This window comes from Chiloscyllium plagiosum, unplaced genomic scaffold, assembly GCF_037043375.1.
Source record: "Chiloscyllium plagiosum isolate Xiang-an unplaced genomic scaffold, Cpla_swu_hap1 HiC_scaffold_16, whole genome shotgun sequence".
In the NCBI taxonomy this organism is placed as follows: Eukaryota; Metazoa; Chordata; class Chondrichthyes; order Orectolobiformes; family Hemiscylliidae; genus Chiloscyllium; species Chiloscyllium plagiosum.
This window is the reverse complement of record NW_028270154.1, coordinates 10,026,646-10,166,287: the sequence shown is the minus strand read 5'-3', so window position 1 is coordinate 10,166,287 and position 139,642 is coordinate 10,026,646. Positions and strand designations below refer to the sequence as shown.

Sequence of the window (139,642 nt, the reverse complement as noted above, 5' to 3'; positions counted from 1 at the left end):
TCCCCCACCCACCCCCCCCTCCCCATCACTCCCCCACCCCCCCCCACCCACCCACCCCCCCCCCCTCCCCCCCCACCCCCCATCACCCCCCCCCCACCCCCACACCCACCCCCCCCCCCTCCCCCCACCCCCACCCCCACCCCCCCCCCACCCCCCCACCCCCCACCACCCCACCCCCCCACCACCCCCCACCCCCCCACCCCAACACCCCCCCCCCCCCACCCCACCACCCCCCCCACCCCCCCCCACCCACCACCCCCACCCCCCCCTCCCCCCCACCCCACACCCCCCCCCCCCACCCACCCCCCCCCCCCCCCCACACCCCCCCCCCCCACCCACCCCCCCCCCCCCCCACCCCCACTCCCCCCCCCCCACCACCCCACCCCCCCCCCCACACCCCCCCCTCCCCCCCCCACCCCACACCCCCCCCCCCATCACTCCCCCCCCCCCCATCACCCCCCCCCCCCATCACTCCCCCCCCCCCCCTCCCCCCCCCCCCCCCCTCACTCCCCCCTCCCCACCCACCCCCACCCCCCCCCCCACCCACCCCCCCACCCCACTCCCCCCCACCCCCCACCCACCCCCCCCACCACCCCCCCCCCTCACTCCACCCCTCCCCCCACCCATCACCACCCACCCCCCTCCCCCCCCCCCACTCCTCCCCCCCCACCCATCACTCCTCCCTCCCCCCACCCATCACTCCCCACTCCTCCCCCCCCCCCCACCCCTCACCCCACCCCCCCCACACTCCACCCCCCCCCCCCCTCACTCCTCCCCCCCCCCACTCCTCCCCCCCCCCCACACCTCCCCCCCCCCACTCACTCACCCCCCCCCCCTCACTCCACCCCCCCCCCCCCTCCCACCCCCCCCCTCCCACCCCCCCCCCCCCTCACTCCCCCCCCCCCTCACTCCTCCCCCCCCCCTCACTCCTCCCCCCCCCCCCTCACTCCTCCCCCCCCCCTCACTCCTCCCCCACCCCCCCCCCTCACTCCTCCCCCTCCCCCCCCCTCACTCCTCCCCCCTCCCCCCCACTCCTCCCCCCCCCACCACTCCTCCCCCCCCCCTCACTCCTCCCCCCCCCCCCCCTCACTCCTCCCCCCCCCCCTCACTCCTCCCCCCCCCCCCCCACTCCTCCCCCCCCCCCCCACCACCCTCCCCCCTCCCCCCCCCACTCCTCCCCCCCCCCTCACTCCTCCTCCCCCCCCCCTCACTCCTCCTCCCCCCCCTCACTCCTCCCCCCCCCCCCTCACTCCTCCCCCCCCCTCACTCCTCCTCCCCCCCCCTCACTCCTCCCCCCTCCCCCCCCTCACTCCTCCTCCCCCCCCTCACTCCTCCCCCCCCACTCCTCCCCCCCCCTCACTCCTCCCCCCCCCACTCCCCCCCCCCCCTCACTCCTCCCCCCCCCCCCTCACTCCTCCCCCCCCCTCACTCCTCCTCCCCCCCCCTCACTCCTCCCCCCCCCCCCTCACTCCTCCCCCCCCCCCTCACTCCTCCCCCCCCCCTCCTCACTCCCTCCCCCTCCCCCCCCCTCACTCCTCCCCCCCCCCCCCCCTCACTCCTCCCCCCCCCCCCCTCACTCCTCCCCCCCCCCCCCCTCACTCCTCCCCCCCCCCCCCTCACTCCTCCCCCCCCCCCCCTCACTCCTCCCTCCCCCCCCCCCTCACTCCTCCCTCCCCCCCCCCCCACTCCTCCCTCCCCCCCCCCCCTCACTCCTCCCTCCCCCCCCCCCCTCACTCCCCCCTCCCTCCCCCCCCCTCACTCCCCCCTCCCTCCCCCCCCCCTCACTCCCCCCCCCCCCCCCCCCCCCTCACTCCCCCCCCCCCACTCCCCCCCCCCCACTCCCCCCTCCCTCCCCCCCCCCCCCCCACTCCCCCCTCCCTCCCCCCCCCCCCTCACTCCCCCCCCCCCTCACTCCCCCCCCCCCCCCCACCCACTCCCCCCCCCCCCCACCCACTCCTCCTCCCCCCCCCCTCACTCCCCCCCCCCCCACCCACTCCCCCCCCCCCCCACCCACTCCTCCTCCCCCCCCTCACTCCCCCCCCCCCCCCCCACTCCCCCCTCCCTCCCCCTCACTCCCCCCCCCCCCCCCACTCCCCCCTCCCTCCCCCCCCCCCCTCACTCCTCCCCCCCCCCACCCACTCCCCCCCCCCCCCACCCACTCCCCCCCCCCCCACCCACTCCTCCTCCCCCCCCCTCACTCCCCCCCCCCCCACTCCCCCCTCCCTCCCCCTCACTCCTCCCCCCCCCCCCCACCCACTCCTCCTCCCCCCCCCTCACTCCCCCCCCCCCCCCCCACTCCCCCCTCCCTCCCCCTCACTCCCCCCTCCCTCCCCCCCCCCCTCACTCCTCCCCCCCCCCCCCCCCCCTCACTCCTCCCTCCCCCCCCCCCCCCCTCACTCCTCCCTCCCCCCCCCCCCACTCCTCCTTCCCCCCCCCCCCCCCCCCACTCCTCCTCCCTGGTCCAGGGGCGGACTCGAACCCGCAGCTGAAGGAGCGGATGCTGTCCCTGGGCGAGGGGCTGAATGGCCGGAGGCTGGTGAGATCCGGATCACCCAACACCAGGTTATAGTTAAACAGGTTTAGTTGGACGCTCCTTCATCAGGTAACTAGCGCTTCCAACTAAACCTGTTTAACTATAACCTGGTGTTGGGTGACCTTTAACTCCGGCTGCTCCGAACCAGGAGAACCGGACAGTAATCGACAGCCGAAAGATCGAGCGGGAGGAGGCCTGAATAACCGATGGCCGAGTGAGCGAGCGGATGATCGGTTTTGCGGGCGGCGGCTGCTCGGGTCTGGGCAAGATGGCGGCTCCTCTCTCAGGTCAGAGTCTGTCCGTCTCCCCTCCCCCCCCCCCCCCTTCCCACAGTGTGGACTCCCCCCTCAATCTCCCCCCCCCCACAGTGTGGACTCCCCCCTCAATCTCCCCCCCCCCCACAGTGTGGACTCCCCCCTCAATCTACCCCCCCCCTCAGTGTGGACTCCCCCCTCAATCTCCCCCCCCCCCCCCCCCCACAGTGTGGACTCCTTCCTCAATCTTCCCCCCCCCCCCCCCACAGTGTGGACTCCTTCCTCAATCTTCCCCCCCCCCCCCCCACAGTGTGGACTCCTTCCTCAATCTTCCCCCCCCCCCCCACAGTGTGGACTCCTTCCTCAATCTTCCCCCCCCCCCCACAGTGTGGACTCCTTCCTCAATCTTCCCCCCCCCCCCCCCACAGTGTGGACTCCTTCCTCAATCTTCCCCCCCCCCCCACAGTGTGGACTCCTTCCTCAATCTTCCCCCCCCCCCACAGTGTGGACTCCTTCCTCAATCTTCCCCCCCCCCCAGTGTGGACTCCTTCCTCAATCGTCCCCCCTCCCCCCTCAGTGAGGACTCCCTCCTCAATCTCCCCCTCCCCCCTCAGTGATAGCACCCTCCTCCCTTCAGTGATTGTATCATCCCCTCCCCCTGCAGCTCGGTGAGTGTCTTCCCCTCCTGACCCTCCAGCAGCTCAATGAATGCTCTCTTGCTCCCTCCACACCTTCCCTCATTCACTCTTGACTTCTCCCTTCTGTAGGTGCGGCATTTGCCAGGAGTTTGCTGACCCACATTCACACCAGGTAAGGCTGCAGTTATGAACCTTGAAGAAAGACTTGCATTTACTTAGCGCCGCCTATCGCGGCCTCAGGATGGAGCTTCACCACCTTGGAAAGTGTTGTAGTGTCAGAAAACCTGCAGCCAATTTGTGCACAGCAAGCTCTCACAAACAGCTATAATGCTTTGGAATGTTTCTTCCCAAGTTAGGAATGGGACCCTAAGTAGATTTATATGTTTGAAATTTCAATGCACCAACCCCTTCCTTGATCTCCCTCATCCTCCCTGACCCCCCATCCCTTCTCAGTTCTCATTAAGGGGTCCCAATCATTTTTAAGCCTCCAAATGCGGTGACAGTGGGGAACAGTTTGGGTAGTACTGGAGTAGACAATCGACCAGGTTAAGTGCTCTTGATTGCGATCAGGGCACTGGGGAGACTATCCCTTCTCTTTCTTTCTCTCTCATAACTGTACTTAGCAACTCCTTCTGATTCCTGAACATCCAGCCTTGAACTAACCCACACAGTTGTGTGTGTGTGTCTCTCTCTCCATCCAGCTGATTCTTGGCAATTATTTTTGTTCTTTAATGGGATGTGGGTAAGGTCAGTGTTTATTGTTCATCCCTAATTGTCCTTGAACTCTCAGAGTCATTTCAGAGGATAGTTAAGAGTCAGTCATGTCGCTGTGGGTCTGGAGTCACATGCAGGCAATGCCAGATAAAGATGGCGGGTTTTCTTTCCGAAAGGATGTTGGTGACCCAGATGGGTTTTTACAACAATCGATGTTGTCTCATGGTCACGATTACTAGACTAAATTCAAATTCCAGGCGTGTGAAATGTAAATTCCACTATCTGCAATCTTTGCCTTTGAATCTGTGTTCCAGAGCATTCTTCTGTGCCTCTGACATTGCCACCACAGCACCATCTCCCTTCCATTTCCTACTCTACAAAGCCCACATTTCACAAGCTCCAATCCCCCTTTTTCTCTGCAACCAATTGCAAATTTGAGCAAGTCATCGGCGAGTTTCCTATGCAGATCTAAAACAGTAAAGGAACAATCTCTGGATCCTGAGTATTGAGATCTGTCATAAATTGCAACTTTGCCTTGCCTCTGCTTATAGATTGCTCGCAGCATGCAGCCTTGTTCCTCAGTCCCACATACACAGCAGCCTGCCTCTACCTGCCAAGAACTGGGAGAGGAAGAACCGAGTGGTTTATCCTCCACAGCTGCCAGATGAGCCTCGCAGACCAGTGGTAAGTTGCATCCCGTTGCTGTGCCTGTTCTTAACTGACAATGAACGTTCAGCGTAGGAACAGGCCATTCAGCCTGATCTGTTGATGCTGTTGTTTAGGCCCCACATGAGCTACTCCCCACATTCCTACAATCCCTCTAGCACAGGAACAAGTAGCAAAGAAATAGAAGGTTATCCCGTTTCCATACGTAATGAAATAGGAGGCACTTCCGCCCCAGATCCTGCTCCACTATTCTAGCTGACTCCATCTGTTTGTGACATCAAACCTGGCTATCCTCATAACCCTCTGACTCTCTTGTTATTCAACAATGTTCCTACCTCTCTTAAAAGGGGAAACATCACCCTGTCAAATCCCCTCAGACTCGTACATGCCTCTGTAAGATTGCCTGTCACTCTTGTAAACTCCAGTGGATACAGGCCCAGTCTGACTAACCTTTCCTCATAGGACCAAGACTGCACACAGTATTCCAGATATGATCTCACCAGTGCCCTCGACATCTATAGCAAAACATCCTTACTTTTATGTTCCATTCCCCTTGCATTAAAGGGCAACAGTCTGTTCTCTTTCCTGCATTCATACAATTCAACCCAACTACCTCCCTGCAGTAATGAGTTAATGTTATGTGTACTGTGTTATTTTAAGGGCACCACAGCTCAGAATGCTTTCTTCAGCCACAGGCCAGATCTGGAAGGGTTCATGTTCTGATTGTGTTGTTAGCATGTGGGTAATGTGTGACAGTGTCTGACCCTCTCACAGGCACAGGTCACTGAGGTCCTGGTGACATAGTGGAAGCAGAGTGCTGTGTGGTCCCATTGTCCCAGTCACAGACAAAATAAGACAGTGAAAAGGGTGAAGATTTGATTATAAATGTTGTTTTATAATTCAACAGGAAGTTTACCATTGCAGGAGACAAATCAAATACAGCAAGGACAAAATGTGGTATCTGGCAAAAATGGTGAGTATGTTTTATGTTTATTATGGTCATGTACCTGAAGAAAATCCCACATCCATTGTTGGTTAGTTCAGTCATGCAAGTGGCATAAATGTTAGCGTATTTCCTGATGATTATGTATCTGGTGTAAATGGTAAGGCCCTGTTTTCTGCACATTGTGTAATGTAATGTGAAAGGTAAGCCAGTGGGAGTTTGGAAACTGCCTGAAATTCAGTGGCTTGAAGTCAGATCTGGTAGAAAGAGACTGCACATCCCACTGCCACTAATCGGAATTCCCCACTCTCCCCATCCTGGGGACAAAGGAAAGTCCCTCCTTCCTGAAACTGGTCCACATGGGGCTTGTAGATTTAGACACTTCCCTGCTCTCACTTCTTAATCACCACAGGCAGTGTCAGTCCTGGGGCACTCAGAGGGTTGGTGTGGACTTGATGGGCCAAATGGCCTGCTTCTACACTGTTGGGATTTTATGACTGTGATGGTGGTCCTTTAGTGAGGTCAGCTTGCTCCTTTTTAAAGGCCCCTCTGCTTATGAATACTTTCACCAAAGAAGAATCTTCAGCACTCATGTCATTGTTGTAGTAAACCCTGATCTTACAGTGACCCCAGCAGTAAATTGCGTTTTGTCAGCAAACTGAGCCCCAGATGCAGGGAAACAGGTCTGGAGTGAGCACTATGATATTCCTGGCCTTGTTATTGCTGTGAAAGAATATTTCCAGAATCTGCTAAAGTGAGGAAATCATTATCTTTAGTGAAGAATCATCTTACTGTGGGTCTATCTTGACACTGGGTTCAAAGGAGAGCAAGAACATCCCAGGATGTAATAATTATTAGCATCTCACAGACTTAATCCCTTATAGTATAGGACAAGTCCTGCCAGATCCCCTTTACCACACTCAGACAGTCTTCCAAGATATTCCCAACTAGTCCTATCAGGAACAAACACAAAATGCTGGAGAAACTTGCCAAGTCTGGCAGCATCTGTGGAGAGAGTGAATGTTGCAAGTCCAATATAACTCTTTGGAACTGAGTTTCTCCAGCATTCTCTGTGTTTGTTTTAAGATTTCCAGGATCCACAGTATTTTACCTTTGCCACTGTCAAACCAACAGTGAAATCTGTTGCTGTTCCAAGTCAGGACGGTGAGTGGTGATTAATACCGTAAAGCATGAGAACAGAGGTAAACCATTCAGCCCATCGACTCTGCTCTGTCATTCGATGAGATCATGGCTGGTCTGATCATCTTCAACTCCACTCTCCTGCCCTTAACAATTACAAATCTGTCTCTCTCGCCCATGAATATGCTCAATCACCCAGCATCAACAATCCAGTGTGGTAAAGAATTCCATAGGTTCATTACCCTCTAAGAGAAGGAATTTCTCCTCCTCTCTGTCTTAAGTGTGCAACCCATGGTCCCTTGCATCTGCTGCCCTTGTCTTTCTCAAAGTTGGGGTTTGGAAGGTGCTGTCCAAGGAGCCTCAGTAAAATGCAGCGGGAGATTGCGGTGACTGTGTGAAGGATTTGAACTGTAAGGTTTGTGTTGCAGATCAGAGGAATGACCTTTGACCAAGCGGTTGCCCAGTTGCAGTTCAATGACAAAAAGGGAGCAAAGTTGATGTTGGAGGTAAGAGATTCAGACGGAGAACAGGGCGGTCCGGGCAATTGCTGATATGTACCATCAGGCCTAGAGGGCTAATTTTTAAACACTGACTCAGAAATCATTTGCATTTATGTAGTACCTGTCATGCAAACTGCTTTACAGCAAATTAAGTCATTACGGAAGGCAAATGGTAGGCAATTTACCTACCGCAAGCTTCCAAAAACAGCAACAAAATAAGCAGATTGTTCTGTTTTTGATAAAAACTGACAGAACTCCGAATGCTGTAAATAAAAAACAAAATCAGAAATTGCTGGAAAAGCTCAGCGAGTCTGGCAGCATGTATGGAGAGAAATCAGAGTTAATATTTCGGGGTTGAGTTCTGAGGAAAGGTCACCTGACCTGAAGCATTAGTTCTGATTTCTCTCTCCACAGATGCTGCCAGACCTGCTGAACTTTCCCAGCTGATTTTGCGTTTGTTGGGATTAGTATTGGTCAGACACCAGCGAGATCACCCCTGCTCTCCTCTGAATAAGTTATGGGATTGTTTACATCTCCGTGCAGCAACAGACAGGCTCTCAGGTTAATATCGCATCCCAAGTCTGTGATTGAGACTTTTAATGAAATAGAATATTTAGGATCCAGTGCATGACTTTGACGCTTTGAGCCTGTTCTGCCATTTGATAAGATGTGGTTGTGGTCTTATCCTCACTTTCTTGTCTGTCCCCTTATAACCCTTTAGATCTTGTCAATCAAAATCTCTCTAACTCAGCCTTCAAACCCTGGAATGACCCATCCTCCATGACCTCCTGGAAAGAGAATTTGACATTTTAACGACCTAGTTAGGTCTGTCTCTAACGAGAGAGCAGCCCTGTGGCGTGCTAAGATGATGGTGACTGCTGTACTTAAACTGTATCCTGTAGTTTCAGACTCCCCACCACAAGAGGGAGCAACCTCACGCAATCCACCTCTCCAGTGGAGTCTCAAAGAACCATCAAGTGTTGTCACACTTTTAACCCAATAACACTGATACAGCGTTGCAGACATTGTTACCAGCCAGTGCAAATGAGACTTACGTGTCACTCCAGAAACAGCACCTCCAGCAATGTGGTTCTCCAACAGTATTGCACTCAGAGCATCAGCCAGGACCTTGTCAGAGTTTGGTGTAGGGCTTGAAACCTTGGCTTTCTGACAGAGATGTGAACAGGCTGAATTGGAAACTGCCTGAAATGTGCTTTGTGCCTGTCACACTGGAAGCTGCTAACCCATTTGGAGTTGTGTTGTGTTTTCTGTTGTATAAGGATAGCAAAGGGCATGGAGTAACATTTGGTGAATAGAATTAGGATGCAGATCAGCCTTAATCTAATTGAATGGTGAAATGGGTTTGAGGGGCTGACTGACCTCCTCCTGGTCTAATGTTTCTTGGAGCAATACCAGTCCCTGACAAATCCACCACATTCTGGTGATTAGGGCATGAGGATAAAAGGCGGAAACATGCTCGAAAATAAATGCATTAAAATTCAAAGCACAGTCGTTCCATTTGTTGAGATTAGTTCTGCATTCAGTTGTGCTAAGCATCAGTTCTGGCTTTCTCTGACGTTTTCACATCTGAATTGCAAGGTTGTGAGTTCGAATCCTGCTCCGGAATGATAAGCACAAAATCTAGGCATCTACTCGGTAGTACCAAGGCCATCTTTCTCCCCTCTTCAGCAGTCCAGGGGGATTGAGGAGGACTTGTCTCCAGCATTGTTCAATTTGCTCAGCGTTGGCAGATAAATCCAGTATGTGATCTGCAGACTCTGCTACATACAGGGCAGGATAGGATTGATGAGTTGTTTGGGGACATTCTCAGTGCTTCAAGGAGTCTGGTATCCACGATTGAGGTAATACGGAGCATAAGTAACATTTCTTCCTGGTAAACCTTGACCTTAATCTTCGGTTTGAGATTCAACTTTTTCCCTCAGACATTGAAGACTGGTATGTTGGAGGTGATGGGAGTGCAGCACTGGGAGAGTTCCAATCTGTCAGATGTGACCTTAAACTGGAACCCCATCTCTTGATGTTAATGTCAAATGTTCTCTGTTTCATTTGAAGTAGTAAGAAATTTTCCTGATATTCTGGCCTCTATTTTCCTTCAACTAACCTAAGATTATATGGTTATTGTCTCATTGTTGTTTCTGTAAACTCCAACAACCCTACAACCCCTCCAGATTTGTTGTTCTTCTAACTCTTGTACGTTTCCCAGTTCCAATACTGCACCACTGGTGCCATTGCCCTCAGGTATCTGGGCCCAAAACTCCACCACTTTCTCTAATTTTCTCTAATTCTCTCATTTTAAGCTGCTTCTTAAAACCTATCTCATCTAAGCGAGCTTTGAGCACTAATACCTCCTGATGTGACTTGACCTCAGATTTTGTTTGATACCTTAAAGGCACGGCATTAAAGGTGAGTTTTTTGTTGGATCTTGCTGTGTACAAATGGTTTGCAGCATTCGTACATTACACCTTTCTAAATGTACTTCATCAACTGTAAGCTGATTTGTGGCATCCTGACATTGTGAAAGGGGGTGTGTAATTCAAGTTTATTTATTTGAACACGCTCTCTCTGACTTTCTGCTATCTTGTTGGAGTCGGGAGCTTTAGCCTGTTTATCGTGGTTCAATCTGTGCTTCTGTTCACTGCATCTTTCAGGTTCTGTTGGAAGCTCAAGAAATGGCAGTCAGGAACCACAATCTGGAGTACAGATCGAATCTGTACGTAGGTAAGGGTGGACCTCAGTAATTATTACAGCAGTCTGTTAGTTTCACTGTCACCAGCACTGAATATGCCTTTTAAAATGAGGTGCTTTTTTTCAGAAGTGTTGTACAGCTAGTTCTTCTATAACGTGACGATTGTGTTCTTGTGCAACAGTGTTATAGAAAAATCGCCCTTTAGAGACAGTAGATAAAAGTGTTGGCAATTTAGTCGTGTTTTAGCCAACACATGTTTTAAAAGTTCACACTTTAGAACCAGTGTCCCCAATTCGTCAATCACGATACAATGAATTCACGTTAACAAGATGCATATTATAGCAGGAGAAAGTGAGGTCTGCAGATGCTGGAGATCAGAGATGGAAATTTGTTGCTGGAAAAGCGCAGCAGGTCAGGCAGCATCTAGGGAACAGGAGAATCGACGTTTCGGGCATAGGCCCTTCTTCAGGAATCCTTAGAGGTCCTTTGCAGGTCTGTGTGAGTGTTGTCCTGAGCTGGGGTAGGTCGAGTTGCAGGGAATGTAGATAGCGGCGCATGGCTGCAAGCATGGAGCGGAGGATCCGGAGGGACGTCTGTTGCTGGAGGCTTCGGATTTGTTGTAGGTACTGGTTGTCCTGGTTGGGTCCAAGTTTTGTTGGTCGGAACGTAGTCCGGAGTCCGTGCGGGATAAGTCGGTTCCTTAGGCAGGTGCTGAGGAAGGAGATATGGCTGTGGTAGCGAGTCTGTTTGAGAATGTGGCTGAAGAGCTTCTGTGCAGAGGAGATGACCTGGGGGGTGCAGTGAGAGAGGGACTCACTGAAACCTTTGTAGAGGGAGAAAGAGAGCTTCTTCAAGGAAGGCATCCTTGTAAGACGATTCGCAGTAGGTTGAAATCTTTGAGGAGAAAGTGAGGTCTGCAGATGCTGGAGATCAGAGATGGAAATGTGTTGCTGGAAAAGCGCAGCAGGTCAGGCAGCATCTAGGGAACAGGAGAATCGACGTTTCGGGCATAGGCCGAATCAGGAATCATTCCTGAAGAAGGGCCTATGCCCGAAACGTCGATTCTCCTGTTCCCTAGATGCTGCCTGACCTGCTGCGCTTTTCCAGCAACACATTTCCATCTCTGCATATTATAGCAGAACAGCCTGTAATTTCAGAAATGTGCCAGCCAGTTTGTACCCAGCAATCTCCCGCAAACAGAAATGGGATAAGTAACTAAATCATTGCTTTTTTTTGGTGGGATGTGGGAGTCACCAGCAAGGCCTAGCTTTGGTTCCCTGTCCCTAATTACCCTTGAACTGAGTGGTTTACTAGGCCATTTCAGAGAGCAGTTAGGAGTCAGCCAACTATGGGTCTGGAGTTGCATATAGTCCACACTAGGTAAGGATGGCAGATTCCTTTCCCTGAAGGACATCAGTGAACCTGGGTGGGTTTTTAACAACAACCTACAGTTGTCATAGTCGCCATCACTGAGTCTATTTTGTCCCAAGTTACAGCAGGAGACGTTAGTGCCCAAAGCTCGCTGACAGAGGTAGGTTTTAAGCAACAACTTAATATTGGAGAAAGAGGTGAAGAGGTTTGGAGAGGGCAATCCTGAATTATTAATTGAATTTCAGTTCTCTCAGCTGCTGTGGTAGAATGTCAGCCCAGAGTTTTAGCCTGGGCCTGGGATTGCTAATCCAGGGACATGATCACTCCGCCACCCGTGGTGTTCATTTGAAAAAAAATTAAAAGGACCAGTATTTATCTTGCATTTTTGGGATCCACTCGAATCTAAGAATATGTTATAACTGATTAAATAATTTGAAGTATAGTCAATCCTGTAATACATGGCACCCAAATTGTGCACAGATAGTTCTCACATGCAGTAATGTGGTAATAGCTGTGTTGAGGGATAAATATTGGCTCAGGACACCAGGATGCTCTTGTTTGGAGTCTAAAAACAGGAGCTCTGATTAGTGCGATACTGAACGAGTGCTGAACAGTGTCAACTGAAGCTTTCGTGCTCAAATCCTGTCGTGGGACTTGAACTCTCAATCTCACGCCTCCTACCTGCTGATCCACAGGCTGGTTCCAGAAGTTGGGCAGGAGGAGGGGAAGTGTAGATCGCCTCATTACAGGCGTCAGTTCACTTGCTGTTCCTTCTCTTCCCCACCTGTTTACAGCGGAGTCATTCTCGAGTAAGGGACAGTACCTGAAGCGCATTCGCTACCACGGGCGAGGAATGTTTGGCATCATGGACAGAGTCTACTGCCACTACTTTGTCAAGCTGGTGGAAGGAAGCCCTCCGGTGAAGAAGCCAACAACTGGCTTTGACCAGGCCAAGGAGTACGTGCAGCAGCTGCGCAACAGAACCATCATTCACTCCCTGTAATGGGCCACAGGGGGCTGGACAGGGCACTGTTAGCTGTGGGCTGGCCCACCGCAGCACAGTGCTGTAACCGAGCCTGTAACGGGCCTGGGAGGCGACTGTAAATAAACACCAGTGATTTAGTGAATCGAGTTTGCATTATTTCGAAAACCAAGTCAACCTGTTCCCTGTGAAACCCCAGGGAACAGAGTCAGGATTGCTCAAGGCAGTGTTTACAGCAGACTACAAGGAATAGGAACCTATTCCACCTTTTACTAAGACCATGGCTGATCCTCAATCCCGAGCTCCCTCGATTCCCTGAAAAGAAATCTGAAGCAGTTGAGTATCTGAAACAAAAGCAAATTGCTGGAGAAACTCTGCAGGTTTGGCAGCATCTAAAAGTGATGCTTATGCTGATATCTGTGGGTGTTGGAGTGGGGGAGGGAAGGAGTGAGCAGATAGGTGCAGACAGAACCCCGAGAGAGAGAAGAAGGAATCTTGGGCAGACAAAGATTAATAGTAAGCCAGGGAAAAAGAAAAGCGAAATAGATGATAATGAGGGGATGGAAATGGGTTGGCCGTGTTGAAAGCTACCCGTTTCATGCCAGAATATGGCGGTGCCAGTGTTGGACTGGGCTGGGCAAAGTCAGGGGACACTAGGTTATCGTCCAGCAGGTTTATTTGAAACCATAAGCTTTTGCTGATGAAGGGGTAGTGCTCTATAACCTGGTGTTATGACATCTGACCATGTAATGACAGGTCCTGGGGGTTTTAGGCTGAGTAACAGACATGGAAAGAGATGTTTATGCTCTAATGTTATTGAACTCAAGATTGAACTCCTGAAGACTGTAATGTGTCTAAATGGGCGATGAGATGTTGTTCTTCCAACTTACTGTGTGGCTTGCTGGTGCAGTGCCATCTCCTAAATTCCCTGGTGTTGGTGATTACTTCACTTGACGGCCTTGCAGTTTACTCTTTCTCAGGATTGAAACCCTTCAAACAACAGTTAGATTATGTCACCTTTCAATGATGCTATCGTAAAATGTTTGTCAGTTAAACCGATGTAAGTGATCTGATTCGTTCTGTTTCTGGTGTATTGTACATTAGAGCCACAGGAATTGTTTAGGTGAAGCTGCAACAATGACCAGTGAGTGCAGAAGACAAAGGCTAAGTCTTGATGGTAGACCTTTCCAGATGTAAGAGCACTCCCCTTCTCCAATAAGATTGTGTAACAAACTGACGGTCTACGGTCAGGGATTGATCATTCGGGATGGAGACAAGGAGGAACTTCTTAACTCGGAGGGTGGTGACTGCTCTGTCACCGAATATGTTCAGAACTGAAGCCTGGTGGTGTTTGTTTGTTCCAGTGTTGTTTTACAGTTCACACGTCATTGTGGCCACATGCCGTCTTACCTGCATGTTGCGGCCTGCAGCTACCAATCGTGTTGGTTGTGGCTTCAACACTCTTCCCATATCTCTCCTGCTCTTTCCACCTGCCATGATCAGGTGTTGGAAGGGCTTCCAAGATGGTAGTCACCCAATTACGACTGACCCCTCCATTGACCATCAAGTTCCTAAGTATGGAGCTTCTAGCTTAGAGATGGTGACACTACCATTGACACCAGCTGAGACACCAGGTATACTAAAGTGTGGAGGGATCCGAAACCAGAATTGAAGTTCAGTAACAATCATACTGAATGATGGAGTAGACACCAGGGTTTGATGGATGACTCTTGTTCTGTTTCTGATATATATACTGTGAATAGATCTGAGTATCACATATTGGCCTGGGGGGGGGGGCGGAGTACAACATAGGTTTACAAGAATGGTACCTGAACTTCAGAGGTTAGGTTATGAGGAGACATACAAATTGGGCCTCTACTCTAGAATTTAGAAGGTTATGGGGTGATCTGGTCAAAGTATTCAAGATGTTAACAGGAAAAGACAGGGCAGGTATAGGTAAATGTTTTCCACTGGTTGGAGATTCTAGAACTGCATTAATGACTTGGAGGAAGGAAGCAAGTGTACTGAAGCCAAATTTGCAGTCAACATTAAATGGGCGGGAAGGTAGCTTGTGAGAGGGATACAGTTTACAGAGAGATTACTGGTAGGTAAGTTGTCAAAAAGTTGACAAATGGAGCAGATTGTGAGAAAATGTGAAGATATTCATTTTGGAAGGGGCAATATTATTTAAAGTGAGAAAAACTGCAGGAAGCTGCAACACAAAGGGACTTGGCGGAACCCGTGCACAAAGCACAGAAAACTTACACAGTGAGGCAGCAGGTAGTCACGAAGGCTCATGGAACATTGGCCCTTATTTCAAAGGATTTCGAGTATAAGACTGGGGAAGTCTTACTGCGACTGTACAAGGTGCTGGGGAGACCACATCTGGAGCACTGAGCAGTTTTGGTCCCCTTATTTAAGAAAAGATATAATTTCATTAGAGGGCAGTTCACAGAAGGTTCACTAGAATGGTCCCTGGTATGAACAGATTTCTAATGAGCAAAAACCTAAAAACCTAAGGACTCTGCTCACTGGGGTTTAGAAGAATGGCCGGAGATCTCATTGAAATATCTATCGATTATGAAGGGGCTAGGCAGGGTCAATGCTGAGAGGATGTTTCCCCTCATGGGAGAGTCTAGGACCAGAGGGCATAGCCTCAGAATGAAAAGGCACTATGGCCCTAGTTTTGGATTCTCTCACAGGGGGATCCACCCAGTTAGATCCCCTCAGGATCTTCCATGTTTCAATTAAGTCACCTCTGACCTTTCTAAATTCCAGAGGATACAGTCTTATCTCTAGCCTTTCCTCGGAAGGCAATCTGCTTATTCCAGGTATTAGTCCAGTAAACCTTCTGTGATCTCCTTCTGACACATTAGCATTTTTCCATAAGTATGGTGACCAGTATTGTGACACAGTGCGTTAGATGTGGTCTCATCAATACCCCATGTTACTAAAGCATGACCTCCCTACTCTTTCTTTCAGTCCCTCTCATAACAAAATATAACATTCTATTAGCTTTCCTGATGACTTGCTGTACCTGCAGACTAACATTCTGTGATTCATGCATTAGCCTCCCAGATGCTGCATTTTGGGAAAGCAAATCTTAGCAGGACTTATGCACTTAATGGTAAGGTCCTAGGGAATGTTGCTGAACAAAGAGACCTTGGAGTGCAGGTTCATAGCTCCTTGAAAGTGGAGTCGCAGGTAGATAGGATAGTGAAGAAGGCATTTGGTGTACTTTCCTTTATTGGTCAGAGTATTGAGTACAGGAGTTGGGAGGTCATGCTGCGGCTGTACAGGACATTGGTTAGGCCATTTTTTGGAATATTGCATGCAATTCTGGTCTCCTTCGTATCGGAAAGATGTTGTGAAACTTGAAAGGGTTCAGAAAAGATTTACAAGGATGTTGCCAGGGTTGGAGGATTTGAGCTATCGGGAGAGGCTGAACAGGCTGGGGCTGTTTTCCTTGGAGCGTCAGAGGCTGAGGGGTGTCCTTATAGAGGTTTACAAAATTATGATGGGCATAGATAGGATAAATAGACAAAGTCTTTTCCCGGGGGGGCGGGGGGGGAGTCCAGAACTAGAGGGCATAGGTTTAGGGTGAGAGGGGAAAGATATATAAGAAACCTAAGGGGCAACATTTTCACGCAGAGGGTGGTACGTGTATGGAATGAGCTGCCAGAGGAAGTGGTGGAGACTGGTACAATTGCAACATTTAAAAAGCATTTGGATGGGTATATGAATAGGAAGGGTTTGGAGGGATATGGGCCGGGTGCTGGCAGGTGGGACGAGATTGGGTTGGGATATCTGGTCGGCATGGATGGGTTCGACCGAAGGGTCTGTTTCCATGCTATACATCTCTATGACTATGACTCTATCTCTCTGCAGCTCAGAGTTCTACAGTCCCTAACGTTTAGATTCCCTGTCAGAGGCTACAGAGAGAACAGGTAAGTTTCTCTTTGTCACAGTGACACAGGATACTGTCTCCACAATTTAGTAAGAACTGGAACATTGCTGAGGTAGGGGCAGAAACCTGACCTAAAGTAAAATGATGACAGTACCTGAAGAGGAAATGACCATGATGCGTTCACCTGCTCATGCACCTTTACCAGTTATTGACTGGGTTGAGAAGGGGAGAGGGAGGGAGTGCGTGAGTAGGACAGAACCGAGAAAATTAAAGTATCAAGAGCAAGTGTCCCTGGGAAGAGTTCTACTGATATCTGTCGGCTGAAATTATTAAGAAAAAGGCCGCCATTCTCACATTCACATTTTGGTTTATTTAATAAACAATGGGCTGTTCACAACATCATTCTCCACCAGTTCCTGTGGTTGAATCACTGAGGTCTCCAAAGTGATAATATCACCTTTGAGAATGCTTTACAATGGCTGCAACTTTGAGTGAAACACAGAGGTCAACTGTCCTGGCCATGAGGAGGGAACGTGAAGCAGTTCCTGGTTAAACCAGCACTGCCCCTTTAAATTCTGGTGGGAGGAGCCTAGGGCTTGATCACGTGCAGAGGCCCCCACCAAGCCCAGGAGGAGACTCTGCTGCCCTCTGATCATGGACCTGGACTCCACTTTCCTTTCTTAGCCTTGAGTCCCTTAAAGGGGGACACAGCAGCTGAGCCGCCGCCTCACTGGGCTAGTCATCCAGAGGCTAATGCTCTGTTTACGTGGGTTCAATTGCCATAATAGTGGATAGCAGATGCAGCTTGAAGGGCTGAATGACCTCCTCCTGCTGCTGATGTTTAGACTATTGACCTCCTCTTGTCCATGTGTGGGGTGGGGGGGAACAAAGGAAACTAATTGCCTCGTATATTCCCCCGTTTCTCCCTTGGATTCCTCCAGCAGTACAGTGCCAGGCATTAGGGAAGAGTCCATGAGAAGCATTTATTGAGAAACGTGCCCTTGCCAAGTTGTTGAGAGCCCATCTCCCAGAAATTTGAATCCCTCCAGAATTAACTGCAGCTAAAATTGGAACTCAATGGAATTCAGTTTTCCACACCATTCTGACAACCCAGTAACTTTCCAAAGAGGGATTTTCCCATTTGTTCCACCACACTTGTTTTAAAAAAAATTAAAATGAACGCAACTCACGACTATTTCTATAGTTGTCGAATACCCTAGATCCATTTGTGATTAAAATCATGTCCCTTCCCTCCATGTGGTTTCCCCCACCCTCTCCCAATTTCTCAATGAACCAACTCCCATCCCCAGTGTGCCCACCCACATCCAACACACAACTATCCACCACCTCACCCCCATCTCTGTCTCTACCCCCGCCCACATCTCATTGGTTGTACTCCCCACCATGTCCACTCTCCCATCTTCACCTCCCTTCTGCCTAGACACCCTACCCACTGTACCTGCCACACCTATCATCTGATATTCACCCTTCACGCACATAGCCTCTTCCCCATCCATACTGTTCTCCCTCACAACTATTTACCCTGCCCCACGCACACCTAACCCGCCACTACCAATATCCCCTCAAACCCACCCACTGTGATTGCTAGTTCCTCTCCCATTCCCGGGTCCCTCTCCCCTCCCCACCCACCCACGTTCCCCAAACCCCCCACCCCACACTACCCCAACTCACCAAGGCTCCCTTTCTCCTACCTCACCTCAAGAATCCCCCCAGCCCGTCCAATCCCACCACTCCCCCACCCCACGCAATATGGCTTCCACTTCTTGGGGTCCCCCTCTCCCTTCCCCCGCTCCACCCAGCACCTCCCTCTGTGTCACTACGGCATTTGCAACACCGAGTGCTTGTGTTTGAAAGTGTCCAGCAGGGCCAGGACGCCACGTTTCAGATTGGAGCCGCTGGTGAACTTGGGGGCAGAGAGGAGGGGCCCAGGCGCAGGACCCACATTGTCAGTCATCGGGGAAGACAAGTGCTTCTTCAGGCCTGAGGGGGGCAACTGAGAGTGGGTGGCCCTCTTTGATCTCACTGAGGGAGCTGCAGCCACCAAACACTTCTGGTATTGTAGCTGTAAGACAAAAGGACAACAACGGGTCAATTCCTTTGCCGTCACTGGGGTCAAAATCATGGAATTCCCTCCCTAAGGGCATTGTGAGTCAACCTACAGGACATGGACTGCAGTGGTTCAAGAAGGCAACTCACCCCCACCTTCTGAAGGGGCATTTAGGGACAGGCAACAAATGCTGGCCCAGCCTGCCTTTGTGAGTAAATAAATTGAAAGTAGCCCACACCCAAACCCTGTACTTTTTGAATATGTCTGGGGGAACAGGCTGATAAAACTGACAGGAGTCTTGGCTCTTAGCAAACATTGTCTTTCACTGAAATAGGGTCAATACAAACTAGGCACTGGTATGCTATTCATTTTGGTTCAGTTACCATGTCAATCATCCACACATACCCCAGCTCCCCATCTGAGGAGTGATGATCCTCAGGTTAAAACACCGATGGTCTCTCTCTCTCTCTCTCTGTCATGGGAGAGCAACCCTTTGGTGTTCTGGGACTATGGTGACTTTATGTTTACCTTACTCCATGTTTGCATGCATTAGAAGGACTATTGTGAAAACTGGAGCTCATTGGGTAGCTCTTGAAGAGCTGACACAGACACAATGGGCCGAAAGGCCTCCTTCTTTGCTTGAGGGTCCAACCACCCCATGATTCTACATTTCAGGGCGATGGGGAACGAGGGATGGAGAATGGCAGTAATACACAGAGCTAGTACAGGGGCAGCAGGCTGAGTGGCCTCTTCCTCTGCTGCCCCGGTGCTACAAGAATACTCACCATACAAGCGGCCTGAATGGCCTCAGAGATGTAGCCGGCATCAGGCTCACACCAGAAAACGTGGCACTCGAAGTTCTGGAGACCTGTGTCCACAATGAGGCCGAAGGTATGCGGGTCCTTCCCAATGCCCAGGAAGGTCAGGTACCGGAGCCGGCACTGCCAACATGGCTCCCTGCTATCCTGTACAGAACAAGAAAAATCACACCCTGTACCAACTCTGGAATCTACATTGTAAGAGGGGTGTGGTAGCACTGGAGAGGGTGCGGAAGGAGATTTACCAGGATGTTGCTAGGGCTGGACAGGTTCAGTTATGAAGAGAGATTGGACAGACTGCGGTTGATTTTCTTCCAGTAGAGGAGACTGAGAGAGGACATGATGGAGATGGAGAAAATTGTGAGGGCAATGGATAGGGAATATACACCTTTTTTGTATTCACCCGTGGGACGTGGGCAGGAGACTGAGAGGGGACATGATGTCGATATATAAAATTATGTGGGACATAGAGTGGACAGGAAGAAGCATTTCCCCTTGCTAGAGGCACCAATGACTGGGGCATTGATTTAAGGAAAGAGGCAGGATGTTTACAGGGGATGTGAGGAGATTTGTTCTCACCCAGAGGGTGGAGGGAATCTGGAACTCGGTGCCTCTAAGTGGAGAGGCAGAGGCAGAGGCAGATATCCTCATCACATTGGAGAAGGATTCAATGTGCTCTTGTGATGCTAAGGCACACTGGGCTATTGGGTAAACGTCAGGCCTCAGATGCTGGAGGTCAGAGTCAAGATTAGAGTGGTGCTGGAAAAGCACAGCAGGTCAGGCAGCATCCGAGGAGCAGGAAAATCGACGTTTCGGGCAAAAGCCCTTCATCAAGAATGAGCCTCACTCTAATCTTGACACAAGATTATTGGCCAAGTGCTGGGAAATGGGATTAGAATAGTGAGGGGGTTGTTTTTGACTGGTGCCAATTCAATGGGCTGAGGGGCCTTTTTCTATGCTGTTGACCTCTATGTCTCAATGACTAAGGAGGTAAGTAGGAAGGAGTGACTGAAGTCTGGGCCAGAGCAGTGGGTTTGAACTACTGTGTTAATAAAGTATGTAGATAGATGGAAAGGCAGGAAGGTTTCAGAACAATGGTCCAGAGCATGGGAATCAGACAGCAGATCATTGACACAAAGGATACATACAGATTAGCGCAGGATATAATGATTCCCTGTGTATTGATTATGAAGAGTGATCCTGCAGAATCGTGGGTGGGAAAGCAGGTGTGGGGTGAGGGACCAAGCAGACCCTGTGCTCACCTCCCCCTTAGACACGGACAGCGTGGTATCTGTAACCTGGAGGAGAACTGAAGGCCAGTCACATCTGTCCACTGAATCCAACAGACTCTTTATCACTCCGTTCACCAGCTTCATTCCTGAAAGGACACCAGCACCCAGACAATGACAAAACAAACTGACAGAAATATACCCTCAGCGGGTCCGGCACATACTATGGAGAGAAAACAGAGTTAATGTTTCCGGGTCGGGGCCCCAGTCTGTATAAGTTTAAAGTCGAGCATGTGGTGCTGGAAAAGCACAGCAGGTCAGGAAGCATCCGAGGAGCAGGAGAATCGACGTTTCAGGCATAAGCCCTTCTTCTGCTCCACCGATGCTGCCTGACCTGCTGTGCCTTTCCAGGCAACACTCTCAACTCTGAACTCCAGGATCTGCAGTCCTCACGTTCTTCTGTATAAGTTTAAACACAGGTTCACAATATAAATGAACTTTTGTAACCTGAGTTTGCATATATGTCTAAGGCATAAAGCTGTAAGATGTGCTAGTCTGTTCGATGGAAGAGAAATTGATAAAATGTCTGAGTTATTTTTCCTTTATTCATTTAAGAAATGAGGGCATTGCTAGCTAGTACAGTATTTATTGCCCATCCCTAATTGCCCAGAGGGCAATAAAGAGTCAACCACTTTGCTGTGGGTCTGGAGTCACATGTAGGCCAGACCAGGTATGGACAACAGTTTCCTTCCCTAAAGGACATTCGTGACCCAGACAGGTTTCTCTGACAATCAACTCTAGATATTTATTGAATTCAAATGCCACCATTTGCCATAGCAGCATTTGAACCCAGATCCCCATGTGGGCTGGCATCCCCTCACCTCTGTGTGCAAATCTTTTTATTAGATTAAGATTGAATGTCAGGTGCTCAAGGTCAATTAAAAATTAATGATGTGTCCTGGTGACTCGTTAATTGCCTTGAATGGATTGTAAAGGAGGGGACTCCATTATCTTCGGTGATCAGCATTACACTCCCCAGCCATTGCATGTAATTTGATTAATTGGAAACACAGTGGTTTAGTGATGGTGGATAATGAGTGAAAAGTTACACAGTTGATTTGGTGGCGGGATACAAAAAGCCATTCAGCTGTGTGTGGTAACAATTCCGAATATAACAAAAACGAAAATAGGAGGGCTTTGTGATGCAGTGGTAGTGTCCTTACCACTGAGCCAGGAGGGCTGGGTTGTAAATCTCATCAGCTCCAAAGGTGTGGAATTAAATCTCTGAATAGGTTGATTTCAAAATATATAAAATCAAGCTTCCCTGTGGTTGCTTCTGTGCCCTGGACAGAGACTATGCAGTGTCCATGAGAATGCTAACAGCCTTCCACAACTAGAGGGCACCACAGGGGCTAGAGTGCATTATCTCCCATCAAAAACAACATTTTCATTTACTTTGATAAGTAAATACATTTTTAAACAGCTGGGTTTAAAGAAGCCATTTAGAGTCTTAGAGATGTACAGCATGGAAATACACCCTTCAGTGCAACTTGCCCATGCCAACCAGATATCCTAAATTAATCTAGTCCCATTTGCCAGCACTTGACCCATATTGCTCTAAACTGTTCCTATTCATACACTCATCTAGATACCTTTTAAATGTTGCAATTTAGGGCTCCTTGGTGTGGTGGTAGTGTTCCTACCTCTGGACTAGGAAGCACTGGGTTCAAGACCCATCTGCCCCTGAGAGGTGTCATAATGTCTCTGTATAGAGTGATTAGAAAATATCTCAACCTGTCTGTCACACCTCACATCAGATTACATAAAACAAGAGATAAAAATATTGGGGGGGGGGGGAATGGCAGAATATGGATTTTGAACTCAATTTAAACAAAAATAAAATGTCAAGCTGGGTCTTTGAGGGAGCATGCTCTGTTCAATCACACAATAAGAGCCAAAACATGATTTCCTTCCTTTTCAGAAGAATGCACCGTCATTCATGTTGATTATCACCTCCCTGTTCCCTCCTTCTCCCTCACCTTGGATGCTCTGCATTACCCTTGACATGGAAAATTAATCAATTGGAAAACATGGGCGTTGTACTGGTACGCTTACTAGAAGGAGAAACACCACAGGGAATTTAGTGATTGAAAAAACATAATGTTCAGTTGTGTATAAAAACACTTCTGGATTTTCAAAAAAAAGAAAAAAACTTTTTGAAATAATCAGGAGGGTTCTTGTGGTGCAGTGGTAATGTTCCTATCTCTGAGCCAGGAAGCATAGATTCAAGTCCCACCTGCTCCATCTCTGAACAGGATAATTGAACACAAAAGCAATATGGAAGTTTAACTGTTTCTTTAAAAATAATGAATACTCACACAAAAAGACTTCATTCATAAATAATATACATATAAATTAATGAAACACTATGAAAATAAGCAACTTTTTAAATACTTATCGCAAATATACATGAAGAAGATGGTCCAGAATTCACTAGTGTTGTATCTCACAAGATTTCTCCCCACAATTCAGGTGCTAAAGGGGGTTTGCATCACAATTGTCAGAAGTATTAATGACCTGGTAACAACAATATATCTGAGTTCTCAACAAATGATCAGAACGTCAGTGTATTTCCATAATCAACTATATATGTGGAAGTAGTAAGAACTTGGCAAACTGCTGCATGATGGGATACTTGACCAAGGTAAAAAGTATCTTGGCCTTAAGCCTCTCTAGTGGAAAAATATTGCTGGAGATAAGGACTGAGGTTGTGCAATTATAATTTGATGAAATAGAGGGACTGTATCATAGGCTCGTTAGTGGGGGGTTTTCTTGAGCTCGTTAGCATCGCTGACCTTGACCAACAAGACGGTAGCTGCACTCTGCTTATCTTTATCTTGAATATTGTGAAGTGTGAAATGTAAGCAAGGCTGTTTGTATCATTGCATAGGTATAGACTGACGGTTCAGCTCGAGAGAGAGAGAGTGCTGTGAGGCAGCCTCTCTGTGAAGTCACGACAAAAAGCTTCTTGAAACGATTCAGAGTCTCAGACAAAGCAGTTTCCTCGACAATATACTAGGATTGGGAATGACACCAAAGAATGAACTCAGCTCGAATAGGTACAGAAACAAAAGCAGAAGTTACTGGAAAAGCTCAGCAGGTTTGGCAGCATCTGTGCAGAGAAATCAGAGTCAACGTTTCAGGTCTGGTGACCCTTCCTCAGAAAAGGGTTGCAATATCTCCGACTTACATTTGTTCTGCTCTATTACCCGGATGCGCTTTGTATGGTATGGTCTGCCTTAATGCACTCAAAACTTTTCACTGTACTGAGGTACATGTAACAATAATAAGGGATGACTGAAGGCCAGACTGGTAATTTTATAATGGAACATCACATGGAAAAGATGTGCAGGTTGGATGGATTGGTCATGATAAATACAGGGTTATGGGGTTAGGGTGATGGCTGGGTTTGTGTGGGATGCTCTTCAGAGGATCAGTGTGGACTCAATGAGCCGAATAGCCTCTTTCTGCACTGTAGGATTCTATGATTCTGTGTTATCATGTCATGTAACTGTATAAAAGTACAAGTCTGTCTGGTCTGGAATTGATGCCATAGTAAGACACATCCCAAAGATCTCAATTTCTCATCATGTCATGAATGACTCCCAATCTATTGTAGATTTTATAATTGCAGTTTGGGGCTGGTCTTCACCAAGAGATTGACTCACCCATTGAGTTGGTCACAGGGAGGCAGCCAATGTATTGGACATTAAACCTCTGCACGGATTGTCTCACCGTCTCCAGGAGGTCAACTGGAAAAGAAAGGTAAGCAGCTGGTCACAGAGTCTACAGCTTTGTGTCATCACACTATCACAAAGTGTACCCATCCACTCAGTCTCATCCCACAGCCCCTACACTCGACACTCGTACATCAGCCATAGCTTCTCTTGTTGTGAGTCAGAGATTCGGAACTTGAGCGTGATAGTAAAGGTTAATGCTCCATTGCAGAGCCCCAGCCTTCCAGATACACAAGGATCACCTCAGATAGATGTGAACTACCCCTCGGTAACATCTCAAAGAAGACCAGGAGAGTTATACCCAGCATCCTGGTGAATATTTATCCCCCAACCACAATAAACAGATTACTTGATCATTTTCACACTTCAGCTCGTGATAGTTTGTAATTTACTGCTGCACTTCCAACTCAACAACAGTGACAATATATCTAAAGTTATTTCTTCACTGGCTGGAGAGAATCCCAATTTCTGGGAAAGGCACTACACAAATGTAACTCTTTCTTTATTTACTTTCCATCCTATCATGTCCGGTTTCCCAATTAATTCTCCTGAGGAAATGTTCAATTTACATATTCTCTAATTCTCTCACCATCATTATTTATGCCTCCTCATATTCCTATTGTTCTTCTGCACCACTTGCCTTCCTCTCTCCACCAGCAGCAGTGTAGGAGCCAGTGTGTCCCATGCTGGATTTGATCACTGTGGGCATTTAGCTGCATCAATAGCCTGGAAGTTGGCTCCCAGGTAGAGAATTCCCAGTTTCCATTGCTCTACCATCATTGGTCATGCTTCCAGCTGCCTGGATGCTAGGTTCTGGAATTCTCTCTGAAACTACAGAATCATGGAGATGTACAGCATGGAAACAGACCTTTTGGTTCAATGCGTCCATGCCCACCACATATCCCAACCTAATCTAGGCCCATATCCCTCTAAACCCTTCCTATTCATATACTCATCCAGATGCCTTTTAAATGTTGTCTTTGTACCAGCCTCCGCCATCTCCTCATTCCATACACGCCCCGCCCACTGTCTGAAAAAGTTGCCCCTCAAATCCCTTTTATATCTTCCTCCCTCACCTTAAACCTATGCCCTCTAAGTGTTGGACTCCCCTGCCCTGGGGAAAAGATGCTGACTTCTCAAATTTCTGACCACACTCATTCTTTACTCCTTCAAGTCTACTCCTTTCAACAAGTGTTGGACATTGGTTCTAATATCTCCACTTGTGTCTCCCACCCTCTGTCCTATATCTCTTTATCCATGACCCCTTGCCTGGACTCCTGAGCGACTGACTGCTGTCGGCTCCTGTGAACCTTGTCCCATCCTATCATCACTTCCAATCACATCTTCCCTTAATTTGCGTTGTTCTAACGGTGAGAAAAGGGATAGCTGTTTCCAAGAGCCAATATAGGACATGATGGGCTCAATGGCCTCCTGTATTATTTGAAGGTTCTATCATGTATTCCCATGACAGTTATGCAGTTACAGTGTGAACACAGCCTGAATCTAGTGTCTTATTTAACTTCACTTGGACCCCAATTTCACATTGTCACACCTCATTTACATTCTTCCACATATAACATTCTTACAACCCAAAGGCTCTCAATGGGGACTTTTACCGATAGAACCACACAGAACGGAAGCAGACAATTTCCGGTCACTAAAGGGTATGAACTACGGGACCACAGACACAAGATTAAACACAGGGGGTTTAGAAAACGGTGAGTGTTAAAATTTCCCCACAGTGAGAGTTGGGAGGCTCTGGATTTATTTCCCGGGTAAGTCGTTCAGGCAGAAATTGAGTCAACATTCAGGATGAGATTGGAAACGAGGATGAAGAGAAAGGGGTTAGTGTGAAACTGGAAAACGGAGGGTAAATGAGATTAAATTTGCTGCCATGGAGAGTGAAAACCAATTTGAACTTACTGGGCTATGGATTGCTGCTCCTGTGTTGTAATTTTTGTTTATTTCTAAACTTGCAGATAGAATAGAATCCCTACAGTGTGGAAACAGGCCCATTGGCCCAACAAGTCCACACTGACTCTCTGAAGGGTATCCCACCCAAACCCTTTCCCTATTCCTCTACATATCCCCCTGATCAATCCACCCAACCCACATATCCCTGAACACTATGGGCCATTTAGCATGGCCAATTCACCCAACCTGCACATCTTTGGACTGTGAGAGGAAACCCACACAGACACGGGAAGAACGTGCAAACTCCACATAGACAGACTCCCAAGGCTGTAATTGAACTCGGGTCCCTGGCGCTGTGAGGCAGCTGTGCTAACCACTGAGCAAAGACAATCGTGACTGTGGACGATGACAGCTCATCATCTTCTGCAGCTGAAACCAGATCAACTCTTACTGTTATGTTTGACTCTGGTATTTGCCTAGTCTTATACAGGGTGCTATTTTTCACTTGTGATCAAGAGTTAGAACAAAGCAGAGGTTATCAGGAAGAATATTAGGGAGAAGAGGGATCTTGGTGGTCTTCATAATTTTTGGCTGCCCAATTTGAATCATTACCATTGATGGAAATGCCATCATTTCCTGCCAGCAAGCCTGGACATTCTCCAAAGTCTGTTTCTTGGAACTCAGGGACCACACCTTTAGTCTTAAGCCTCGTGAACGATCTTTGAAGGGGATAAAAGATTATTGGGGTACACAGGAATGTAGACTCGAGGTTACAGTTAGATCAACCATGATCTGACTGAACGGTGGAACTGGCTCAAAGGGCTGAGTGGCTCACTTTTGTTCCTTATTCACTTTTATGCAAATCCTGCTTAAAAATTAAGATTATGTAGAGTCACAAAGTCACACAGCACGGAAACAGACCCTGCAGTCCAACAAGTCCATGCCGAACATAATCCCAATCTAAACTAGTGCTACCTGCCTGCTCCTGGCCCATCTCCATCCAAACCTTTCTTATTCATGTCCTTATCGAAATCCCTTTTAAATATTGTAATTGTTCCCACATCCACCACATCAACAGGAAGTTCATTCCACACGTGAGCCACCCTCTGTGTAAAATATTTGCCCCTCATGTCTTTTTTAAATCTCTCTCCTCTCACCTTAAAAATGTTCCCACCTTGTTTTGAAATTCCCCATCCGAGAAAAAAGGCAAGTATCATTAACTCTATCTGTACCTCTCATTATTTTATGAACTTCTATCAGGTTGCCTCCCAACCTCCTACACTCCAGTGAGAAAAGTCGCAGCCTATCCAGCCTTTCTTTATAACTCAAACCTTCCACATCCGGCAACATCCTGGTAAATCTCTTCTGAACCCTCACCAGCTTAATAATATCCTTCCTATGACTGAGTGACCAGAACTGGACACTGTATTCCAGAAAAGGCCTCACAATGTCCTGTACAACTTCGTCAGTCTCTTGGTACCTGATAATAAAGGTAGCTAATTCATAACATTCCCTGAAACAGACCTAGTGAGAAACAATAGACAAGGACATTAGATGTCTCAGGCTGTGAGCTGGCCATGTTACTATCAGTCCATCCTCAAGTCAAAAGACAGAGAGGTACTTGGCAATTCTGGGCTTTAGGAGCAAAATACTGCAAGACGCTGGAATCTGTACTGAAAACAGAAAATGTTGGAGGTCACAGTGAGTCAAACAGCATCCATGGAGAGCGGAGAGCTAATGTTTTGAGTCTAAACGAAGAGTCATCTAGACTCAAAACATTAGCTTGCTGTCCCTCCACGGATGCTGCCTGACTCACTGTGATCTCCGGTATTTGTTGTTTTCAATTCTGGGGTTTGCTTTATTGTTGACAGGAGAAAGTGAAGAAGGGCTTATGCCCGAAACGTCGATTCTCCTGTTCCCTGGATGCTGCCTGACCTGCTGCGCTTTTCCAGGAACACATTTTCAGCTCTTTATTGTTGACAGCTCAATGATACGCAACCCACTTGTGAGGCTGTCGAAAAGCACAGCTGGTCAGGCAACATCCGAGGAGCAGGAGACTCAACGTTTCAGGCATAAGCTTTCTCCTCCCTTGTGAAGCTGCCTACCTCAATAAGGGAAATGAACATTCAGATTAAAAGGTACCTTGTAGAGGCAGGTCCACTGGGGAGATGCTGTCCTCCATTCCCGGAACGTTCGATGAACCACTGTTAATTGCTCGCTCTGCCATGATCTGCAATGAGTTGGAGAAGACTTAAGATACCAGTACAACATTAGACAACTGAGTTTGTAATCTGGATTGAACAGGTGGGAGTATGGAACTCCAACAGGACATTGCCAAATTGATGAAGTGAGTGGATAGGTGGCAGATGACGTTCAAAACAAAGAGTGTTAGGTGATGCGTTTTGGTTGGAAGAATATTGAAAAACAATGTGAAATCGGCAACACAATTCTAAATGTGGGCAGTACCAGAGGGAGCTGGGTGTATATGTGCACAGATCAGTTAAACTGGTAAGACGCGGGGTTTGTACTCAGTGGAGTTTCGAAGAATAAGGGAGGTCTGATTGAAATCTACAGAATACTGAGAGGCCTGGATAGAGTGGACATGGAAAAGATGTTTCCAAAAGTAGGAGAGACAAGGGCACAGTCTCAGAGTGAAGGGACGACCCTTTAGAACTGAGATGAGGAGGAATTCCTTCAGCCAGACGGTGGGGAATCTGTGGAGGCCAAGTCATTGAGGATCTTTAAGAACGGAATAGGTCGGTTCTTGATCAGTAAGGGGACCAAGGATTATAGGGAGAAGGCAGGACAAGGGCATTGAGAAACATCAGCTGTGATCAAGTGGTAGAGTAGATCCGATGGGCCAAATGGCCTCATTCTACTCCTATATCATACAGCCTTATGACAGGCACACCTCTGGAGCAGGTGGGACTTGAACCAGGCCACCTGTCTCAGAGATAGGGACACTGCCACTGCATCACAACAACCCGTTTGGTTTCATGAGGTTACTCACTGATCCAATGCTGCACAAGCATGGATCATGTATCACCTCACAGGATAAATACTGTCTAATCCACCTGTTCAGAGAGATATAGCCACACCTGGAGAGTAGGTAGGACTTGAACCTGGGCATCCTGGCTCAGAGGCAGGGGCACAACCACTGTGCCAGAAGGCATGCACATAATGGGATCTTCACACCCCCATAATACAAGGTAGTTAGAAGGGTCCATAAGGCAAGATAAACACAACCCAGTCCAGCTGTAGGTTAGTTGGTGAAGGATTGAAGAGGACTTGCCTGGGAGCACATCTGATGAAGGGCAGTGGCGATGGCTTTGGCAGGAGTGTTGCAATGAAAAACGTGGCACTTCAACATACACGTATCCTTGTCACTGGCAACATAGGCAAAGTCTCTACTCGACAGGGGGAAAGAGACAGATTCAACAGTGAACACACTGAGCAGAAACATCCCACTATAACCCCACACTGAGCAGAAACATCCCACGTTAACCCCACCCTGAGCAGATACATCCCACAGTGACCCCAAACTGAGCAGACACATCCCACAGTGACCCCAAACTGAGCAGAAACATCCCACTATAACCCCACACTGAGCAGAAACATCCCACTATAACCCCACACTGAGCAGATACATCCCACAGTGACCCCAAACTGAGCAGATACATCCTGTTATAACCCCACACTGAGCAGACACATCCCACAGTGACCCCAAACTGAGCAGATACATCCCACAGTATCCCACCCTGAGCAGATACATCCCACAGTGACCCCACCCTGAGCAGATACATCCCGCTATAACCCCACACTGAGCAGATAAATCCCACTGTAACCCCACACTGAGCAAATACATCCCACACTATCCTACCCTGAGCAGATACATCCCACAGTGACCCCAAACTGAGCAGATACATCCCACAGTGACCCCAAACTGAGCAGATACATCCCACAGTGACCCCAAACTGAGCAGATGCATCCCACTATAACCCCACACTAAGGAGATAGATCCCACTGTAACCCCACACTAAGCAGATACATTCCACTGTAACCCACCCTGAGCAGATACATCCCACTGTAACCCCACACTGTGCAGATACATCCCACTGTAACCCCACCCTGAGCAGATACATCCCACGGTGACCCCATCCTGAGCAGATACATCCCACACTATCCCACCCTGAGCAGATACATCCCACAGTGACCCCATCCTGAGCAGATACATCCCTCACTATCCCACCCTGAGTAGATACATCCCACAGTATCCCACCTTGAATAGATACATCCCACACTATCCCACCCTGAGCAGATACATCCCACAGTGAGTCAGACAGCACCAGAGGGTCAGAACCCTTCATTAGGACTTGGTAGGGGGAAGGGAGCTCAGAAATAAATAGAGGGAGGGGGTGATGCTGGGGTAAAGGTAGGCAGGATGGTGATAGTTGGATGCGGGAAGGGCAGGTATTATCAACTCTGATTTCCAGCATTTGCAGTCCCTATTATCTACACCCTACAGTGACCCCACACTGAGAAGATACATCCCATATCTTTGAAAAATACATTATAGTGAATCATCTTGCTATCTACAGTGTGTCTGCTTCATTATCGTTAACCTAGACGACAACGACTTGCTTTGAGGCAGCATCTTTAATGTATCAAGGTGCAGTGACCAAATTAAATTTGATCCCAAGCCATGTGGAAAATGTTTGAGCAAAAGCTTGAGCTTAATGGACAGCTTACAGGAGGTTGATCGGTGCCGATCTTTGGGTGAATTTCTGTTCTATAAACTGCCCATAGTCTGTCTATAAGGTAAAAACAATGACTGCAGATGCTGGAAACCAGATTCTGGATCAGTGGTTCTGGAAGAGCACAGCAGTTCAGGCAGCATCCAAGGAGCTTCGAAATCGACGTTTCGGGCAAAAGCCCTTCATGAGGAATAAAAACCCATAGATCCCATAGTCTGTCTATAATCTGCCAACACACACTGTGTATAACAGACCAATATCCAAATATCACAATAGGCAGCAAAAGACTTTCGAGATTTACGTAGAACACAGGACAGTACAGCACAGTACAGGCCCTTCAGCCCACAAAATTGTGCCGAGCATTTATCTTAATCTAAGATCAACCTAACCTACACATCCCTCAATTTACTGCTGTCCATGTGCTTGTCCAGCAGTCACTTAAACGTCCCTAATGTCTCTGACTCCACTACCACCGGTGGAAGTGTATTCCACACACCCACCACTCTCTGTGTAAAGAACCTACCTCTGACATCTCCCCTTTACCTTCCTCCAATCATCTTAAAATTATGATCCTTTGTGACAGCTATTTCTGCCCTGGGGAAAAGTCTCTGGCTATCTACTCTATCTATGCCTCTCATTACCTTGTACACCTCTATCAAGTCACCTCTCTTCCTTCTTCTCTCCAGCGTGAAAAGCCTGAGCTCACTCAACCTCTGTTCATAAACAATCCAGGCAGCATCCTGGTAAATCTCCTCTGAACCCTCTCCAAAGCATCTACATCCTTCCTATAATGAGGATACAATATTCCAGTTGTGGTCTAACCAGGGTTTTATAGAACTGCAGCATAACCTTGTGGCTCTTAAACTCAATCCCCTTGTTAATCAAAGCTAAAACACCAAACACCTTGTTAACTAGCATTTTATTTTTATTTATTCATTTGTGGGATATGGTGTCACTGGCTGGGCCCAGCATTTATTGCCCATCCCTAGTTGCCCCTTGAGAAGGTGGGGTGAGCTACCTTCTTGAAATGTTGCAGAGTACCTGCTGCAGGTTGACCCACAATGCCCTGAGGGAGGAAATTCCAGGATTTTGACCCAGCAACAGTGAAGGAACGGCGATATATTTCCAAGTCAGTGGTGTGGAGGGGTACCTGGAGATGGTGGTTTTCCCCTTTATCTACTGCCCTTGTCCTTTATTGCTTATCCCTTCATAGATAGAATCATACAATCCCGACAGTGTGGGAGCAGGCCATTCAGCCCATCAGATCCACACCAACCTTCTGAATAGCATCTCGGTTAGACCCAATCCATAACTAATCCACTTAGCCTGCACATAACTGGACACTGCAGGGCAATTTAGCATGGATAAACCACCTAACCTGCACATCTGTGGACTGTGGGAGGAAACTGGAGCACCCTGAGTAATGACACAGTCAGTCAGCTGAGGGTGGAATTGAATCTGGGTCCCTGGTGCTGTGAGCCAGCAGTGCTGACCACTGAGCCACTGTACCATCCTATAGAGCATCACAAGTTCTGAAGCTATTCAGGGAGAAAGCCTACCATCCCCTTCTGGGGTAACTAAGAATGATCAAAAAATGTGGGGTTTTATTAAGATTTTGACACTTAAAGAACAGCAATGTACAAATCCTCAAGGATAAATCAGTGGAGTCAAATAGACCCAGGTTCCTCTCAATTATATCCATGATTTTCCGGAGAACCTTTTGACAGGTTTGTTTTCCAGTCTGGGGCAACCAGTAAATGGTAAAAATGGTGAGAGACTGGGGTAGAATTGGGGTGTTATACTGTTCCTCTTGGAAGGCTGAGGACTCCTCAACTCAGAGGGTCATGAGAGGGTCACAGGAAGAGAACAGGAGTTAGAACATTGTTCTAGTCCCATCCTGGCCCACTGCATCTGCATCTCCTTTCAAACATGTGTCTATCTACTGACTTGCCTCAGCCTGTCTGTCCCTCTCACTACCTCTGTCTGTCCCTCTCACTGCCTCTGTCTGTCCCTCTCACTGCCTCTGTCTGTCCCCTCATTGATCTATTTCTGCATGTCTGTAAATCCATGTTCCTCATATAAATCTCCACTCACCTCTTCGCAGTGTAGGAACAATATTCTGAACAGTTACATTTATAATTCTTCGAGTTCTTGTCAAATTTAGTCCAAATTGTTTTTTTAAATTTATGTAATCAAAATTGCTTGAGGGAGATCTTTGGAGATTATTAAGCTCTTGGTCGATGTATAGTGAGTTGATTCAGATGACAGCAACATTATTTCTCTGATTTGGAATGAAGGCCATTTAGGTGTAATATAATTTAATCGCTGTCAGATGGTATGTTCATATAACAAAAGCATCAACATCAACATTTGTGTAAATGATTTTAGCAATGCATTTGACCATGTAGCTCATTACACTGCATTCATCAACCTCCTTCAATTAGGAGTGATCCTGCCCATTAGGTGTGCAGACATTCTTAAGGGAGGACTACAATATGTTGTATATAAATTGAGTACTTCCTGTTGAATAACACTGCGTTGGGGTTCCATAGGAATTAGACAAAAATGAGGACTGCAGATGGTGGAGGTCAGAGTCAAGATTAGAGTGGTACTGGAAAAGCACAGCAGGTCAGGCAGCATCCGAGGAGCAGGGAAATTGACGTTTCAGACAAAAGCCTTTCATCAGGAATGAAGGAATTAAATAGGTCCTGTTATACTTTTCACCATCCTAAACAATGTCTGCACCAATATTGCTGTGTCAATGTGTTACTGTAACTATATGAATGACTTGAACTTTCTGCAGCATCGTAATCAAACTGATACATCACCTCACATGACAGGGGCAGTCACGGTGGTTAATGAATAGGTGAATCCCTATTCACATTGAATGTGACGGAATTGTGTTTCATGTACAATTAACTGATCGCCCTGTCATCAAATTAGACTGTGTTTACATTGCTTAATGAGCATGTCATAGGTTATTAGGAATCTACATTCAAAGAGACCTCATATGTTATCACCAATTACATCAAACACTTAAAAAGAAGTAAAGTAGCCGGGTTTGGATGACACCGCGTCCATGTACACTCCCTCCACCACTGACGCTCAGTCGCAGCAGTGTGTACCATCAATGAGAGGCACTGTAGAAATTCAGCAGTTTCCAAACCCACAACCACTTCCCTCTGTAAGGACAAGGGCAGCAGATACATGGGAACACCACCCCCTGCAAGTTCCCCTCCAAGCCACTCACCGTCCTGATTTGGAAATATATCACTGTTCCTTCACTGTTACTGGGTCACAATCCTGGAATTCCCTATCTACAGGAATTGTGGGTCAACCTACAGCACATGACGGGGGGGGGGGGGGAGAGGGCGGCATGGTGGCTCAGTGGTTAGCACTGCTGCCTTATAGTGCCAGGGATCCAAGTTCAATTTCAGCCTTGGGCGACTGTCTTGGGCCACTGAGTTTGCACATTCGCCCCGTGCCTGCGTGGGTTTCCTCCGGGTGCTCTGGTTTTCTCTCACAATCCAAAGATGTGCAGGTTAGGTGAATTGCCCATAGTGTTCAGGGATGTGTAGGTTAGATACATTAGTCAAGGGTAAATATAGGTTAAGGGGAATGAGTCTGCATGGGTTACTCTTGGGAGGATTGATGTGGATTTGTTGGACCGAAAGGCTTTTACCACACTGTAGGGATTCTATAAAATGAATGCAGTGGTTTAAGAAGGCAGCTCACCACCAACTTCTCAAGGGGCAATTTGGGTCAGGCAATAAGTGCTGGGCCCAGCCAGCAATGTCCATGTCTCATAATTTTTTTAAAAATGTTTTGTTTTCTCAAGCTGACTGATTCACTATGTTCATTAGTTATATCGCTGTGAAAACATAGTGCCAGTTTGAAATGCAAGACTTACTGAAGGTCACGGAAAAAGCTCAAAAGTATTTAGAATCAAGCACTGCTCCTAATCTTATGTAACATGTACCAAAGGTACTGACTCAACCAAACAATTCCTCTGACCAAAAAGCAGGAAGAGTCTTGCCTGGACTGTGCTAGCGAGCTCATGAATCCCTAACTCCATTACCACTACCTCTCACCACAACCACACACTGACAAATGCATGGTGGAATTGAGGAGAAAGGCCAGCCCTCCAGTAATAAGAATATTGAATAGATCACAAGATGGCCCAATCCTCTACTTCCAATATTAAGAGCCATACAGTGCAGAAGAGGCCCAGTAAGTTATCATGAATTGAATAAACTCAAACTGATATCAAATGATCTCTGAAGTTTAGTACAAAATACAATGCAGTACTCTATTCATTTTTATTCTGTAATTACAAAGCCTTTTAATTTACAATTGTAATTATTTATGTACTGAAATGTTCATAATTGTGCAATTCCTTCATTGCTTAAACACCTTATTTTTTATTTTAGACTGGTGAAGACAACAATGTCATTGTAAGAGTAATCCAGAGTTCCAGGCCATTATCTGGAGAGATGGGTTCAATTCCCATCATGGTATCCAGTGGCATTTAAACATCTTTAATTAATAAATCTGGAATTGGAAGCTAGTCTCAGTAATGGTGACCATTAGGCCATTGTTGATTGTTATAAAATGCCATCTAGTTCACTAATGTCCCTCAGGGAAGGAAATCTGCCATCCTTATTCAGTCTGGCCTACATGTGACTCCAGACCTGCAGCATTGTGTTGACTCCTAACTGTTCCCCAAAGCCTATCCGCCACATTGTCAACAAATTCCAACTTGTCAAGAAGTATCAATAAGACATAGGAGCAGGAGGAGGCCATTCAGCCTTTCAAGTCTTTGGGCGGCACGGTGGCACAGTGGTTAGCACTGCTGCCTCACAGCGCCAGAAACCCGGGTTCAATTCCTGCCTCAGGCGATTGACTGTGTGGAGTTTGCACATTCTCCCCGTGTCTGCGTGGGTTTCCTCCGGGTGCTCCGGTTTCCTCCCACAGTCCAAAAATGTGCATGTTAGGTGAATTGGCCGCGCTAAATTGCCCGTAGTGTTAAATGTAGGGGAATGGGTATGGGTGGGTGCGCTTCGGCGGGTCGGTGTGGACTTGTTGGGCCGAAGGGCTTGTTTCCACACTGTAAGTAATCTAATCTAATCTAATCTAAAAGTCTGCTCTGCCATTCAATGAGACTGTGGCTGATCCTACAATGCTCAATTCCACTTTCCTGCTTTTCCTCCATAATCTTTGATTCCCTTATTGATTAAAAAATCTCTCTCTCAACTTTGAATATATTTAGCAACCTAACCTCAGCAGCCCTCTGTGGTAAAGGATTTCAATGATTCACAACCACCTGAGAGAAGAAGTTCCTCCTCACCTCTCAAGTCAAGAATCCCTTTTTCTGAAATGATACCCTCTGGTCCTCGGTTCTCCCACAAGAGAAAACAACCTCTCCAGGTCTACCCTGTCAAATCCTTATTCAGTCTGGCCTACATGTGACTCCAGACCTGCAGCATTGTGTTGACTCCTAACTGTTCCCCAAAGCCTATCCACCACATTGTCAACAAATTCCTGAAGAAGGGCTTATGCCCGAAACGTCGATTCTCCTGTTCCCTGGATGCTGCCTGACCTGCTGCGCTTTTCCAGCAACACATTTTCTACCCTGTCAAATCCCCTAAGAATCCTGTATGGTTCAGTCATGTTGCCTCTCATTGTTCTATATTCTAATAAGTACAGGGCCAACCTACTCAACCTGTCAGCTGGGTGAACCTTCTCTGGACTGCCTCCAATGCTTTTTGTCTAACCTTGTCAAAATGTGCCTTTATGAATATCAGTGGTTTTCTCAACAGAGCCAGGTCTTCAAGATAAAAATATAAGCAAAAGAACTACATTCTTTTCATCTCATATGCATGTGCTTGTGTTCATACATTCCCAGGGTGTCAAAGGCTAGGCCAGCATTGTACTTGAAAAACTGGAGACGATTAGCTGCAGTCTCACGGGGTGCGCTCACGATGCTGCTCAGGGGCAGTGCCAAGATTTTGACCCGTGACAGTGAAGGAACAGTGATACATCAGGATGGTGTGTGGCTTGGAGGGGAACCTGCAGGTGGTGTTGTTGCCATCCATACCCTTCTAGGTAGTTAAAGTCAGAGGTTTGCAAAGTTTTGTCTCAGGAGTTTTGAGGAGTAGTTGTTGTGCACCAAGTAATGAGTTCACATTTCTGCTATTAAGCCCCTGTGCTGCGAAGGGACTGCTATGTTCAGTATGTTTGATGGGCTCCAAAAAAGCAGACAAGTTTGACCTAGATGACGTTGAGTCTCTTGAGAGTTGTTGAAGCTGCACTAATCCATTATACTCAATCTCCCTCTTATAGGAAAGATGTTGTGAAACTTGAAAGGGTTCAGAAAAGATTTACAAGGATGTTGCCAGGATTGGAAGGTTTGAGCTATAGGGAGAGGTTGAATATGCTGGGGCTGTTTTCCCTGGAGTGTCGGAGGCAGAGAGGTGACTTTATAGAGATTTATAAAATCTTGAGGGACATGGGACAAGTTAAATAGACAAGGTCTTTTCCCTGGGTTGGGGGAGTCCAGAACTAGAGGACATAGGTTTAGGATGAAAGGGGAAAGATATAAAAGGGACCTAAGGTGCAGGTTTTTCATGGACAGGGTGATGTGATTATGGAATGAGCTGCCAGAGGAAATGGTGGAGGCTGGTACAATTATAACATTTAAAAGGCATCTGGATGGGTATAGGAATAGGAAGAGTTTAGAGGGATATGAGCCAAGTGCTGGCAAATCAGACTAGATTAATTAAGGATATCTGGTTGGCATGGACAAGTTGGACCGAAGGGTCTGTTTCTGTGCTATACAGCTGTATGAATCTGTGATAGGTGAGAGAGGAAACGATGGTGTGTGGATGTAGGTACTAAGTTGACATTGAGCATGAAGGTCACAGGAGATATGTAGAGGGCATTTAGCTGCATGGGTTGGCATGGACAGTGTATGGAGGCGAGCGAAGTGAACAGGGGCAGAACTGAAGGACTGGTTTATTTTTTCCCACTTTTGGTGAAGTTAAGAACCTTTCTGGATCTGGACCTTTGCATGGGGAAGGTCCCCTCGGTGATAATTAAGTCCAACTTTGTTTGGGATTGTGAAAATGCATGCCTGTCTGAAATAAAACTGTGCATATCCCATTGGGACTGGCAGAGTTATTGAGAAACTGTTTCAAAATGTTGTGGGTATTTCAGAGTGCCTGTTCATGTTAAATATTTGCAGAATTTGTACCAGATTGACTGATTTCCCAAACTATCGTTCTCACCACGAGGAGCCTACTGAAGAACCAGCTCATTGACTATAAACATTTATTAGTTCAACATTTACTGACATAAGGTACTATGTAATTGTGTGAAATGGGTATTTAGATAAAGGATTAATTGTGATAATAATGTGGCAGTTTTGGTTGGACAGAAGTTTTTATCGTTTCTGAAAAAAGACAATAAAAACCGAAAGAACAGTGGATGCTGTAAATCAGAAACAAAAACAGAAATTGCTGGAAAAGCTCAGCAGGTCTGGCAGCATCTGTAAAGAGAGAAAGCAGAGCTAATGTTTCTAGTCCAGTGCCCCTTCCTCAGAACCTGGACCTGAAATGTTGACTCTGATTTCTCTGCATAGATGCTATCAGACCTGCTGAGCTTTTCCAGCAACTTTGGTTTCTTTGCTTGTCAAAGCTGGTCATCTTGTATTCATCAGGACAATTTGCAAGAACACCAGTAAATGAGAATAAACAACACTTCTACAAGAGCAGAGTTTTGTTTTGTCGGCAAATGAACTCTGATTAGTAGAAGCATTGCTGTGGAGAATGATGATTGACAGTTAGCTGCCAGGTTTTGTTTAGATTTTGAATCAGGTAAGTTGACTCTGATTGGTCAGTACATTGTTTTGAGAAATAAGCCAGTGAATCACCATGAATGTTTTTTTGAAAAGGCATGTACACGACTCTAAAGAATAGGGGCCTATGTATTTATATATGTAGCTTCCAGTTTGTACAAGTGTGCCATGCTGCAAACCCGACTGACATCTTAAATTTGTTGTCAGCATAATTCTTTATACGCTTGGGATTATCCAGTAAACATTGTCCAGTGCATAATCACATAGAATGACATATGGTACCATGGTTAACTCAGTGGTTAGCACTGCTGCTTCACAGCGCTAGGGACCTGGGTTCAATTCCAGGCTTGGGTGATTGTCCGTGTCAAGTTTGCAAGTTCTCCCCGTGCCCATGTGGGTTTCCTCCCACAGTCCAAAGATGTGCAGGTTAGGGTAGATTGGTCATGCTATAGTGACCAGGGGTGTGCAGGCTAGGCAGACTATCCATGGGAAGAAAATGCAGGGATAGGAGTGGGGGAGGTTTAGATCTCGGTGGGTTGCTCTTTGGAGGGCTGGTGTTGCCTGCTTCCACACTATTGAGATCCTATGACTATGTAAAGTTGGACACTGTGTTACAATGTTTTGGGCACAGCCTGGTTGGGTACAATCAGTACCTTGCTTGTAGCAAACAGTTGAAGGGATAAGCCTTGCGATATGACTCACCATCCTTTGGCAGGTAGATACCTGGCATCAGCTCAGCACTGAAATTCATATACTACATCACTCATTTGTGTAATGGGCAGAACATTTCTTCAGCTTGACAGCAACATCTTGCCGCGGGGATGGGAAACTGAGCTGGGAGACAAGAGTGCGGGAAACACAGATGGGAAGAAAAGAAAGAAAGTAAAAGTGGAAGGCAGAAGAAATGAGGGCCAGAGGCAAATAAGGATGGAGTACAACCAAAAAAGCTGTAAAAATGTCAGAAAAGACAAGTCCACCGGTCCTATATCTAAATGTATGGAGCCTTCGCAATAAGATAGACAAACAGCACAAACAGATAATGATTGCCATTGTGGAGTCATGGCAGCAAGGGGATCAAAGTTGGAACTAAACATCCAAGGGTATTTAATCATGAGAAAGGACAAGCAACACAAAGAAATAGTGTTGTGTTGTAGTGAAATGACACTGGCTGACGTCATGTGGAATAGTCTGGGTGAAACCAAGAGGCAACAGGGAGCAGAAAGCATTAATGGGAGTTCCACATTGCCATACAGCAGTGATGAGCTACACAATGGCATTAAACAGGAATCTAAAGATGAATGCAATAAGGGTAGTACAATAATAGCTGATGATTTCAATTTACATGTAGACTGGGTAAATAGATTTGTAAGTTTCCAGCAGAAATGTATCTTTGACAGAATGGCTTCTGAATCCCTAGCCCTTGCATATTTCCAATATGTCCAAGGAATGTGTCCAAGGTTGATGTTCAGCATTAATCTACACTTGGAGAGACAGGGATTAACTAAGAACATGACTTTGTTAGGGGCAAATATGTCTGACCAATTTGATTGAATCTTTCGAAAGAGGCAACCAAGGAAGCAGTTGAGGGCAATGCATTGAACACAGTCTACCTAGGCTTCAGCATGACTTTGGATAAGGTCCTGCACTGGAAGGTAAGGCCCCAGGGGATCCAAGAAAAATTGGCTAATTAGATTCAGAGTTGACTGACTTCCAGGCAGGAGGCTGGAAGAACACAGCAAGCCAGGCAGCATCAGGAGGCGGAGAAGCCAACGTTTCGGGTGTAACCCTTCTTCAGAGGGTGATGGTTGCGAGTGTTTTTGTAACTGGGCCTGTGTCCAATGGGGTTCTGCGGGGGTCAGTGTTGGGGCCTTTGCTGTCTGTGAGGCATGTAGCAACAAATTAGACTTGAATACATCAGTGCATAACGGTGAGGAGGATAGCTTTAGATTCCAGGAGGGCATAGATGAGATGGTCAGGTGCTCTGGTCAGTGGCAAATGGAAGTCAATCCCACATCAATGTGAAGTGATGCACTTGGCAAGGGATAGATAATGAACAGAAGACCCTGGGAAGCACTGAAGATCATGTACTCTGGTATCTTAAGGTATCAAGACAGTTAGATATAATGGTTAAGAAGGCATGCCTTCATTAGCCAAGGCATAGGGTTTCAGAGCAGGAGGTTCCGCTGGAAATGTATAAAATGCTGCTTAGGCAACAGCATTGTGTGTAACCTTCATGGTCCCTTCGTCTTTCTTGTCACATTCTGGTTTATCAATGCCACTGTGAGGACTGACCTTCATACACTCTCCCTCATTGATATCAAAGAGCCCATCTCACAGAATTTTGATCTCACTGTTTTGTTGTGCTCTCTCAGAGATAGACCAATGTAGTGAGGTGAAGAGACAGCAGAGGGCTCCCCCATGATCTTTGACACGAAGGTCCACATTGTATTGTGACAGGAACAGCATCACACAGTCAGGTTTACCCTTGTTATATAGGAACATAGAAACAGAATATAGGAAGTGGAGTATGCCATTCAGCCCTTTGAGCTGGCTACTCCATTTAATACGATCATGGCACTCATCCAATTCAATATCCCGTTCTCCCTTTTCTGCCATTAATACACAAATCCTCACCAAATTCACGGCATATCGAGATACCATGTGGGTTGCTCATTTTCAGAGATCAGGAGTCACTTCACACGAACGACGTTCCCTCATTAAGTGGGACGGCACGGTGGCTCAGTGGTTAGCACAGCTGCCTCACAACACGAGGGACCTGGGTTCAATTACAGCCTCAGGCAACTGTCTGTGGGAAGACTGCACATTCTCCCTGTGTCTGTATGGACTTCCTCCCACAATCCAATGTTGTGCAGGTTAGGTGGACTGGCCATGAGAAATGACCTTAGTGTCCAGCGACATGCAGGTGCAGAGATTGGTTGGGATGCTTTTCAGAGGGAGGGCGTGGACCTGATGGGCTGAACAGCCTGCTTCTACACTGTAAGGGTTCTGTACTTTAAAAAACTGGATATGCCCTCGCTGGTTCAGTGATCAGTACCCTACTTTTTCAAGGGCAAACAATGAATGCTGGCCTTCCCCTCTGAGCCATGAGGTTGTGGGTTCAAACAGGAGAGTTCCTGCCTGCCTGACCTGCTGTGTTTTTCCAGCCTCACATCTATTGAGGCGGAGGTGGGTACTGCAGATGCTGGAGATCAGAGTCAAGAATAGAGTGGTGCTGGAAAAGCACAGCAGGTCAGGCAGCTTCTGAGGAGCAGAAAAATCGACGTTTGGGGCAAAAGCCCTTCATCAGGAATGATGAAGCCCTTCATTTTGGTGAGTAGCTTTTCTCTCTCTCTCTTAACTCAGCCTTCTTTCCTTCCTTCCTTTTGCTATTCTGTACCTGAAAGCCCTTCATCAGGAATGATGAAGCCCTTCCTGATGAAGGGCTTTTGCCCGAAACATAGATTTTCCTGCTTCTCAGATGCTGCCTGACCTGCTGTGCTTTTCCAGCACCACTCTAATCTTGACTCACATCTATTGACTCCGCTCCAGGACTTGACCTGGTTGATGCTGCAGTGAATCACTGAGGGGCACGCTGGTCTTGGAGATGACATGTTAAACTGAGGGGGATGTGAAAAAAATCCCACTGTGCTATTTGAAGCAGAATTATCCCTAGTGCCCTGGCCAGTTGTTCTTCAAACCAACATCACACAAAAAAAAACAAACTGACTCATCATTATCACTTTGCTGCCTGTGGAATTTTCATTTGTGCAACTTGGTTTCGGAGGTCCCTAAATTACTGCAGATGCCAAGTTCCAAATTGGGTGTAAAATGCTCTGAGATGCTGCTTAACCAGGAAAACACTATTGAAATGTGAGTTTATTTATTGTACTTTATGCAGAAAGCTGCTAATCAAGAGTGCAATGTTAAGCAAATGCAATGCAAATCATTCTCCCACACGGAAAGTTAATCTCATTTCCTGGAGATTTTGGATATAATCAAATTATTATTGTCTTCTTTCTCACGTTGGCGAGTAGTAGCTTTTCTCTCTCTCTCTCTCTCTTAACTCAGCCTTTCTTCCTTCCTTTTGCTGTTCTGCACCTGAAAGCCCAGTCATTTGCCTTAATGCCTTTTCTATCGTTCTCTTTTCCTTCTCAATTCTATTAGCTCAGGGTTCCCTCATTCACTGAGCTCACAGATGCCCTGGTACAGTTCAGTCATCAATGGAAACTTCGAGTGCCGCTAGATGTGACAATCTATTATCTAACATTTTAATCTAAACCGATGGGCATGCTGGAAGATACTTAAAGGATATAGAAATTAGAGACTCTACCTGTCTCTGTCTCCATGGCAGCCGGAAGAAAATCAATCAATTAATCAATAAAATCATTTGAACATCTGAATTAATATTTTATATGTGTATCACCAAACAACAACTTTTATTTATATAGCATACTTAACCTAATAAAACATCCCAAGGTGATTCACATGAGCATTATGAAACAGAGTTTGATGATGAGCAACATTGGGGATATAAGAACATAAAAGATAGGAGTAGAGGTAGGCCACTCAGCCCATCAAGTATGCTATGCCATTCAATGCTATCATGGCTTCAACTTCACCTTTCTGCCTTTTCCGCAGAACCTTTGATTCCCTTACTGATTAACAATGTCTATCTCAGCTTTGAATAAATTGGGGCAGATCACCAATAGTTGGTCAGTGAAGTAGATTTTAAAGAGTTTCTAAAAAATAGACTAAAAAAAAACCTTCATATTTACTCAGATGGATAGCTGATGCCTGAATACAAAATCTATAAAATTATGAGGCGCATGTATAGGATAAATAGACAAAGTCTCTTCCCTGTGGTGGGGGAGTCCAGAACTAGAGAGCATAGGTTTAGGGTGAGAGGGGAAACATATAAAAGAGACCTAAGGAGCAACGTTTTCACACAGAGGGTGGTGTGTGTATGGAATGAGCTGCCAGAGGAAGTGGTGGAGGCTGGTACAATTGCAACATTTAAGAGGCATTTGGATGGGTATATGAATAGGAAGGGTTTGGAGGGATATGGGCCGGGTGCTGGCAGGTGGAACTAGATTGGGTTGGGATATCAGGTTGGCATGGATGAATTGGACTGAAGGGTCTGTTTCCATGCTGTACATCTCTATGACTCTACGACTCTAAATCCCAAAAATCAATTTGTTGACCAGTTTTGACACAAAGAGCCAAACAGCCTCCTCATGTTCTAAGTCTGAGTTTTATAACTTTGACGAAAGACGCTAAAGACCTGACCCTGACAGCACTGTAGTTCCAGGAAGTTATTTTCTGCTTATTGCTCATGCTATCCTCACGGTCCCACAGCTAACTTTGTCATGCTGGCTTCCTGGATCCCTGATCCCTGCTGATCACCCCCAAATCCCAAACTCCTGCTCATGTCCTGGTCCCACAGCCCCAACTTAATGTACAGCCAACAATTCAAACTTGGGCAAATTTCAAAATTTGCTGATGACATTAAACTTGAAAAGTGTAGTACCCAGTGGGGAAGGCAATAATAAGCGTCAGGATGATAAAGACACACAGAGGGATAACAACACATGGCAGGTTGAATTCAGAAAAGTACCAAATAATAATTATTGATTGGAAAAATGTGAGACACCATATACATTAAACCAGAAGATTATTCAGAACTCTGAAAATGGAATTAGATGATTAGGAATAAAAAGGGGACAGAAATAATGGGGAGTGGTTTACAGCCTCCCCGACAATTGTTGTTGGTCAAAGCATTAGCAAGAAATAAATGGAGATTTTAGCAAAGAAAATGTAACAGTCAAGAACTTTAAACCCTATGAGAGCCGGACAAATGAAACTGGCAAGACTGATCTGGAAGTTGGGCTGCAGAGCAGTTCTGTTACTGATCTCTGGAACCAACATTGTGCAAACTAACTAAGCATTAATTACTAGGGCTCACGAGTTCAAAGTGAGAGGGGAAAGGTTGAGGGGAGATATACGTGCAAAGTTCTTCATGCAGAGGGTGGCAGGGGCCTGGAACACGTTGCCAGCAGAGATGGTAGGGGCAGGAATGATAGCATCATTGAAGACGAAGACAGATAAATGGATGGGGAGAGAGCAGAGGGATACAGATCCTTAGGGAATAGGCAGCAGGTATAGATAGAGGATCTGGATCGGCGCAGACTTGGAGGGCCGAAGGGCCTGTTCCTGTGCTGTAATTTTCTTTGTTCTTTGTTCTTAAGCTATTTTGGACCTGATATTATCTAGGAGGTAGGGTTAATTAGCCCAACTTATGATAAAAGATACACCAGGGGAAAAAAAATCTATTCATAAGGCACTGAATTCCTCATTAAGTCTGAAAGCAGCGTGCTCCAGTCCCAAATAAGCTTAAACAAAGTCAATTACAGAATAAAAAGCAGAGTCTTGCACTGAAATGTTATCTCTTTTCCCTCTCCATGGATGCTGCCAGATCTGTGAGTTTCTCCAGCTCTTTCTGTAAGTGCTTCAAGTCTCCAGCATCTGGAATAGTTTGTTTTTAATTACAGTATAAAGGGAGCACTGGCTGAGGTTTGTTGAGTAAACAGGCTAAAAGGGATGACAGTAAATAAAGTGGGACAATTTAAAATTAAGGAACAATTCAAATGTATAGCAAAGTTACATTCCAAACATCATTAAGGAAGATCTATTCATTGCTGATTCGGGAGGGTGGAATGAGCTGCCAGCAGAAGTGATTGAGGCGGGTACATTAACAACATTTAAAAGGCATTTGGAAAACTAGGTTGGAGGAGAGGCAGGTGAATCTCTGATATTTTGTGTCTAGGATGAGAATGATTAAAAAAAAGGCTTGATAGATAAACAACAGACAGATAAATAGAGAGATAAAGGAATAGAGGGAGAGATGGAGACATAGACAGATAGATAGATAGATAGATAGATAGACAGACAGACAGACAGACAGACAGACAGATAGATAGATAGATAGATAGATAGATAGATAGATAGATAGATAGATAGATAGATAGACAGACAGACAGACAGACAGATAGACAGATAGATAGAGATATAGATAAATAGATAGATAGATAGATAGATAGATAGATAGATAGATAGATAGATAGATAGATAGATAGATAGATAGATAGATAGATAGATAGATAGATAGATAGATAGATAGATAGATAGATAGATAGATAGATAGATAGATAGATAGATAGATAGATAGATAGATAGACAGATTCTCCAATGTAGAGAAGACCACATCGGGAGCACCTGATGCAGTAAACTAGGTTGGAGGAGAGGCAGGTGAATCTCTGATATTTTGTGTCTATCTTCATAGCAGAAGATGGCTTGAGGGTAGGAGGCAGAGGGTAATAGTGGAAGGATGCTCACCAGACTGGAGGCCTGTGACTAGTGGAGCGCCTCATGGGTTGGTGCTGGGCCCATTGCTGTTTGTTATCTATATCATTGATTTGGATGAGAATGTACAAGGCATGATTAGAAGTTTGCAGCCGACACTAAAATAGGACAGTGTTGTGGACAGTGTTATCAGAAAGGTTGTCAGAAATTGCAGCAGGACCTTGACCAGCTGGGGAAGTGGGCTGAGAAATGGCAAATGGAGTTTAATACAGGTAAGTGTGAGGTCTTGCATTTTGGAAAGTCAAATCAAGGCAGGGTTTCATGGTGAATAGTAGGGTCTTAAGGAGTGTAGTGGAACAGAGGGATCTTGGAGTTCAGACGCAAGGTCCTGTGAAAGTGGAGTCACAGGTAGACAGGGCAGTGAAGGAGGCTTTTGACACACTGTCCTTCATCAGTCAGGCCACTGAGTATAGAAATTGGGAAGTTATGTTGCAGTTATACAGGACATTGGTGAGGCTGCACTTGGAGTACTGTGTTCAGCTTTGGTCCCCTTTGCTATCGGAAGGATGTTATTAAACTGGAAAGAGTGTAGAAGAAATTTACCAGGATGTTGCCAGGACTCAAGGGTCTGACCTTTAGGGAGAGGTTGGACAAACTAGGACTTTTTTCTTTAGAACGTAGGAGAATCTTATAGAAGCATGGATAGGGTGGATGCACTCAGTCTTTTCCCCAGGGTCGCAGAATCGAGGACTAGAGGGCATCAGTTTAAGGTGAGAGGGGAAAGAATAAAAGGGAACCTGAGAGGCAACGTTTTTACACAGAGGGTGGTACACATATGGAATGAGCTGCCAGCAGAAGTGATTGAGGCGGGTACATTAACAACATTTAAAAGGCATTTAGAAAAATACATGGATAGGAAAGGATTAGAAGGATATGGGCCAAGTGCAGGGAAATGGGGTTAGCATGGATGGACATTTTGGTTGGCATGGACCAATTTGGGCCAAAGGTCCTGTCTCCATGCTGTAGGACTCTGTGAGTCTATAAGATACAAATTGCATACCACAAATAGAGGGTAACCAAGGAGCTTAACACAATTAATATGATCAGATTAAATTGTTTAGAGAAACTCAAAGAATGAAAATTCAACATGTCCCCAGGATCTGATGGCCAACATCCTCCAGTTCTGAATAGGACAGGTACAAACACAATGGGTGCATTAGATACAAACTTGAAAAAAATTTCAAGATTCTGGAGGTGGTCCCAGCAGATAGGAAACTAATAAATGGAACATCTCTACTCAGGAAGAGTGAGGAAACAGGCCAGTTATACTGTCATCAGTTGCTAGGAAAATCTATTATTAATGAAATCTGAACAATGCACTTTAAACAAAAGCAGAACCAGATAGAGTTGTGGTTTTATGAAAGGAAACTCATATTTGATCAATCTGTTAGAGTTTCTCTTGAGAATGTAACTACTAAGATTGATAAAGGAAACCTGGTAGATGCAGTATACTTGGATTTCCAAAATGCATTCATTAGGATACCATGCTTCAGGTTAATAGGGCGAGGAAGGGTTGTAACTATATTCATTTGGATAGGGACAGCACTGATAGCTGGGCACTCCCAAATTGCCAGACTGTAACTAGTAGAGCTTTCTTTCATTCTTGTATCACCAATATTTGCTGCCCATCCCTAACTACCCTCACACTGAGTAGATTTCTTGCCCATTTCAAAGGTCAGTTAAGAGTCAGTCATATTTATGTGGGTCTGGAGCCAAATGCAGGCTGCACTGTTTGAGGATGGCACATTTCCTTCCTTAACAGGGATTAGTGAACCTGATGGGTTTTTAAATAACAATCAATGATAATTTCATGGTCACTACTGAGACTAGCTCCACACTGACTTTTAATTACACCAACTGCAATGGTAGGTTTTGAACTCATATCCCCAAGGTCACTAGTCCGGTGATATGACATACCACCGCCATCTCTCAGTATGTGCTATGTGGATCAATGCTGGATCTCAGTGTTTATTAATGACTTCGATGAAAAGTCACAGGATAATGCATCTAACTTTGCTGATGACACAAAATTAGATGGAAATGTGAGCCGTGAGGAGGATACAGAGAGGTTACAAAGTGATATACACAGTTACGTGAGTGGGTTAAATTCTGACAAATCTGTTTCCCAACCCAAGCCACCCACTTTCAGCTTTAACCCAGGCCAGAAATTTGGTTCAGGCGCCAAATGTGACTCAAAGTGGTGGGAATTGAGTTCTGAAGAAGAGTTATACCAGATTGAAACGTTTCTTTCTCTACAGAAGTTTCCGGATGTTCGTTTCAGATTTCCAGCAGTATTTCACCTCTACTAAAGGAGCAATCATTAATACCAAAGACTGTAAACTGTGGGTTTCCCTGGGACTTTCTGATTAAGGAACAGGAAGAATGTATCCCCAAGTGGGGATTGGGATCTAGATCCCAGAGACACATTGTGAGCTTCAGCTGTGGAACTGAGGTGAGGAGCAATTCCTTCACTCAGGAGGGAGGTGAACCTGTGTAATTCTGTACCCCATTAGCTCAAATATTGAGTTTATTCAGGACAGAAATCAGCAAATAGCTAGACATTACTACCATAAGAAATAGGAACAGGAGTAGGCCGTTGGGCCCCTCGCGTCTGTTCTTCCATTGAGTAGGATCTGACATTCCTAACAACCACTTTCCTGCCTTTCCCTGATATTAAAGATACCAAAGGATACGGAATGCAACGGAATGAAATGAATGCTGAATGGCCTACTTCTGCGCTACTTTCCTGATAGAACGTAGAACTGTACAGCACAGGAATAACCCTTCGATCCATGATTCTGTGCTGAACATGATGCCAAATTAAAGTAATCCCTTCTGCCTGCCCATGGTCCATATCCCTTACATATTGTTCAATTATGTTCATTTGTCCCAGATCACTGGTTTCAAAAAAATTCCAGTAAGTTCCATTTCCCTGCTCTTTTCCTACAGCTATGCAATTCTTTTTCTTCATATATTTATCCAACACCTTTCAAAGGCTACTATTGAACCTCTATTCACCATTCCTGCACTCCAAACAACACTCCCTAGGACCTTACCATTAACTGTATAAGTCCTGCTCAAGATTTGCTTTCCCAAAATGCAGCACCTCACATTTATCTAAATTAAACTCCATCTGCCACTTCTCAGCCCATTGGCCCATCTGATCAAGATCCTGTTGTAATCTGAGGTAGCCTTCTTCACTGTCCACTACACCTCCAATTTTGGTGTCATCTGCAACTTACTAACTATACCTCTTCCTGGCAGGTGGGACTAGATTGGGTTGGGATATCTGGTCAGCATGGACGAGTTGGACCGAATGGTCTGTTTCCATGCTGTACATCTCTATGACTCTATGGCTCTGCATATCACGTCTGGCTATTTTGCCTATGTCTTTATCTCTGTGCCCTGTGGATATCTGCACTGCAAAAGCTGTTCTTTATTTATCCTTTAACTTTCAGTGGAATGCTGCCGGGGCTAAAGGAGTGAAATATTGGGGACAGATTACACAGACCAGGGCTATTCTGTGAACACAGAGCCATACAAATTAGGAGCAGGAGTAGGGCCCTCACTCCCCTCCAGCCTGTTTCACCATTCAATAAATCATGACTGATCTGGTTCCTCCATATCCCTACCTACCATGGATACCCTTGCTTAACAAGTATCCAGCCCCTCTGCCTCATAAATATTCAAAGTCTCTACTTCCACTGCCTTTTGGGGCAGAGTGGGAGACGCATGGCTCTCTGGGAGATATAAGGTCATCCTCAACTCTACTTTCAATGGGTCACCCCTTTATCCTTAAACAGTGACCCCCCCCCACTTAATTGTAGATTCTCCCACAAGAGTAAATATCCTCTCCACATCCACCTGCTCAAGTTCTCTCCGGATTTTATACGTTTCAATCAAATCGCATCCAATTCTACTGAACTCCAGCAGAATCCAATTTGGAATCCCTCAAGTAGCAAAGTTTCAGGTATCATCCAAATTACAGGCTGGATACGGCAAATCCCGGATGGAGTGGGGGCAGGGGTATGGCATGTGAAAGCGTTCTCTTGAAATTACAACACAGCTTTCCAGGAGCGATGCCAAGAGGAAATCTCTCTCTCAAAAATGTCCTTATGTTGGATGTCAGTTGAAAGTTTAATAAATTGCAGCTACTTCCACATATTAAAGGTTATGGAAGCAAGGTGACTTAATCAGCTAATGGTTTCTTTTATATTGAGTTTGCCATGAGCAGCCAATTATTTTTTTCCCCAGTCTGTGTTGCCTTTAAATCATATTGCACAACTGGACACCTCTCAAATAGGTAGTCTTCTGGTACAGTGGGTTGCGTCCCTGCCTCTGAGCCAGAAACTCAGGGTTCAAGTCTTGTTCCAGGACCTCATGGCTAATGGAGGTGGTTAGTCAAACTCGTTAATTACCAAACTGCAAGCTCTTCCAAAACATGTCAAAAGCTGGGTAAGAGCAGGAGAATTTCCTGTTTAACCATGTGATGGAAAGAATGTTGGTGTCTCCACCATCATCATCCATTTGATGATCTATCTGAATGGTGGCAGAACAGGCTTGAGGGCTGAATAGCCTTCTCTGTTTAGGAATCAGGCCCATGGATAGCCACAGGGTGATGGATATTATTGAACTCATCAACATTAGATCACTACCTTCCCTCTAACTCACACAGTGGGCTGCAAGATCCAGTGAGTGTGGTGTGTTACAGTTAATTCAGAGTGGGAGTTGTTAGGCACTATGTATGCTTCCATAGAATCCTTACGTTGTGGAAAACGGCCCTTTAGCCCAACAAGGCCACACTGTCCCTCCGAAGAGTAACCCACCTAGACCTATTCCCCTACCCTAATATCCTATATTTACCCCAGACCAATGCACCTAACCTACCTGAACACTATGGGCAATTTAGCATGGCTGATTCACCTAACCTGCACATCTCTGGACTGTGGGAGGAAACAGGAGCTTCCGGAGGAAACCCGCACAGATACATGGAGATTGTGCAAACTCCAAACAGACAGTCACCTGAGCTAGGAATTGAACCCGAGTCTCTGGCGCTGTGAGGCAGCAGTACTAACCACTGAGCGATCGTGTTGTGTGTTGGAGCGATGAGATTTCCATTAATGTGGAGATCATTGAACTCACCAACCCATTAACACAATCAACTAGAAAGTTCCCAACTACTCTCCCTGATAAGACCACGGGACCATACAACATCGGAGGAGAAGTAGGCCAGTCAGCCCTCGGAGTCTGCTCCACCAATCAATGTGATCATGACTGATCTGTTCATCCTCAACTTCACTTTCCTATATTCTCCACATAGCCCTTTATTCCCTTGCCCATTAAAAAGTTGTCCATCCCAACCTTGAATACACTTAATGACACAGCCTTGATAGCCCTCTGTGGTAAAGAATTCTACAGAGTCACTCCCCTCTGAGAGAAGGAATTCTTCTTCACCTCTGACTCAAATGCATGACCCCTTATTCCGAATGATGCCCTCTGGTCCTAGACTCACCCACAAGAGGAAACAACCTTTCTGCAGCTAGCCTGCCAAGTCCTCTATGAGGTGATTTCAATAAGATCACCTCTCATTGTTTGATACTCAATGAGGAGCTCCGAATGGATTTTGGGAGAAGACCTAGCCAAAATCTCACCTCATCTAAAGGACTATTCATCCAACCTTCTGCCAGAGATATCAACAATCCACCCCTCATTCCCCCACTGCCCTCCCCTGCCCACACCTCATTCACAATTGTAATGAATGACTCGTCCTCCAAGATTTCGCCCCAGTTCACCCCCAGCTCACTCCTTATGGGACTGCGGCTCAACAGAGCACCTGCTATTGTCTAGCTCCCATGTTCCAGACTAGGCTGTTGTTTGCATGGGGCTCCTGAAGGCTATTCAACTCTGGAAAGGAAATCTCAACCCAGCCTCAAACCCGGACACTGTCCAATACTCACCGGGAACACTGAGGCACACAGCAGCTTTATCCCTTTGCCACGGTGGCACAGGTTGGGGGTTGAGTCTATGTCCCACCAGTTCACACGAGCCCAAGTTCAACAAGGAGCTGGTTTGTACCCACTGTGCCTGGGTGTGGAATAAATTACACATGGTGCAGGAAGAGCTCAGGATATTACATCTAAAAATGGGGAAGCTTCTCAGCAATTCATCCACACCATGTCGTTACTGAGTGACAGTTTGTTTCTGCCAATTGCCACTTCTGGCAGACGGCTGTTCCTGGGGGAGGGATTATCCCAGTGCCAATCAGAGAGAGGTTCCTGTGTGCAGCTCCAAGGGGTCATCTCAATTCATTGAACCTCCAAAGTCAGTGCAACTAAAACAGTGACAGATTAAACTTTCAACTGTTCAGCCTTAATTCCGAAGGACCGAGGGACACATTGAGTTGAAGTTAATTAAATGGTTGAAGCTGTGATTCAAATTCTGAGGTGTTTGAATGATACAAGTTTGTAACACATCTAATAAACAACAAATTTTCCCCACATCTGAAGACACAACAGTAAGAGGAGAAGAATAATAAAGTGCGAGAAGCAGAGGTTAAGTTATGAATATCGGCTTGATGGTTTAATCTTCGCTGATGGTGTAAAGGGAGGAGAGGCCTGTACTCACCTACCATTGTTACAGCCCACTCCCCACACTCGAATGTTGATAATCGGTTGGGAATGAATCAAACTGTGATCGACAGGATCGACCAGGCTCAGCATGTCCTTCTTCAGCACCATCACCATATCCTGACCCTGCACCAAGGACAGCAGAGTGTCAAGGATGAGACAGGGGCTATCCAGTCGCACAGGGTTATCCCACAAGTGCCTCACACTACACAGCCCATAGCTTCCAAACCCAAACCAACAGCCCCCACAACCCCAACGGCCCCCAGACCCACCTCCAACAACTCCCAGCTGCTCCAACAACTCCCTCCCCTCCAACAGTCCCTGAGACAGCTCCTATCCACATAATCCCCTTCCCTCTCACAACCCACTTCACCTGAAAGCCCCCTTCGCCCTGACAATCCCACCGCGCCCCCTCTCCACAGCCCCTGACAATCACCCCTGACATTCCCTTCCCTACCCACACAGGCTCCTCCTTTGCCCACAGTCTTCCTCACAGGCCTCTCCCACCCCCCCAACAGCCTCCCCTGGATACCCCATCCCCCTGACAGCACCTTCCCCCCATAGCCCCACCTGCCTCACAGCCTTCCCCAACTGACCCTCCCCCTCTACAGACCCCTGCTCCCCCACAGCCCCCCACCCAGACTGACCCCCCCACCCAGACTGACCTCCTCACCCAAACTGATCACCCCCCACCCAGACTGACCCTCCTCACCCAGACTGACCATCTCTCACCCAGACTGTCCCCCCTCACCCAGACTGACTCCCCTCACCCAGACTGACCCCCTCACCCAGACTGACCTCCCCTACCCAGACTGACCCCCCCACCCAAACTGACCCCTTCCCTCACCCAGACAGAACCCTCATTCAGACTGACCCCCCCGCCCAGACTAACCCCTCACCCATACAGAACCCCCCCACCCAGACTGACTCCACCCTCACCCAGACTGACCACCCCCCACCCAGACAGACCCCTCCACCCAGACTGACCACCCTCATCCAGACTGACTCCACCCTCACCGAGACTGCCCCCCCCATCCAGACTGACCCCACCCTGACTGACCCCACCTCACCCAGACTGACCACTCCCCCCCACCCCACCCCACCCCCCACATAGTTCCCTCGGGAGGCTGTGAGCATTTCCGCGGTTACAGTGCCTTGGGGAGCGGCCCTGCTAGGTGGAGTCAGTGGGGAATGCACCTCTCCCCAGGTTAGTCCACTCTGCCTTCCCTCCGATTTACTGTAGGAGAGCTGCTGGATGCAGTTATTCACAGCAATGCTGCTTTTCCCTGGAGTCAAGTCCTCTTCGGGTATCTCCACCCATCCCAGGGACCGCACTGCGAAACACTGTAGAGGCAGGAAAGCAGAGGAAAGCCACAGTCAGTTCAACAGAAGACCATGTTCACATTCTGCTGGTGGCCGAGGCAGGGAGAGGGACATGTAAACTGCATCAAGGGAAGACAAACTAGAAGTAATTCCATAAAATCTGTATAAGAGAATGGTGTCCCATTATTTCTACAACAATTCAGAGAAGAGGTTTGGAAAAAACAGCTCAAAAAGTTGACTGTATTTCTTCAACCATCACTTTGAAAAGAGAACGAGGTTGAATATGCCTGGGGGGTGGCTTCAAACAGGACAGTGATGTAATTAAAAACCCATTAAACGGGGGGAAAAACACAGGTATTTCCTAACATGACAGTCATAGCAGGAGAAGGAGTACGTTGAAAAGGCATCTGGATGGGTACATGAATAGGAAGGAGTGAGAGGGAATGGGCCAAATGCTGATAAATGCTGTTGAGGTGGCACAGTGGTTAGCACTGCTGCCTCACACAACCAGGGATCCAGGTTCAAATCCAGCCTCGGGCAACTGTCTGCGTGGCATTTGCATATTCTTCCTGTGTCTGTGTGGGCTTCCTATGGGAGCTCTGGTTTCCTCCCATAATCCAAAAATGGTGGAAGTTGGCATGAGGAGTGTAGGGATAGGGTAGGGTAGGGTCTAGGTGGGCTGCTTTTTGGAAGGTTGGTGTAGACTCAATGGGCTGAATGGCCTGTTTCCACACTGTCAGGGTTCTATGCACTCTATGGGAATGGGAGAAGATTAGTTTAGGATATCTGATCAGTATGGCTGAAGTGTGCCAATGTGTCTGATTCTGTACTATATAACACTATGACTGTATAAAATCTAAAGGGATAGGGAGTCCTCCAAGAGGAATTACAATGACACTAATATTGTCAATCTGATGGAATCAGAGGTTAGCTTTACACTCACTGATAGATCTTACCTGGGTTGTAGGATATCCAAAACCTTAGAACTTGGAAACAAATAGTCAAATACAAACCCAAAGTTCAAGTTTCCACAGACCTTGACATTCAAGATCCTTTAACCGTGATTCATTAGCAGATCTCTTTCCTCTGAATCATGAGGTTAATTTCTTTTTAATGCTTTCCCAGATTAGTCTGGGTGAGGGGCGTATCAGTGCTTTCATCATTGATGGGGCTAGCATTTATAGAGTCATAGGGATGTACAGCATGGAAACAGACCCTTCGGTCCAACTTTTCCATGCCGACCAGATATCCCAACCCAATCTAGTCCCACCTGCCAACACCCGGTCCATATTCCCTTCCTATTCATATAATCTTTCTGAGTGAAGAAGTTCTTCCTTATCTCTGTCCTGAATGGCTTACCCTCTATTCTTAGACTGTGACCCCTAGTTTTGAACTTCACCAGCATTGGGAACATTCTTCTGGCATCCAGCCTGTCTAGTCCCATCAGGATTTTATATGTTCCCATGAGATCCCCCCTCATTCTTCGAATTCCCAGTCTGTACAAGCCCAGTCAATCGGTCTTTCCTCATAATACTGGACTTGCCAGCCATGCCCATATCTTCCAGATGGTCTTCAACTAGGGTTCCAGGATAAGAAGACTCCTTTTCTGATTTTTACATTTGTTGCTCATCCCTAACTGCCCTTGAACTGAGAGGGTCAGCCATACTGTGATGGGGCTGAAGTCACTTGCAGGCCAGACTGGATAACAACAGCAGATTTACTTTTCCCGAAAGGGCATTAGTTATTGTGGCAATCATTACTGACTAGTTTTCAAATTCCAGGTTTTATCGATTCTGGAGCAGGATTCAAACCCACACCCCCAGAGCATCAGCACAGTCCATTGGATGACTAGTCCAATGACAATACCATCACGCAGCCATCCTCCATTATGGAAACCTGGAGACAAATGCCGTGCTGACTAGTACTGTGGGTTTGCTGCGCTGCTGGGCACAGACAAATCTTTCAGATGAAACGTTAAACCAAGGCCTCCATCTACCCTTCTACGAGAGAAAAATAGATCCCGCGGAACTATCTCAAAGAACAACAGGCAGTTCTATCAGTAATTATCCTTGAATCCACATCAGCAAAACAGATTATCTGGCCATTACCTCCTTGCTGACTTTGGGATCTTGCTGTGTATGCATTGGCTGCCATGTTATCCTACGCTGTGACAGTGACGACAGTTCAGACCACCCACTCTCACATCGAGTTCCCTGACTACAGAAAGCACTAGAATAATCTGAAACTTTGGCTTCATCTGTCAAACGTATTTCTTAAGTAAAAGAAAGTGAGCAGAAACAATTATAACTGTTAGATATTAAGGAGAATTCCTTTAGTAGGAAGTTACGCATGCAATGATACTGTATTTAATTAACTGCACAGTAACTGGTTATTCAGCTTCATTGGTTAATAAATCTCGTTAAATGCCACATGACCTATTATGTCATTATACACATTTTTCCCAAATCTCTGGTCTCCAGACCATTGGAGTGAAATGTCCTGGAAATCCTGAAGCACAAATATCCATGGAAGTTGCTCCGGAAGTTTAAAGTTCCGAGGTGTTGATTTCCGTGACCAGAACTCTCCACTAATGTCTCTGGCACATTCAGCAACACACCCACTGAACACCAGACCCAACTTACAGCCCTGACTCATTCACCCACTTTTGTACCGATCTAACCAGCTCCCCTACTCACCCACTCACTGGTCCATCCACTCAGCCTAACTCACTGAAACACTGGGACCTTTAAAAACTTGCCTGAATGTTTACATTTACTTCTGTACTGTCACGGATGAGGGCATCACTGGATAAGCATTTATTGCCTGTCCCTAATTGCCCCGAGGGCAGTTAAGAGCCAACCACATTGCTGTAGGTCAGATGCAGGAGAGACCGGGTAAGGACAGCAGTTACCTTGCCTTAAGGCCACTCACAAAGCAGACAGTTTTATTCCTCCGAAAGAACCGCAGATGCCGTAAATCAGAAACAAAAACAGATTTCTCTTCACAGATGCTGCCTGACCTGCTGATCTTTTCCAGCAAGTTCTTTAAAATCTAACAGAATTACTTTGAGAAGTCATCAAAATGCTTTTATTAATTTCACATGTGTACCCAAACCAGGGCTAATTTGGCCAATTCCTGATGAAGGGCTTATGCCCGAAACATCGACTCGCCTGCTCCTCGGATGCTGCCTGCCCTGCTGTGCTTTTCAGCACTATACTCTTGGCTGTCAATCATTCCCTGACTCCCCGAAACATGTCCACTATTGACAAGGCACAAGTCAGGAGTGTAACACTCCCCATTTGTCTGGATGGGTACAGCTGCAAAAACACTCAAGAAGCTTGTCACAATCCAAGAACAAGCAGCATGATTGATTGGCACCACATCCACAAAGTTGCACTCCCACCAACAACACTTAGCAATAGCAATGTGTACCAATGACAAGATCCACTGCAGAAATTCACCAAAGCTCCTTCAACGACACCTTCCAAAACCAAAACTTGACCATCCAAAGCAGCAGATACTTTGGAGTATCACCATCTGCAAGTTTCCCTCCAAGCCACTCACTGTCCCGACTTGGAAATACATCACCATTCCTTCATGTTACTAAGTCACAATCCTAGAAATCCCTCCCTAAGGACTTTGTGGGTCCTTTACTTTCCTCTTTTCCCACTTTCCCAAAGTAACTAAGGATGGGTAACATCTTTCTCTCTCTCTCTCCCTCTCTCTCTCTCTCCTCTCACTCTCACTCTCACAAAGATAACAGAATGATCTTATAAATAACAAAGAACAAAGAAAATTACATACAGGAACAGGTCCTTCGGCTCTCCAAGCCTCCGCCGGTTCAGATCCTCTACCTAAACCTCTCTCCTATTGTATAAGCATCTGTATCCCTCTGCTCCCTGCTCATTCATGTATCTGTCTAGATACAGCTTAAACAATGCAATCGTGCCCGCCTACACCACCTCCACTGGCAACGCATTCCAGGCACCCACCAGCCTCTGCGTAAAGAACTTGCCACGTATATTTCCCATAAACCTTTTCCCTCTCACCTTGACCTCGTGACCCCTAGTAATCGAGTCCCCCACTCTGGGGAAAAAGCTTCTTGCTATCCATCCTGTCTATACCTCTCATGATTTTGTAGACCTCAATCAGGTCCCCCCTCAACCTCTGTCTTTCTAATGAAAATAATCCTAATCTACTCAACCTCTCTTCATGGCTAGCACCCTCCATACCAGGCAACATCCTGGTGAACCTCCTCTGCACCCTCTCCAAAGCATCCACATCCTTTTGGTAATGTGGCAACCAGAATTGTACACAGTATTCCAAATGTGGCCAAACCAAAGTCCTCACAACTGTAACAGGACCTGCCAGCTTTTATACTCAATACCCCGTCCAATGAAGGAAAGCTTGCTGTATGCCTTCTTGACCACTCTATCCATCTGGGTTGCCACCTTCAGGGTACAATGGACCTGAACTCCCAGATCTCTCTGTACATCAATTTTTCTCAAGGCTTTTCCATTTACATTATAGTTTGCTATTTAATTGGATCTTCCAAAATACATCACCTTGCATTTTCCCGGATTGAACTCCATCTGCCATTTCTCTGCCCAACTCTCCAATCTATCTATATTCTGCTGTATTCTCTGACAGTCCCCTTCACTATCTGCTACTCCACCAATCTTAGTTTCATCTACAAACTTGCTAATGAGGCAACCGATGCCTTCCTCCAAATCATTTACGTATATCACAAACAACAGTGGTCTCAGCATGGATCCCTGTGGAACACCACTGGTCACAGGTCTCCATTTTGAGAAACTCCCTTCCACTACTACTCTCTGTCTCCTGTTGCCCAGCCAGTTCTCTATCCATCTAGCTGGTACACCCTGGATCCCATGTGACTTCACTTTCTCTGTCAACCTACCATGCGGAACCTGATTAAACGCCTTACTGAAGTCCAGTATATGACATCTACAGCCCTTCTCTCATCAACCATCTTTGTCACTTCTTCAAAGAATTCTATTAAGTTGGTAAGACATGACCTTCCCTGCACACACCATGTTGCCTATCACTGATAAACCCATTTTCTTTCTCAGTATCCCTCAGTATCTTCTCCAGCAGCTTCCCTACCACTGACATTAGGCTCACCAGTCTGGATTATCCCTGTTACCCTTCTTAAACAGGGGACAACATTAGCAATTCTCCAGTCCTCTGGGATCTCACCTGTGTTCAAGGATGCTGCAAAGGTATCTGTTAAAGCCCAGCTATTTCCTCTCTCACTTCCCTCAATAACCTGGGATATATCCCATCCAGATCTGGGGATTTGTCCACCTTAATGTCTGAATATCCAACACTTCCTCCCTCCTTATGCCGATTTGATCTAGACTATTCAAACATCTATCCCTAACCTCAACATCCGTCATGTCCCCCTCCTCGGTCAATACCGACACAAAGTACTCATTAAGAATCTCACCCATTTTTTCTGACCCCATGCATAACCTTCCTCCTTTGTCCTTGAGTGGGCCAACCCTTTCTCTCGTTCCTCACTTGCTCCTTATATATGAATGAAAAGCTTTGGGATTTTTCTTAACCCTGTTTGCTAAAGATATTTCTTGACCCATTTTAGTCCTCTTAATCCCTCGTTTCAGATTGGTCCTACATTCCCTATATTCTTCCAAAGCTTTGTCTGTTTTCAGTCACCTAGACCTTATGTATGCTTCCTTTTTTCCTCTTAGCTATTCTCACAATTTCACCTGTCATCCATGGTTCCCTAATCTTGCAATTTCTATCCTTTATTTTCACGGGGACATGTCTATCCTGCACTCTAATCAGGCAGGAGGCTGGAAGAACACAACAAGCCAGGCCGCATCAGCAGGTGGAGAAGCCAATGTTTTGGCTGTAACCCTTCTTCAGGACTGGGGGTGGGTGTGAGGGGAGCTGCTGATAAAGGGGGTGGTGGTGCCTGACCTCTGCCCATATTGCCTCATTGCTCGGGCCCCCATAGTGCCCTCCTTCAGCACAGCTTCGATATCCTCTCTGACCAGTAATGCAACTCCTCCACCCCTTTTACCTCCTTCTCTGTCCCACCTGAAGCGGGATATTTAGTTGCCAATCTTGCCCTTGCCTCAACTAAGTCTCAATAATATCAATAACATCATACAACCAGATACTAATCCAAACCCTAAGTTCATCTGCCTTACCTACTATACATCTCGCATCAAAACAAATGCACCTCAGAGCACCACTCCCTCTGCATTCATCCACCGCTCCCTGCCTACTCTTCCCCTTAGTCACACTGATGTCATGATCTGGTTCCTTACAGGCTTTAGTTAATACCTCCTTACTGTCCACCAACCTCCTTAGTTGGTTCCCATCCCTCTGCCACATTAGTTTAAACCCTCCCAACAGCATTATCAGAAGCACCCCCGAGGACACTGGTTCCAGTCCAGCCCAGGTGTAGACCATCCAATTTGTAATAGTCCCACTTCCCCCAGAACCAGTCCCAATGGGCCAAACATTTGAAGCCCTCCCTCCTGCACCATCTCATTAATCATGCCTATTCTTTCATTTCTACTCTGACTAGCACCTGGCACTGGTAACTTTTCAACTTGGCTCCTAACTCCCTAAATTCTGCTTACAGGACCTCATCCCTTTTATTACTTACATCATTAGTGTCTATATGCACCATGACAGTTGGCTGTCAAAGTATCTTTTATCCGTGCCCATTTTTACTTAAACGTTCTCTCTGTTTTTAACTAAGAGCTATTTATTTTACATGAATAACTTGCAGCTGTAGTTCTGGCAATGATTAACTGTTTGCGACACAAGTTTTGCTGATGTTTCTCTTTTTTAAAGTTGGAACATGCAATAAAACTAACGAAGGGTTAAATATTCTCTGTTCGCAGACACACTGCTGATATGTCTAGTGTGATTGTGACGGGTCCAATTACCCTTAATAGCCTGACAAATCATCCATCAGTCTCAGTTTTGGCATTTTGAATTGACACAGCCTCGAAACTCACGTGGGAGGGGATGAGAGTTTCTCATTGCAACTACAACTTACATGAAGAATTAGTGCCTGACCTCACCTCTGAGTGACTCAGCTTTAATTCTACTGTCTGTTTTAATCCTTTCCACAAGAAGAAACAATCTCACTTTAACTGACTCTGTAAAACTCTTCTATCATCCCAAAGAGCCCATTGATATTATTCCCTCATCTTCTCTCTCAAGAGGATGCACATTTCTGCAGTCAGTGCTCAGAATGTAACGCTTTAAGGCCTGGTCTACTTCTGGGGTGAATCTTACTGACTCCCTTGAGCATCCTGCCAGGCCCAACACCAACACCCCCAATCCAAGTCGAATATCTCCTTCCTGAACATGAGAACTAGGAGCAGGAGTAGGCCAACTGGTCCATCGAGCCTGCTCCGCCATTCAGTAAGATCATAGCTGATCTTATCATGGACTCAACTCCACTTACTTACTCCACTCCGCTCACCATAACCCTTAATCCCTCTCCTGTTCAAAAGTCTATCTTTGCCTTAAAAACGTTCAACAAGGTAGCCTCAACTGCTTCACTGAGCAGGGAATTCCTCCTCAATTCAGTCCTAAATCTACTCCCCCTAATTTTGAGGCTATGTTCCCTTAGTTCTAGTTTCACTGGCCAGTGGAAATAATCTCCCTGCTTCAATCTTATCTATTCCTGTCATAATTTTATATGTTTCTATAAGATTCCTCCTCATTCTTCTAAAATTCCAATGGGTATGGTCCTGGTCTACTCAACCTCTCCTCATAAAAGACATGGTGCCTTGAACTGAACACAGTTACCCTCAGTGAGGTCTGACCAGTTCTCCGTGCATCTAGAGGTGATGGTATTTCATTGCCTTCTGTAGTCAGAGATACTCATGTGAGAGTGTGCTATATTGTTGGGGGAGATGTCGTAGCCAATCTGCACACAGCAAGATCCTGTACATAGTAACAAGACATATGCCTTATTGTGTTAGGTCTCACAGTCAGTATGCAGAGAGATTCTCATGGTATCATCACAATATCATAACTCGTGATCTAAATGTCCAAAGGTCTCCATCTCCATCTTAACTGGAGCCCTTTGGAGCATGACATGCTGCTGGAAGATTGCTATCCTTTATAACTGAATCACAGATGCTGAAGTGCCTGTGACTGTAATATATGCATCTATCAGGAGCTGTAATAAACACTTGTTGAATCTTTCAGTACCATATTGCCCACATCAAGTTTCTGTCTTAGGGAGCTCACGTAAATATTGCCTCAGCAGGTACAAGTATTCTTGCTGAAAGTAAGAACCCACAGGACAGTGACAGATCGTATTTGCATTTCACAAAACCTCGGGGCCACTAGTCTAGACATGGAACTCATTAAATACCCTGCAGCACTTTCCTTTTACATCAGCAAAGCTATATTTTATCCTCTTGAGCATTGCAGTGAGAGAAAGAATGGTAGATATCAGATTAAAAATATTCTCTCTTCACACAAACGTGCTTTCTCATATCTTTAATGGACAGGCAGGAGACGGCAGCAAGCCAGGCAGCATCAGGAGGGAGAGAAGTAGACACCTCCTGCCCGTCTATTTTGGAATCCAGCATCTGCAGATTTTTTGTTTCTAACATCTTTAATACAAGGGCCGGTGACTACAGAACCCAGAGTTCCCACAGAAAGGTGCCTCGATATTGTTAACCAATAACCTGGTGACGCTACATGCTGATCTTCAGAAGATCTGGGCCAAACTGTCACAGGATATGTAAATTGTTTTATTACATGGGAGTTTGAGGGCTCTCCACATAAAAACAGAAACATCACTATTACCTTGGAATCTGGATTGGTGCTGGGCTGGAGGCTGCTGTCTTGCCAAGGGAGTTCCGTTCTGCAAAAGAGGGAAGTGTTACTGAGGTACAAATCATTTTGAACTGAGAAACCAGCCACAAAGAAAGAACGTGAATTTCTATGGCACCTTGTACAATCTGAGGACATCCCAGAGTGTTTTACAGACAAGCAAATGGTTCCATTTAAAAGAAAGCAAGACTTGCACTTAGACCACTGCTTTGAATGAGTACCAGGCAACTCAAAGTGCTCGGCAGCTAAATGATACACGTTTGGAGTGCAGCCGCTTCACTATGCAGGAAAGCTGCAAGCCCATCTAAGCCCAGGAAGATCCCACAAATAGTAATGTGACAGTGATCAGATCATCCGCTTTTGTTTCATGTTGGTTGATAGGGAAACAATGCCTGGAACACCAGGAAGAACTGTCCTGCTTTTCTCTGAGAAGAAAATGTGGATTCTCCTTACACACACCTGAGAAGCCAGGCAGGGTCTCGGTTTATTGCCTTATCCAATTGATGGCAGCCCCAACAATGTAGCATTCCCTCAGCACTGCCATGGGAAGTGTCAATCTGCCTTTACCTTCTCAAGTCTCTCAAGCCCGCAGCCTTCTGGCTCACAGGCCAGAATTCCATTGGATAAGTACATGGATAGGAAAGGTTTGGAGGAACATGGGCTAAGCCGTGGGGAGATGGTGGCCTAGTGGTTTATTGCTGGACTATGAATCCAGAGACCCAGGTAATGTTCTAGGGAGCTGGGTTCAAATCCTGCCATGGCAGATGGTGAAATTTAATAAAAATCTGGAATCTAATGATGAATCCAATGTCAGGAAAACCCATCTGGTTCACTAATGTCCTTTAGGAATGGAAACTGCCATCCTTACCTGGTCTGGCCTATACGTGACTCCAGACGCACAGCAATGGGACGGACTCTTAACTGTCCTCTGGGCAATTAGGGATGGGTAATAAATGCTGCCAGCAATGCTCCCATCCCACGAATGAATAAAGGAAGGAAAGTGCAGGGACTAGTTTAGTTTGGGATTATGGTTGGACCAAAGGGTTTATTTCCGTGCTGCATGACTCTCTGGACCAGTGAGATGTTTCCAGAGTTCCCTCTCAGGCAGTGAGTTTGCACAATCAAAGTTGGTTTTGCTGAATCTGCAATGCCAATCAGAACCGTGCCCATCACACGCCCCTCACGTACAGCAGCGAAACCCAGAGCTCAAACAAATCGCCTGCACCCTCATTTACTGAAACCAGCAGCTTTAACCCTGAGGGTTGGTTAGCTTAATTGACAATAGACAATAGGCAATAGGTGCAGGAGTAGGCCATTCTGCCCTTCGAGCCTGCACCACCATTCAACATGATCATGGCTGGTCATCCTTAATCAGTATCCTGTTCCTGCCTTATCTCCATAACCCTTGATTCCACAATCCTTGAGAGCTCTATCCAACTCTTTCTTAAATGAATCCAGAGACTGGACCTTCGCTGCCCTCTGGGGAAGAGCATTCCACACAGCCACCACTCTCTGGGTGAAGAAGTTTCTCATCATCTCTGTCCTAAATGGTCTACCCCGTATTTTTAAGCTGTGTCCTTTGGTTTGGCACTCACCCATCAGCGGAAACATGTTTCCTGCCGCCGGAGTGTCCAAACCTTTAATAATCTTATATGTCTCAATCAGATCCTCTCTCAGTCTTCTAAACTCAAGGGTATACAAGCCCAGTCACTCCAGTCTTTCAGCGTAAGGTAATCCCGCCATTCCAGGAATTGACCTTGTGAACCTACGCTGCACTGCCTCAATAGCCAGAATGTCTTTCCTCAAATTTGGAGACCAGAACTGCACACAGTACTCCAGGTGTGGTCTCACCAGGGCCCTGTACAACTGCAGAAGAACCTCTTTGCTTCTATACTCAATCCCTCTTGTTATGAAGGCCAGCATGCTATTAGCCTTCTTCACTACCTGCTGTACCTGCATGCTTACCTTCATTGACTGGTGTACAATAACACCCAGATCTCTCTGTACTGCCTCTTTACCTAAATTGATTCCACTTAGATAGTAATCTGCCTTCCTGTCCTTGCCACCAAAGTGAATAACCATACATTTATCCACATTAAACTGCATCTGCCATGCATCTGACCACTCACATAACTTGTCCAGGTCACCCTGTAATCTCCTAACATCCTCATCGCATTTCACCCTGCCACCCAGTTTAGTATCATCAGCAAATTTGCTAATGTTATTACTAATACCATCTTCTATATCATTAACATTAACATATATTGTAAAAAGGTTGGACATCTGGTTTGTGACTCAGAGTGATGCCAACAGTGTGGGTCCCATTCTCACACCGGCTGAAGGACTCTCCTTCTCAAACTCTCCCCTTGCCCAGGTGTGGTGACCCTCAGGTTAAACCAACAAATCATTCCTCTCTAGTGAGACAGCAGCCCCCTGATCTGGTACAACTCTGCTGGTTTGACCTTAGAAGTGTGAGGTTTATCAAATATTTGAGCAAAGGGGAAGCTAGCAACACGAGCAGTTTCCACCACTAGTGGGTGATGCTGTCAAACCATAAAGACTTGTGCCTATCACACAAATGAGTAAAACCCATTGCAGGTTCTGAAACCGTACTGTCAGCCTCACAGTCCTGTCACATCGTGTACAAGATCCTAAACACAAACTGGGACAACAGACAATATCACTAGTGACTCAAGGAAATCTAATGGTACCTCCTGACAAAGTCACCATCACAAGATCTGGACTCATCAGAAAATTACCTTTACACTATCAACCCTCACTGGCTGCCTTGTTATTGTAAGTGGTTAAATCCTGATGTACTTTTGTAAGGTATGATCTGTCTGGTTAGCACGTATTGTATTATTGTACATGTATTATTGTACATGTGACAATAATAAATCAATCAAATCAGATCAACTGTCTTTTGGAAAGAGGTAGACTTTGTAAGTGTATCTTCCCAATGAGGACTCCATGTTCAGTGAGTATAAACTGCTCTGACTCTGCCTGGCAGCTGGTCCACTGTGATTTGTGGTAGGACAACTGGCTTGCTGAAAAGTATGCTTCATAACTTATAATGTGTTTTACTGTCTTAAATAAAGACGGAGTTAATCAATCCCAGATGAGTCATTTTTAGACCATTATCTTTAACATAGCCATATGTAAGACTATGATGGTCTCAGATAGAGAGGATGAGAGAGATGTATTTCCGTCAGCAGAGAGGTTCAATAACCAGCAAGCAGATAGTAAGGAGCCGAAATCCTCCATTAGAGAGATATGATTGATTACAGCGAGTTTGAGGGTAACCACTCCACATGCATTGGGTAAGGTGAGGAGACAGGACCCTTATGAAAATATGGTGATCGAACATACACTGATGGCTTAATTCTGCCCCACATTCCTGTGCTAACCAAAAACCACTTAGATTCAAACTAATTGATGGAAAGATTGCAGGTTACTGAAGAGAAAGTGTTTCACCCAGAGAGAATGTGCTGTTTGAAGGAGTGACAGAGGGAGAAACCTTCATTATATTTAAAAACTACTTAGACCATGTACTCCTGAGGTGCCATAACCTAAAGGAGCCAGAGCAGGAAAAGTCGGATTAGTCTGGATGGCTCTCCTTATTTGGTGTGGAAATGATGGAACAAATGGCCTGTCCCCGTACGACAAGTTGTCAATGATTCTATGTCTTGAGGTAAGTTCTACCATTGAACTGCCACCATTCAGCAGCTCAACCTCAATTGACTGCGAGAGACTGGATCCTTCAGCCTGTGTCATGCTGCTAAACTGTCTGATAAACTGACACGTTCGCAGAGGACATACCATCCAATTTTCTCAGTTCATTTATTTTCTTTCAAGGTAGAGACATTGAAGAATCCTGACACTGGCCCGTCACTGAGTGGAGCTGTCTCTGGAGTCTGCATTCAGAACTAATACCCCAGTTCCCAACCTGCAGAGACTGGAACTGCACTGTCTCACCTCAGGTTTATCGATGAAGAAGCTGGCATTGAGCTCTCGAACTTCCCTCCCCGAGGCAGATGGTGTACTGCAGCAGCTCCTGGAGTAACAGCCTGCGACAGTCAGAAACAGGGGGAAAATTACACTCAGATATCTGCATAGAGCAGAGCACATAGTTCCCCAGAAATTGCCAGACAGCTACCTCACACCTTCCACATCGACACAGAGAAACATTCATTAATTAGACTGATAGCTCACACAGAAAATTTGCATCCACTTGGTAACTACTAACACACATGCACAGTCACACTGACACATGTACACTCACAATGGCACTGACACAGGTGTACATACATTCACTCACTCACTCACTCACATGGGTTCATATACATTCACTCATACACTAGCATAGACACACACTCAAACACTGACTCTCACACACACACTGGCATAAGTACAGGCTCTCTGACACACAGTCACACTGAGACGCTCATGCACTCACAAAGACACACACAAACACACTCTCATATACACTCACAGTGATGCACACACACACACTCACTTTGACATACACACAAACTCAGTCATTTACTCACTCACTCACACACACACACACTCACTCATATTGACACGTACACCAGCACTCAACCCAATGAATGAAATCTACAACTTGCTCTAAAATAGTCCAATTGCTCCTTTGAGCTTTCCCGTCTTTATCTCTCACCTCGTGCTCCAGGGTTGGTGACAGGGCAGTCGACAACTTCCCAGAGTCCAGGCTGACATCGGATGTGCATGCTGGGTGCTGCCATTGAGTAGTGCCAGTTGGTACATGCCAATAGTATGTCCCGCTTGTGTCCCGGATCATTCTCCAGCCTGGGGGGAGGTCTGGGTCTATCTCTAGGGCTTGGTCATTCCACAGATTGTCTGCAAATGCACCGTGAAAACAAAACCACACCAAGTGACAATCTAGAACACAACGCTTAGAGGGACAGTGGGGAGGGCAATGGAGAGGCTCATTATTATTCAGGACAAAAGAACCCATTTGAGCAGTATTCTATCCAGTACCTTCAACATTCACTCCCTTCACCACTGGTGCAGTGTTGGAGAATTCCTTTTTTAACACAAGTTGTTATCATCTACAAGGCATTGGAGTGGCATGGGTACAATTTCAATAACATCTTTGAAAAGGAAATGAGTAAATATTTGCAAAAGAGTTATTATTTTCAGGGAAAGATGATTGATGTATATGTACCTTGCCTGGAAGAGAGTTGACATGTAAGGACTCTGTAGGCAATGCTGTGAGTCTGCTTAAAAATGTGTTGCTGGAAAAGCGCAGCAGATCAGGCAGCATCAAAGGAGAAGGAGAATCGACGTTTCGGGGGCATAAGCCCTTCTTCAGGAATCTGTGACTCTGCCTTCTGGTTAGTTTGCAAACTGCGCACACAGTTACTTTAATGTAACGCTTCAGAACCTGCATTGGGTTTTACTGCTTGAAATAATTTAACCCACAGAAACCCCCAACGAGCAGCGTCTTATTAGAACCACTACCATAGGGGAGGGAAGCAAGTAGGATTAATTAAATTGCTTTTATCTACTGGACCCAGCTTGTGAATAACGGGCCGAATGCCTCCTACAGCAATATTATTCTACGTCACCTTTAGGGTATTTCAGATATTTTCTACTCAAACTGGTTCAGATGGTTCAGAGGGTACAATCAGAAGTGACAATATTTCAGTTGAATAAAGGGAACTATGGAGCTATGAGGGAGGAGCTGGCCAAAGTTCAATGGTGCAATACCTTAGCAGGGATGACAGTGGAGGAACAATGGCAGATATTTCTGTGTATAATGCAGAAGATGCAGGATCAGTTCATTCCAAAAAGGAAGAAAGATCCTAGGAGGAGGCATGGGTGGCCGTGGCTGACGAGGGAAGTTAAGAAAAATATAAAGTTAAAAGAGAAAAAGTATAACATAGCAAAGATAAGTGGGAAAACGGAGGACTGGGAAGCTTTTAAAGAACAACAGAGGATTACTAAGAAGGAAATACGCAGAGAAAAAAATGAGGTACGAAGGTAAACTGGCCAAAAATATAAAGGAGGATAGTAAAAGCTTTTTTAGGTATGTGAAAGGCAAAAAAATAGTTAAGACTAAAATTGGGCCCTTGAAGACAGAAACAGGGGAATATATTACGGGGAACAAAGAAATGGCAGAAGAATTAAATTGGTACTTCAGATCTGTGTTCACTGGGGAAGACACTAGCAATCTCCCTGAGGTAACAGTGGCTGAAGGACCTGAACTGAAGGGAATTTATATTTGCCAGGAATTGGTGTTGGAGAGACTGTTAGGTCTGAAGGTTGATAAGTCTCCGGGGCCTGATGGTCTACATCCCAGGGTACTGAAGGAGGTGGCTCGAGAAATCGTGAACACGTTGGTGATTATTTTCCAGAGTTTGATAGATTCGGGATCGGTTCCTGCGGATTGGAAGGTGGCTAATGTTGTACCACTTTTTAAGAAAGGTGGGAGAGAGAAAGCAGGAAATTATAGACCAGTTAGTCTGACCTCAGTGGTGGGAAAAATGCTGGAGTCTATTATAAAGGATGAAATTACGACACATCTGGATAGTAGTAACAGGATAGGTCAGAGTCAGCATGGATTTATGAAGGGGAAATTATGCTTGACTAATCTTCTGGAATGTTTTGAGGATGTAACTCTGAAGATGGACGAGGGAGATCCAGTAGATGTAGTGTACCTGGATTTTCAGAAAGCTTTTGATAAAGTCCCACATAGGAGGTTAGTGTGCAAAATTAGGGCGCATGGTATTGGGGGCAAAGTACTAACTTGGACTGAAAGTTAGTTGGCTGACAGGAAACAAAGAGTAGTGATAAACGGCTCCATTTCGGAATGGCAGGCAGTGACCAGTGGGGTACCGCAGGGATCAGTGCTCGGACCGCAGCTTTTTACATTATATATTAATGATATAGAAGATGGTATTAGTAATAACATTAGCAAATTTGCTGATGATACTAAACTGGGTGTCAGGGTGAAATGTGAGGAAGATGTTAGGAGATTACAGGGTGACCTGGACAGGTTAGGTGAGTGGTCAGATGCATGGCAGATGCAGTTTAATGTGGATAAATGTATGGTTATCCACCTTGGTGGCAAGAACAGGAAGGCAGATTACTACCTAAATGGAATCAATTTAGATAAAGGGGCCGTACAAAGAGATCTGGGTGTTCTTGTACACTAGTCAATGAAGGTAAGCATGCAGGTACAGCAGGTAGTGAAGAAGGCTAATAGCATGCTGGCCTTCATAACAAGAGGGATTGAGTATAGAAGCAAAGAGGTTCTTCTGCAGCTGTACAGGGCCCTGGTGAGACCACACCTGGAGTACTGTGTGCAATCCTGGTCTCCAAATTTGGGGAAAGAGATTCTGGCTATTGAGGGAGTGCAGCGTAGGTTCACGAGGTGAATTCCTGGAATGGCGGGATTACCTTACACTGAAAGACTGGAGTGACTGGGCTTGTATACCCTTGAGTTTAGAAGACTTAGAGGGAATCTGATTGAGACATATAAGATTATTAAAGGTTTGGACACTCTGGAGGTAGGAAACATGTTTCCGCTGATGGGTGAGTGCCGAACCAGAGGACACGGCTTAAAAATATGGGGTAGACCATTTAGGATAGAGATGATGAGAAACTTCTTCACCCAGAGAGTGGTGGCTGTGTGGAATGCTCTTCCCCAGAGGGCAGTGAAGGTCCAGTCTCTGGATTCATTTAAGAAAGAGTTGGATAGAGCTCTCAAGGATTGTGGAATCAAGGGTTATGGAGATAAGGCAGGAACAGGATACTGATTAAGGATGATCAGCCATGATCATATTGAATGGTGGTGCAGGCTCGAAGGGCAGAATAGCCTACTCCTGCACCTAATGTCTATTGTCTATTATAACCTTTGGAGCAGGTCGGACTTAAATCGGCATCCCCTGGCTCAGAGGTAGCAACACTACCACCATGCAACAAGAGCCCAAAGTGTCAAATGTTGATAAAATGGTGACCAACTACCTTTGGCTGATGGTGATCCATCTGCCTTTCAGTCTCAGATCAACAGTTTCCATGGCAACCCATATCCATCCATCAAATCCAGAGAGGAGCTCAGCGACATGACACAGCAAGTAACTAGAGAAACCTGAGTATCCATATGACCCTCTATAACAACAGCAAAGGTGCTGAACATCTGTTACATAGCTAACACTGAATTGGCACAGAATTATACTAATTTGCCAAGAGATACTTTGAACAGACAGTTCTTTCCTTTATCTACTGATTTGCAAGCCTTAACAAAATAGCATCCATGTTCAGTTGCACAGCACAGCAGCAATAAACAGTCTAAGGGGACAACATCAGATAATGCTCCAAACCCTATCATGGACTCCATCATCCAGAAAGACAAGGACAGAGATACATGAGAATACCATTCCCAGCAAGTACCCCTCCAAGCCACTCTCCCTCCTGAGTTGGAAATATATCACTATTCCTTCACTGGGTCAAAATCCTGGAATTCCCTGCCTAATGGCATTGTGGGTCCACAAACAGCACATGGACTGCAATGATTCAACAAGGCAGCTCACCCCCACCTTCTCAAGGGGCAACAAGTGTGGAAAAGCCCAGCCAGTCAGGCAGCATCCAAGGAGCAGGAGGAACGCTCTTCATCAGGAAGAAGGTGAAGAGGATATGCTCAAAACATCGACTCTCCTGCTCCTCGGATGCTGCTTGACTGGCTGCGCTTTTCCAGCAACACAGTTTTTGACTCTGATCTCCAGCATCTGCAGTCCTCACTTTCTCCCTCTTCTTGCCACCTTCTTAAGGGGCACCTAGGGACAGACAGTAAATGCTAGCGAAGTCCACATCCTGTGAACCAAGAAAAATAAACATCCCCTCCTACAGCCCATGTACCCTCTAAACTAACAAAACCTAGACTCACCCTAAATTGACATCCTTCCCGTGATTAACCAAACAGGGCCTGACGGGGGGCAGCACGGTGGCTCAGTAGTTAGCGCTGCTGCCTCACAGCGCCAGGGACCTGGGTTCAATTCCCGCCTCAGGCATGTGTCTGTGTGGAGTTTGCACATTCTCCCCGTGTCTGCGTGGGTTTCCTCTGGGTGCTCTGGTTTCCTCCCACAGTCCAAAGATGTGCACGTTAGGTGAATTGGCCATGCTGAATTGCTTGTAGTGTTGGGTGCATTAGTCAGGGGTGAATGTAGGGGAATGGGTCTGTGTGGGTTGCTCTTCGGAGGGTCGGTGTGGACTTGTTGGGCCAAAGGGCTTGTTTCCACACTGTAAGGAATCTAATCTAATTCCTTGTGCAACAACAATACAACTTCTTTCGATATGTTCCTTTTAATTAGTTGGGTGTCTGACAGACATAACACAACGATTACTGTCCAAACCAGATTACTGGGAGATTCTACAGCTATCCTGTAGGCCTTGGATGGACATGATTGATGAGGCATTTTTAGAATACTGCATCAGCTCTGGTCTCCCTTGAAGGATGTTGTGAAACTTGAAAGGGTTCAGGAAAGATTTACAAGAATGGTACCAGGGTTGGAGGGTTTGAGCTATAGGGAGAGGTTGGGGCTGTTTTCCCTGGAGTGTCAGAGGCTGAGGGGTGACTTTATAGAGATTTATAAAATCATGAGGGGCGTGTGTAGGGTAAATAGACAAAGTCTTTTCCCTGTGGTGGGAGAGTCCAGAACTAGAGGGAATACGTTTAGGGTGAGAGGGGAAAGATTTAAAAGGGACCTAAGGGACAACTTTTTCACGCAGAGGGTGGTGTGTGTATGGAATGAGCTGCCAGAGGAAGTGGTGGAGGTTGATACAATTACAACATTTAAAAAGCATCTGGATGGGTATATGAATAGGAAGGGTTTAGAGGGATATGGACCATGTACTGGCAAATGGGACTAGATTAGATTGGGATATCTGATCAGCATGGACGAGTTAAGTGGAGGAAAGTACACTGGTACATGCCTGATGAAGGAGCAGTGCTCCGAAAGCTTGCGATTTCAAATAAACCTATTGGACTATAATCTGGTGCCGTGTGACTTCTGACCTCCCCATCAACTAATAAATTACTTTCCCTGTACTAAAAGTAAAGAATTTCCATTCTTATTTCAGACATCTCAATTAAACTAACAGACTTTGCTCAAGGAAACTCCACTAGGCCGAAGTGTACTGAAGATGCTGGAAATCAGAGTCTAGATTAGATTAGATTATTTACAGTGTGGAAACAGGCCCTTCGGCCCAACAAGTCCACACCGCCCCGCCGAAGCGCAACCCACCCATACCCCTACATTTACCCCTTTTACCTAACACTACAGGCAACTTAGCATGGCCAATTCATCTTACCTGCACATCTTTGTGACTGTGGGAGGAAACCGGAGCACCCGGAGGAAACCCACGCAGACACGGGGAGAATGTGCAAACTCCACACAGTCAGTCGCCTGAGGCGGGAATTGAACCCGGGTCTCAGGCGCTGTGAGGCAGCAGTGCTAACCACTGTGCCACCCACGTGCTGGAGAAGCACAGCAGGTCAGGCAGCATCCGAGGAGCAGGAGAATCACACCTGCTGTGCTTTTCCAGCACCACTCTAATCTAGACTGAAGGAAACTCCAGTTAATCTCACTTTATCTGGCTTCAAAATGTAACCCTTTGCTAATCTGGCAAATGAAGTGAACTGCACATGTTTCTGAACTGATATATTCCTCCTGAAATACTTTATCCTGAACTGAACACAATTACACCATAAAAGCTTTGAATCATTATAACCAAGGCATCAGTTCTGTCCCCTTGTTTATTCCAGCCCCTTCACTGAGAGCAGAAGTAGACCTTTCAACCCATCAGGTCTGCTCCAAAATTCAATGAAATCACTGATTTGATTTATTTTGTCACATGTATTGAATTACAGTGAAAAGTATTGTTTTGTGTGCTATCCAGGCAAATCATACCTTACATCAAGGTAATCAAACAGAATGCAAAATATAGTGTTACAGCTACAGAGAAGGTGTGGAGAAAGATCAACTCTAATATATAAGAGGTCCATTCACAAGGCTGATAACAGCGGGGAAGAAGCTGTTCTTGAATCTGTTGGTACACGTTTTCAAACTTTCGTATCTCCTGCCCAATGGAAGGGAGTATAACCGGGGTGAGAGGGGTCTTTGATTAGGTTGGGAGCTTTCCCGAAACAGTGGAAAGTGCGTTCAGACTCGGTGGAAGGAAGGTTTGTTTGTGTGATGGACTGGGCTGTGTTCACTACTCTCTGTAATTTCTGGTGATCTTGTGCAGAACAGTCATCATACCAAGCTGTGATACACCCAGATAAGATGCTTTCTTTGGTGCATCTATAAAAATTGGTAAGGGACGTTGCAGTCATACTGAATTTGGTTAGCCTCCTGAAGAAGCAGGTAGGTTGTTGTGCTTTCTTGTCTGCAGCATTGACGTGGATGGACCAGGACAGATTGTTCGTGATATTTACTCCTAGGATCTTGAAGTTCTCAACGATCTCCACCTCAGCACCATTGATAAAGACAGGGGCATGCACTCCACTTCCTGAAGCCAATGACCAACTCCTTCGTTTTGCTGACAGTGAGGGAGGGATTGTTGTCTTTATACCACATCACGAACCTTCCATTCAGTGGCAGAGATGGGATGCTGTGGTGAGGCCCAGGGTTTCCAGGAAATGTTCCTTTGCTGGGGCCAGGAAGAGTGTTCTGTGTTCCACAAACAAATCTAAAATCCCTGATCTCCCAGAGAGTTAAAACCTCAGTCAGATCCCCTGGTCCGAAGCTGTGTGGCTGTTACAAGTGTCCTCTGCACCATCCAAGGCAGCATTATACAAACACGATGCTCAGCTATCACAAGGAGGCTGTGCTGCTCTTCATAGAGTTCCCATTAAAAGCTTTAATTGCCACTTCACCGCTGGGTTAAGCACACACATTTCAAGAAAAGCCACACGACATTAAACTTCTACTTGAGTTAATAACCGTGGAATTGGCTTGTGTGAAGCGTGGGCTCGGAGAGAAGGGCTGTGTATGCAAAACAATAATAACTGAACCTGGATCTGTCAGCCTGCGCTTGTGGTTAAACACTCTCGCTTTGAGTTCTGAGGAAGGGTCACTTGGACCCAACACGTTCACTTGCTGAGCTTTTCCAGCAACTTCTATTTTTGACTCTTGCGTATTGATTGATTGATTTATTGTCACGTGTACTGAAGCACAGTGAAAAGCTTTGTTTACCAGCAGTACAGGCAGATCATAGGAAGCAAGGATGTACAGATCAGAGAGACTTAGACAGAGGCCTACAGGGTGTGCAGTGGAGAAGATCGACGTTAGCAAGGTCAGCATTATTTGAGGCTAGAAAGTGCATTCATCAGTCTAATAACAGCCAGGAAGAAGCTGTTCCTGAACCTGCTGGTGCGTGTGTTCAGGCTTCGTGGTGGTACAGAGCTTTGACATTGTCCAAATGAGACACAAAGTCAAAGCCATTTCACCTTGTACTCATCAGGACTGGCACACGAGAATCTAAATTTCTAATGTGTTTTTGTTTTTGCCACTGTTTACCTATCATTTACTTATCTATGCTATTGAATTCTGTGATCTGCCTGTATTGCTCGCAAGACAAAGCTTTTCACTGTGCCTCACTACACGTTATGCCCGAAACGTCGATTCTCCTGCTCCTTGGATGCTGCCTGACCTGCTGCGCCTTTCCAGCAACACATTTTTCACCTCACTACACGTGACAATAAATTCAATTCAATTCAATTCAATTCAGAAGAGAGTGCTGATTGGCTGGAATAGTTGGCATAGAATGTAACAGAAGCTGTTCAAGGTCAATCTCAGGTTCGTATTGGCCAGGCCATTGCAGCAGCAATAGGCATTCTCTGTAATCCTTTCTTTGATAAAGAACACTTGGGTCTTACATCTGGGTCACAACATTCCCGGAAACTCCAGGGAGCTGAGCACCAAATCCCGGCTGTTGCTGTACTGAGGGGTGTGCCACGCTGTCATTTTCAAATGAGATGCAAAACTGAGGCTGTCCCTGCTCTCCCGAACAAACCTAAAAGATTATTGGCCCAATCATTTGAAAAGAGGCATGGAGGTGTTGGGCTGAGTGGCCTCCTGTGCTGTCCCATTTATGGGAGATTAGAGGGTATAGTCCCAGAATAAAGGGACACCAATTTAAGATGGAGATGAGGAGAAATTTCTTCTCTCAGAAGGTTGAGAGTCTTTGGAACCCTTTGCCACAGAGAATTGTGGGAGCAGAGTCCCAGTGTACGATTAAGCTGAGGTGGAGAGATTGTTGATCAGTCGGGGAATCATGGGTACAGAGCAAAGGCAGGAAAGTGAACGTGAGCAGTGGTGGATCAGCCATGATCCTATTGAACAGCAGAGGGGCTGAATGGCCTTCTCCTGCTCCTATTTCTTATGGTCTTATTCTAGGATTCCAAAAGCAGGAAGTTCTCCCTAATATTCTTAACAATATCTACCCCTCAATAAGAAATCACTTCAAAACAATGACTGTGTGGGAGTGTGCTGTGCGTGGATTAGCCTGCACAGTACCCAGTCACTTTAAACAGGATTTAATTGGCTGTAAAACTGTCAGGGACACTTTGGGCTTGTGAGAGGTGCTATGGAAATGCAATGGTAATGAGAAAGAGGAAAAAACGATGCTGGAAATGAGACTAGAAAGGGAGAGCATTTCTGCTCTTGCAGCATTTTCTGTTTTTAATTAAGTCCTCACTGTTAGAACAGGGGACCCTTATTTTCCTATTGTCCTATTGCAAAGTTAGAATCTTTGAGTAAATTTAGTGGAGACAGCTGTGACCCTCTCTTTACGTGTCTAAATATAAAGAAATGCCTAACAACCAAGGACAAACAGTGGGTTAACGATAAAGGTCACATGGGTTACAAGATGGCTGCTGCCTTGCCCCATGTTGTTTTGGAAACGGAGAAGGGTCTGTGCTACAAACTGACAGTTGACCTCAAGGGGGTGCAGACAGGAGCAACAGCTATTTTGACGTGTTCATTATCCCGTGTTCATTAACTAGAAGCAATCACATGGGTGACTAACACAATGTGACCTACCAGAGCCTCAAAACCAGGGATAATTACAAATGCTCAGGGTCAGAGGTCAGTCCTTGTCACATGGTCAACCTCTTCAGATTGAGAAAGGGACTGAGAGAGGTGGTAAGAGGAACCAGGAGCCAGGAGCGAGGGGTGCAAGAACCGGTGGGGGGGAAGCAGGGCCCCAGGAGAGGAGGGATTATGGACCGAGAGAAGGGGGCAGAGATACCAGGAGAGGGCATGAACAGGGACCGGGAGAGGGGCCAGGATAGATCAGGAGAGGGGGGGATGTGGAATATGGACTGGGAGAGGTGGGGTATATGGACTGGGAGAGGGGGGATCAGGGACTGGGAGAGGAGGGAATATGGACCGGGAGTGGAGGGAACAAGGACCAGAAGAGGGCGGGAACAGGCACTGGGAGAGGGGGGAGCAAGGACTGGGAGTTTTCAATTGAAGACAAGGATGCTGCCTCCATCTTCAATCCATTCTGGATCACATGCTTTTGTCTCTCATTCTAACTAATGTCAGACCTGAATTGTTGCTTCTTACCAAACTCAATAAATAATCTGAAAATTCCGAGTGAATGGTCAACTTCCAAAATCAGACAACTCTGTTCATGATTCCCTGAAATCCAACAGGAAGGAGCTGGACATCAGAGCGTGACAGAGAGTGTTTAAGTGTGAGAGTGTGTGTGACAGCTGGGTCAGACATTGTAATGGCAATGACACAGAGAGGGATGTGATCCGATCTCGGATTTATCAGGCCTGACAGTGGGATTTCCACAGCACTGCCCTGTGTGGTCCTGTCAGAAGGATGTGCTGAAATGTACCACTTTACAGACCAGCCCCAACGACAAACCTGCTCTCTATTCTGCCTCTCTGACCAAACAGCAGTCAGCCACTTTACCAAACTGCTTGGCTCTCTCACTATCTCTATCTCTCGCTCACACACACACAATCTCAGCAAAAACGTCAAAGCTAAATTTAGACACTGCTCCAAGTATTCTACGCTGTGCTGTTCTGTCTGGAGCCAAAAGCCAATCAAATGAAATCTGAGAGTTGCAGCTGTGAAAAGGGAATTCAGGAAGCAAATGTATCGTTCCAGACTCATCACACACACACTCTGTCTCTCTCTGCATGCTGTTATCCATATTATAATGTATTGTGAAAACAAGGTGACAACATAGGTACCTAGACACAGCTAATGAAACAGATTAGGAAGCAGAGATCAAGTGCGACCGAGCATGGGTTTTCATCAGGCTTTGGGTGAGTGAAAGAAGAGGACATTAGGGACCATTTTAGAAAATATTTCGGTCTTGAATCCAACAGTCAGCAGGCTGTGCCTCAATGGGGAGTACTAACAAAGTCAGGAGGCCACATGTTCAAACCGTTTGTTAGTCCAGGGACACAGGAATAATGATTCAGACTGTCAGTCCATCAGAACACAGCAGCACAACACCATCAGAAATAAACTTTTGCAATGATCTGCCCCCCCCCCCCTTGCAGATGAATAGAAAACAAAATTCACATGACATGTGGCACATGGTGGCTCAGAGGTTAGCACTGCTACCTCACAGCGCCAGGGACCTGGGTTTGATTCCCACCTCAGGTGACTGTGTAGAATTTGTACATTCTCCCCGTGTCTGCGTGGGTTACCTCCGGGTGCTCCAGTTTCCTTCCACAGTCAGGTTAAGAGGATTGGCCATGGGAAATTGCCCATGGTGTCCATGGGATGTGCGGGTTAGCCATAGGAAATGTGGGGTTATGGGTGGGTCTTGGAGGGGGTCAATATGGGCTGAATGGCCTGCTTCCACACTGCAGGGGTTCTATGATTCTAAAGATAAGGGGTGTTCTAGTCAATATCTATTCCTCAACATGAAGCAAGTGTCAGGTTATCCATTTTGGATCAAGAAAGGATAAATCAGGATAATGTATAAAGTTAAATTCAGAGGATGTCCAAAGAAACTTGGGGGTCGGTGCATAGATCTTTCAAATATCATGAACAGATGCAGAAAATTATCGAGAAAGCTAATAGAATGCTGGCATTAATATCTCCAGGAGTGGAGTATACAGATTCAGGAGTTATACTGCAGTGATACAAAACCCTGGTTGACCCCATTTGGGGTACTGTGAGCAGATATGGGCATCACACTTAGGGAGGATAGACTGGCCTCGGATGGAGTACAACATAAGTTTGCAAGAATGGTACCTGGATTTCAGGGGTTAAGTTATGAGGAGACATTATAAAACTTAGGCCTGTTTTCTCTACAATTTTGAAGGTTACAGAGTGATCTGATTGAACACTTACAGATATTAACAGGAAAAGACAGGGAGGATAAAGTTCAGCGATTCCTGCTGGTTGGGGATTCTCAAGCTAGGGGGCACAGTCTGAGAATGAGGGCCAGACCATTCAGGAGAGACGTTAGGAAGCACTTCCACACACAGAGTGTGGGAGAGATTTGGGACTCTCTTCCACAAACTGCAGTGGATGCTGGATCAGTTGTTAAGTTTAAATCTGAGACAGATACATTTTTGGGAAGTTAAGGGAACTAGGCCAAAGGCAGGTGTTTGGAGTTAGGCCACAAATCAGCCACAATCTCATTGAATGGTGGGACAGGCTCGAGGGGCTGAATGGCCTACTCCTGTTCCTATGTAAATTATCTGAACGTTGTCACACAGCTGTTTGAGGGAGCTTGCTGTGAGCAAATTGGTTGTTGTCCTTCCTGAGTTACAGCTGTCGCGACATTTGAATAGCCTCAAAGTGCTTTGGGAAGCATCGAGGTCATGAAAGGCGATTTACAAATTGTGTCGGTCATTTTGAAGAAGTTATTAAATTAGTCCCCCATTCCAATTCCCAGGAGACAGCCATCTTTCCCATTTTAAGTATTTATCTAATTCCCTACGTACAGTACAATTGACCCTGCTTCTCCTCCCCTTTCAGTCAGCTTCTTCCAGATCACAACAACACTGCAGCAGCAAAGTCTCCTCATTGGCAAAAGAACTGCGACAATCACCTTAGTGTTTTCTACATTCTGTGCCTAAATCTCTGTCCTCTTGTTACGAAGCCCATTTGCCAGTAGAAACTGCTTTTTCCTTATTCACTTGCTCAAAACCTTAAATGATTCAGAACATCTTTATTAAATCTCCTCTTAATGTATTCTGCTGTAAGAAAATCTTTTCCATTTCATAGTCTCGCCATGTAACTAAAGCATGGAGCTGTGCCAATTACTCTCAGCTGCACCCACTCAAAAGCTTTGACATTCTTCCCAGAACATGCCGTGAGGAATGGCCACAACTCTTTTGATTTCATTCTTTTCCACGGGATTTGGGGATTATTTGCCCATTCTCAATCGCCTTTGGCTTTAGTGGCTTATTTGGTCATTTCAGAGTGCAGATAAGAGTAAACCATGATGCTGTGCGGCTGGAGTCACATGTAGGCCCGACTGGGTAAGGATGACAGATTTCCTTCCCTGAAGAACATGAGTGAACCAGATGGGTTTTTATGACAATAGATGATCATGGTCACCTGTTTTAGAATTATAATTAGATCCTGATAGTGTGGAAACTGGCCCTTCAGCCCAATAAGTGGGGCGGCACAGTCTCAGTGGTTAGCACTGCTGCCTCAGGATGCCAGGTTCAATTCCAGCCTCGGGCAACTGTCTGTGTGGAGTTTGCACATTCTCCCCGTGTCTGCGTGAGTTTCCTCCGGGTGCTCCGGTTTCTTCCCACAGTCCAAAGATGTGCAGATCAGGTGAACTGGCCATGCTAAGTTGCCCATAGTGTGAGGTGCATTAGTCGGTGTGAAATGGGTCTGGGTGGGTTACCCTTCAGAGGGTCGGCGTGGACTGGTTGGGCCGAAGGGCCTGTTTCCACACTGTAGGGAATCTAATCTAATCTAAGTCCACATCGACTCTCTGAAGAGTATCCCACCCAAACCCATTTCCCTACATTTACTTCTGACTAATTCACCTCACCTACACATCCCTGTGCAATGGGCAATTTAGCATGGGCAATCCACCCTAACCTGCACATTTTTGGACTGTGGGAGGATACCAGAACACCTGGAGGAAACCCTACAGACACAGGGTGAATGGGCAAACTCCACACTGACAGTTGCCCAAGGGTGGAATTGAACCCCAGTCCTTGGTATTGTGAGGCAACAGTGCTAACAACTGAGCCACCTTCTCTCAGACTAGCTTTCAGTTGCAGATTTTATTCAGCTGAATTTAAATCCCACTGGCTGATTCGATGGGATTTGAACCCAGAGCCAAAAACCTCTTGTCCAGCGAGTACACCACCATCTCCCCCATAATGTAACCAACAGGCACAGAATCATAGAGTTGTTACAATTTGGAAGGAGGCCATTTGGCCCATTGTATCTGCACTGGTTCTATTATCTAACATATTTTATCAATTAATAAATATTTAACAGATCTCCCTTGCTCATATGACACCTTTTGAGGTGCAGTAGGTAGCATCCTTGCCTCTGGGCCAGGAACTCTCACCTCAGGGCTGAATGGCCATGGAAAGTGCATTCATAACTTGACCAAAAAAGGTTTAGGACCAACTTGCAAATCGTTCCAACACAAGCCAATGGCCAGGACCAAGAGCAGGAGTGATGCCCGGTCAGCCAGCTGATGGCTTCAGTTATTCAGGCTATTGGTGAGACTACATCTGTGGTACTGAATTGGTCACATTATTTAAGTAAGGATGTCAATGAGTTGGAAGAAGTTCAAAGGGTTACCAGCTTTACACTAGGTTTAAGAGGAGTTTCATATGAGGAAAGATTGCACACAGAATCATAGAGTCATACAGCACAGAAACAGACCATTCGGCCCAACTCAGCCGACCAGGTTTCCTAAACTGAACTAGTCCCATTTCCCTGCGTTTGGCCATATCCCTCTAAACCTTCCCTGTTCATATTCCTGTCCAAATGTCTTTTAAATGTTGTAATTGTATCGACCTCAGCAGCTCATCCCTTACACACACCACCCTCTGCATGAAAACATTGCCCCTCTGGTCCTTTTTAAAGCTTTCCCCTCCCACCTTAAACCTATGCCCTGTAGCTTTGGACTGCCCCACCCTGGGGAAAAGACCTTGTCTATTCACCTTATCTATGCTCCTCTATAAGGTAAACCCTATGGTCCAGCCTATCCAGCCTCTCCTTATAACTCAAGCCTTCCAGCCTCAGTAAGATCCTTGGAAATTTTTTTTGCACTCTTTCCAGTTTGATAACATCCTTCCTATAATAGGGCAATCAGAATTGTACACAGAATTCCAAATTTGGCCTTACCAATGTCTTATACGGTTGTAACATGACATTGCAACTCCTGTACTCAATGCTCTGACCAATGCAGGTAAGCGTACCAAACGCCTCCTAGCATTAAGACAGGCCAGACTTGTATCCACTGTTGTTTCAAAAAGGAAGAGGTAGCTTGATTGAAATATCAAAAATCCTAAAGGGTCTTAACAGTGTGGATGTGGAGAGGATGTTTCCACTTACAGGAGAGTCTAGAACTAGGGGTCACCCATACAAAACAGAATTGAAGAAAAAGTTGTTCTCTCAGAAGAGCCTCATCATCAAAGATGGTAGAAGCACAATCTTTGCCTATTTTAAGGCAGAGGTGAATTGATTCTTGATAAGGAAGAAGGGAGGGATAAAAGATTATCAGCGAGGCATGGAAACATAGGTTTGAGGTTACAATTAGATTGGCCATGATTTTATTAAATGGGGGAGCAGTCTTGATGGGCTGAATGACCTATTCCCATTCCTCCTTCATACATATATTTATATGGAGTATCTACATCGCTATCTAGGGCAACATGCATGTGCATGTAATTGTCAGAGCAACTCCAACTCCCCACGTGAACAATAACCAGCAGATTGCTTTTCTACTCCACGTCTTGGACTTCAAAAAGCTTTTAACAACCTTCTAACTCGCCTTGCCACCTTGAAGAGTTGTGTACTGAAACTTCTCAGGTTCTATGCTCCAGGATTCCCGATCATTCCATTTATTTAATATCTCCTGGCCAAAGCAAATCACTTTACAAGTTTCCACATCAAGTTTCACCTGTCCGTTTCTTTTCATTCATAGGTTATGGACATCTCTGGCTAGGTCAGCAGTTTATTGCCCATCCCTAATTGCCCAGAGGGCAGTTAAGTGTCAACCACATTGCTGTGGGTCTGGAGTCACATGTAGACCAGACAAGGACAGCAGTTTCCTTTCCTAAGGGACATTAGGGAACCAGATGGGTTTTCCCTGACAATGATTTCATGGTCATTAATGATTCCAGATTTTTACTGAATTTAAATTCCATCATCTGCTGTGGTAGGATTTGAACCCAGGTCCCCAGAACATTACCTGGTCTCTGGATTAACAGTCCAGCATTAATACCACTAGGCCATTGTCACCCTACATTGCCAGCCCATCCATATCCTCCGACCAGCCTCAACAATGTCTTCCTATACTTCCAAGCTTTGTCTCACCTGCAAATTTTGAAATTATAGTCCAATGTTATGGTCCAAGCGCTAAGTTCAGGTTGGTATACTGTATATTAGAATCAATGATCTCAATATTAAACCCCGAGGGACACCACAAATACTTCCCCCAGACTGAAACACAATACCCACCATGACTCTCTGGGCCTTAGAGCCAGATTGTTATGTAAGATAACAGTGCTAAAGGGATTATTATTAATGTTACTTTGGTTCCACCCAGTCTATTGCTGTCACCCTCAGTCTTTGGATGGACAGAAACTGTTCTACTCCAGCCCCCTAAGGTCCTAGTCAGTATGCCTGACTAAATGGTAATTCTACTAATTGCTATCATGCAATAAGCGTTGAGTCATAAGAATCATAGAGTCATACAGCACGAAAACGACCCTTCAGTCCAACCATAATCCCAAACTAAACTAGTCCCACCTGCCTGCTCTTGGCTCACATCCCTCCAAACCTTTCCTATTCCTGTACGTATTCAAATGTCTTTTAAGTGTTGTAACTGTACCCACATCCACCACTTCCTCAGTGTTAAAAAACTGCCCTCGTGTCTTTTTTAAATAATCCTTCTCTCACCTTAAAAATATGCGCCCTCTAGCCTTGAAATCCTCCACCCTAGGGAAAAGACCCCCATTGTTCCCTTTATCTATGCCCTACATGATTTTATAAATCTGTAAGGTCACCCCTCAACCTCCTACGTACGTTCCAGAGAAAAAGGTCCCAGCCTATCCAGCTTCTTGTTATCTAAGAACAGACTCTTCTGTAGATAATCTATGGTACTGTATTTTCCATCACCAATCACTAGATAGACCCAAGACAAAGCAAAGACAAAGGAGGACTGGTGATAGCAAACGATCTCAAATAACCCTTACCCAGTCCCACATACCGGTAAAAACAGAAGTTGCAAACACCATAAGTTACCGGCAGGGGTCATCTGGGAAAATGCACAGACAGAAGGTAGCAAGCCACAGACCACAAAGACCCATAACATCTTCCTCCATTAGCAAGAGAGAATAGGTCAAATATAACTTGACATTAATGATGGACAAGGCAAGTCCCCATGGACTACCACAGGGATAGAACCCACACTTTCAGGACCAGCTGGAACCAAACTGAGTGAACCAACCCCCCGACGGACATCCACCAGCTCTATAGTGCCACAAACCTCAATTGTAGTAATCTATTTTATGAAAGTTTTAACGAACAGCTTATTAAAACCCACAATTACAAAATCAGCTGTCACTCAACATAACCTTGAGAAATCAGTAAACAATGCAGCATGACATCACAATCAACACAGAGACAGGGAGAGGGAGAGAAAGGAGAGCAGGGGGGAGAGAGAGGTGGAGGAGAGGTGAGAAAAGGAGGGAGCGAGAGGGTGGGGACAATAGAGAGGGGGAGAAAAGGGGTGAGAGGAGAGAGAAAGCAAGAGGAGAGAGGGGGTGGAGAGAGAAAGAGAGAGCAGCGAGAGAGAGATGGGGGAGAGAGAAGTGGAGGAGAGGTCAGAAAAGGAGGGAGAGAGGGTGGGTGGGGGATAGAGAGGGAGAGAAAAAGGGTGAGTGGAGAAAGAAAGAGAGAAGAGGTAGATGGGTGAGAAATGAGGGAAAGTGGGGGTGGGGATATAGAGAGAGAGAAGGAAAAGAAAGAGAGGGAAAGAAAGTTAGGGTGGGCAGAGGGGGGTGAGAGAAAGAGAGGGAAGACAGAGATGGGGATGAGAGAAGGAGAGTGGAATTGGATGGAGGGAAGGAGAGGGCGGATGGGGAAAGAAAGGCTAGAGAGAGAGAGGAAAGGAAAAGAGGAAGAGAAAGAACGTCGGTAAGAGATAGTTGTGGAGGAACAGAAGAAAGAAAGTGGAGAGGGAGAAACAGGAGAGAGAAAGGATGGGTGAGAGAGAGAGAGAGAGAAAAGGGGCACAAAGAAAAGAAAATGGGGGAGCAGGAATGAGAGAGAAAAGGGGGAGAGAGGGGATAGAGAGAGGGGGAAAAGGGATGAAAGAGAGAAGAGGGTGGGAAGAGGAAAAAGGGGATGAGAGCATAAAATGGAGAAAAGAGGAGAGTGAGATAGAAAAGATGTGGGAGGCAATGTGGGGAAGAGAGAGGTTTGGAGGACAGAGAGAGGAGACAGAGGAAAAGGTTGAGAGAGATGTTGGAAAGAGAGAGTGAATGTGACAGAGAGGGGAAAGATTATCATGGAAAAGAGAATGAGAGAGAAGGAGAGAGACAGAATGCGCATTATTTAGAGAGAGAAAAAACAGAAAGGAGGTTAAGGTAAGTATACTGCTAAGCTTTTAATTTAATCTAAATTAATCAACTTTAAAATAAGACTTCATCGATTCACTAGCATAAGAAGGAAAAAGTAAAGCTGATTTAATAATTTATCAAGTAATAAAGGGTGATGCAGAGGTACTGGCGATAACCTCAGAATGATGCCGGAGGATTGGAGAAAATATTTACGCTCTGTTCAAAAAGGATGTGAGAATATGGCCAGCAAATACAGACTAGTTAATCTCAGTAATGCAGAACCTCTGGGAAACAATAAATCAGGAGAAAATTAAAACTCACTTGGTCAAACACAAACTCATGAAGGAAAGCCAGAATAGACTTTTTTTTAAGGTGAATAATATTTGACTATCACTGGAGTTTTTAGATGAGGTATCAGAGAAGATGGACGAAGATAAGGCAGTCGATGTGGTGTACATAGATTTCCAAACGGTATTTAATACAGGGTCACATATCGCACTCGTGAAGGAAGTTATCACAACATGGATGTGTGGCCGAGTGGGGAATGGAAGATAGTTTCTTTTACATAAAACCAGGATGTGCTGGAGAAACTCTGCAGGTCTGGCAGCATTTGTGGGGAGGGAACCAGAGTTAATGTTTTGAGTGGGACTCTGGTTTGGAATTGGAAAATGACGGTTTTAATGCTGTTATCAGAGGCGTAGGAGGATCGAGTGGAACAGATTATGAGAGTGCCCTGAAGAAAAGACAAAGATAGTTAATGGCAGTAAAGAAGCGAAGGAGAGATATGGTTAGGTGTAAATATGAGGCATGAAAAGAGGAAAATGGATCTGCTCTGTGGAGAGCGAAACCAACAAAACACACACACCGTCTAGGGAGGGTGGTGAATACAAGAAACATAGAGGTCATACTCTGAAATTGTCAAAATCATTATTGAGTGTTAGATACAAAAACAAAGAAAATGGTAGCAGGAGTAGGCCATTCAGCCCTTCTATCCTACTCTGCTATTCAATGTGATTGTGGTTGATCATCTGACTCAGTCCCCACTTCCTCCCCAAACCCATGTTCCCTTCAGCCCGAAGAATGATATCTAACTCCATCCTGAAAACATTCAACACTTTGCCCTGAACCACTTGCTGTGGCAGAGAATCCCACAGGCTCCTCACTCTCTGGGTGAAGACATTTCTCCTTATCTCAGTCCTAAACCGTCTACCCTGTATCCTTAGACTGTGACCCCTGGTTCTAGACTTCCCGGTCATCAGGAACCTCTTCCTGGGTTTACCCTGTCCAGTCCTGTTAGAACTTTTTTATGAGAGCACCCCCCCCCTCCCCCTCATTCCTAGTAGTTCTTTCCTTTGGATTGGAGGAACACTTATGGTCAAATTCCCAGGGGTCAGATGCCTGGGGGTCCATATTAATTATCCAGTCTTAGGAGTACAAATTTCAAAGCTTGCAGATAACAACACTCGCAAACATTGCAAACTGTGAGGGGATAGTGAAATGGGTAGACAGTGGCAGATGAAATTCAATATGGAGAAGTGTTAAGTGATTCATTTCGATAGGAAGAACATGGAGAGGCATTACACAATAAAGGGAACAATTTTTAAAATGGGTGCTAGAACTCAAGGAGCTGTGAGTGTCTCTGTGCATAAATTATTAAATTAATTAATTAAAGAGTCATACAGCACAGAAATAGACCTTTTGGTTCAACCAGTCCATGCCGAATATAATCCCAAAATAAGCTAGTCCCACCTGCTACGCCTGGCCCATATCCCTCCAAACCATTCCTATTTATGTGCTTATCCAAATGTCTTTTAAATGTCCCACATCCACCACTTCCACAGGCAGTTCATTCCACACCCGAACCACCCTCTGTGTAAAACATTTGCCTCTCAAGTCTTTTTAAAATCTCTCCTCCCACCTTTAAACCGTGCCCCCTGGTCTTGAAATCCCCCATCCTAGGGAAAAGACAACTACCATTATCTCTATCTATACCTATCATAATTTGACTAATTAAGTAATGAATTTGAAGTTAGGACACTGGCAATCTGAAATAAGATGTGATGTAAGGTCAGAGCCCTGGAATGTCAACTCTGTTTTTATCTCCTAAGGTACTGTAAGGTACAACTTTTCCTGTAAGTATTTTTGAAACGCATTCACTGTCATATCTGTCACGCCTCACTGGCGTGGCAAATAGGACATTAAGCTGCACTATTCCCAAATTGTATCAAAAATTAAAGATTTTAATTGAAGTTCACAAAGTTCCCCAATTTACCTGGTTTTCTTTGACCCATATTAACAGAAAGCACAACCAGGTTCTGGATTTTTAAAAATCATTCATGGGACATGGGTATCACTGACTAGGCAATATTAATACTCATCCCTAATTACCCAGGGGCGTAGGCATAGTGGGTCAGTGGTTAGCACTGCTGCTTTCCAGCACTGGGGACCAGGGTTCGATTCCAGCCTTGGGTGACTGTCTGTGTGGAGAATGCACATTCTCTACATGGGTTTCCTCTGGGTGCTCTGGTTCCCTCTGGGTGCTCCAGTTTCCTCCCACAATCCAAAGATGTGTAGGTTAGGTGAATTGGCCATGCTAAACTGCTTATAGTGTTCAGGGATGTGTAGCTAGACACATTAGTCAGCGGTAAATATAGGGGAGGGCAATTGGTCACACTTCGGAAGATCAGTGTGGACTTGTTGGGCAAAATGGCCTGTTTCCATGCTGTAGGGATTCTGTGAAGAGTCAACCACATTGCTGTGGGTCTGGAGTCACATGTAGGCCAGACCAGGTAAGGATGGCAGGTCATTAGTGAACCAGATGAGTTTTTCCTAACAATCATTGAATTCAAATTCCACCATCTGCTATGTTAGGATTTGAACAAAATGCTCAGAATGTTATCTGGGTCTCTGGATTAACAGCCCAGCAATAATACCGATAGTCATCACCTCCCCTACCAAGAATAGCTATTTAATAAAAATAAACAGGTTCTATCTATAGGTAAACAACTATGTACTGTCCACATGTAATTCCATAGGTTAAAACTCTAGTGAATAAATACACAGAGCTCCCCTCCACATAAAGTCACATAGAATCCTTTACAAACACCCTCTGCACACATATACAGACAAACACAAACAGACAAAAATATATTTGTGTTATGGGTGGAAGGAAAATCTGAAAGGAAAGTTGCATAGATCTGTCCATGGGGTTTGCTGAGATAAAAAATTAGGAGAAAATGAGGTCTGCAGATGCTGGAGATCAGAGCTGAAAATGTGTTGCTGGAAAAGCGCAGCAGGTCAGGCAGCATCCAGGGAACAGGAGAATCGACGTTTCGGGCATAAGCCCTTCTTCAGGCTTATGCCCGAAATGTCGATTCTCCTGTTCCCTGGATGCTGCCTGACCTGCTGCACTTTTCCAGCAACACATTTTCAGCATTTGCTGAGATAACCCTTACATTTGTCAGAACTTCCTGTTCATCTATCTATCTATCTATCTATCTTTCTTTCTCTCTCTCCCTCTCTCTCTCTTCAGGTGTTTTCTATTTCCTTACATGAGGCACAGAGCAACTGATTCACAAATTATAAAGTCTCTGACTTATTGGCCAAGGGTTACAATTGACAACACTTGGCAGGAGAAAATAAACAGGCTTTCTTTATGCTTTAGTTTTTTTTACTGGACTGAAAGAGACATTGTCCCCTCCACCATACCCCCAGAGAAGCCAAAGGCTTCTGGCTATATTGTTTACACCCACAAGTTATCTACCTAATGAGAGCCAATCACATAGCTGTTGGCAGGCAGATGGCCTTTGTCATTGATAAGAGGTCATTTACTCCACAGACCAATCAGCTGCTTATTGTGTCTGACCCCCTGGTGTATACAAGTGAACAAACAGGTGTGAACAGCACTTATAATAAGTGTCAATGGTTTTCATTTGAAAATTGCAGTGATCCCTTCCACTATCCTTGGTTCTTCCTCAGTCCTATTACCATTTCAGTCCACAATCAAAAATACAAAGGTGAGGATTTTATGTGATAAAATAAGTGATCAAATCCTCTGTTTTACCATAGGACCATAAAATATAGAAGTCAAAATATGTGGCATTGGAAAAGCACAGCAGGTCAGGCAGCATCAGAGCAGCAGGAGAGTCAACATTTCGGGCATAAACTCTTCCTCAGGAATGATGAAGGGCTTATGTCCGAAACGTCAATTCTCTTGCTCCTCAGATGCTGCCTGACCTGCTGTCCTTTTCCAGCACCACACTTTTCGACTCTGACCTTCAGCATCTGCAGTCCTCAATTTCTCTCATAAAATATAGGAGAAGTTAGCCATTCAGCCCATTGAGTCTGCACCACCATTCAATCATGGCTGATACATTTCTCAACCCCAGTCTCCTGCTTTCTCATGTTCCCCTTACTAACCTATCCTATCTACCAATCTAGATTGAACCTATCTATCCCTGTCTTAAAGACAATCAATGACTTGGCCTCCACAGACCTCTGCAGCAATGCGTTCCCCAGACCGACCAACCTCTGGCTGAAGAAATTCTTCCTCATCTCAGTTCTAAACGGTGGTTCAGTGGTTAGCACTGCTGTCTCACAGCGCTAGAGACCCGGGTTCAATTCCCACCTCAGGCGACTGACGGTGTGGAGTTTGCACATTTTCCCCGTGTCTGTGTGGGTTTCCTCCCACAGTCCAAAAATGTGCAGGTTAGGTGAATTGACCATGCTAAATTGCCAGTAGTGTTAGGTGTAGGGGAATGTGTCTGGTTGGGTGCGTGTCGGTGTGGACTTGTTGGGCCGAAGGGCCTGTTTCCACACTGTAAGTAATCTAATCTAAAGGGTCACACCCTTCACCCTAAGGCTGTGCCCTAGTAGGGCAATATAGTAATATGTAAATATTAACAAGGACAAAAGGGAGAGCTCCCCTCCACCTAAAGGCACACAGAATCATTATAGTGAAGAAGGAATCTATTCAGCCCTATGTCATTGCTACTTCTTGGAAAGAAGAATCCAAACAGATCATTGGGCGACAATGATTGTCTCTTCTACAATTACTTTTGAAAGTTATTGGTGCATTTGCTTCCACCGTTCTTTGAAACAACTTGCTGCACTATCCCTTGTGTCTGATTCTTTAGGTAAACTCCTTAAACCCAGCTCCCCAGTTAGCTTGGGACCATTTTGCCGATGGAAATCATTTCTGTTCACTTTTCCTATTTTGGACTGCCAAATCTGGCCATAAACACAAATGGAAATAGCTGGAGAAACTCAGTAGGTGTGGAATATCTGTGGAGAGAAAGCAGAGTTAACGTTTCAGGCCCAGTGACCTTTCTTCAGAACAACAGCCAAAATCATTTCCTGTCCAAAAACCCAGCAATCCCAGTTTCTTCATTCTTTCCCAGGGACTGCACATCCCTCGACACTGTGGGTCATTTAGCATGGCCAATGCATCTAACCTTTAGACTGTGGGAGGAAACCCATACAGAAGAACATGCAAACTCAACACAATCACCCAAGAGGGAATTGAACTTGGGTCCCTGGTGCTGTTAGGCAGCAATGCCAACCTTGCAGCTACCCTAATGGGACAGCTGTCAGTCTGGTATCTGTAGCCAGTTCATAGCAGACCGAGGCCTGACCTGCTCTGGAAGGGTGGTGAGAGAAAACCACTCTAATATAAACTCTCGTTTCCAGCATCTGCAGTCCTCACTTTTGCCTAGTTCATAGCAGACCGTTCTTTGCAAATGCAGCCATCATCCATCTGGCTGACGTGACACAGCCAGCAGAGTCCTCATCGCCTGAAGGGAGCCTACACATTGGACTCCCCACACACTGCTTCACCTCCATATTCACACATTCATAGAAATGTTACAGTCCAGGAGGAGTCCATTCAGCCCATTGTGCCTGTTGCACCACCTCTTCAAACGAGCACCATTGCCTTGTGCCAATCTCCTGCTTTCTCCCCATACCATTGCACATTATTTCCATCAAACAATCAGCCAATACCCTCTTGAATGCCTCAGTTGAACCTGCCTTTTCCACATTTCCACACAGTGCATTCCTGACCCTAACCAAGAGGTAAACTCACCACTGTCCAACCTCTCATTAGAGAGAGACAGAGGTGACTGGTGGTGGTTTGACCTGAGGGTCATCACACCTCAGGCAAGAGGAGAGAGGTTGAGGAGGAGAATCTATCATGGGAATCCCAGCCGCTGCAGAATCTGGACCCATGCTTTTGGCATCACTCGGCATTACAAACCAGCTATCCAACTGACTGAACTAAGTGACCCTACTCACACGCCGAATGAACGTTTCTCATGAGTGAAAACAATTTCTCTCACCACCCTTCCTCTTTTGCACGTCACTTTAAATCCTTGCCCCTCTCGTTTTTTTCTACATAATGGGAACAACTTCCTGTCTACTTTATCCAGCCCCACTCATGATTGTGAAACCTCTCTCAGATCTCCTCTCAGCTGTGTCTGTAAGGAGAACAGTCCCAACGTTGTCAATGTGTGTCCTCACTGAAGTTCCACATCCCTGGAACCATCCATAGATATTGCCTTTGCACTCTGTCCAATGTATTCACGCTGGTACATTTTGGTCTAACTTATGTGAAGAGCTCCGGAGTGACCCTGTCAATGTTGACGGGGTGGGGTGTAGACTCTCCTCATCTGGCCCGTAGCTTTGGATAATCAATGTCAGGAAGCCCAAACTCCTTGCAGGCCTGTGAGAACTCATCTGCAAAGTAAAACTAGCTCATAGAGTGTTGTGTTTTATCGCAAGGTGAATTGAATGGAAGAGTAGGGAGGCTATGCTTCAGTTATAGAGGACATATCTGGAATAAGGTGCATAGTACCAGTCACTCAACATGGAAAGATGTTAATGCATTGGAAGCAGTTCAAAGAAGGGTTAGATTAGATTACTTACATTAGATTACTTACAGTGTGGAAACAGGCCCTTCGGCCCAACAAGTCCACACCGACCCGCCGAAGCGCAACCCACCCATACCCCTACATTTACCCCTTTAACCTAACACTAAGGGGCAATTTAGCATGGCCAATTCACCTGACCCGCACATCTTTGGACTGTGGGAGGAAACCGGAGCACCCGGAGGAAACCCACGCAGTCACGGGGAGAATGTGCAAACTCCACACAGTCAGTCGCCTGAGTCGGGAATTGAACCCGGGTCTACAGGCGCTGTGAGGCAACAGTGCTAACCACTGGGCCACCGTGGTAGACTAATAACCTGGAATCAGATTTCCTTATAAGGAAAGACAAGACAGGCTAGCCCTGCATATTTGGAAGGGTTATAGAATCCCTACAGTATTGGAACAGGCCATTCAGCCCATCCCAACTCTCCAAATGCGGCCGCCCTAACCCCTATCTGTTTGTCATTTTTATCTGTTTGTCATTTTTATAAATGACCTGGAGGAGGGGCTAGAAGGTTGGGTGAGCAAGTTTGCGGATGATACGAAAGTCGGTGGAGTTGTTGACAGTGAGGAAGGATGTGGCAGGTTACAGCGGGATATAGATAAGTTGCAGAGCTGGGCAGAAAGGTGGCAAATGGAGTTCAATGTAGGTAAGTGTGAGGTGATTCACTTTGGTAAGAGTAACAAAAAGAAGGGGTACTGGGCTAATGGTCGGATACTTGATAGTGTGGATGAGCAGAGCGATCTTGGTGTCCATGTACACAGATCTCTGAAAGTTGCCACCCAGGTAAATAGTGCAGTAATGAAGGCATATGGCGTACTGGCTTTTATTGGTAGAGGAATTGAGTTCCAGAGGCCTGAGGTCATGTTGCAGTTGTATAAGACTCTGGTGCGGCCACATCTGGAGTATTGTGTGCAGTTTTGGTCGCCATACTATAGGAAGGATGTGGAGGCACTGGAACAGATGCAGAGGAGGTTTACCAGGATGTTGCCTGGTATGGTAGGAAGATCGTATGAGGAAAGGCTGAGGCACTTGGGGCTGTTTTCATTGGAGAAAAGAAGGTTTATGGGTGACTTGATAGAGGTGCACAAGATGATTAGGGGTTTAGATAGGGTTGACCGTGAGAACCTTTTTCCATGTGTGGAGTCAGCTATTACGAGGGGGCATAGCTTTAAATTAAGGGGTGATAGGTATAGGACAGATGTTAGGGGTAGATTCTTTACTCAGCGAGTCGTGAGTTCATGGAATGCCCTGCCAGTAGCAGTGGTGGACTCTCCCTCTTTATGGGCATTTAAACGGGCATTGGATAGGCATATGGAGGATAGTGGGCTAGTGTAGGTTAGGTGGGCTTGGATCGGCGCAACATCGAGGGCCAAAGGGCCTGTACTGCGCTGTATTTTTCTATGTTCTATGTTCTATGCTCTAACCCTATATGGGGCTTTAACTATGGCTAAGCCACCTAAACTGCACACCCCTGAACACTAGGAGCAATTAAGCATGGCCAATCCATCCTACCTGTACATCAATGGACTGTGGGAGGAAACTAGAGCACCTGGAGGAAACCCACACAGAGAGAATGTGCAAACTCCACACAGACAGTCACCCCAGGGTGGACTCGAACCTAGTCCCTGAAACGGTGAGGCAGCAGTGCTAACCACTGAGCCAGAGTGCCATATGATACTTCAGAGGTGACTTAATTGAAACAAATAAGATCCTGATGGTAGATGTTGACAGGAAGTTTCTTCTTGTCGGAGAATCTAGAACTAGGAAGTTATCATTTAAAAATAAGGGGTCGTCAATTTTAGACAGAGATGAGGAAACACTTTTGCTTTTGGAGGTGATGCGTCTTTAGAATTCAGTTCCTCAAAAGGCAGAATCTTTACATTTTTTTAAGGCAGAGTTACAGAGATTCTTGATTACCAAAGTGGGGATGGGGGGTGGGGGCGTGAACAATTATTTAGGAATGTGGAACTGTGGTTAAAATCCGGTCCGCCATGATCTTATTGAATGATGGAGCAGGTTGGAAAGGTGAGTGGCCTACTCCCTTAGATATTGCTCCCAGTGAGCTTCAGCGCAGTGCCTTCAGTGATACCAAACCTATTGACTCGGACATAACATACTTCAGTCTTGGCATGCAGTCTCAAGTGATGAGCTAGCCGTCAAATCTGGCAAGCAAATGTGCTTACGTGAGTCGCAAATTGTGCCAAACAGAGCTCATGCCAGGATGCAGCTTTGCTTCACACTGCTACCCATCTTGATGTTCCCTGATGATGATCCATTGTCACTGATATTACATCATCCGTGCATCTGCCCAGTTCACCAGTTTGTTACTATTCCCCTTGCTACCTACTACCTTTCAGAGTTACAAACTCTGAAATTAGCCCGTGTACACCCAAGTCCAGATTATTAACATATTTCTCAAAAGTAGTTGCTTCTTTGAAAAAGACTCTTTCAAGTCAACTGAGAGGACAAAGGGCACCCCAGTTTAATGTCACATACGAGGTACAGTAACTCTGACAGTGTGACACTTGCTCAGTACAAACACTAGGTGTGTCAGCCAAAGGTTTTCTGCTCAAGTCTCTGCTGTGGGACTTTAATTCCTGGCCTTCCAAGTGAGAAGCAGGGAATATACACCTATCCTACAGATCATTGTAATTTACAGCAAGGCAGAGCTAATTCAGAGAAAGCACAAAGGGCTGGGTCAGATCAGATTGACCATCTACTGATGCAAGCTGAAATCAGGAAAGAATGAGCTGGGATCTTTAACCTCAGCCTTTCATCCCCTCAAATCCTCTCACCCTCCGTCTCCATAAAACATGGCCAATTCTCATAATACAAAACACTGATTGCTTTTTACTCAATCAATAGTACTGCTGTGAATGGTAAACACTGACCATGTTCACAAAAAAAATCACCAAATTTCATGGAGACTCAATGGACAAGGTGGCACAGTGGTTAGCGCTGCTGCCTCACAGCACCAGAGACCCAGGTTCAATTCCTGCCTCAGGCAACTGTCTGTGCGGAGTTTGCACATTCTCCCCGTGTCTGCGTGGGTTCCCTCCGGATGCTCCGGTTTCCTCTCACAATCCAAAGATGTGCAGGTCAGGTGAATTAGCCATGCTAAATTGCCTGCAGTGTTAGGTGAAGGGGTAAATGTAGGGGAATGGGTCTGGATGGGTTGCTCTTTGGAGGGTCGGTGTGGACTTGTTGGGCCAATGGGCCTGTTTCCACACTAAGTAATCTAATCTAAAGACACCAGTCAGGAACACGGCAGGAGGAGAAAGTGAGGACTGCAGCTGCTGGAGATCAGAGTGAGAGTGTATTGCTGGAAAAGCACAGCTGGTCAGGCAGCATCCAAGGAGCAGGAGAATCGATGTCAATTCTCCTGCTCTCCTCAGATGCTGCCTGACTTGCTGTGCTTTTCCAGCACCGCACTCTTGGCCCATGAGGATATTCAGCCCCTCAACTCTGTTCCACCACTCAATTAGATCATGGCTGATCTGCATTGTATCTCCCAACTATTTGCGTTAGCTCCGATCCTCCTTACAAATCGCCCAACAACCTATCTGGAGCAATTTTGAGATTTTCAATTGTTGTGTGTGAAAGGTCATGGGGTTCCAGATTCTCAGACCCTTCCAATAAGTACTCCCTGACGACACCCCTAAATGGCCTGGCACCCACTGTACGGTTCTGCCCCCTTTCCATTTTGTTCCAGACCCCCCCTTTCCCAATATTCCCCACATACTCTGCCAAGGGAAACAGTTTCTCTCTATGCACCTGTCAAATCCTTTAATCGTCTTTAGCAACTCAGTTAGATCATCTGTTAATCTTCTGGACAGCCTGCTCTGGTCAGTAACCCCTTCAGCTCCAACAGCAGCAATATTGCTGTCCCACTGTTTGCCAAGCTGCTCTGACATGGGCACCCTTTAGCTATCACTCAGGCAAGACACTGCTCCCGAGTTTAACAAGCGCTGGCCTCACCTTCAGCTGCCTGCGCCCCCTGGCCTCTAGAATTTCCTCCCTCCTTCCTTTTAAGCCTTGAAACCTCACTCTTTGACCTAAGCTTATCGGTCACATTCCTATAAAACATCTACTTAAGCAGCTGGATGTCAGGTTTTTTTTGAGGGGGGTGGGTCTGATGTCTCTCCATGGGGAACGCGTTTGCCCACGTTGCGGTCGCTATATAAATGCAAGCCCTTGTTGTTACCAGTTCAGCACAAAGGGGAATCAAAGGCAGGGAGGTTGGTGTTCCCTTTCAGCTCCTTCTTGTCAGAGGCAGAGCAGTTCCTGCCTCCCGGCTCTGAGCTGATAGCCTTCCCCATGCAGGACTGGAGCAGTCCCTGGTCAATGTGTGTGTGGGGGGGAGGGGCGGGTGTTACCGCCTGTGACCCAGGGCAGGGAATGTGGGACAGGCAGAGCATCTGTGTGTGTGTGTGTGTGTCTGTATGTGTCTGTCTGTCTCTGTGTGTGTCTTGTCTGTGTGTATGTGTCTGTCTGTCTATCTCTGTGTCTCTGTCTCTGTGTGTCTATCTATCTGTGTGTCTGTGTGTGTGTGTGTCTGTCTGTCTGTGTGTCTGTGTGTGTCTGTATGTGTGTGTGTGTCTGTCTATCTGTCTATCTGTCTGTGTGTCTGTGTGTGTGTGTGTGTGTCTGTCTGTGTGTCTGTGTGTGTCTGTATGTGTGTGTGTGTCTGTCTATCTGTCTATCTGTCTGTGTGTCTGTGTGTGTGTGTGTGTGTCTGTCTGTGTGTCTGTGTGTGTCTGTATGTGTGTGTGTGTCTGTCTATCTGTCTATCTGTCTGTGTGTCTGTGTGTGTGTGTGTCTATCTGTCTGTGTGTCTGTGTGTCTGTATGTGTGTGTGTGTCTGTCTATCTGTCTGTGTGTCTGTGTGTGTCTGTATGTGTGTGTCTGTATGTGTGTGTGTCTGTCTATCTGTCTGTGTGTCTGTGTGTGTGTCTGTATGTGTGTGTCTATCTGACTATCTAGTCTGTGTGTGTGTGTATAAACAGCGCAGTGTCTAACACAGCCATCTCACCCACCGTCATAGTTAACGATGATGATCGCCAGCATGTAGTCCTTCCCCAGCATCACGGCGGCGGCTGCAGGAGCTCGCTGCTGTTTCCATAAGACACCGAGCCCCAGCCCCGAGCCACTGAGCCGGCCGGCAGCAGCAACAGCACCAGCCTCCTCCTGCTCTCACTGTCCCTGCTCTCTCTCTCCCTCTCCCTGCTCTCACTGTCCTCCTGCTCCCTCTCTCTCCCTCTCCCTCTCCCTGCTCTCACTGTCCCTGCTCTCTCTCTCCCTCTCCCTCTCCCTGATCTCACTGTCCTCCTGCTCCCTCTCTCTCCCTCTCCCTCTCCCTGCTCTCACTGTCCCTGCTCTCTCTCTCCCTCTCCCTCTCCCTGATCTCACTGTCCTCCTGCTCCCTCTCTCTCCCTCTCCCTGATCTCACTGTCCTCCTGCTCTCTCCCTCTCTCTCTCTCTCCCTCTCCCTGATCTCACTGTCCTCCTGCTCTCTCCCTCTCCCTCTCCCTGCTCTCACTGTCCTCCTGCTCCCTCTCTCTCCCTCTCCCTCTCCCTGCTCTCACTGTCCCTGCTCTCTCTCTCCCTCTCTCTCTCTTTCCCTCTCCCTGCTCTCACTGTCCCTGCTCCCTCTCCCTCTCTCCCTCTCCCTGATCTCACTGTCCCTGCTCTCTCTCTCCCTCTCCCTGATCTTACTGTCCCTGCTCTCTCTCTCTCTCCCTCTCCCTGATCTCACTGTCCCTGCTCTCTCTCTCTCTCCCTCTCTCTCTCTCCCTGATCTCACTGTCCCTGCTCTCTCTCTCTCTCCCTCTCTCTCTCTCCCTGATCTCACTGTCCCTGCTCCCTCTCACTCTCTCTCTCCCTGATCTCACTGTCCCTGCTCTCTCTCTCTCTCCCTCTCCCTCTCTCCCTGATCTCACTGTCCCTGCTCTCTCTTCCTCTCTCTCTCTCCCTGATCTTACTGTCCCTGCTCACTCTCACTCTCTCTCTCCCTGATCTTACTGTCCCTGCTCCCTCTCACTCTCTCTCTCCCTGATCTCACTGTCCCCGCTCTCTCTCCCTCCCTTTCACTGATTTCACTGTCCCTGCTCCCTCTCTCTCCCTCTCCCTGCTCTCACTGTCCTCCTGCTCTCTCTCCCTTTCTCCCTGATCTCACTGTCCTCTTGCTGCTCTCTCTCCCTCTCCCTGATCTCACTGTCCCTGCTCCCTCTCTCTCCCTCTCCCTGCTCTCACTGTCCTCCTGCTCTCTCTCCCTTTCTCCCTGATCTCACTGTCCTCTTGCTGCTCTCTCTCCCTCTCCCTGATCTCTCTTTCCCTCTCTCTCTCTCTCTCCCTGATCTCACTGTCCTCTTGCTGCTCTCTCTCCCTCTCCCTGATCTCTCTTTCCCTCTCTCTCTCTCTCCCTGATCTCACTGTCCTCTTGCTGCTCTCTCTCCCTCTCCCTGATCTCTCTCTCCCTCTCTCTCTCTCTCCCTGATCTCACTGTCGTCCTGCTGCTCTCTCTCCCTCTCCCTGATCTCTCTTCCCCCTCTCCCTGCTCTCTCTCCCTGATCTTACTGTCCTCCTGCTCACTCTCTCTCCCTCTCCCTGATCTCTCTCTCCCTGCTCAGGACCAAAGGCTGCACCAGCCTCGCCTCAGCACCTCTCCCCCTAAATTCTCTCCCCCCCTCCACTCCATCCCTCTTCCACCATCTGCCATCGCTCCCACCCTTCCTCAACCTCCCCTTCTCCCTCCCTTCTCCCCTCCCCTCACCTCTGCTCCCTCCTCCACCACCACCCACTCATTTCCCTCCTCTCCATCATTCCATCTCCTCTTCTCCTTCCTGACTACCCCTCCCCTCATCCATCCTCCTCCACCACCGCTGTCCCCTTCTGTTATCTTCACTACACTCTGCTTTCCCATTCCCCCTCCCCTCCTGACTCCTTCACCAACCCCCTCCTCTCCAATTACCTGCCTCCTTCCTTGTCGTCCACACGCCCCTCCACTACCACTTATAGAGTCATAGAGATGTACAGCATGGAAACAGACCCCTCGGTCCAACCCGTCCATGCCGACCAGATATCCCAACCCAATCTAGTCCCACCTGCCAGCACCTGGCCCATATCCCTCCAAACTCTTCCTATTCATGTACCCATCCAGATGCCTTTTAAATGTTGTAATTGTACCAGCCTCCACCACTCCCTCTGGCAGCTCATTCCATACACCCTCTCACACTAAACCCATGCCCTCAAGTTCTGGACTCCCCCACCCCAGGAAAAAGACTCTGTCTATTTATCTGATCCATACCCCTCATACACTTTCCCTCTGCCACTCCCCTCCCCACTGCCTCACCCTTCCCCTTGCCCCCCTTCAACACTGACCCCTTCCCACATCCTCCATCCTCCCCATTCCTCTACCACTCCTGTCCCTCTTACCCCCTTAACCCCCACTTTCCCTCCTTTCTCCTGTCATGTCCTTTCCCTGTACCCTTCCCCTCCCATCTCGACCCTTTCCTCCCCACACCTGCCTATCCCTGCCCACTCCCCATTTCTCCCAATCCCTCAACCTTCTCCCTTTCCCCTTCCCCTTCTCCCTTTCCCCTCACCCCTCCCCTCCTTTCGACCCTCTCCTCTCCTTCCTCCTTCTTCTCTCTCCCCCCACTATCCTTACTCCCTCCCCAGTGAATGGTTGAGGGTGCAGGACACAACATAAAAACTTGCAGATGCGAACAACATGGAGCTATTGTGAATCGTGTGGATGGATCAAGTCAAACTTCCAAAGGACAGACAGATTGGTGGAATGAATGAATATGTGAGAGATGAGAATTAATGCAGAGAAATGTGAAGTGAAGCACTTTAATTGGATGAAGAAGCGTTAGGGAGGGGAGTGGTGGAGGAGTGGGGAGGATGGAGGATGTGGGGAAGGGTCAGTGATAAAGGGGGGCAAGGGGAAGGGTGAGGCAGTGTGGAGGGGAGTGGCAGAGGGAAAGTGTTAGTAGTATTAACTGCAGGATACAATTCAGAAGCAGTACAGGAACAGAGGGTCCTGAGGTATATATGCACAAGTCATTTAAGGTATCACAGAAGGTAGAGGTTTTTTTATATAAAAAAGAATTCATTCAGGGGTGTAAACATCTCGGGGGAATTTATTGGTGGCCTATTATTATTTGAATGGGCCATCTTATTGCCCATCTTAATTGTCTCTGAGAAGGTGGTAGTGAACTGCCTTCTTGAACTGCTGCAGTCTGCAGGGCTTAGGTACATGTGCTGTTAGGGAGTGAATTCCAGGATTTTGATCCAGTGACATTGAAGGAACAGCACTACACTTCCAAGTCCGGATGGTGAGGGGCTTGGAGGGGATCTTGCAGGTGCTGGTGTTCCCAAGTATCTGCTGCCCTTGTCCTGCTAGTTTGGAAGGTGCTGTCCAAGGAGTCTTAGTGAGTTGCTGCCATGCATCTTTAACTGATAGAGTTTGAACAACACAGAAAGAGACCCCTTGGCCCACAGAGCCCATGCCAATCACCAATGTCCATTTTTTTAAAAAAAAATCAGATCTCTACAGTGTGGAAACAGGCAATTTGGCACAACTAGTCCACACTGATCCTCCAAAGAGTAACCCACCCAGACAGATTCCCCTATCCTATACTTACCCCTGACTAATGCATGTAGCCTACATATCCCTGAACACCGTGGGCAATTTACCAAGGCCAATTCAACTGCCCTAAACGTCTTTGGATTATGAGAGGAAATCGGAGCACCCGGAGGAAATCCACACAGATACAGGGCGAATGTGCAAACTCCACACAGACAGTCGCCTGAGGCTAGAATCGAACCAGGGTCCCTGGTGCTGTGAGGCTGCAGTGCTAACCACTGAACCACCGTGTCACCCTGATTTCATTTTCCAGCACAAGACCAGTAGCCTTATCTACTGTGGCATTTCAAGAGTTCATCTAAATACTTCTTAAATCTGTTGGGGGTTCTGACCTCTACTACCCACTTTGAGGCAGTGAGTTTCAGATCCCCATCACCATCTCGGTGAAAAACACCTTCCTCAAATCCCCTTTAAACCTCCTGCTTCTTACTTTAAAACTGCATACCCTACTACAGGGAAATCTTTCCACCTATCTGCCCTGTTTATGCCCCTCAGAACTTTGTACACCTCAATCAGATTCTCCCCCCAGCCTTCTGTATTCTCAGGAAGACAAACCCAGCCTCTCCAGTCTCTCTTCATCATTGATTCACTTCAGCCCAGGCACCATATTGATAAATCTCCTCTGCACCCTCTCTGGTGCAATCGTATCCCTCCTATAGTTTGACAATCAGAAATACACACAGTACTCCAACTGCAGCCTAACTAATATACTAACACACCTTTACAGCATATTAAAAAAAAACGGGTACCAAATGAACACAATCTGCCAATTTCTCAGCAACAAAACCACGGTGGCACAGTGGTTAGCACTGCTGCCTCACAGCACCAGGGGTCCCAGGTTCGATTTTAGCCTCAGGTGACTGTCTGCGTGGCGTTTGCACATTCTCCCTGTGTCTGCATGGGTTTCCTCAGGATGCTCTGGTTTCCTCCCACAGTCCAAAGACTTGCAGGCCAGGTTAATTGGCCATGCTAAATTGTCCATAGTGTTTGGACAACAGAATCTAATCAAATCCAAATAAGCAGACAAACCAGAAACCCTAGTCTCTCTCCCCTACATCAAAGACATCTTGGAAATGACTGCCAGATGACTCAGAACCCTTGGCATCATGGTAGCCCACACACCCACTAAAACAGCAGTAACGGGCTTAAAATACCCTATGCTGACAGCAAGCAAAATTAACGTCATCTACAAAGTACCTTGCAAGGACTGTAACAAACACTATATTGGACAAACAGGCAGAAAACTAGCCACCAGAAGATCAACTAGCCACAAAAAGACATGATCCTCTCTCACTAGTATCCTCACATTCAGAACAAGAAGGACACCACTTTGACTGGGACAACACATCCATCCTAGGACAAGCCAAACAGAGACATGCACGAGAATTCCTAGAAGCATGGCGCTCCAACCAGAACTCTATCAACAAACACATCGATTTGAACCCCATTTATCACCCTCTGAGAAAAAGAAACAGAAATGACATCACCACAGGAAATGACATCACCAACCCAAGGAAACCTAAACACATAAGTAGAAAACGGGACATAACACCAGAGCTTCACTAGAGGCTCACTGATGATGTTACCTAGTATGGTGACGGAATGAACCTTCCAGCTCAGCAAGCAAACTTACATTCAGAACCTCAACCTGAGCTACAAATCTTTTCAAAATTCACTAACTAATATTATACACAACTCTGTCATAATCGCCCTGCTCTTGTATTCACTGCCTCAAATAATAAAAGCAAGTGTCCCATTTATCTTCTCAACCACCTTATCTACCTTCCTGCTGGCTTCATGGATCTATGGACATGTACACAAAGATCCATCTAATCCTCTGTACTTCCTCGGGACCTACCTTTCAATGTGTACTCCCTTGCCCTGGTCAGTCCACCCAAAATACACCAACTTCACGCTTTTCAGGATTAACTTCTTATTGCCATTGTTCAGCCCTATATGACCAGCCCATCTCTATCATCCTGTAGTCTAAGGCTTTCCTCCTGTCTACCATATCACCAATTTTCAACTGTGGGAGGAAATCAGAGCACCTGGAGGAAACCCACGCAGACACGGAGAGAACGTGCAAGCTCTACGCAGACAGTCACCTAAGGGTGGAATTGAACCGGGGTCCCTGGTGCTGTGAGGCAGCAGTGCTAACCACTGGTCATCCTTCAGTTGGCTGAAGGGTCACGAACCAAAGGACACTGATATCAGATCACTGGCAAAAAAACACAATATAAGGAAAAATGTTTTGACACAGCAAGTAGTTAGAATCTAGACTGTATTGCCTGGGGCAGGTTCTGTCTGGGATTTCCAAATGAAATGAAATTATCTGAAGGAAGAGGAACTGCAGAGCTCCTGTGCTAAAGACAAGGGAGTGGGACCAGCTGAGTTGCTTTTAAAAATAAGCCAGCATTGACATTACAGGTCGAATGGCCTCCCTATGTGCTGCAACCATTGCATAATTCAATGACTATCTGACATATATGGTCTCTGGATTTGGTCTCTCCACAAGTCTATGGCGACTTTATCAAACTCTTAGAGTTTTACAGACATCTAATAGGACGCTGTATGCTACTTCCATAAATAGCCGTCATGTTCCTGCCACCTCACAGCACTGAGGCCTCAGCTTTAGCCCTAGGCCTTACTTGACTTTAACCTCTCATTGTTTTGCAAGTAAATGTATGTGGAAGAGAAAATGGTGCTGACTTTGAGGGGATGCAAAGAAAGAGAAAGCAGAAATAACTTGTGTTTCTTTGGCATCATTTACAATGTCAGGGCATTTCAAAAGGGTTTGTTGCCAGCGAGTTACATTTGGAAGTAGAAAACACAGCAAATGTTAGCTTTCCAAAAACAATAAAAATAATTTTGAGCCCAGAGTGATGAAGTCTTGCGTCAATTGTATAGTAGCGTTTTTGGACTGCACCTGGGGTGCTGTGTACGGTTTTAATCACCTTATCTCACAAAAGACATAGAGGGTGCAATGAAGATTCATGGGACAAGAGTTCACAGAATGCTGAAGGTCTGGCAGCATCTGTGGAGAGAGAAACACAGTAAGTTCTGAAAAAGAGTCACACCAGATTTGAAAGGTTAACTCTTTTTTTCCACAGGGAGTGCTGCCAGAGCTGAGAGTTTCTCCAGCATTCTCTCTGTTTGTTTCAGATTTCCAGCATCCACAGGATTTTGCTTTTATTCACAAGTTCACTAGAGTTAGAGACCTAGAGTCATAGAGGTGTACAGCATGGAAACAGACCCTTCGGTCCAACCCGTCCATACCGACCAGATATCCCAACCCAATCTAGTCCCACCTGTCAGCACCCGGCCCATATCCCTCCAAACCCTTCCTATTCATATACCCATCCAAATGCCTCTCAAATATTGCAATTGTACCAGCCTCCACCACTTCCTCTGGCAACTCATTCCATACACGTACCACCCTCTGTGTGAAAAAGTTGACCCTTAGATCTCTTTTATATCTTTCCCCTCTCACCCTAAACCTATGCCCTCTAGTTCTGGACTCCCCGACCCCAGGGAAAAGACTTTGTCTATTTATCCTATCCATGCCCCTCATAATTTTGTAAACCTCTATAACGTCACCCTTTAGCCTCCGACACTCCAGGGAAAACAGCCCCAGCCTGTTCAGCCTCTCCCGATAGCTCAAATCCTCCAACCCTGGCCACATCCTTGTAAATCTTTTCTGAACCCTTTCAAGTTTCACAACATCTTTCCGATAGGAAGGAGACCAGAATTGCACACAATATTCCAACAGTGGCCTAACCAATGTCCTGTACAGCCACACCGTGACCTCCCAACTCCTGTACTCAATACTCTGACCAGTAAAGGAAAGCATACCAAACACCTTCTTCACTATCCTATCTACCTGCAACTCCACTTTCAAGGAGCTATGAACCTGCACTCCAAGGTCTCTTTGTTCAGCAACACTCCCTAGGACCTTATCATTAAGTGTATGAGTCCTGCTTAGATTTGCTTTCCCAAAATGCAGCACCTTGCATTTATCTGAATTAAACTCCATCTGCCACTTCTCAGCCCATTGGCCCATCTGATCAACATCTCGTTGTAATCTGAGGTAACCCTCTTCGCTGTCCACTACACCTCCAGTTTTGGTGTCATCTGCAAACTTACTAACTGTAACTCTTATGTTTGCATCCAAATCATTTATATAAACGATGAAAAGTAGAGGACTCAGCACCGACCCTTGTGGCACTCCACTGGTCACAGGCCTCCAATCTGAAAAACAACCCTCCATCACCACCCTCTGTCTTCTACCTTTGAGCCAGTTCTGTATCCAAATGGCTAGTTCTCCCTGTATTCCATGAGATCTAACCTTGCTAACCAGTCTCCCATGGGGAACCTTGTCGAACACCTTACTGAAGTCCATATAGATCACATCTACTGCTCTGCCCTCATCAATCTTCTTTGTTACTTCATCAAAAACCTCAATCAAGTTTGTGTGACATGATTTCCCACGCACAAAGCCATGTTGACTATCCCTAATCAGTCCTTGCCTTTCCAAATACGTGTACATCCTGTCCCTCAGGATTCTCTCCAACAATTTGCCCACCACTGAGGTCAGGCTCACTGGTCTATAATTCCCTGGCTTGTCCTTACCACCCTTTTTAAACAGTGGCACCACTTTTGCCAACCTCCAGTCTTCTGGCACCTCACCTGTGACTATCGATGATACAAATATCTCAGCAAGAGGCCCAGCAATCACTTCTCTAGCTTCCCACAGAGTTCTAGTGTACATCTGATCAGGTCCTGGGGATGTATCCACCTTGAACCATTTCAAGACATCCAGCACTTCCTCCTCTGTAGTATGGACATTTTTCAAGGTGTTACCATCTATTTTCCTACATTCTATATCTTCCATATCCTTTTCCACAATAGATACTGATACAAAATACTTGTTTAGTATCTCCCCCATTTTCTGCGGCTTCACACAAAGGCCACCTTGCTGATCTTTAATGGGCCCTATTCTCTCCCTACCCTTTTGTCCTTAATGTTTTTGTAAGAACCCTTTGGATTCTCCTTAATTCTATTGCCAAAGCTATCTCATGTCCCTTTTTTGCCCTCCTGATTTCTCTCTTAAGTATACTCCTACTGCCTTTATACTCTTCTAAGGATTCACTCGATCTATCCTGTCTATACCTGACATATGCTTCCTTCTTTTTCTTAACCAAACCCTCAATTTCTTTAGTCATCCACTTCATGGAAACAGGCCCTTCGGCCCAATGTGCCCATGCCACCCAGTCTTCACGATTAAACAGTTGTCGCTGGGGCAGCAGGATCTGGATTAGAGTGGTGCTGGAAAAGCACAGCAGATCAGGCTCCATCCAAGGAGCAGGAAAATCGATGTTTCAGGCAAAAGCCCTTCATCAAGAATAGAGGCAGGGAGCCTGCAGGGTGGAGAGATATTTGCAGTCCTCGTTTTTACCCCGCTGGGATAGCAGGACTGTCCTATCAAGAGAGATTGGGTGAACTTGGCTTGAATTCTCTTTTTGAAGAGTCATGTTTTGAAGAATGAAAGGTGCTCTCATTGAAACTTAAAAATATTTAAAGGGGTAGACAAGGTAGATGCAGATAAGACAGTTCCCCAAGTCTAGAACTAGGGGGACACAATTTAAAAATAAGGAAATGTCACTTAATTTCGAGGTGAGGAGAAAGTGTTTACTCAGAGGTTTGTGGACTTTTGGAGTTCTCTACAACAGAGGGCTGAGGAAGCTCAGTGTTTAGTCTGTTTAAGGTAGAGATTACCAATGGTAATGGGGATAGAATGGGTACTAAAGTATTTGATCATCCATGATAATATAGAGTACAGGACTAGCTCAATGGGCTGAATAGCCCACTCCTATATGTTCCCATTAACCCAATAAATAATTGGGTAAGCTACATTGGTAGAGTCTGTTGAGGGATAAATATTCAAAAGGAGATCTCCTGCTGTACTTCGAATGATGGTCTTAAGAGAGGTGACAGGAATTAATCTATCATTGGAGAGGTAGGACTAACGACAGTGCAGCACTCTGTCAGGATTACATGGGAGGATAAATGCTCTGGAGTGGGTCTCCACAAGCTCCTGCCTCAAACAGTGCCAATGACTGAATAACGGCCATCACTTAAGGACAATTTAGGAGACAGTGCATTTCTGTAAAGAAAATCTCCAAATACCACTTATCACAACCAGCAACCAGGAACACCGTCTCTATTTTTCCAAAGTGCCTCAGAGAATGACTGTTAGCAGTAATATGTGGAGTCAAAGAATACATTAAATCTACCCTCCAAATGACAAGACTTTTAAAACTGCCATCCCTCGAGAAAATGTTGGAAACTAATCATCCTTATGGCTTTTGTCCAAGGGCTAAAATTATTTACGATGGTGCGTTAGTTGGCAAGTACTCCTTTTCTCTCAAATGAAGACTATTATTGCTGTATCCATTCATAGCACAGCTTTCCATTCCATTGAGATCATTATTTACTTGTTCATTTGTAAGATACGGGTGACAATGGCAAAGCTGAGGTATGTGGTGGATATCGTGCCACACATATCCGCAATAGCTGTCCACAGCTCAAGAGGAAGAACTGGAATCTGAGTTACTGAGACTGGGAAACAGTTCTCTGGCCATTTGGTTCCAGAAGACAGTCTTGATCTTGTTAAGTCTAGATACAATAATTGGAACCAAATGGCCAGACAACTGCATCTCAGTCTCAGTAGCTCAGATTCCAGTTCTTCCTCTTGAGCTGCAGACACCTATTGCGATGAGTGTGGCACGATATCCACTACATACCTCAGCCTTGCCATTGCCACCCATAACTTACAAATGAATAAGATTCAGTTCATTGTCAGAGTGCAGGAATTCATGATGACAAATAACTTGATTTGATTTGATTTTTTATGGTCACATGTACCGAGATACAGTGAAAAGTACTGTTATGTGTGCTATCCAGGCAAAATGGGCGGCACGGTGGCACAGTGGTTAGCACTGCTGCCTCACAGCGCCAGAGACCCGGGTTCAATTCCCGACTCAGGCGACTGACTGTGTGGAGTTTGCACATTCTCCCCGTGTCTGCGTGGGTTTCCTCCAGGTGCTCCGGTTTCCTCCCACAGTTCAAAGATAGAAATGTGTTGCTGGAAAAGCGCAGCAGGTCAGGCAGCATCTAGGGAACAGGAGAATCGACGTTTCGGGCATTAGCCCTTCTTCAGGAAGAAGGGCTAATGCCCGAAACGTCGATTCTCCTGTTCCCTAGATGCTGCCTGACCTGCTGCGCTTTTCCAGCAACACATTTCCATCTCTGATCTCCAGCATCTGCAGACCTCACTTTCTCCTCACAGTCCAAAGATATGCAGATCAGGTGAATTGGCTGTGCTAAATTGCCCGTAGTGTTAGGTAAAGGGGTAAATGTAGGTGTATGGGCGGGTTGCGCTTCGGCGGGTCGGTGTGGACTTGTTGGGCCGAAGGGCCTGTTTCCACACTGTAAGTAATCAAAATCATACCTTACATAAGCACATCAGGGTAATGGAGCAGAATGCAGAATATCGTGCTACAATTACTGAAGCAGGTATTGGATCCAGAAGGCAGCAATGGACAATTGTCAGCCCTTTGCACTTGTTCAGCTGGTTGAGTGATCCTGCAGCTTGTATGGATGAGAGAAGGAAACAGCAAGGATAATGAACAAACTAGCCACAGCAACATGGTCCAGGGGCCGTTCGAATAGGGACAGTGAAAACAATTGTGATGATACTATCACTTTAGGAGATCATTTTGTCCTGTTTTCTTTTGAAGAGAGGTTGTAAGGCGGAGGCACTGAACTGGCTGCTGAAGGCCTTGTGAATAAACAGCTTGGGAAGCCTGGGGTGGGTGTGGCCAGCTGTCACAGATCCAGATTTCTGGGTTTCAGTTTTTTTCAGTAACAGGGAGAACTAGCCATTTGGATACAGAACTAGGTCAAAGAAGATGGTGTGGAGGGTTGTTTTTCAGATTGGAGGCCTGTGACCAGTGGAGTGCCACAAGGATCGGTGCTGGGTCCTTTACTTTTTGTCATTTATGTAAATGATTTAGATGCGAACATAAGAGATACAATTAGTAAGTTTGCAGATGACACCAAAATTGGAGGTGTAGTGGACAGCGAAAAGGTTACCTCAGATTACAACAGGATCTTGATCAGATGGGCCAATGGGCTGAGAAGTGGCAGATGGAGATTAATTCAGATAAATGCGAGGTGCTGCATTTTGAGAAAGCAAATCTTAACAGAACTTATACACTTAATGGTAAGATCCTAGGGAGTGTTGCAGAACAAAGAGATCTTGGAGTACAGGTTCATAGCTCCTTAGAATAGTGAAAAAGGCGTTTGGTATGCTTTTCTTTATTGTTCACAGTATTGAGTACAGAAGTTGGGAGGTCATGATGCAGCTGTACAGGACATTGGTTAGGCCACTGTTGGAATATTGCGTGCAATTCTGGCCTCCTTTCCATCCGAAAGATGTTGTGAAGCTTGAAAGGGTTCAGAAAAGATTTACAAGGATGTGGCCAGGGTTGGAGAATTTGAGCTACAGGAAGAGGCTGAACAGGCTGGGACTGCTTTCCCTGGAACGTCGGAGGCTGAGGGGTGACCTTATAGAGGTTTACAAAATTATGAGAGGCATGGATAGGATAAATAGGCAAAGTCTATTCCCTGGGGTCGGGGAGTCCAGAACTAGAGGGCATAGGTTTAGGGAGAGAGGGGAAAGCTATGAAAGAAACCCAAGGGGCAACTTTTCCCGTAGAGGGTGGTTCATGTATGGAATGAGCTGCCAGAAGAAGTGGTGGAAGCTGATACAATTGCAACATTTAAAAGGCATCTGGATGGGCATATGAATAGGAAGGGTTTGGAGGGATATGGGCCGGGTGCTGACAGGTGGGACTAGATTGGGTTAGGATATCTAGTCGGTATGGATGGGTTGGACCGAAGGGTCTGTTTCTGTGCTGTACATCTCTATGACTCTATACTGGGATCTCAAAAGAGTTGGGAGCTTCAGTGAATATCTCCTGGCTGCTACGCTCTCTGGGTTCTTCGCTTGCTGATTTTTACTCCTGAATTGGAGAACTGCACCGGAGAATCTGTGTCTGAATTTTTCTTTTTACCAAGGGATGTGTTTATGGGATGTTACTGTATTGGAACAGTTAATTAGTAATAGTTACTGTATCTATTATTCTGTTATTTTTTCAATCTAAGTTATTCTAAATACCGCTTTCTTTGTTTGTATGTTCCCTATAATATTTAAATAAATTGTGTTTTGCTTACATTGAGTAGTTTGACCTGTCGCATTGCACCTGAGGCATTTACATTTACCTTTAAAATAAGAAAAAGCTAGGGTCTAGTCTACTTTCTTAAAATATTTTTGATGGATTCTGATCTGGCATGTAGTCAGGGACTGTCATAGTGTCATAGAGTCATAGACTTTTAAAGAATGGAATCAGACCCTTCAAGTCCAAGTCATCCATGTTGACCAGATCTCCTAAATTAATCTAGCCCCATTTGCCAGCATTTGGCCACGATCCCTCTAAACCTTTCCTATTCAAGTACCCATCCAGGTGCCTCTTAAATGCTGTAATTGAACAAACCTCCATCACTTCCTCTGGCAGCTCGCTCCATACACACATCACCCTCTGTGTGAAAAAGTTGCCCCTCGGGTCCCTTTTACACTTTCCCTCCTCAGCTTAAACTATGCCCTCTACTGTTAGGCTCCCCTACTCTGGAAAAAAAGACTATTCACCCTATTCAGGGCCTCTCCTGATTTTATAAACCTCTATAAGGTCACCTCTCAGTCTCCAGGGAACACAGGCCCAGCCTATTCAGCCTCTCCCTGTAGCTCAAACCTGCCAATCCTGGCAACATCTTTGTAAATCATCAGGTTAATAGTTACTTTTCTTTGGAGTTGAGAGCTTGAATCTGGGAGGTTGTGTCACTTGCCTGCTCCCAGGGTTAAAGGATTTCATCTTGGGGCTGGAGAGGAATATAGTGCAAGTTGTTCTGGTCTACATTAGTACCAACCACATAGCTATAAGTAAGAAAGAAAATGGATCTACTAAGGGAGTACAGGCAACTAGGGGCTAAATTATGAAGAATCTCAAAGGTAATAATTTCTGGACCAGATGAAGGTATATAAGATTAGAGAGTTGATTGCATGGGTAAAAGTTTGGTGTGGAAGAAATGGGCTTCAAAACCTGGGAGACTAGCAACAGTACTGGTGAAAGTGGGAACTTTATCAGGGCAGCATGGTGGCTCAGTGGTTATCACTGCTGCCTCACACCACCAGGGAACTGGGTTCAATCCCAGCTTCGGGCGACTGTCTGTGTGGAGCTTGCGCATTCTCCCTGTGTCTGTACGGGTTTGCTATGGTTTCCTCTCACAATCCAAAGATGTACAGGTTAGGTAATTGGCCATGCTAAACTGCTGAAAATGTATTGTTGGAAAAGCGCAGCAGGTCAGGCAGTATCCAAGGAGCAGGAGAATCGACGTTTCGGGCATGAGCCCTTCTTCAGGAATCCTGAAGAAGGGCTCATGCCTGAAACGTCGATGATGCTGCCTGACCTGCTGCGCTTTTCCAGCAACACACTTTCAGCTCTGATCTCCAGCATCTGCAGTCCTCACTTTCTCCATGCTAAATTGCCCATGGTGTTCAGGGATGTGTAGGTTAGGTGCATTAGTCAGGACTAAATATAGGGGAATAGGTCTGGGTGGGTTATTCTTCAGAGGGTTAGTGTGGACTTGTTGGGTCAAATGGCCTGTTTCCACATTGTGAGGATTCTATTCTATTCTATTCTGTATCATTGGGAGAGACTTCGCTTGCGTTAATGGCCAGGCAAGTTATTTAATGAGGTTTAGTGGAGAGGGCAGATGAGGAAAATTTTTAAAAGTACAGTGTAGGTAAAGATAGAAATAATACTAACCAGTTTGTGATTGGAAAGAGAAAATCTCGCAAATGTAAGAGCGCTTAGCAAGAAAGATGAGAGCGGTGAAAACATTAGAATGACTGAACTGAAATGTCTCTACCTGAATAGTGAAGTATTCAATAAAGTATGTGAATCAATAGCACAAGCAGAAATACATGATCATTACAGAGACATGGTGACAAAGTGATCACAAATGGGACCTGAATATTCAAGTGTATTTAACACCTCAGAAGGACAGAGAGAAACGCAAAGGAGGTGGGGCCACTCCTTTTATAAGGGATGTGCTGAGCACAGTTGTTAGAAATGATTTTGGATTAAGTATTAGAATCTGTTTGGTTAACGTAGAAACACAGAAACTAGGAGCAGGAGTAGGGTACTTAGCTCGAGAATTCTGCTCCAACACTCAATGTAATAATGGCTGATCATCCCACTCAGATCCTTGTTCCCAATTTCTTCCCACAGAGACAGAGATAAGGAATATCAAAGTCACCGGCAGGAATGCATTGTGGGAACAGTAAACACCCTGTCGGATAGGATATACAGGGAGAAATAATGGGAACTTGAAAGAAAACTATTGCAGTAATGGCAGGTGATTTTGATCTTCATACAGATTGAATGAGTCAAATTCTCAAACATAACCTAAAGGATGAACTCATAGAATTTATTTTGAGAACAAAATAACCAAGGAGCAGGCTATTCTGGGCCAGGTAGTGTGTAATGAGACTGGATTGATTGACGTCCTCCCATAATAAAGAATCATCTTGGCATCAGTGATCATAAAATGATAGAATTTCATAACCAGGATGGTTTGAGGGTGAAAAATGTATGTCTGATACCAATATCTCAAATAAAATGAGTTACTAGTATATGAAGATGGAATGGCTAAAACCTTTGGAGAAAAATAAGTCAAAAAGTAAGGTGGCAAAAAAGAAATGACAAAGATTTAAGGAGATAGTTCATGATTCAATGGGTTGAATGGTCTAATTTCTGCTCCCATGTCTTATGGTTTAATTCTGCACAGAGAAATATCCCATTAAGACCAAAAGTCTTGCCAAGAATGACACAATATCTGTGGCTAACTGAATAAGTTAAGAATGGTATCAAATTGAAAGCAGAAGTATACAATACTGCACAGATTGGTGGCGTGATACATTTTAATGGAATAATTGGTGTTAAACAGAAAGTGCAAGTAATATAAATGCAGAAAAACTAAACAGTGCAGAAAAAGAACCGTAGAAGACGGAATTGTTTCCTGTTTGTTAGCCAGTCCTCTAGCCCTTTGAGGATAAGTCTGAGAAATTAATAACACAAAACAAGGAAGTGTCACAGACTCTGACTTCACAGCAGAAGACAAAAAAAGCAACTGCAGAATAATAGAGAAGTAAGGAGTGCAAAAGGCAGTGGAAAACTTAAAATAAAGCTTGCTCTTTAGATAAAAATAATTCAGACAACTATTGAAATTTTAGGTCTGAAAGTCCCTTAGACCTGAGGGTTGCATCTTAAAAGAAGTCGTTGCAGAGAAAGTGGAAACATTGGTTATAACTTTCCAAAGTTCTTTAGATTCTGGGCATGGTCCAAGAGAATTGGAAAACAGTTTAAAGTTAACATTTCTATTCAAGAAAAGAGGGAGACAGCAAATAGGAAACCATTGCCCTGTTAGCTTAATATTGGTGATAGGGGCTGTTGGAAGCCATTCTGCCATTCAAACAGGTAATGGGTGGCACGGTGGCACAGTGGTTAGCACTGCTGCCTCACAGAGCCAGGATCCCGCGTTCGATTCCAGCCTCAGGTGACTATCTGTATGGAGTTTGCACATTCTCCCCGTGTCTGACTAGGTTTCCTCCTACAATTCAAAGGTGTGCAGGTTAGGTGAATTGGCCATGCTGAATTGCCTATAGTGTTCAGGAATGTGTAGGTTAGGTGCATTAGTCATGGGTTAAATGGAGGAGAATGGGTCTGGGTGGGTTACTCTTCAGAGGGTCAGCATGGACTTGTTGGGCCAAAGGGCCTGTTTCCACACTGTAGGGATTCTATGATCACTGAAGTGAATACAGTCTTCCAAAAGTGGCCCGACCAATGTCGTGTACAGCTGTATAATGACTTCCCAACTCCTACACTCATTGCACTGACCAATGAAGGCAAGCGTGCCAAACATCTTCTTCACCACCCTGTCTACTTGCGACTCCACTTTCATGGAACTATGCATCTGCATCCCTAGGTCCCTTCATTGGGCAACACTCCCCAGCTCTACCATTTACTGAATAAGTCCTACCCTGATTTGCCTTATCAAAACCTCACATTTATCTGAATTAAACTCCATCTATTACACTTCGGTCCATTGGCCACCTGATCAAGTTTCTGTTGTACTCTGAGGTAACCTTCTTCACTGTCCACTACACCACCAATGTTGGTATCATCTGCAAACTTATGAAATATACCTCCTATATTCACATCCAAATCTTTGATATAAATGACAGAAAGCAATGGACCAAGGACCGATCCTTGTCGCACACCGCAGCTCACAAGACTCCAGTATGAAAAGCAACCCTATACTACCACAGTCTGTCTCCTATCTTCAAGCCAATTTTGCATCCAATTGGCTAGCTCCCCTGGATTCCATGTGATCTAATCTTGCTTACGAGTCTACCATGAGGAACCTTGTTGACCATCTTACTAAAGTTCTTCATAGTTGCTTGGTCAAAATCCTGGAACACCCCTTCTCACAGCATTGTAATCAACATTGCATTGGTTCAGAAGAGGTAGCTCACACCTACCTTTTCAAAGGCAGTATAGAATGGGTGGGAGGGGCGAGGGGCAATAGTTTCTGAGATTGCAAGTGGTTTTCACATCCCATGATTGAATAAACCTTTCACAATCCATCCAACTTCCCTCCAGATCTTTAATATCGTCTACCAGACACCCATAGCCAACCTTCACAAGGCCTTGGATTCCAATCCACTTCCCCAACTTAACCATGACCAAGGCCCCATATTGATCTCCTCGGTTTCTCCTACTCTCGGGATTCCCCTCTTTCTTCCCCAATAAGATCACCCCTCTCTGAGACGTTTGACCTTCACTCCTCCCTAGAGTTGTAGCCCTCACTGGGGAATGGCCTTGTCTAATCCAAAGACCTCCTCCAGAAAGCTCTCCAAATGAATCGAAGAGAAGCCTGCCAATCACAGCCTTGTGTTGCAGTCATGGGCATCACATTTTAGGAAGAAATGACGGTGTTGAAGTGAGTGCAGAAGAGGTTTACAAGAATGACTCCAAGGATGAGAAACTTCTGTTATGAAGCTATATTGGACACATTGTGTCTAGGCATCTAACCAGAGTCAATGGAGGGGGGAAAAAAGCCTGTTCAGTCTGTAAGAGGATCAAGATCAAGAGGACACACTATATACGTTTTGCTAAAGAAACAACGATGCGATGAGGCGGTGATGGTGTAGTGGTATTGTCTCTGGAGTGTTAAGCCAGAGACGTAGATAATGTTCTGGGACCCAGGTTCAAATCCTATCAGGGCAGTTGGGGGCATTTGAATTCAACTCTTAAAAAATCTGGAATTGAGATTCTACTGAATTGATTGTTGGGATAAACCCATCTAGCTCACTAACATCTTTTAGGGAAGGAAACAGCCATCCTTACCTGGTCTGGCCTATATTGCCTCCAGACCCACAGCAATATGGTTGACTCTTAATTAGGGATGGGCAAAAAATGCTGGCCTTGGCAGCGATACCCTCATCCTGAGAGTGAATAGAAAAAAAGTGAAGCTTTCTCAATCAGCCAGAATGGAATGCCTGGCCGGGAAATGTGGTAGAGACAGGTTTATTGAGGAATTAGATGATTAGTTAAATAGAAACAATGTACAGGGTTACAATAAACAGGCCAGAGTTTGGCATGAAGTCAAGTTGCAGAGGGAGCTAGAATCCAGAAACAAGTTAGAAACTGCTTGGAACAACTGAAGAAGCTCCAAAGAAGGATCTCTAGACCAGAACCATTAATTGTACTTTCTCTTCACAGATGCTGCAAGACCTGCTGAGTTTTCCCAGCAATTCCTGTTTTTGTTACTGATGGGCTGAATGGCCTCTTTCTGCACTATAAATCAATTCTCCAGCTCCGGTCTAACTAGTGTTCAGATGTTATGATGTACCTCAGGGGTAGGTGGGTCTTGAACCTCCTGGCCCAAAGGTTGGGGAATCTGCCGGGTTGTTGTTTATGTTCAAGACTGAGATAGATAGATTTTTAATCTGTAAGGGAACTAAGAGTTATGGGAAAAAGGCAGGTAAATGGAATTGCAAATGATCAGATTAGCCATGGTCTCATTGAATGGTGGAGCAGACATGATGGGCTGAATGGCCTACTTCTGTTCTAGTGTCTCATGGTCTTAGTGTTTACTATCTCTGCCCCAGTATCTCCTTTAGAAACTTATCATAGAATCCGTACAGTGTGGAAACAGGCCATTTGGCCCAACAAGTCCACACTGACCCTCTAAAGAGCAACCACACAGACCCATTCCCCTTTCCTATTACTCTACATTTACCCCTAACTAAGGCACCAAACCTACGCATCACTGAACAATTTAGCATGGCCAGTTCACCTAACCTGCACAACTTTGGGCTGTGGGAGGAAATCATAGCACCCGGAGGAAACCCACGCAGACACGGTGAGAATGTACAAACTCCACACAGGTAGTTGCCCGAGAGCGGGAACAAACCCAGGTTCCTGGTGCTATGCGGCAGCAGTGCTAACCACTGAGCCACTGTGCATCTAGGTTATATTGAGGCCACTCATTCTTATCACAGAGAAGTTTGCACTTCTGTTTAATAAAATTTCATTTGCCATGTTTACCCATTCTGTCAACAAATTGGATAAAGAGTTGTCACGGCGTAATAGGCCAAATGGCCTTCTCCTGTGCGGCATCATTCTGTGCTTTTTTTTATTCTAGAAGGAGGAGGTTTGATGAAGGAAATAGAATGGGAGGAGGTGTATGTGGAATCTAAGTGCTAGCATTGCTGAGGTGGGGTGAATGGCCTGTTTCTGAGTGCTGACAGGTATCATTTTCTCATGCCTGATGGTGACGAGAGAAGTGATCGAAACAGGAAAGATGAGTTAGCCCCTGCTGAAAAATTTTAAGTGCTGGGTGAGAAACTCCATGGATAGCTCTCTCTATATTTTCTAAGCAGCCCATTCAATAATGTTATTACACACCCCTGGAGCAGGCTGTACTCAAACTCATGCCTCCTTCTGGTACCAATTCATCGGTATTTAAGACTCTTGAATGTCAATTCATGGCCTCAATGCAGATACACCACAGAAATTCACTAAGGCTCCTCCGACACATCTTTCAAATCCACAACCACTTCCACCTAGAAGCATAAGAGCAACAGATACGTGGGAATACCACCATCTCTGCAAGTTTCCTTCCAAGCTATTCATCATCCTGACTTGGAAATGTATCATTATTCCTTCAGGGTCACTCCCTCACATCTTAGGAGGTTATCCCACTCTACTTAAAATCCCTAGAGCAGAAAAAGGCCATTCAATCCATTGAGTCTGAACCAACCCTCTTAAGAGCATCCCAACTAAACCCAGCCCCCCCATCCTATTCCTGTAACCCCACATTTACCATGGCTAATCTATCTAGCTTGCACTATGGGCAATTTCCCATTGCCTATCCACGTATCCTGCACATCTTTGGACTGTGGGAGGAAACCCACACAGACACAAGGAGAATGTGCAAACTCCACACAGACAGTCACCCAAAACTGGAATTGAACCCAGATCCCGTGAGACAGTAATATTAACCACTGAGCCATCATTCTGCGCCATTCGACTGCACCAGTTCAAGAAGGCAGCTCACCACCACCTTCTCAAGGGGCAACTAAGGATGGGCAATAAATGCTGGGCCCAGCTACATCCCATAAATTAATACAAATTAAGTTAAAGATCTCCACCACTCACCCACTTGCTCTATCTCTGGCCCCCCACACACCCCAGTGGATGAGAAAGGTGGCTGGCTTCCTGACTGAGAACTATACCAACCAGCCTGTTGATCTTGGAGACATAGCAGCCTCCATTTGCCCCAACATAGGGCTATAATACTTGTGGTGGTCAGGCAAGAGAGTGACCTCTGGAAGATGATCCCTGCTTTACCCCCAATCCCTGATGTACCCCTCTCCTCACAGTCACCAATGTCATTGCCTGTGGTAGGCCGGAATACCTGATCCTATTCCCATGTCAGCTCCTAATGAGCTGATTGGTGGACAGTTTCATTGCCAATTCACCAATGGGAGTGCTCCGCTCCACATTCAGAAAACGGATAGATAAATTTCACCCCAAGTAATTCTCTGTAAAATATGAGGTATTGCTGAACATTGCAAACAAACTGTCAAGAATATATGAGAGAGGATAACATGGCGGTATTCTGGAAATAAGACCACAAGGCAACCAGCCCAAATTATAGAGATTACTCAGGCCTCCACTAAAAGCCTTTTTAATTAGGAGAAGTTGAGTAACTGCAATGGAAGTTGCTTAATTTCCTTGGCACTGATTCCAAGTCTGATCAAAAGTGGTTACTCGAGCTGGCATTAAGATAAACGGTCTTTCTATTGCTGGTAAAATTATTCGTGTAATCTTGTATGTACTGAATAAGCATTCTGACACTCACATGAAGGAATTGGAATTTCCAACTCACTACCGTGTGAAGGAGTGAGCCATATATCGCATAGAAATTATAGGGTTAGACATAAAGGAAGAATATATACTCTTTAGAGGGGAACCACTGAGGTCCTCCAAGGGGAACTCTCTTTGCGGGAGGAATTCAGGGCATTGAGTGAGGCAGGCTCAGTAGCCTGTTCCTCCCTCAGCAACCCCCTTTGCACCACAAGCACCCTTCACCATGATCTGGCCACATTAGTGATCCCTCCCCAACTGGACTGTCCATCAAGGCCACCAAGCTCCACCCCCTTGGGCTTCTCCTCCCTATTGTAAGACACCAGCCCCTCACCTGGTCCTGGCCTCCAGGACTTAGAATTGGGGAACTGATTGTAATTCCAGTTCTGACCATTGCTGGCACTGTTTGGTCAATTGAGCTCCACCACTGACCTGAGGCTGAATGGGACATGGGGAGACATTTTTCAGATGGGTAATGCTGCCCAGAGATTTTAATAGGGACAACAGATACATTTCCCTTGGAGTCCTCAGCTGACAAGACAGGAAATCCTGGCATCTGAAAAATCCTGTCCACATTGGCACAGTGGTTAGCACTGAGCTGAAAATGTGTTGCTGGAACAGCGGTTAGCACTGCTGCTTCACAGCACCAGAGACCCGGGTTCAATTCCCACCTCAGGCAACTGTCTGTGTGGAGTTTGCACATTCTTCCCGTGTCTGCGTGCGTTTCCTCCCAAGTCCAAAAATGAGCAGGTTAGGTGAATTGGCCATGCTAAATTGCCCATAGTGTTAGATGTAGGGGAATGGGTCTGGGTGGGTTGCTTTTCGGAGGGTCGGTGTGGACTTGTTGGGCCAAAGGGCCTGTTTCCACACTGTAAGTAATCTAATCTAATCTAATCTAATAAAATTCCAAGAGAACTTGACATGCAGGTACTAAGAGGCTCTTTCCACTGGCCAGAGAATAAGGAACTCGGGGTCAAAGTCTCAGGATAAAGGGTCAACCATTTAGGAGTGAGATGAGAAATGGAGCTGTGAAACCTTGGAATTCTCTGTCGTAGTGAACTCTGAATGCCTAGTCAGCAACTAACTTTGAGATTGAGAATGATCGATATTTGGATGCTCAGTGACATTAAAGAATATGATGACAGAGTAACTAACACACTGGGGAGGTAAACCTTTGCTTTAATTCACACATGGGATGTCATAATCACTGATTGGGACAACATTTATCCCTCATCCCTAATTGCCCAGAGGGCAGCTAAGAGTCAACCATATTGGTGTGCGTCTGGAGTCATATGTAGGCCAGACCAGGTAAGGATGGCAGATTTCCTTCCCCAAACAACATGGTGAACTAGATGGGTTTTTATGGTTACATTGCCATGAAGCTAGGATTTTTATTCCACATTAATACAGTCATAGAGTCATAGAGATGTACAGCGTGGAAACAGACCCTTCAGTCCAACTTGTCCATGCTGACCAGATATCCCATTTGCCAGCATTTTGCCTCCAAACCCTTCCTATTCATATACCCATCCAAATGCCATTTAAATCATGTAATTTTACCAGCCTCCAGCACTCCCTCTGGCAGCTCATTCCATACACGTACCACCCTCTGCATGAAAAAGCTGCTCCTCAGGTCTCTTTTATATCTTTCCCCTCTCACCCTAAACCTATGCCCTCTAGTTCTGGACTCCCCAACCTTGGGAAAAAGGCTTCATTTATGCACCCTATCCATGCCCCTCATGATTTTATAAACCTCTATAAGGTCAACCCTCAGCCTTAGACGTTCCAGGGAAAACAGCCCCAGCATTTTCAGCCTCTCCCTATTGCTCAAACCCTCCAACCCTATTGGTCTATTATTGAATTCATATTTCACCATCTGTAATAATGGGAGATCCAAACTCATGTCAACAAACCTGAAGCCTGGAGTTCTGTATTACCTGTCCACTGATACTAACACAATGCCAATGCTCCCAATAAGAATCATGGTAGGGTGGGGCACGTTTCAGGCAATTTTGCTTTTGATAAACAAACAAAAGTAAAAAAAAGATAGGTTCATGGAGGTGAGGCAGAGTAGGGCTGGAGGGGATTCATGAGATGAATACACACCATCAGGCCTCCTGAGATCCCCCCACACACAAATAGCCCAGCTCTAATGTTAAGGATGTTCCCTCTTTTTGTGGACGTCTCCCACCACCTGAGGAGATATTCTCCCTCTTTCCTGAAAGTCTTTCAAGAAGCACAAACACTGTGCAAGCTCCCTGGACTTAATGAGGAATAAATTAAAAGTTGCTGATGGTTTGTTTATCCAAGAAGTTTCTGATATTGATTCCGACTGGATCTAGCAGAGTGAATGCTAGCTGCTAATAATAGAACCTGGGATCAATGCACTGGTAATATTACCCCACATGGATAAATGTATTTGCTATTGATTTTGAACCTGTCGATACGTGGTCCTGGGATGTGTGAAGGCAACATTATCTTGCAGTTCTTACCATTCCACCATTTCATTTCTCTTTGTAAAGTTACTTTTTGGAAGTTCTGTTAAAATCAGACACTGTTTTTATTTAATTATGGTTAGAAACAGCTGTAGAATTTTCCTAAAGCGACCACTCCTTGCAACACATTGTACTTGCCACCGATTCTGCTTTGTGGGACAGGGGGAGGATTGTTTGCAGTAATTTGCTGCCACAATCCTTTCCTGTTTTGGGCCTATCTAGTGGAAGAGGATATAACACCATAAACTATCTGTGGAAGAGTCACTGTTCTTAGATAACAAGAAGGTATATTATATCATAATAGGACAACTACAATTTTGTCAGCAACAATTCCTGGGATCTTGGGGAGCTGCTACAGATACATCTACTACCCCTGAAAGCTACAATGGATCCCTTGTCGCCAGTGACAACGCTTGCGTTATAAGGAGATGCTGGACAGGCTGGGAGTTTTTTTACCGGAGCGCAGGAGACTGAGATGTGATCTTATAGAGGTTTATAAAATAATGAGGGGTACAGATAACGTGAATGCAGGTATCTTTTCCCTCAGATGGAGGATTTCAAGACTGGGGGCATATTTTTAAGATGAGAGGAGAAAAATTTTAAAAAGACGTTTGGGGCAATTTTTTTTACACAGAGAATGCTTCATATGTGGAATGAACTGCCAGAGGAAGTATTGGATGTGGTTACAGTTACAACATTTAAAAAACATTTGGATAAGCTCATGAATAAGAAATGTTTAAAGGGATATGGACCAAGGTGGTACTAGTTTTGTTTGGGATTATAGTCGGCATGGACTGGTTGGACCAAAGAGTTTGTTTTCGTGCTGTGTGATTCTATGACTCTGTGGCAAACTGTATGTGATGACAGCAGAATAAATGGAACCAGTGTAACATGGACGTTAACCCTTTCAGGGCCATCAACCTATAGGACAACTCCGCACAAGCATTTTTCTCTATAATTAACCTATCACATACTTAGGCCAACAAAAATATGTTACATTTACCACCACCTCCCTCCCCCCAAACTCTCTCATTTCAGAAATGGTGTGGTCTGCATGTTTCATATTTTTCTCAGGATGCTCTGTGTTCGGACTGTGGGAGACAGGCTGGTGACCCTGGTTCTGATCAGTCGATCATTTCTCCAGTGAAGGAACTTTTATCCCTCAAATGTCCTTCACAGAGGATGTTGCTGACACAACCTTATTTGGAGTGCCCTCAATGTCCTGACTTTCATTCCTGGAAGAGAGCTGTTGTATTGAAATAAGTAGCTTCTTCCTTGTAATATACTGGATTTCCGGATCAGGCAATTGTTTTCCAATTGGAAATGGGTAGTCTCTTTTCTGCAGTATCTTGGATGCATTGACCAGGCAGTCAGTCCTTCTTTAGCGTGTCCTGGATCTATGATCGTTGGTCTGGCTTCCACACAGTCACGTGCTGTTTACTGATCTCCCTCAGGATATTGATGAGGCTAAATGCCTTCACTTACCCATTATGGTTGTCTGACTGGTGAAGTAAATTATTTCAGACTCTCAGTTGTGTTACTGGAAGATTGCTGCTCACTCAGCACTCTCTCTGTCACTGGAATTGACTGCTCGATTTTACACCATTAGGATCGAACATTCCCATGAGTCTATGACAATGTTAAGCAGCTCTCTGATGCCATAATAAGTGATTTCGCTAGATGTGTCCCTCTGCCTGTGTTCCATCATGGCTCTGGGAAGCCAAGTGCAGTCCCTCTACCGAATGCCTTTTGGCTGATTGGTCAGTATTGGTTTGTTCCCAGACCAGTGTTTGGATGAAGGTTTATTCCTGGAACAGATGTCAATGGGAGGTTGTTTATTTCCTCTTGTGATGATGGTGAGGTCAGGACGTGTATGGACATTCAACAGTGAAGTGGATAATGTACACATTTTAAACTCTCTTGCGTGTGTTACATTGCAGTGTAATTTAGAATCATAAAACGATACGGTATAGAAGAGGCCATTCAGCCCATCAAGTCTGTACTGCCAAAGCTACCCTAAATCTGCACCAGTCCCAATTTGCCGCCCATAACTTGGAACGTTATGACATTTTAAGTGCTCATCCAAGTATTTTTTTAAAAGTTGTGAGGTTTCCGGGCCAGGCAGTGCATTTCAGATTCACACGGCCTTCTGGGTGAAAAAGGTTTTCCTCAAATCCCCTCTAAGCCTCTGCCGTGGAGTCATAGTGTCATAGAGATATGAGTTATAGAGCAAAGAGCAGACCCTTTGGTCCAACTTGTCCATGCCAACCAGATATCCTGAACTGATCTTGTCCCATTTACCATCAGCATCAGGCACAGGTCAGTTTCATCTTAAATTCACTCCCCCTTGTTATTACTCCCTCAACGAAGGGAAATTGCTGTTTTCTATCCAACCTGTCAATGACTCCCATATTCTTATTCACCTCTATCAGGCTCCTCCCTCAGCCTTCTCTGTTCTGAAGAAAACAAGCTCAGTTTATCTAGTGGAGCAAATGGCCTAATGGTATTATCACTGGACTGTTAATCCAGAGACCCAGATAACGTTCCTGGGGCCGGGGTTTGAATCCTGCCACATCAGATGATGGAATGTGAATTCAATAATTATCTGGAATTATGAATCCAATCATGACCAGGAATCAATTGTCAGGAAAAACCCGTCTGGTTCATGAGTGTCCCTTACAGAAGGAAACTGTCATCCTTACCTGGTCTGGCCTTCATGTGACCCCCTGACCCACAGTGATGTGGTTGACCTTTAAATGCCCTCTGGGCAATTAGGGATGAGGGACAAATGCTGCCTAGCCAGTGATGCCCTCATCCTGTGAATGAACGAAGAAAAAGAAATCTAGCCTCTCTTCATTGGTAAACTGCTTCATCCCAGGCAACATCCTGGTGAATCTCCTCTGCATCCCCTTCAATGCAATCACATCTTTCCTGTTGTACAGAGACCAGAACTCCACACAGTACTCCAACTATGGGCTAACCAAAATCCTGTACAGCTCCAACATATCCTCCCTGCTCTGATAATCAATGCTTTGACTGACAAAGCCAAATGGCTTTACTACACTATTAACCTGCCCTGCCACCTTTGGGGATCTGTGGACAAGCACCCCAACATCCCTCTGCTCCTCTGAGCTTCCTAGTGTCCTGCCATTCATTGGGTACTCCCTTGTCTTGTTGCTTTTTCCACAGTTCATCACCTCACACTTATCAGGTTAAATTCTATCTGCCACCGCTCTGTCCATCTGACCAATCCATTTATATCCTCCAGTAACCGAAGACGTTCTTCCTCACTGTCTACCACCTGACCAATCTTCATATCATCTGTAAATTTATTTATCACACTGCCATATTTTCTTCTATATCATTTACATATGTCATGATCAATAAGGGACCTGTGGACATTAGCTCCAGGCACACAAACCCTTTTCTACAATCACCCTTTGTCGCCTATCACTAAGCAAGTAACACTGAATCCCATGTGCTTTAATGTCTTTATTAGTCTCCCATGTGATACCCTGCCAAAAGCTTTGCTGAAATCTATATAAACTACATCAACTGCATAAACTTCATCTACACACCTGCCTGGTCACTTCCTCAAAAAGTTCAATCAAATTTGTCAGGCACGATCTCCTACCGACAAAGCCATGCTGACTAACCCGGATTAAGCTCTGCCTTTCCAAGTGGAGATTGATTCGCTCCTTCAGAATTTTCACCAATAGTTTCCCTACCACTGATGTGAGACTCATTGCTGTAAAACTCTCTGGTTGATCTTTAACATGTTTCTTGATAAGCAGAACCACATTACCTGCCCTCCAGTACTCTGCCACCTCCCTACTGCCAGGGAGACATCAAAACTTTATGTCAGAGCCCCTGTAATTCCCTCCCTTATTCAGAACTGGGGATTTCCTCACTTTTAAGCCCGCCAAAATCTCCAATGCCTCCTCACTCCTTAACTCATATGGTTCAAGAACCTCACAATCTCTCTTCTCAAATTCTGTACCTACTTGTAACATTCTACTGGTTCTGACACTGTACTCTTAAGTTTGTAGCCTGTAACTTCATGCTTCTTCAAACATGTTTACCAGTCTGATAGGACAGGAGCAATTGCCCCGTAGCAAGCACAAAATCAATGGGATATCCAATGATCGGCATGACTTCTGTATCTTCTGGCTGGTCTGGATTAATTAGATCCTTTAAGAATGCAACCAGGTATATTCTGTCAAGGTGATATCTTGTTAAATGCAAGTGTGTTTTCCAATGGTGGTAGACATCTAAGTAGACCTCTGTGGGTGTGTGAACACCAACATGTCTAATTAAGTTACCGTATGGAAACAGACCCTTTGGTCCAACTCACCATGCTGACCAGATACCCGACATTAATCTAGAGTCAATTGCCAGCATTTGGCCCATATCCCTTTAAGGAGAAAGTGAGGTCTGCAGATGCTGGAGATCAGAGCTGAAAATGTGTTGCTGGAACAGCGCAGCAGGTCAGGCAGCATCCAGGGAACAGGAGAATCGACGTTTCGGGCATAAGCCCTTCTTCAGGAAAACAGCAATTTTCCTGAAGAAGGGCTTATGCCCGAAACGTCGATTCTCCTGTTCCTTGGATGCTGCCTGACCTGCTGCGCTGTTCCAGCAACACATTTCCATATCCCTTTAAACCCTTCCTATTCATATACCGATCCAGATACCTTTTAAATGCTGTCATTGTACCAGCCTCCACCACTTCCTCTGGCAGCTCATTCCATACACACACCACCCTCTGTGAGAAAAAGTTAAATGAACTCCGATGTCCAGAGATACTTGTAATGAAACAGCAGAGGTAGTTTGCTGTGTAGGTTCACTGCCTCGGTCACACAGCTGTGCACAATGTTCTGAAACCATGTTTTACTCCTGCACGTCTTCAAGAAGTGACCTGCAGTTTTGCAAATGTAGCATTCCTTAGTGACAGCTGGCCATGTCTGCACTTGTGAGGCCTTGGTGTTCTGCAACGCTGACATTGACATCAGCAGCTTTGTCTGTGTAGCCTTGTCATGTGCCTCTCTCGAATGTCATGCTTTATAAATTGAATAGCCTGTTGTGGAAGTTTCAGTCTCAGCATCTGACAGTGAGTTTTTACAGTTTCTGCTGCCAGTTTCTTCCAATAAGTGTTCGTTGGACTGTAAGAATATTCAATCAAGAAGTACAACAAAAATTCTGTCTGTTATGAATTCTGACCTCTCATCTCGATGTTGGCAGTTTTCCATTAATCTATATTATTAATGATTTAATTACTAATGGATTTATTAATGGAATTGTTTCAGATTAATCTGGAAGTGGAATTCTTAAATCTACTCATTCGGAATCAAATTTCTTCATAAATTGAACTAATTATCAAAATTAGGACATCTTCAAAAGTGTGTACTAATTGGATGTTTTGTCTGTTATGCGGACATGATGGGCTGAATGATCTCCTCTGCACCATAAAAATGTTGTGAGTCTGTGATACACAATCAGACCCATTCAACAAAATGCATTCACTTGCTGAGCTTCGGTCGTAGCGTTTAAGTTTGAGCCAACATTGTATCTCAAATCTATTTCCTCCACGGACTCCAGGCATGTACTGTGTACTATGTGTGTACTGTGTGTGGATCTTCTCTGACATTGAATCTGTAGCAAGTGATGCATAAAACACCAAGCACTTCATTCTACATAGATTTGGAAATAAAGTTCTCTAGTTGCAATATATAAACGACTTTCCAAACAAAATTGTGGCTGAGTGACTGAGCCCAGTTCTTTTAACATTTATTTTGTTCCTGCCTTTTCTTCCTTTGTTCAACCCTTTTAATAGAATTCTTTTAAAGCTGATCATGTTCAGCTTAAAAGTATTCTAAGGCCTTCCCAATTATGTAGCCCCAATTTAAATTTATTTTTGGGTCATTTTTGCTGAATCTCTGCTTCAAGGGGGAATGACGCTAATTGTGGGAGGTGAGAGCTCTCTTTTATATTCCCTTGTTATCCCTTACTAGTTCTTCATTAGTTCCCTTTCCTTACTGTATTGCATGCAACTCTGGTCTCCTTCCTATTGGAAAGATGTTGTGAAACTTGAAACGGTTCAGAAAAGATTTACAAGGATGTTACCAGGGTTAGAGGATTTGAGCTACAGGGAGAGGCTTAATAGGCTGGGGCTGTTTTCCCTGGAGCGTCGAAGGCTGAGGGGTAATCTTATAGAGGTTTATGATATCCTGAGGGGCATTGATAGGGTAAATAGGCAAAGTCTTTTCCCTGGGGTGGGGGGAGTCCAGAACTAGAGGTAATAGGTTTAGGGTGAGAGGGGAAAGATATAAAAGAGACCTAAGGGGCAACTTTTTCATGCAGAGGGTGGTACGTGTATGGAATGAGCTGCCAGAGGAAGTGGTGGAGGCTGGTACAATTGCAACATTTAAAAGGCATTTGGATGGGTATATGAATAGGAAGGGTTTGGAGGGATATGGGCCGGGTGCTGGCAGGTGGGACTAAATTGGGTTGGGATATCTGGTTGGCATGGACGGGTTGGACTGAAGGGTCTGTTTCCATGCTGTACATCTCTCTGACTCTATGACGCTATTAAGTTATTTTTCTTTGGGATCTCTAACTTTACCTTCTGGAGCTTTATTTTTCTCCTTAGGGAGGCTTCATCACAAGGTTTGTTGGCTGGATTTTCTTTTTCTATCTCACCCACTTGTCCCCTGCACCCCTTACCAGCTTCTGAATGATGTTTTGTCTTGGATGGCTGAGCGTGCTTGCTGCTTCAGTGGCTGCTGGTCTCTCCCCGTTTCTCTCTGTGTAGATCATTACATTACTGACTGACTGTGTTTTCTTTGAGTAGCAATGGTCTTACAGTGATAAACATACTAGGGTGAATTTGTTTCCTTTCTTCTGTTCTTCATGATCTTGTTGTGGTAGAGGTCAGATCTGACTGCTGCCATCATGCAGTATTTTTCCAACAATCAGTCCCAATGTCTTATGATATTTTCTACCTTTACCAGTATGTAGGACTGAGTAAGGGTGGTTTGATGTTACTAATTCTCTTTTGTATTTGCTTTGTCTTAGACCTATTTAGTACTTAGTGGTAGAGGATTCACCAGTCTAGAATATCTAAGAAGAGACACTGTACCTCGATAACAAGGAGGTTTATCAGATGGTTGCAGTCAGTACCGCTACCACTACATTTGGTTAGATGTAATGAGTAGGACCTGGTAGAGATATTGCTGCTCCTTCCAAAGGTTAGAGTAAAACACCTTGTCTCTACCCACAGACTGTGTATGGTCGCAGGAGAGTGTGAAAGGAGATGTGGAACACACAAAAGAAACCCGTGCAGATACAGGGAGAATAGGCAAGCTCCACACAGTTGCCCGAGGTAGGAATTGAACCCAGGTGCCTGATACTGTGAGGCAGCAGTACTAACCACTGAGCCACCATACCGAGAATGGATGGAACTAATATATGACAAATGTTAATCTTTTCTGAACCATTACCTTGTAGAACATCAGCATTGTAGCGATCATATAAACTTATTGTTGTATTGCAGAAACCTGATGACGTGTTTCTAGATTAATTAAAGGGGTGCTGCAGTGTCAGAGGCTCTGTCTTTCTGGACTTTAAAACAAGGTTAAAGGGCTCAGTTAGGGAGTGACACACAAGGCCTTACCTACCTCCAGATAAAATTGTGAAAGGTCCAGGCTGTTAGGAAGATGGTGGGAAGACTACCCGGGAAGCTTTATGGGACACTCTGCCACGGCAAGCCTAGTTGTAGGAAATGATTAAATTTCCATCCTGGGAGAACAGATCTAAGATTTTGGAAAAGAGACACAGGGATATCATGAGATAATGGGCCAGTGAGAGGATCTGGTCAGCATGGATGTGTTGGACCGAAGAGTCTATTTCTGTTTCTGTGCTGTACGTCTCTATGACTCTATGACTCATTGGCACTGGAACTCATTGACCACAACAGTGATTTTGAAACAGAAGTTATAAGTGTAAGGAAAGTGAAGGAAATAAACTTAGTGTTACAACAGGGGAATGGGACAGAGAGCCAGTATCCACTGAATGGGCTGATTGACCTCCTCCTGTGCAAAATGACTCTCTGGCTTGATGAACCTAAACCAATATTTCTGGCGTGAGTGACATTCACTGTGAGTCAGTGCAAAGATTCTTCATTTTGCATTGAGACGAATGAGGAAGACTAATTTCAATTAGTATTTTGAGGACCATTAATCATTGTGAAATATAATATTTTGCACTAATTCAGAAATTCTCACTTGAGGCAGTTATGTATTCAACATCGAATGTAATTACCCAGAGGAATAGGCAGACACAAAAACGTTGTACTAAATTAACAATGTCTTCATCGTCCTTGATGAGAATGTGATGCCAGTTTTAGTTCACATTGAGGACTTTCGCAGCATTGTCTCCCGGTTTCATTGATTCCATCCTCTGTCTCTGTCTCTTCCATTCCCCGTAGTCGTCCCTGCCTCTCTCTCTCTCTCACTCCTACTCTTTGAGGTCGCTCAAGGTCAAAAGAAATACAAAGAGGCCTTGTGCAACCATTGAATTCCGAGCGTAAAATGCACACACAGGGAAATGAGGAGGAGGTTGGGGAAGGGAGGGATGCTAGTGAGGGAGGGATAGTCAGCCTTTGCCATGCTGAATGGGTCTTCTAATAAAAGGTGTCATGCTAATTGACTGGCCTTCGCTGAGCAGGTGATAACTGAGGTAGTGTGTACCTCCAGTGTTCTCTGTAAGAACAATATTGAACAGGCTCTAGGTGTCTTGTGAGACCATTAGGTGTAGGAGCAAAAGTTAGCCATTCAGCCAATCGAATTTACTTGGCCATTCAATGACATCATGCCTAATCTGATAATCCTCAAATCAACTTTCCTGCCTTGTCCCCATAACTTTTGATTCCTTTACTGATTAAAACTGATTAAAGCCTTGAATATACTTAATGACCCAGCCTCGACAGCCCTCTGTGGTAAAGCATTCCACAGATTCACCACCCTCAAAGAAAAAAGTCATCCTTATCTCTGTCTTAAACGAGTGACCTATTATTCTGACATTATGCTCTCTGGTCCCAGATTCTCCCACAAGGGGAAACAATCTCTCAAAATCTGCCCTGCCAAACTCCCCAAGAATCTTATATTCATCCCAAGGAAAAAGAAACATGGTACAGGGAGGATGAGGCAACCATGGCTGACTAGGGAAGTCAGGGAGAGCATAAAAGCAAAAGGGAAAGTATATAATGTGGTGAAGGGCAGTGGGAAACCAGAGGGTTACAAAATCCAATGGAGGAGAACAAAAACAGAATAAGGAAGAAGAAGATTAAATATGAGGGTAAGCTAGCCAGTAATATAAGACTGTAAGAGTTTCTTTAGATATATAAAGGGCAAAAGAGAGGCAAAAGTGGGCATTGGCCACTGGAAAATGAAGCTGGAGAAATAGTAGTGGGGAACAAGGAAATGGCTGAGGAACTGAATAATTACTTCATGTCACTCTTCATAGTGGAAGACATGAGTAATATCCCAAAAATTCCAGAGAGTGAGGGGGCAGAGCTGAGTATGGTGGCCATCACCAAGGAGAAGGTGCTAGAAAAACTGAATGGCCTGAAGGTGGATAAATCACCTTGACCAGATGGACTACACCCCACAGTTCTAACGGAGATAGCGGAGGCGTTAGTGGTGATCTTTCAGGAATTGCTAGAATCAGGCAGGGTCCCAGAGGACTGGAAAATTGCTAATGTGACACCCCTGTTTAAAAAAGAGAGTAAGGCAAAAGACAGAAAATTACAGATCAATTAGCCTCACCTTGATCCAGGGTAAGATCCTGGAATCCATTGTAAGAATGAGATTTCCTAATACTTTATGGTAAAGTAGGGCAAAGTCAGCATGGTTTCATCAAGGGGTGGTCATGCCTGACAAATCTGCTAGAATTCTTCGAGGAAGTAACTAGCAGGTTAGACTAAGGAGAGCCAATGGATGTTATCTATCTGGACTTCAAAAAGGCCTTTGACAAGGCGCCACACAGGAGACTAATGAGTAAGACAAGGGTCCATGGCGTTAGAGGCTTGGTGCTGGTATGATAGAAGCCTGGCTGTCTGGCAGAAAGCAGAGAGTGAGGATAAAAGAGTCCTGCTCAGGATGGCAACTGGTGACAAGTAGTCTTCTGCAAGACTCAGGGTTGGGACCACAGCTTTTCACGCTATACATTAATGATCTAGTTGAAGAAACTGGGGGAATTCTGGCTAAGTTTGTAGATGATAAAAAGATAGGTAGAGGGACAGGTCACATTGAGGAGGCAGGGAGGCTGCAGAAGGATTTAAGGGGAGAAAGTGAGGTCTGCAGATGCTGGAGATCAAAGTTGAAACTTTATTGCTGGAACAGCATAGCAGGTCAGGCAGCATCCAGGGAACAGGAGATTCGACGTTTCGGGCACAGGGCCTTCTTCCTGAAGAAGGGCCTGTGCCCGAAACGTCGAATCTCCTGTTCCCTGGATGCTGCCTGACCTGCTGTGCTGTTCCAGCAATAAAGTTTCAACTGCAGAAGGATTTAGACAGGTTAGGAGAGTGAACAAAGAAGTGGCAGTTGGAGTACAACACAGGAAAGGGAGAGGTCATGCACCTTGGTAGGAAGAGTAGAGGCATGGACTATTTTATAAATGGGGAGAAAATTCAGAAGTCTGAAGTACAAAGACAGTCGGGAGTTCTAGTCCAGGATTCTCTCAAGGTAAACTTGTAGGTTGAGTCAGTAGTTAGGAAGGCAAATGCAATGATGACATTTATTTTGAGAGGACTTGAATATAAAAGTAGGGATGTACTTCTGAAGCTCTGTAATGCTCTGGTCAGACCACATTTGGAGTATTGTGCACAGTTTTGGGCCCCGTATCTCAGGAAGGATGTACTGGCCCTGGAGCGGGTTCAGGGGAGGTTTATGAGAATGGTCCCAGGAATTAACAGCTTGACATATGAGGAACATTTTAGGATAGTGGGTCTATACTCAATGGAGTTAAGAAGAATGAGGGGGAGGATCTAATTGAAACATACAGAATACTGAAAAGTCTGTACAGAGTGGATGTTGAGAAGATGTTTCCATTGGTAGGAGAGACTAGGACTGGAGGGCACAGCCTTAGAGTAAAGGGAAGATCTTTTAGAATGGAGATAAGGAGAAACTTCTTCAGCCAGAGAGTGGAGAATTAGATTAGATTAGATTAGATTAGATTAGGTTACTTACAGTGTGGAGACAGGCCCTTCAGCCCAACAAGTCCACACCGACCCGCCGAAGCGCAACCCGCCCAGACCCATTCCCCTACATTTACCCCTTCACCTAACACTACGGGCAATTTAGCATGGCCAATTCACCTGACCTGCACATGTTTGGATTGTGGGAGGAAACCAGAGCACCTGGAGGAAACCCACGCAGACGCGGGGAGAACGTGCAAACTCCACACAGTCAGTCGCCCGAGGCGACTATGGAATCTATGGAGTTCACTGCCACAGAAGGCTGTGGAGGCCAGGTCATTGAGCATATATAAGACTGAGATAGATGGGTTCTTGAGTATCAAGGGGATCAAAGGTTACAGGGAGGAAGCAGGAGAATAGGGTTGAGAAACTTATCAGCCATGATTGAATGGCAGAGCAGACTCGATGGGCTGAATGGCCTAATTTCTGCTCCTATGTCTTAGTGTTTTAATAAGGTCACCTCTCAGTCATTTAAATTTCATCAAATACAAGCCCAACCTTCTTGATCTCACCACATAAGAAAATCTCTCCATTACTGGAATCAACTTAATAAACATATTCTGTACTGTCTCCATGCCAGTAAATCTTTCCTAAGTTAAAGGGGTCCAAAACTGTTCACAGTATTCCACCTGTGTTCTGATCAGTGCCTTGTATAATTTTAACAAGACCTCCTTATTTTTAAAAACTACTCCCTTTGAAATAAAGGTCAAAATTCTATTTGTCTTCCCTTTTTTTACCCACTGAACTTGGATGCTGGCTTTTTGTACTTTATACTCAAAGACCCCAAATTTCCACTCTGCTGCAGCATTCTGCAGTCTTTCCCCAGATAAATAATATTCAGCACTCCTATTCTTCCTGCCAAAATGCATAACCTCACAATTTCGCACATTGTATTCCACCGGGTTTCTGTATTCCGTTTCTCAGGGAGATGGTAGCAGTCTGGTAATGTCACTGCATTAGTAATCCAGAACACCAGGCCAGATTTCAAACCTGGGTTCAAATCTGAAATAACTGCACAGAGGCTGGTATCCTGACACCAAGTCACCCTTCATCAACTTGCATACTGAAGATGGGCTGTGACCAGCCAGCTCAGAGTCAGTCCCGGAACTGAGGAAATTCTGGGCCTCTCCTGTTTATGTTGGTTAGCCAGGGCTTCCTGATTGGAGCCGAAGAGTGTGGTACTGGAAAAGCACTGCTGGTCAGGCAGCATCCGAGGAGCAGCAGAGTCGACATTTCGAGCATTTGCTCTTAGTCAGGAATGTTTCAGCACCACATCTTTTGACTCTGATCTCCAGCATTTACAGTCCTCACTTTCTCCCAGGACTTCCCAACTGGCCCAGATTAACAATCCTAATCATGGAACTCATAGTCAACAAGATCTACCTGATTCCAATCTCTACAAAATCCCACATATGGCAATTTACAAAAAAACTACAATAAAATACGTGTCTCTTGGTGACCATGTAGCCACGGTAAAAGACCCGCCTGGTTTACTAATACTGTTTAGGGGAAGAAATCTATCATCCTTACCTAGTCTGGCCTACATGTGACTCCAGTCCCACAGCAATGTGGTTGACTCTTAACTCCCCTCCAGGCAGTTAGGGATGGGCAATAAATTCTGGTCTAGTCAGTGACACCCACGTCTCATGAATGAATAAAAATAAATCTGACACATTTTTGCCCACTCATATTATATACAATACATCATTCCCATGGGGTTCATTGTGACGCTTGAGGACCACCAGCTCACTGACATCTGCAATGGGGTATTATATTCAATAATTTTGTATCAGAACCAGTTAGAGTGGTTTTGTTGTCACCATTCCCCACACACACCTCACTCAAGCTCTTCTCCCTCCTGCCATCTGGCAGATGATACCAGAGCATTCAGTCTCTCATGGCCCGACTGTGCAACAGTTTCTTCCCCCAAGCCATCAAGCTCCTTAACAGAGTATGATTGGACTCTTTCCCATCTGGAATTCTTTGCACGACTTCGAATTGCTGCTCGAACAATGTATCTTAATTATCATTCTTTTATTATGCACTTTATGCCATGTACGATTGTGTAGCTTGTGCTGTCCATGTAGCATCCTCGGTCTTGGAGGACATTGTCATGTTTTTACTCTATCAGTTGTCTATGGTAGAAATGACAAATAAAAACTACTCTACTCTCCTATTGGCATGTCCTCTATGCCTCCCCTCTTGTTTCTTGACTTGTCCAGCTCTTTTCCTCTTGCACCTTCATCCTTTTACTTCTTTAATTTCACCTGCCCTCCCACCCTGTGGTAGAAATCCCCTCATCTGTTGTCTCTCCATGTCAAAGCTCAGGAAGCTGAACTGGAAAGGAACGTTGTGAATTGTTGAAAACCAAACATAAGTCACGACTCGTGGTGTATATCAACCAGTCCCAGACTGGAACAGACAATTCCGTGGGCCCATTGTTGGTTTTGCTTTTTTTAAAAAAATTTCATCTTCAGAATTGTTATCACATAAAATGAAACACACTTCCCACCACCAAATCACCTTGACATTTTGTTTATTTTTAACTATTAACCACGACCAGGAACGTCATTGGCAGTGATGACAATCAAATTCATGCCTCAGTACAGGCTAGAATCTGAATCCTGTGTCTTATAACACTCTAGGTTAGATTCCCTACAGTATGGAAACAGGCCTTTCAGCCCAACAAGAACAAAGAATAAAGAAAATTTACAGCCCAGGAACAGGCCCTTCAGCCCTCCAAGCCTGAGCCGATCCAAATGCACTGTCTAAACCTGTCAGTCAATTCCTAAGCATCTGTATCCCTCTGCTCCCCACCTACTCATACATCTGTCCAGACACATCTTAAATGAAGCTACCGTGCCTGCCTCTACCACCCTTGCTGGCAACACATTCCAAATGCCCACCACCCTCTGTGTGAAGTACTTGCCATGTGTATCCCCTTAAACTTTCAACCTCTCACTTTGAAAGCGTGACCTCTCGTTATTGAATCCTTCACCCTGGGAAAAAACTTGTCTCTATCCACCCTGTCTATACCCTTCATGATTTTGTAAACCTCAATCAGGTCCCCCCTCAATCTCCTTTTTTCTAATGAAAATAAACTTTACCTACTCAACCTCTCTTCATAGCTAGCACCTTCCATACCAGGCAACATCCTCATAACTGAAAATGTGTTGCTGGAAAAGCGCAGAAGGTCAGGCAGCATCCAAGGAGCAGGAGAATCGACATTTCGGGCATGAGCCCTTCTTCAGGAAGCTTCAGGAACATCTTCGTAAACCTTCTCTGCACCCTCTCCAAAGCGTCCACATCCTTTTGGTAATATGGCGCCCAGAACTGTACACAGTATTCTTAATGCAGCCGAATCAATGTCTTGTTCAATTTTAAAATGACTTGCGAGCTCTTATACTCAATACCCCATCCAATGAAGGCAAGCACTCTATAAACCTTCTTGACCGCTCTATCCACCTGTGCAGCAACCTTCAGGGTACAATGGACCTCCACTCCCAGAACTCTCTGCTCAAGAAACTTTTCCCAAGGCTCTTCTGTTCATTCTATAATTCGCTCTAGAATTAGTCTTGCCTAAATGCATCACTTCACAAGCCCACACTGACCCTCCAAAGAGCAACCCACCCAGATCCACTCCCCCACATTTACCCCTGAGTAATGTACCTAACACTGTGGGCAATTTAGCATGGCCAACTCACCTGACCTGCACATGTTTGGATTGTGAGAGCAAATCCACGCAGACATGGGGAGAACGTACAAACTCCATACAGACAGTCGCCCGAGGCTGGAATCAAACCCAGGTCCCTAGCGCTGTGAGGCAGCAGCGCTAACCACGCTTTCTCTGTATCTGCTTTATTTCTTCCTTAAAGACATTTTTTAAACCTATTTTCTAATCAACCTGCTCAGAGATGTTATTACACATCTCTGGAACAGGTGGCACTTGATCCTGGGCTCCTGATTGAGAGGTAGAGGCACTACCATAGTACAACAAGAGCCCTCTGTGTCTGCTTTTTAAAACTAACCCTATTTTCCTAATCAACTTGTTACTACACACCTTTGGAGCAGGTGAGACTTTAACCCAGGCATCCTGGCTCATAGGTGGGGACACTACCCACTGCACCACAACAGCCCCCGTGTGTGCTTTTTTTTAAACTCAACCTACTCAATGGTGTTATTACATACACTTCTTGCAAAGGAGGGACTTGAACCTTGACCTCCTAGCTCAGAGGTAGGGACACAATCCAGTGCACGACAAAGGCCCTCTGAGTGTGCTTTATTATAATTTTTAATTAATCCTAATCAACATGTTCAAAGATATTACTATACAGCTCTGGAGCAGATGGGACTTGAACCTGGGCCTCCTGGCTCAGAGGTGGGGACACTACCTTTGTACTACAAGAGCCCTCTGGGTCTGCTTTATAAGGGGCAGGCCATTTCCTGTTTCCAGGAGAATTCATACTCAACCAGCCCCACAGGGTGATAAATTATTGGTTCCACATGGGCCCTGTAGAAGCTATCACCCTCCACTTGCTCATAATTGCAAGGTTATCTTATGTGGAAAGATTGGGAGTTTTGAGCCTGTATCCACAGGCATTTAGAAGAATGGGGGAGAAACCATTAATAAACCAGTCATACTTTGAAATCAGTGTATTGGTCATACTGGAGTTACACTTTGAGATATGCAGACAAGTCAGACCAGTATATCTTATTCGCTAATCCTACTGGTTTTTCTATAAGATCCTGAGGGAACTTGACAGGGTGGACTCTGGGTGGATGCTTCCTCTTGGTATATGTATGAACTAATGGAGAACATTAAAAAGTAAAGGTTCTCCTACATAAAATATAGCTGAGGAGAATTTTGTTTTCTCTAAGAGGGGAATGAGTCTTTGGAAGTCTCCTTCCCAGCCAGTGGGGGAGGCTGGGTCATTCAACATTTTTACTGGTTAGCACTGCTGCTTCACAATGCCAAGGACTTGGGTTCAATTTCATCCTTGGGTGACTGTCTGTGTGGAGCTTGTACATTCTCCCCCTGTATCAGTGTGGGCTTCTTCTGGGCTTCCTCCCACAGCCCAAAGATGTGCAGGTTAGGGTGGATTGGCCATAGGAAATTGTTCAGGGATGTGCAGGCTAGGTGGGTTAGCCATGGGAAACGTGGGGTTATAGGGTGAGGGAAGGTGGGATGGTCTTTGGAGGCTGGATGCGGACTCTGGAGGCCAAATGGCTTGTTTCCACACTGGATGGATTCTATGATCAGAAAGTAGGATTGAGGCTTTAAACACGTCAGTCATGAATTTATTGAAGTTGGAGGAGGATTGAGGGGATGGTTGAGTCTGCTCCATTCCTAACCTTCCTCAGTTCTGCTGCAAGGCCATTGACCTGGAACAACAACTCTGTTACTCATTCTCTCACGAATTCTGAGTATTTCGATCATTTTCTGTTATTGTTACTTTTGCAGTTAACTGCCTGAAAATGTGACTCTAGCTGTCGGTGTAGTGGAGGTTATGGCAATGCAGTCATCCTCAGATTGACCAGTCAGTGATAGGGTATGCTGGTCTAAAAATCATAGAATTCCACAGTACGGAACGAGACATTCAGTTCATCATGTCTGTGAACATTAGAAGAGCTATCCAATAAACTCCCATATCCTGTTTTTTCCCTTTATTCCTGCATTAAGCTCCATGAAGTTTAACATTGTCATGCAGTGCTGGGTGACGAAATGAGGCGTTCAGCTCAAGATCTCAGTAAGATCAGACTGTCATCCCTGGATCTGGATTACCTTAGTAATGATGTCAGATTAGCCAATGTAACTTGCAACATCGCTCAATGCAATAAACTGCATCTTATTGTCAAGACCAGTGTCTCTTCTTGTTAAGACTCACTGGTGGTGTATTTATACCAATGACAACCAAACTGGCCCGTGGACCCAGTGTAGAAAGGAAGAATGCACTGTCTGTATCCTGTGTTGTCCCTGTCCTGGGAGTGTTTAATGGGACAGTGCTGAGGGGGCTTTACTTTCATACTAAAAGAGTAGGGGGACCTTTACTCTGTTTCTAACCCCATGCTATACCTGTCCTGTTTAATGGGGACAGTTTTTTTTCCAAATTAGTTCCTGGGATGAGAACATTATTGGCTAGTTCAGCATTTATTGACCATCCCTAATTGCCCAAGGGGGCAGTGAAGAGTCAATCATGCTTTTGTGTGCCTGGACTCGCATAAGACAATAGACAATAGACAATAGGTGCAGGAGTAGGCCATTCTGCCCTGTGAGCCAGCACCACCATTCATTATGATCATATGTGATCATCCTCAATCAGTATCCTGTTTCTGCCTTATCCTCATAATCCTTGATTCCACTATCCTTAAGAGCTCTATCCAACTCTTTCTTGAAAGTATCCAGAGACTTGGCCTCCACTGCCCTCTGGGGCAGAGCATTCCATGCACCCACCACTCTCTGGGTGAAGAAGTTTCTCCTCATCTCTGTCCTAAGTGGCCTATCTCTTATTTTTAAGCTGTGTCCTCTGGTTCGGGACTCACCCATCAGCGGAAACATGCTTCCTGCCTCCAGAGTTTCCAATCCTTTAATAATCTTATACATCTCAATCAGATCCTCTCTCAGCCTTCTAAACTCAATCATAAACAAGCCCAGTTGCTCCAATCTTTCAGCGTAAGATAGTCCCGCCATTCCGGGAATTGACCTCGTGAACCTACACTGTATTCTTCCATAGCCAGAATGTCTTTCCTCAAATCTGGAGACCAAAACTGCGCACAATATTGCAGGTGTGGTCTCACCAGGACCCTGTACAGCTGCAGAAGGACCTCTTTGCTTCTATACTCAATTCCTCTTGTTATGAAGGCCAGCATGCTCTTAGCTTTC

At 45.7% G+C, this 139,642-nt stretch overlaps 2 protein-coding genes and 1 pseudogene across 3 annotated transcripts; 1 reads left to right on the top strand and 2 right to left on the bottom strand.

Annotated features, from left to right (window-relative positions):
- The first annotated feature begins 2,673 nt into the window (after nucleotides 1-2,673).
- On the top strand, nucleotides 2,674-12,593 carry mrpl22 (mitochondrial ribosomal protein L22). 2 transcript variants are annotated; one of them, XM_087995103.1, is made up of 7 exons: nucleotides 2,710-2,820; nucleotides 3,555-3,597; nucleotides 4,691-4,823; nucleotides 5,713-5,778; nucleotides 7,317-7,394; nucleotides 10,058-10,127; nucleotides 12,261-12,593. In XM_087995103.1, the coding sequence occupies exons 1-7, from the start codon at nucleotides 2,760-2,762 to the stop codon at nucleotides 12,467-12,469; spliced, it is 660 nt and encodes a 219-aa protein (XP_087851229.1). In that variant the 5' UTR covers nucleotides 2,710-2,759; the 3' UTR covers nucleotides 12,470-12,593. The 2 variants fall into 2 exon arrangements, with proteins under 2 accessions (XP_087851230.1, XP_087851229.1); XM_087995104.1 differs by lacking the exon at nucleotides 7,317-7,394 and having other exon boundaries at nucleotides 2,674-2,820.
- Nucleotides 12,594-18,137: 5,544 nt separating this feature from the next.
- apbb3 (amyloid beta precursor protein binding family B member 3) lies at nucleotides 18,138-98,039 on the bottom strand. Its single transcript, XM_087995033.1, has 13 exons — nucleotides 97,987-98,039; nucleotides 97,785-97,950; nucleotides 67,699-67,898; nucleotides 66,996-67,087; nucleotides 62,994-63,051; nucleotides 54,033-54,179; nucleotides 52,834-52,961; nucleotides 29,474-29,588; nucleotides 28,324-28,411; nucleotides 24,199-24,282; nucleotides 20,504-20,619; nucleotides 19,209-19,388; nucleotides 18,138-18,438 (listed from the first exon to the last, which is right to left on the bottom strand). Exons 2-13 carry the CDS (start codon nucleotides 97,831-97,833, stop codon nucleotides 18,193-18,195), a joined length of 1,503 nt encoding a protein of 500 aa, XP_087851159.1. The 5' UTR covers nucleotides 97,834-97,950; nucleotides 97,987-98,039; the 3' UTR covers nucleotides 18,138-18,192.
- Nucleotides 98,040-134,447: 36,408 nt separating this feature from the next.
- Nucleotides 134,448-139,642, bottom strand: part of LOC148147476 (uncharacterized) — an 8,471-nt pseudogene continuing 3,276 nt past the window's right edge.

Bases quoted from the DNA above. Each gene is read 5' to 3' on its own strand.
- mrpl22 (XM_087995103.1), top strand. From the start codon at position 2,760: ATGATCGGTTTTGCGGGCGGCGGCTGCTCGGGTCTGGGCAAGATGGCG. The intron at 3,598-4,690 runs GTAAGGCTGCAG...CTCTGCTTATAG, and splicing joins CTGACCCACATTCACACCAG to ATTGCTCGCAGCATGCAGCC. The intron at 10,128-12,260 runs GTAAGGGTGGAC...ACCTGTTTACAG, and splicing joins CAGATCGAATCTGTACGTAG to CGGAGTCATTCTCGAGTAAG.
- apbb3 (XM_087995033.1), bottom strand. From the start codon at position 97,833: ATGCTGGGGAAGGACTACATGCTGGCGATCATCATCGTTAACTATGAC. The intron at 67,088-67,698 runs GTGAGAGATAAA...TGACTGTCGCAG, and splicing joins CACCAACCCTGGAGCACGAG to GCTGTTACTCCAGGAGCTGC. The intron at 18,439-19,208 runs GTGAGTATTCTT...TTTGTCTTACAG, and splicing joins CCATTCAGGCCGCTTGTATG to CTACAATACCAGAAGTGTTT.